We start from the raw sequence: 128,392 nt of genomic DNA on the forward strand, positions 1-128,392 counted from the left end.
CACGTGGTAGGTTTATGCTGCCAGTTTTTTTGAATACCAGCTTCAACAGCCTCGAGATCTTTATGAAGATCCTACTCTTTAAAATTCTTGTAAGCTCTGGAGCTTGGGTCCATTCGTACATACGCATGCACGCACGCACTATTTTTATTGAAGTTGTACGTGTGACAAAAGAAATTAACTTAAAAAAAAGCAATGACCTAAAAGAAATTAAAATAATGGTAGCCCCGGGGTGTGCAAGTAGCCCCGTTTTACGGTACTCACGTATACCGTATCCGAAAATGATTGATACAGTTTAATTTGTCATTCCAAGTTAAATACCTACGCTATCTAGTTGTAACCAACGTCGTTTCAAAGGCAAACATAATAGTATATTACGATACCAGGTGGGGAAGTGCATTGCAAAATCTCGGAAATTTAAAAACTCGCTCTGCTCGTTCTTCAGACTTTTCCCCGATTAATCTTACCGTTTGGAAACAAACAGTTCAGCCGCGTTTGTTTCCTTCGATAAAATACTGGTTAATTAATTTCTGTGTAAGTTCACAGAACAAGATCAGGCAAAATACGTGAAATTTCAATTGTGATGCTGGGAGAGGAACAACTGAGCACTCCTTTCTACGGGAGTAGCGGCTGCTGCTGTGGTGGTTATTTAATAATCATTGGTAATAATAAATTATAATGCAGCTCTTTGCTCGCTTCAGTCATTTTCTATGGACAGAATCAACCCAGAACTCACCACGAGGAGGTGGTTGCATGTCGAGTTCCGCCCTGCCCAACTCAACCTCCCTTCCATGTGGGCAGCTGTTTCTCATTAATCTATGTTTAACGATTGTCATTCAACTTCCAGATGACTCCTCTGCATGATGAGGTAACGTATTACTGTTTTGCTAGATGTCTCATTTCACGCGTCCAAGGGAGTATTTCTAAGAAATTGTAGTGCAGACCATAATCAAAGCATTTTCTTTAGTAGTTGAAGACTCCTTACTGTATTAGTAACTTATATTTACTTCTTTGTGTTTGTCAATATTTTGAGTAATATGTTTTGCATGATTTTTTATGTTTCACTTTGCATATGAAATATTTCAGATTCCATTGTAATATGTTCGGGTTGATGACGTCTATCTTAAACTGTACCGTACTTCAGTGTTGTTTATAAATAATACGTTTCGTAACTTTCATTTCCTTCCTTCTTTCGTTCAAAAGATACAGTACGTTTATTTAGTCCTGACAGTCTATGATAATGTTGCCCCTGAGTCCGGCAAGTGCATTAAGTTACGCCAAGGGATGTTCAGATTAGTTTGTCGCCTGCAGTCAGAGCGAATGGATGTCACACATGCGGTATAGCGTTGTTTTCCAGTACAGTTAACCTGTACTGCATTCCTTTACCGACCTCTCGCCCTTAACTTTACCGCAGAACTCTCTCCAATACTCCTATTACTTCCCCTCTATCGGATCGCTGCGCTGTCAGGACTAAATAATCGGTCTGTAACCTTTTAAATGCATTGTCATTACGTATTGCCTCTACTATTCTGATCTAGCTTTATCTCCAGAGAGTCCTCTTGGCGCCACCGTCCCTCTTGGTGTCACAGTTCTCTTGAACGTCACAGTCCTCCTCTTGCGTATCAGAGTCCTCCTCTTGCGCTTCAGAGACCTCTTGCGTTTCAAAGTCCTCCTCTTGCGCTTCAGAGTCCTCCTCTTGCGCTTCAGAGTCCTCCTCTTGCGTTTTACAGTCCTCTTGCGCTTCAGAGTCCTCCTCTTGTGCTTCAGAGTCCTCCTCTTGCGTTTCAAAGTCCTCCTCTTGTACTTCAGAGTCCTCTTGCGCTTCAGAGTCTTCCTCTTGCGCTTCAGAGTCCTCCACTTGCGCCTCAAAATCCTCCTCTTGTCTTTCAAAGTCCTCCTCTTGCGTTTCAAAGTCCTCCTCTTGCGTTTCAAAGTCCTCCTCTTTTGCTTCAGAGTCTTCCTCTTGTGCTTCAGAGTCCTCTTGCGCTTCAGCGTCCTCCTCTTGCGCTTCAGAGTCCTCATGCGTATCAGAGTCCTCCTCTTGTGCTTCAGAGTCCTCCTCTTGCGTATCAGAGTCCTCCTCTTGTGCTTCAGAGTCCTCCTCTTCCGTTTTCACACTACCCCTCTTGCGCTTCAGAGTCCTCTTGCGCTTCAGAGTCCTCCTCTTGCGTGTCAGAGTCCTCCTCTTGTATTTCAGAGTCCTCCACTTCTGCTTCAGAGTCCCCCTCTTGTGCTTCAGAGTCCTCCTCTTGTGCTTTAGAGTCCTCTTGCGCTTCAGAGTCCTCCTCTTGTACTTTAGAGTCCTCTTGCGCTTCAGAGTTCTCCTCTTGTGCTTCAAAGTCCTCCTCTTGTGCTTCAGAGAGCTCCTCTTGTAATACAGAGTCCTCTTGCATTTCAGAGTTCTCTTGCGTTTCAAAGTCCCACTCTTGAGCTTCAGAGTCCTCCTCTTGTGCTTCAGAGTCCTCCTCTTCCGTTTCAAAGTCCTCTTTTGTTTCAACGTCCTCCTCTTGTGCTTCAGAAACCTCCTCTTGCGCTTCAGTGTCCTCCTCATGCGTTTCAAAGTCCTCTTGTACTTCAGAGTCCTCCTCTTGCGCTTCAGAGTCATCTTGCTTATCAGAATCCTCCTCTTGTGCTTCAGAGTTCTACTCTTGCGTATTAGAGTCCTCGTCTTGTGCTTCAGAGTCCTCCTCTTCCGTTTTCACAGTACCCCTCTTGCGCTTCAGAGTCCTCTTGTGCTTCAGAGTCCTCTTCCGTATGAGAGTGCTCTTGCGTTTCAAAGACCTCCTCTTGCACTTCAGAGTCCTCCTCTTGCGTGTCAGAGTCCTCCTCTTGTAATTCAGAGTCCTCCTCTTCTGCTTCAGAGTCCTCCTCTTGTGCTTCAGAGTCCTCCTCTTGTGCTTCAGAGTCCTCCTCTTGCGCTTCAGAGTCCTCCTCTTCTGCTTCAAAGTCCTCCTCTTGCGTTTCACAGTCCCCCTCTTGTGCTTCAGAGCCTTCCTCTTGTGCTTAGAGTCCTCCTCTTGCGCTTCAGCGTCCTCATGCGTTTCAAAGTCCTCTTGTACTTCAGAGTCCTCCTCTTGCGCTTCAGAGTCCTCTTGCGTATCAGAGTCCTCCTCTTGTGCTTCAGAGTCCTCCTCTTGCGTATCAGAGTCCTCCTCTTGCGCTTCAGAGTCCTCCTCTTGTGCTTCAGAGTCCTCCTCTTCCGTTTTCACAGTACCCCTCTTGCGCTTCAGAGTCCTCTTTTGCTTCAGAGTCCTCTTCCGTATGAGAGTCCTCTTGCGTTTCAAAGACCTCCTCTTGCGCTTCAGAGTCATCTTGTTTATCAGAATCCTCCTCTTGTGCTTCAGAGTCCTCCTCTTGCGTATTAGAGTCCTCGTCTTGTGCTTCAGAGTCCTCCTCTTCCGTTTTCACAGTACCCCTCTTGCGCTTCAGAGTCCTCTTCCGTATGAGAGTCCTCCTCTTGCGTTTCAAAGACGTCCTCTTGCATTTCAGAGTCCTCCACTTGCGCTTCAAAGTCCTCCACTTGTGTTTCAAAGTCCTCCTCTTGCGTTTCAAAGTCCTCCTCTTGCGTTTCAAAGTCATCCTCTTGTGCTTCAGAGTCCTCCTCTTGCGCTTCAGCGTCCTCCTCATGCGTTTCAAAGTCCTCTTGTACTTCAGAGTCCTCCTCTTGCGCTTCAGAGTCCTCTTGCTCATCAGAGTCCTCCTCTTGTGCTTCAGAGTCCTCCTCTTGCGTATTAGAGCCCTCGTCTTGTGCTTCAGAGTCCTCCTCTTCCGTTTTCACTGTACCCCTCTTGCGCTTCAGATTCCTCTTGTGCTTCAGAGTCCTCCTCTTGCGCTTCAGAGTCCTGCACTTGCGCTTCAAAGTCCTCCTCTTGTGTTTCAAAGTCCTCTTGCGTTTCAAAGTCCTCCTCTTGCGTTTCAAAGTCCTCCTCTTGTGCTTCAGAGTCTTCCTCTTGTGCTTCAGAGTCCTCCTCTTGCGCTACAGCGTCCTCATGCGTTTCAAAGTCCTCTTGTACTTCAGAGTCCTCCTCTTGCGCTTCAGAGTCCTCTTGCGTATCAGAGTCCTCCCCTTGTGCTTCAGAGTCCTCCTCTTGCGTATCAGAGTCCTCCTCTTGTGCTTCAGAGTCCTCCTCTTGTGCTTCAGAGTCCTCCTCTTCCGTTTTCACAGTACCCCTCTTGCGCTTCAGAGTCCTCTTTTGCTTCAGAGTCCTCATCCGTATGAGAGTCCTCTTGCGTTTCAAAGACCTCCTCTTGCGCTTCAGAGTCATCTTGCTTATCAGAATCCTCCTCTTGTGCTTCAGAGTCCTCCTCTTGCGTATTAGAGTCCTCGTCTTGTGCTTCAGAGTCCTCCTCTTCCGTTTTCACAGTGCCCCTCTTGCGCTTCAGAGTCCTCTTGTGATTCAGAGTCCTCTTCCGTATGAGAGTCCTCCTCTTTCGTTTCAAAGACCTCCTGCATTTCAGAGTCCTCCACTTGCGCTTCAAAGTCCTCCTCTTGTGTTCCAAAGTCCTCCTCTTGCGTTTCAATGTCCTCCTCTTCCGTTTCAAAGTCATCCCCTTGTGCTTCAGAGTCCTCCTCTTGCGCTTCAGCGTCCTTCTCATGCGTTTCAAAGTCCTCTTGTACTTCAGAGTCTTCCTCTTGCGCTTCAGAGTCCTCTTGCTTATCAGAGTCCTCCTCTTGTGCTTCAGAGTCCTCCTCTTGCGTATTAGAGTCCTCGTCTTGTGCTTCAGAGTCCTTCTCTTCCGTTTTCACAGTACCTCTCTTGCGCTTCAGAGTCCTCTTGTGCTTCAGAGTCCTCTTCCGTATGAGAGTCTTCCTCTCGCGTTTCAAAGACCTCCTCTTGCGCTTCAGAGTCCTCCTCTTGCATGTCAGAGTCCTCCTCTTGTGCTTCAGACTCTGCCTCTTGTGCTTCAGAGTCCTCCTCTTGCGCTTCAGAGTTCTTCTCTTACGTTTCTCAGTCCTCCTCTTGTGCGTCAGAGTCCCCCCTCTTACGTTTCAGAGTCCTCCTCTTGCGTTTCAAAGTCCTCCTCTTGCGTTTCAAAGTCCTCCTCTTGTGCTCAGAGTACTCCTCTTGCGCTTCAGAGTCCTCCTCTTGTGCTTCAGAGTCCTCCTCTTGTGTTTCAGAGTCCTCCTCTTGGTGCTTCAGTCCTCTTGCGCTTCAGAGTCCTCCTCTTGGGTTTTAGAGTCCTCCTCTTGTGTTTCACAGTCCTCCTCTTGTGCGTCTGAGTCCTCTTGCGCTTGAGAGTCCTCCTCTTGTGCTTCAGAGTCCTCCACATGCGCTTCAGAGTCCTCCTCTTGCGCTTTAAAGTCCTCCTCTTGTGCTTCAGAGTCCTCTTGCGTTTCAGTGTCCTCCTCTTGCGCTTCAGAGTCCTCCTCTTGCGCTTCAGAGTCCTCCTCTTGCGTTTCAAAGACCTCCTCTTGCGCTTCAGAGTTCTCCTCCTGCGCTTCAGAGCCCTCTTGTGCTTCAGAGTCCTCCTCTTGCGCTTCAGAGTCCTCCTCTAGCGTTTCACAATCCTCCTCTTGCGTTTCAAAGTCCTCCTCTTGCGTTTGAAAGTCCTCTTCTTGCACTTCAGAGTCCTCTTGTGCTTCAGAGTCCTCCTCTTGTGCTTCAGAGTCCTCCTCTTCCGTTTCAAAGTCCTCCTCTTGCGTTTCGAAGTCCTCCTCTTGTGCTTCAGAGTCCTTCTCTTGCGCTTCAGAGACCTCGTCTTGCGTTTCGAAGTCCTGATCTTGCGCTTCAGAGACGACCTCTTGCGTTTCAAAGTCTTCCTGTTGTGCTTCAGAGTCCTCCTCTTGCGTTTCAAAGTCCTCCTCTTGCGTTTCACAGTCCTCTTCTTGCGTATCAGAGTCCTCCTCTTGCGCTTCAGAGTCCTCCTGTTGAGCTTCAGAGTCCTCTTGCGCTTCAGAGTCCTCTTCCGTTTCAAAAACCTCCTCTTGCGCTTCAGAGTCCTCCTCTTGCGTGTCAGAGTCCTCCTCTTGTGCTTCAGAGTCTGCCTCTTGTGCTTCAGAGTCCTCCTCTTGCGCTTCAGAGTTCTTCTCTTACGTTTCTCAGTCCTCCTCTTGTGCGTCAGAGTCCCCCCTCTTACGTTTCAGAGTCCTCCTCTTGCGTTTCAAAGTCCTCCTCTTGCGTTTCAAAGTTCTCCTCTTGTGCTCAGAGTACTCCTCTTGCGCTTCAGAGTCCTCCTCTTGTGCTTCAGAGTCCTCCTCTTGTGTTTCAGAGTCCTCCTCTTGGTTCTTCAGTCCTCTTGCGCTTCAGAGTCCTCCTCTTGGGTTTCAGAGTCCTCCTCTTGGGTTTCAGAGTCCTCCTCTTGCGTTTCACAGTCCTCCTCTTGTGCGTCTGAGTCCTCTTGCGCTTGAGAGTCCTCCTCTTGTGCTTCAGAGTCCTCCACTTGCGGTTCAGAGTCCTCCTCTTGCGCTTTAGAGTCCTCCTCTTGTGCTTCAGAGTCCTCTTGCGTTTCAGTGTCCTCCTCTTGCGCTTCAGAGTCCTCCTCTTGCGCTTCAGAGTCCTCCTCTTGCGTTTCAAAGACCTCCTCTTGCGCTTCAGAGTTCTCCTCCTGCGCTTCAGAGTCCTCCTCTTGCGTTTTAAAGACCTCCTCTTGCGCTTCAGAGTCCTCCTCTTGCGCTTCAGAGTCCTCTTGTGCTTCAGAGTCCTCCTCTTGCGCTTCAGAGTCCTCCTCTTGCGTTTCACAATCCTCCTCTTGCGTTTCAGAGTCCTCCTCTTGCGTTTGAAAGTCCTTTTCTTGCACTTCAGAGTCCTCTTGTGCTTCAGAGTCCTCCTCTTGTGCTTCAGAGTCCTCCTCTTCCGTTTCAAAGTCCTCCTCTTGCGTTTCGAAGTCCTCCTCTTGTGCTTCAGAGTCCTTCTCTTGCGCTTCAGAGACCTCGTCTTGCGTTTCGAAGTCCTGCTCTTGCGCTTCAGAGACGACCTCTTGCGTTTCAAAGTCTTCCTGTTGTGCTTCAGAGTCCTCCTCTTGCGTTTCAAAGTCCTCCTCTTGCGTTTCACTGTCCTCTTCTTGCGTATCAGAGTCCTCCTCTTGCGCTTCAGAGTCTTCCTGTTGAGCTTCAGAGTCCTCTTGCGCTTCAGAGTCCTCTTGCGCTTCAGAGTCCTCCTCTTCCGTTTCAAAGTCCTCCTCCTGCTCTACAGAGTCCTCCTTTTGCGCTTTAGAGTCTTCCTCTTGTGCTTCAGAGTCCTCTGGCGCTTCAAAGTCCTCCTCTTGCGCCTTAGAGTCCTCCTCTTGTGCTTCAGAGTCCTCTTGCGCTTCAGAGTCCTCCTGTTCCGTTTCAAAGTCCTCGTCCTACGCCTCAGAGTCCTCCTCTTGCGTGTCAGAGTCCTCCTCTCGAGTGCCAGTCCTCCTCTTGCGTGTCAGAGTCCTGCTCTTGAGTGCTAGAGTCTTCCTCTTGCGTGTCAGAGTCCTCCTCTTGAGTGCCAGAGTCTTCCTCTTGCGTGTCGGAGTCCTCCTCTTGTGTGTCACAGTCCTCTTGTGCTTCAGATTCCTCCACTTGAGTGTCAGAGTCCTCCTCTTGAGTGTCGACCGAGGCCAGTGGAATCAAGAGCCCCCCTGAGTTAAATCCTGCAGCCCGAAGCACCACTCGTACTGCTTTTGCGTTCGTATAGCGTCTTCGCGATAGTTCAAATTTTACGGTGATGGCCTTTTTTTCCCCAGTATTATTGCATGCAGGTGATTCTGAGGAAGACTGTGTTTTTATAGCCTTGCTGACATTGTTCATACTCGTATTATATCCTTTTAAAAAAAGAAGGCAGGACCAGCAGTAGAATTTTTGAACTGAAGAAAACCAGTCACTGTTGTCATATAAATTAGAATTAAAATGGTTTAATCAAGTTTTAACTTCGTTGCAAATATTTAATTGAGGAGTTGGAAGATCTTTCTGCAAAATTAATTGTTAGTTTTCAAACGACCGAGAAGAAAAATTACACCAAGGAAGATCACATATTACACGGTACACAGTCACATTTAGCTGGAGGTCAGGTATCCGTCCCCATTTCGAACAATCAACGTTGCCACTACAGTAAAATCAGTTCATGCAATTGCATACCTCAGCCCCTTACTACAGCATCGTAGTTCACTGTAGGTCTAACACTAGTTCAGTTTATCACTAAATAAGAAAAAAAATCTGTTACAAACACTTATGAAACACAGCATATGATGTTAACCATAAATATTTTTGTAAAAGAAAACATTCTTTATTTCGGATCGTTATATAGCTTCGGATCGGGCGTAGATTCAACCTCACTAAACCGAACAAGGTCTTCTTTGCGCGCGAAAGAAAAGCAGTTCAAAGCATTGCTTCTTGCTTCCAACCACAGATATATAGTAGAACCAACGAAACAGAATGGAAGCTTGGAAGGGTAGAGCGAGGAGAATGAGACTCGGTTGCGGTAGGGATTTTTCGGCGAGACGCGCAGCAAATGGATGATGGTGATAATACTGATAATACTAAGGAATACAGTAGGTACATACATAGGGCATGGACATGGGACCAATGGAAGACACTCGCTGCAAACTGGATAGCAAAAATTACTTGTTTCATCCTGTACAAAATAATACGTTCGTCTCATCATTTTCTTTGTCATAAATTAAGGGTATGCACTGCGTACCTTGCTTCTATGGAATACACGCCACTGAGTTTAATGTTGAATTTCCGTTAGTATGTAGTTGGTAGTTTTAGTTGTATTATGCTGAACTAATTTTTAAGAAGAAACAATTAAATAAAATGAAATAAAAATTCTTGGTGCATTATTTAACGTAATATACCGCAAAATTTGTGAAATATCTAGCCCCACCAACAAAAATGATCACGACCGTCACTGCTATTAATTGTGTAAGAGTACAGACTGGTGTGCCTTCACAAGGTGAAAGGTGTGACGCGAACTTTTACCTGTTATTGTAAGAAATTAATGAAATTAGTTAAAATTAAAATGGTATGGTGACAAAACATGTCAATCCCCGAGTGTGTTGTGTGTGGTGAAAAACTCAGTAATGCTGCTATGGTTTCCAATAAATTGAAACGACATTTGTTAACAAAACATTCCTTTCTCTCAAGCAAAGATGTGAATTATCTTCGTCGGTTGTTGGAACAAAATAAAAAAAAAAAACAAGTGACGCTCATGACGACGTCGGTACGTGTTTCGCAAAAAGTACAGGAAGCTAGCTATAAGGTAGCCGAATTTATCGTAAAGGCCAAACAAACACAATAGCTGAAACGTTGTTAATGTCCGATGTTCAAGAAATGGTGAAAATAATCCCGAGTTCATGAGTTACTAGTAAAATTAAAAAAAAAAAAAAAAATCTCTCTCTGTTGACACAATCAGCCGCCGAGTAAGTGACATGTCCAGTAACATCGAAGACATTATGAAGGAGAAAATAAAGAGGAGCCAGAAGTTCTCACTTCAGATCGATGACGCTAGCGATATTGGTGGTCACGCACAACTTCTTCCTACATTCGATACTTTGATGAAGATGTAATTGCAATGCAAGCAATTTTTTTTGCAAAGAACTGCACGAGCGAGGAATGGGTGAAGAAATATTTTTGTACAACTAATGAATATGTGGTCCGTAATGAATTAACTTGGGAGGATTGCGTTAGTATTTGTATAGACGGAGCCGCTTCTATAACGGACGTGTGAAAATATTCGTGTCTAAAGTAGGTGTAGTAAATCCTAACATACGGAGCGACCATTGCCACATTCACAACGAAGTTATTGTTACTAAGTCTTTGTCATCTCCTCTGAAAATTGTTATGAATGAAGTAATAAAAATCGTGAACTTAATCAAATCGCGGCCCCTAAATACACGGCTTTTATTTCTTTCCATTTCGGTCAGGAAATGGGATCAGAGCACACTACACAGTGCGATGATTATCACGAGGGAAAGTGGGCGATTGATTCAACTTAAAGTGGAGATAGTTGCAGTTTTTGACAATTGAGGGCATGAGTACGCGGATTTATTTGCAGATGATGAATCGGTATCTAAGTTGACATATATTTCCGATATTTTCGTACATTTGAATGAGCTTAACAGAAAAATGCAAGGTAGGAACGAAAATATTCTGATTAGTATGGATAAAATTCAAGAATTTGTGTATAAGTTTAATTTGTGGATACAGATTATTGAAAATGGGTCGTTTGAGATGTTTCCAACTATATGATCCCTTGCTGACGATAATGAAGTGTTGATGGACTTATTAAAGAACATTAAGTAATCTTGCAGCAGAAGTTCAAGAATTATTTTGGAGAGTGTGTTCAAGAGTTCGACTGGGTTCGTGATCCATTCATTATTCTTACGAATAATATACTGTACAAGAGAAACTGGCAGATTTAATAGCAGAGAGAATATTGAAATTAAAACTTCTCGAAGTGCCTTTGGAAATATTTTGGTTGTCAATAAGGAGTCCGGCTACCTCCAAGATGGCAGTTAATATGTTATTGCCATTTTCAACTACATTTATGTGTGAACTGGGCATCTCAACGTTAACTGAAATTAAAACATCAAAGAGGAAGAGACTCAAATCCATCGATGAAGAAATGAGGCTTACACTGTCAACGATTCCGCCACGGATCAGTCACCTGTGTGCAGCTAAGAAGGCCCAAGTCTCACATTGAAGGTATGAGTAGAGTTATTTACTTTAATATTAATAATAATAGAAATGTGTATTTTCTACAGTGAATTAAATTTAATTAATTGTTAATAAATGCAAGAGTCGATTTATGTTTAATAATAATAATAATAATAATAATAATAATAATAATAATAATAATAATAATAATAATAATAATAATAAATTTGATTACATTACGTAATTATGTTAAGAGAGCCACATCGTATGTTTTTGAGGGGATTAACATTTTGGTGTGCCGTATTAAAGATAGGCCCGTCTACTGTGCCAGGTAAAATGTAGTACTCTTATGCGAACCTGGCGGCTGAATATTAAACTATGATGACCTTCAACAAAAAACCTTATTTCTCTACTTCATGTAACATTATAACAGTGTAAGTCTTACTAATGACATCTATAGTTTCTTCTGTTAATAATGTAGGCTACGTTTGTATTATTATGGGAAAAACATGTTTGTATCATTGGTGAATATAAAGTGGATCTTTTACGTTATAATTTTTAATAATAAAAATACAGAACATTTTCAAACATAAAGCAGTCTAAGCAGTCACTGAAGATGGTTTTGTAAGTAAAAGTTTCTTCAAGTGACACTGTGCAGTAAAGTGACAGTAGCAACTGCAACGATTGTTATTGAACATCCGAATGTAAAACACATGGTTGTCGTACTAATTAGTGATGCAGAAATTGCGTTACAGAGAGATAGTGGTTAGTTTTCTGTGTTTTAAAAAGATCCAATAGCAAGAAATTAATAATGTCCGACGAAGAAGATACAACAATTCTCCTTAGTGAGAAAAATGAGGATAGAGAGAAAATTGGTGCTACCCTTGTGATAAGACAACCCCTCTCAGCGAATGGTCCAAATGTTACTGATGTTACGTCCAGAAGTCACATTGCCCTTTTACTGGCGTCATTTGTGGCTGCGTTGGGTGGCCTTGCATTTGGTTATGACATGGGAATTGGAACGAATATGTTGCCACAAATAAAAGAAACTTTTGAGTTAAGTTGTATGGAACAACATATAATAGCTAGCACGTGGCTCACTGGGGCTATAATTGCTTCATTTATAGGAGGTAAGTTATATTTTAGAACCTACCGGCATCGTCAGCAAAGCGAAATATCTTTATTTTTCAAAATTGGTAATTTATGCAAAAGTGATTCGTTCATTCTTATATACTAGGAATATTGGTGTTGAAAGGAAATTCTTAAACATTTTAGCATTAGTATTGCAACCCTACAACTGCAACAAATCTTACTTTACAATATGATCTTGAAGTGTCATTAATTAACGCTAGGTGTAGTGATTTAGAATTTACTGTACAGTAATTAGTGCCTAGGTGGTGAATAATCAATCCTGGCCACGCACAACACACGGCTGGTAAAAAATAAAAAAAAATAAAAAGTAAATCTTTACAATAGCGTTACCAAAGGAAGGCTGATAGCACAGACCCCCCCACCCCCACCAAAGACAGTATGGGATAGGATGGGAGAGAGTGGTTTGGGTGGGGAAATGACATTCTTAGACACTTGTGAGTATATGCAAGGCATATCAAACGCCAAAACTAACATAACCTGACCTGTCACTGATTTGACCTTATGAAAACTCACCTTTTCTCTAATCAGTAAGGAAACACACGGAAATGAGATGTATGTGCTGCCCCTCCCTGCCGCCTACCTCTTCCACGTCCACAGAGTGAACTTGCCTACCTGCACCTCTCCTCCAGGCCCCACTTTCAACTCTAATTTCGGTACGAAATTTGTGTCGGCACTTAACTTTTCTTTTATTTACGGTACAGATGACTCGACTATAAGTCAAGCAAATAAATACATTTGCACAAACTTAGAAACAATTGATGGTGCTACTCTCAGTGGTGAAAAAGTTTAAGTATTGAAGAGCTGATTCACACCAGTACATTTGTATGTGTGCTGTCTGCTTTGAGTTCGAGTTGGGTGGCTATAAGCCTCTCTTTGTGCTGTCTCTGTACATATTACCTGTTTGCAGTCAATTAAAAATATAAAAAGATATGTGGACCTAATATTTTGTCCACATATCACCACCTGCAATCTTCGGGGCATAGAGTCGACCAACTGCATGGGATGTAGGCACTCTCTCCACTAGACTAAAGCTGTCCATGATAGAAATGATCTGTATGAAGTGATTCAATACTCCAGGACTTGTTTAAATCATGAATTTGAACATTAACTTGATTTAGTTTAAATTAATGAGCTGCATTGCATTAGTTGTGGAAATGAACCATCTTGTTTTTATCTTTTCTTTTTTTCCTTCTTTCTTTTGCTTTGTTTCATTTACGTTCTTTATCGCACTACTTATTTATGCTAATTTTTTTCCCTGGCACTTGTTCTAGCTACTTAGGGATGATATATAACGAAACAGAACAAATGTCATTATCTCAACTAATGGTTTGCTTATGAACCTGGTCGCTTGTCCTCTAAAATATCTGTGCTCCATCAATTGTCTGTACCTTAACGCCGTAATAAAATTTCTGTGCTCCATCAATTGTCTGTACCTTAATGTCGTAATGCAATTGTAAAGAAAGAAAAAAAACTGAAATAATTCAAAATAACCTAAAAATTGTAGCACACGATGTGATAACTACAAGAGCTGTAAACACACCCAACCTGTGGATACCTGTATGTCCGACAGGTGACTTGGATGTTATTCGTGAATCCATTGCTGACAGGTGGACCATACTGCTTTCGCCCTGTTGGTCGGTTCTCATCCACATATGGGTACGTAATAAGCCTCAGTGTCTGCTGCCCTAAGCCCTTCCTGTATCAGATTGGAAACCCATACTACACCCAAGACTTCACCCCAGTTTGAAAGGGAGTGCTGGTGGAATGAAAAAATGAAACTGGAACTTCGAGAAATAGCCTCTACAACATCTACTTTCTCCACCAAAAATTCGGAAATCGAACCTGGACCACCTGGTTATAAGATCAGAGTGCTAGACCTGAGCCACAGACACGACGAAAATAAGAGCCAATTCACTGAGACCTCAGTAAATCCATTAAGTCATTTTGGTTTTACACTTTTATGTGCCCAGCTCTGTTCAGTTCAAATCCTCCTCTTTCTACGTGTGTCTCCTAACCAGAGACCGGATTTTAAAGGGAAAATTTTTCATCAAAAAAGGACAAAAGAGGGAAAGTTATAACCAAAAAAAAAAAAAAGGACTTCAAAAAGGACTATATTACTGCCCAAAACACACTTCAGCATATTCATGGATACACATGGCACACACAATCTTACATTTATCTCTTCACAACATGAGGAAAGTGTTGTATTTGATGACATTCAACATTTCAATATGTTTCAATATGATTCTGCCTCTTTGAATACATCCACACCTGTGGCCGTGTCTGGCCGCGAAACCAGGTGGCCCGGGTTCGATTCCCAGTCGGGGCAAGTTACGTGGTTAAGGTTTTTTCTGGGGTTTGTCCTCAACCCAATATGAGCAAATGCTGGGTAACTTCTGGTGTTGGACCCCAGACTCATTTCACCGGCATTATCACTTTAATCTCATTCAGATGCTAAATAACCTAAGATGTTGATAAAGCATCGTAAAATAACCTACTCTTTGAATGCAGAATGTCTTTGTAAACAGAAAATGACCACTCAACATCAATTGAACTCTAAATCAGCACACTTTATTAGTTTTTCAATGTCTGGAGTCAGAAGAAGAACGATATGAGTAGCTTAATGTCAAAGACGGACATCTGACCTCAATCGAAATATAGATAGCTGTGGTTTTTTTATACAATTTTTCATGCTCTTTCCAGTTATAGTGAAACCATATGCAAACTCTAACACTACATTTATAAAATAAATTGTGTTAAATATTACAAAGAACACTGTGAATTAAAAAAATTGCCTTTAGATCAAAACTATGGAGACGACAGATGTCCGTCTTTGATATTAAACTACTCATATTTATTTTCGCTTGCTCAGGAAGTTATAGACTTATCGGAAAAAAATATAGGAAAAACATTGTAATTATTTCATGTTTCGTGTTGAAATAAAAAAGGGGGATTCCCTTTAAAATCCCGTCTCTACTCATGACTTTCAGTGCATGCATTATGTCCAGACACTCCCCCACTCTTCCTACAGAGCTGCGCACGAGTTTGCATGAGTCTACTTACGAATTGTAGGGGAATGGGTTAATATTTACCTTTAACTCAGAAGACACACGCCTGACCTTCCCTTCTATTCCTACCCCCTCTACAGAAACGTTGTTCCCATACTGCACATCGTGAGTGTCTTGACAAAATGCATGAGCTGTACCTTTTTTGTGACTTTATGCACATTATTTGAAATAGGTATTTTCCGGATAAAATCTGGTCATTTGTTGAAAAATCCCCCCCCCCCCCTCCCTTGACTTGGAAGACTTTGCCAGATTGAAGTAGGACATCTCAGACACTCTAGTTACTTAGACTTTAGTTGTAGAAACCAAAGCCTGAGATGTTGCTCTAGTAGTAACACTGAGTCATCAGGATGGACATCTCATTGCATTCTTTTCACGGATTTTGTCAGAGTCAGAAAGATTACATTCTTCAATTGAAGAAACAGATGTTGCCACAGTGGAATGTCTAAATAAATGGAAATCATATCTAATAGGACGAACATTTCAAGTCATCAGCGACCAACATACTCATTTGTATTCAACAGGAAACCTTCCAATAAAATTTAGAATTAGAAAATCGTGCTTTGGCATCTAGAGTCGAAATTGTTTATCATCCCAAAATGAAAAACATCAAGGCTGATCAGTATCAGTAATTTGTAGCGCAACCAATAATAGCAAGTTGTTCAATTTTAATATTTCACTTTGCCATCCTAGAATATCTAGGGTCAGGAGCAACCATCTAACATATCATCTCGAGAATATAAGACTCCATTTCCTGTCTGTGCAGAAGGTAAACCTATATAGACAGCAAGAAAGTTCTGTAAAGGTCATTGTCTGTTTCGCACATTTAAATGCTGATTTTAAAGGTCCATTGTCATTTATATCTTATAAGATTCAGATCTGTCTTCAGACAGTTGACTAAACAACAACGACAATAATCTTCCCATCAAACACAGATTTTGTACGTTCTTTCAAAGGGTAACAAATTTCAGTTGAATTTTAAATGAATTATGAATGTTTTTTTTTTTTTTAACATAACATTGTTTTTCTCATTTACTCTTCATATTTTTCTTCCTTACTATATAAGGATATATTCTGCTACTAAAGAACTTAGTCACAAATGACCCATTGTGCACTCCATAAACTGGAAATCAACCCAGAAGACTGCAGTATGTGACTAAAAAGGGAAGTACTCGAGTTGTCAGAAATAAATATTGGATATTTCTATATCATTAGCAAGAACTAATGGCATAGTTATCGAATCTAAAAAGAATCATCTGATTTTCCAGTGCGTTTAAGCAGAGGCAACCTTCACATTTGTCATGTTACATACAAATTAGTTGTGATATAAAGAATTCCCATTTGTTTACATTCATGCCTTAAACATAAGACTCCAAACATCGCAAAGATATCTTTTGTAACAGTTGTTATAAAGTACATTTACATAAAAATCTCTTTGTTTTAGTAATGGTGGATACTTAACTTTCGTCATTCACCAATATGAAACCAGTTGAATACTCCAATTTACCTACAGTCGTTGCTCAGGGTGCGTCATAGGAGACTGATCTATGCTACACCCTCTCTCTGGCCCAAATTTGAATGTTGGACTTGTAAATCAGATGACCCAGGTTTACTGCATTTTCGAAGTTTGAGAATACCATTACTTGTTTAACATATCTTCTCTGTTGCCGCCTTGAACAAGTTGCTTTTCCCAGTGATGGGTTTATCACAAGCTATTACGTATTTAAATCGAGCTTGAATTTTTGTCACCATTTTAGGTCTTTCATCTTTTTTCATAAAAAGGAACAACCTTTCCTTCTAGTTGATAGATCTTTCTTTTCGGGCAAGGGCAAGTATTCTGATTGGGACGATTTGCCTTTGTCCTCAACAGACTTGGCTGATTCTGAAGGTGATCTTATATCTGTTCATAGAATATCTTTTCAATTGATAGTATTCGTTCTTTAAACCAGGGATAAAGACAGGACTATATTACGTTCGAATCGCCAGTTCAGCTTTTGATTCGGTTTGCGAGAATGTGTTAATTGCGAGTCACTGGCACGAATTCGATGTTTGTGGTTGTTTGGAGCATTTTCTTCGATTAGTCTAATATTCACTATTGTAACATTGTACGAGGGGCTTCCAGAAAATAAGTTTCCCTAGATCGTTAACAAAAAGAAAACAATTCCATGGACAAACTTTATTGTAGCGGATACAGCAAGTGTTGCACTGTTTTTCCACATAATCACCACCAGAATTGAGATATTTGTCATATTGTGGGATCAACTTTTGTAACCCTGCGTCATAGAAGTCTGCTGCTTGAGATAGGAACCAGTATGTAACAGCCACTGCAACTCTGCATCACTGTCATAGTGCGATGCTGATTGGACAGGAATTTCTTGATGTGCAAGAAAACATGGAAATCACTGGGGGCGAGATCCGGGCTATAGAATGGATGGTCAAAACCTCCCAGTGGAATGCTGCAGAAGAGCTGTTGTGAGCCGAGCCATGTGTGGCCGAGTGTTATCGTGCAGGATCACAACACCTACACTGAGCATCCTGCGCCACTTGTTCTGAATAGCCCTTCCAAATTCTGCAGTGTTGCACAGTAACGTTCAGCATTCACTGTCTCACCTTTGGCCAGGAACTCAATGAGCAGAATGTCCTTTCTGTCCCAGAAGACCGTGCACAACACTTTCCGCGCCAACAAAGTCTGCTTTAATTTGGTCCTGGTTGAAGATCCACTGTGACGCCAATGCATTGATTGCTGTTTGGTTTCTGTGGTAAAATGCGCAACCCATGTTTCATTGCCTGTGACAATCCAGTCCAAAAACTCGTTGCCGTCATTGTGGTACTGCTTCAGAAATGTAAATGCTGATTCCATGATCTTTGTTTTGTGTTCGAGTATCAGTTGCTTCGGCATCCGCCTGGCACACACTTTCTTAAACAATATATGCTTCGTGACAATTTCGTGCAATAAAGAGCGGGAAATTTGCGAAAAATGGCTGCTGAGTTCTGTAATCGTGAAGCAACAGTTCTCCACAATGCACTGCCGCACTTGCTCCACAAGGTCATCCCTGATGAAGGATGGCTGCCCACTGCACTCCACATCATGCACATTCTGCTGACCTTCTGAAAATTGCCTGCATCAGGGATACACCATCTGCTTGCTCATTATGAAAAATTTTTATCACAGAACGAACCTCGCAGTGGGCACCATCTTCATCTGCTATACTGATGCTACTGTTTGGAATCAGGCAGTTCTTGCGTGCGTGACAGAGTAGTGACGTGGCAATGGTATGCACCAGGTGACACTGTGGCTGTTACACACTGGTTCCTATCCCAGGCAGCAGACTTCTATGACACAGGGTTACAAAAGTTGATCTTATAGTATGACAGATGTATCAATTCTGGTGGTGATTATGTGGAAAAATAGTGCAACACTTGCTGTATCTGCTACTGTGAAGTTTGTCCATGGGATTGTGTTTTCTTTTTGTTGACGGCCTAAGAAAACTAACTTTCTGGACGTCCCTCGTATACAAAACGTACCGAAGTATAAATATGATTCAGCATAAAGGCAGTTAAAATTCAGATGTTTCTTTTTAGAATCTTCAAAATTTCTCTCCGACAACTCACCTTGTAAGGCCTGTAACACACTACAGTGAGAAACATGTAATGCGTTTGTCCATCTATAGAAAATGCTTTCCTTTAGCAAAGAGCTATGCTTGAACTGCTACATAGCTGACTTAAGTCGGCTAGCGACTTTATTGAAAACATAGCTACACCCACCACTTATATTTCCCACTCCCATAACTAACTTATCCGAATTGTAGTCTATACAATTTACATTAGGTGAATAAAATGGAACAATTAATAAGAAGTCAGTTGTTGAAATTTATGTAACTTTATTTCTGTCAGTTCACATCAAACTGCCTTCCGTGTGGCATAATAAAATCTATACAGAGATGGGTCCACTGTGTAGCAACGTATTTTCTGTTATACCAGGTGAATCATCTAAAACTTGCACTGTAAGTATTTTTCTGAAATGAAAGGTGCTACTGATGTGCAGTTTTCACAGCATTGAAGTGTAATCAAGGGCTCATAATTGTAGCCCATACACAGATTTTAATAATGTTTAGTAACTTATGTGTATTTTTTTTTAGAAAGTTACATTTTTTCAAATGGAACAATGCCTATTGACATTAACAAAATAAAATTAGAGTAAATTAGAATGTCAATGGTGTTTTTTTTTTGTAGGTTTCTAGTGCTAGTACTTTACGAGATATCATATTTTAAAAATTGTAAATACCGACATTTGTGTTTGCAGTAACTTTAGCAAAACAAAAGTGAATAAACTAATTCTTTGGATTCTGACAAAGAAAGAGAAACTTGGCCTTCACAGGTTGTGTTCAAAATGACGACCACCAGCGTCAATACAAGCTTCCAGTCTGCCACGTAAAAATTGCTGCATACATTCTAGCATTTCAGCAGAAATTTCGGTGCAGGCAGTAGTAATACGTTGTTTCATATTATCTGGTGTAGTTGGTATGTCCTTGTAGACAGTGTCTTTTAACTTTCCCCACAGAAAAAAATCTAAAGGATCAAATCTGGTGAACGGGCCAGCCAAGGTACAGGTTCCCTTTGTCCAATCCAACAATTTTGAAACAATCTGTGAAGACAAGCTGTAGTACATCATGCACTATGAGCTGGACAGTCATCATGCTGATATCACAGGTTCCTCCTAGTTTGCAATGGAACATTTTCTAACATCTGTGGAAGTTGGTTTGTTAGGAGGCTGAGAATCTGTGTTCCTTCTATGAAAAAAGGGCCTATGAGCTGATGGTTCACACCACACCACACCACACATTTAAACTCCATGGACAATGACATTCCACTTGACGAAGCCAACAGGTATTATTTCTGAGGTTTACTTGGCTTCATCAGTAAACAAGATGCATGATAAATCTGATGTATCTCGTCTTAATGCCCATGTATAAAAGTTAACACGATTCTCAAAATTGTTTCCATGCAGTTCTTGATGGAGAGAGACATGATATGGATGTAACTTGTGATAGTGGAGAACAAATAGTATACTTGCTTGACTCATGCCACTTCCTTGTGCGATTACACAGGAACTAACTTGCGAATCTACAGCAACAGCAGCTAGAACATTAATTTCACCCTCTTCTTCAGTCACTCGTTTGTTTCTGTTACATTTTCTAGGTGTTACACTTCCAGTTTCACGTAGGGTTACCAGATACTCATTAGTGAAAAACAGGACAAACTAGTTCAAAAAGCAGGACAAAGTCCGAACCAAAAACATTTGTAGATGTCCTATTCTTTAGGGCTTTTTCAGATTCAAAAGTCGAATTTAATTGATTATTGCTTGTTAAGTTGCTTAGGCATATATTAAACAATTATCTGTACAGTTGAAACAAAAAAAAAAAAAATACAATCAAAGTACAGTACATTTTAATTCCAGCACTATACAGAAACATAGGCCTACATGAGAAACACCAACCTATTTTTTAAACAAATTTTACATGTAGCCATAATTACAAAAACTACTTCACTCACCATAAAATTGAGTACTGGGTCTTTCCCAGGGGTAAAAGGTGGTCAGAGTGTGGTGCTGACCACACCATCTCATTCTAGTGCCGAGGTCATGGAAAGCATGGAGCTCTACCTCCATGCCCCCCCAAGTGCCTTCATGACATGTTAAGGGGATACCTTTACCTTTTTACCTTTTACTTCACTCACTATATATGACAGATCACTGAAACAAAGACCTTCACTGCATTTGGAAGAATAATTTCGTATGTTTACAGTTTTACTGATGGTGATTTTCGGATGAAAAAAATATTAAATTGGCTCAGCCTCGTGTTACTGATGGTATCATGAGTCATCGAATCATGCTACTGTTTATGCACGCCGATCGACCGATTTTACGGACAAAGTGTGGTCTGTCATGGTTTATTCGTGGCTTGTATTCGAAAGAGAATACTGACCATTGATGCAAATACTTGCAGCACTATTGTAACGTTGTAACGAAAGTTTATTGACCAGTGATGCTAATACTTGGAACATTATTCTACCATTGCAGTGAGTTCAGACTCTGAATAAAAAATATATTTGGGCGAAAAACTATAGTTTTATTCGCAATTCAGAATTATGTTTTGAAATGTAATTATAAAAAAATGAGATGATTGGGACTTTTCCATAAAAATACGGACATTTAACAAATCTTCAAAAATAAATATGGACGGCAGGACAAACCTTCAAAATACGGACATGTCTTGCTAAATACGGACGTTTGGTAACCCTAGTTTCACGTAATTGGTTGAAGAGGTTCACAAATAATTGTCGAGATGGTTGACATCTATTGGGAAATCTTTCCGCATACACAGTACAAGAAGGAACAGCATTCTTCCTTTATTCTCCATACACCATGAGGATGTCGGCTTTTTCATTGATAAATACCATCTTCCACCACGTCCTACTTCTTCAACTATCACAAAGTAACTGATAAGGAAGTCGCAGTGCAATCAGTGTAAAGGAAACAAAATGTAAACAAAGGATGGAAGTTCTTGGCGAGTTGACATCATTGGCATTGATAGAGGAAATGACAGAGCAATTATCATCGATCCCACTGTGCACTTTGAAACTGCAGTTGAACAACGTGCAGCAGTACATGAGGAAAAGACCTTCTATGACCCTACAATTCAATACTTTAGGGATTATTATCATATACAAGGACAGATTGAAGTATTTGGACTATTGTTTGGAGCAAGTGGAACAATTCCAAAATTCTCAGTTGAATGTTTTAAGTCCTTTGGAATTCCTTTAAAAATTTTGAAAATTATTGTTATAGACGTAATTAAATGTTCTGTTCAGATTTTACGTAATCACCTGTACACCTAAATTTCTTTATAATCTATCTCATTACTAATAATTATTGAATAAACATATTTTCTCAAGGGTAGCTTCCATTTGAAAATAATAATCATAAATACTGATAACTGATAACACAAATGTTTATTTTTATTTGTTTAGTATGCTGTGTCTTTTGGCAACCCTTACTGAAGGGAGCTACCCTTGTGGGATTTATATAAGAACATCATAGCCTAGTAACTAAGCAGTTGAATGGAGCAGACAACTGTCGGTATTTACATTTTCAAAATACGATATCTCGTGAACTACTTGCACTAGAAACCTGCAAAAAACACCATTGACATTAGTTCTATTTTGTTAATGTCAATAGCATTGTTCCATTTGAAAAAAAAATGTAACTTTCTAAAAAGAATACACATTGTGATAATTATTAAAATCTGTGTATGGGCTACAATTATGAGCCCTTGGTTACACTTCAGTTCTGTGAAAATAGCACATCAATAGCACCTTCCATTTCAGAAAAATATTTGCAGTGCAAGTTTTAAATGATTCACCTTCTAGTATGAAGACCAGCATTGCCAAGCTGTCTCCACACATATTACATAGTTCATAGTTCTCAGTGTAGTGTATTATGGACCGAACTTTATGATGCTGCTAAGTTTTATACCTGTTGATCTCAGTATTCACATGTCATCTTTTCAATTCGTTGTCCTAAAGACTGTCACATTCTCTATCTGCAGTAATTAAAATGTATTTTGATCATCTGAATTGCAGCATTTATTTGAAATGGTTCTTCTATTTCTTATGTGTATGAGAAAAATGATAATTGTTGTCTGTTGAAGTTCCTGAACATTTTCACATTTCATTTTTGTTCAAAATTACGTAACCTGTTGATTTGTCCACCAGTGACTTTAATGACATTTGTAATATTATTGTTTATATCCTTCTAATTTTCATAGAACATATTATGTTTGTATTGATTTATTCCAAAATAAAGTTTGCTGTACGGATTCTTAGGTCCTCTATCTTTTGAAAATCATGATTTTATTTTTGGCAACTTTCCATCTCATAAATTTTGCAGGTAATATCAGTAAATATCTTGAACTTTTAACTGTTCCAGTAAAACTAACTTAGCTGTAATACTTAATACTACTGTATGTATAATTCATAATATTAATTTTTTCTGTAATTACAGTAAAATCCCTCATAACCGGCACCCAAATAATTGTAATACCAAAACAACAGCACTTTTGGCTGGTCCAAAAAAAATTCACTCTGCCACATTGCCACAATCTGGACTGTCCGTTTTGCCACATTAGGAAGTTCGCACGAACTTTCATTTTCAGTGAATTTTCGAACCTAAAATTAGTGTATTATTTGTGTTGTGTGATGTGTTTTAATAAAGAAAATCCACACAGTTTTCATGTTTGTTTAATTATGTTCGGGATGTTAGTATTGCCACATTAGAAGTTGCCACAAACTTTCATTTTCAGTGAATATTCGATCCTGAAATTAGTGTATTATTTGGTTAAGTGATGTGTTTTAATAAAGAAAATCCACACAATTTTTATGTTTATTTAGTTATGTTCGGGCCGTCAGTGTTGCCACATTAGGAAGTTCACACGAACTTTCATTTTCAGTGAATATTCAAACCTAAAATTAATATATTATATGTTTTGTGGGATGTGTTTTAATAAGAAAAATCCACCAGTTTTTATGTTTATTCAGTTATGAGCAAGTAATAGGGAAATAAACTTCACATGGCTGCAGTTTCAACATTTGGCACCATGAAAGACGAACTTTTTTTTTTGTATATACCTGTATTTATTCAATTATCCGTCAAAATTTCGTATCCGGAACTAGCCTGGTCCCTTTGATGTTGGATAAGAGGGATTCTACTGTAGTTGTCTTTCTTTTCACTCCTTGAGTGTCATTTTACACTGTGTGACTTGGAATAAATGATTGAAATTGTGTATTAAACTTGTGTAGTGGAACTATATTTCTTGTTTTGTATTGCAGGAATTGTGATTGATGGCTGTGGTCGAAGATGGACTATATGCTGTACAGCAAGTATGTTGGTGTTGGGGTCTGTGATCTCAGCTCTGGCCAGTTCATATCCCCTTCTGTTGTGTGGAAGATTAATGGCGGGGTTTGGTGGTGCCCTCTCTGCTGTGACACAATGTATTTATGCAGCAGAGGTGTCGGAAGCACAGTCTAGAGGTCGTGCTGTTTTGTTACACCAGTTGGGTGTAGCGACAGGTTTATTACTTTCAAGCATAGCTGGCATTGGAGATGATACACAGTGGCGAATGGTTATATGGTTGAGTGCAATCCCAGCTGCTACTCAAGGTCTTGTAGCACTCTTCCTTCCACACTCGCCCCACTTCAAATTGCTGCAGATGTCTCAGAGTTCGCAAAGCAAACAGTCTCCTAGCTGCTGTGCCATGGGTAACCTTGCTGAAACTCTGCTGCTGGCCTTTGGACTCATGTTCATGCAGCAGTTTTCAGGTAGACCCACAGTACTGTACTATGCACCTCGTGTGTTTATGCTCGTTGGGGTGTGTCCAGATGCAGCCTTCACAGTGGCAACTATCATATTGAATATCATTAAGGTTAGTATATGCAGTAAAGCTTCAGTTATTAAGATTAATTGTATTCGAAAAACTGTGTTGCTTATTGAAAAAACGACAGTCTAATGTAATAGCAACAATTTATTCGAAAGTGGGGAAAAGGAAGGAGAGAGGGAGAGTGGGTTGAAGAAAAAGTAAGTGTTTTAACATGAACATTTATTTAAAAGAGAATAAGGTTAACAATCAGTGCAAATCAATAACCACATCTCCATAATAACCATGGCCATCTCTATGTCATTACATCTCTCCTTCTCTACATAGTAAAACCACAGTCTAGTATATACAGTCACGAAACTCAATATGTAGGGAATATGCATCCATAGATAGTTGCTAACCACTAGGATCGCCACTATCGCCTCATCACAGACAATGTGAAATAGTACCGGCACAAGTACTGTCATCACCTCAAGCTTTGTGACTGTATGTACTAGACTGTGGTAAAACATTCTCTTAAACACTTTTTCTGCCACTTCTTAGCAACATCCCATTTCTTATGTCTTTCTTGCAATTAATACTCTCTTTGTTCTCTCCCTGAATAACACCTTCATTCCTTTCTTCCCCAACTTTCCATGGTATCCATGATTCATTTTGTTTCTCTCCTTCTCCTGCCGGAATTAAGAGACATCTGTTCCTTGTAAACTTCTTCTCACCAACCTCCACTATATGATCTGGGATGAATCTGCTCCACAGTATTACCATATCTTCTTAAGTCCACATTCCACACTTTCTCTCCTTTCAGCAGTTGTTTTAAATCTTTGACTCTGTGTCGTCTGTTAAAGTAATTTGCGTTTTTCTCGTTATTGGTTCTGTCTGTCTGTGCTATATTTTTAAGATTAGACCATCTGGGTTTAAGTTGTATGGGATCTACTGGTAACTTTGTGTGTATTTGTCTTCCCATTAATAAATAAATTGTGATAAAAAGAACCTTCATTTGGCTGTCCATTTATTATGAATCATTCAATAAATGAATAGCATTTAAAAACAAGTAGTGGCTACAAGTACTTTCGCCTTATCCGGCATCATCAGGTACTTGTAGGATAAGAAATTAAATATGCATGAACGTAAAAATAGCAAGCACACCAAATAGGCATCTTAAAGTTTCATAAAAACATATTAAAAGCGCATAAACAACACTGAGTTAATAATAATAAATATGTACAAGAATGATGAAACATAAAATTGTGTACTTATAACATGATATATCAAGTGAGACAAGTAAAAAAAATTACAAAATACAAAACCATTAAATATTAGAATATGAGTCACTGTTCATGTGAAGCATAATGAGTTTATGTGACTTAGTACCAATAAATTAAATTTCAGTTCATGAGATTGGATGTCGCCGAAAAAAGCTTAATGATTAAATGTTAATGTTATGTTTTATTTAACGACGCTCGCAACTGCAGAGATTATATCAGCGTCGCCGGATGTGCCGGAATTTTGTCCCACAGGAGTTCTTTTACATGCTAGTAAATCTACTGACATGAGCCTGTCGCATTTAAGCACACTTAAATGCCATCGACCTGGCCCAGGATCGAACCCGCAACCTTGGGCATAGAAGGCCAGCGCTATACCAACTTGCCAACCAGGTCGATGCTTAATGATGAATATGTTACATGAGATTACATTGTGTATAGATAGGCCAATGAAGTGAGTATGGTTGTTGAAGTGCGGTGGAAACGTGTTCTGTAACGTAAGAGAAGAAAGATAATTACTTTAGAAACTAAGTAGTGGGTGTTAAGAGTAAAAATTATCATATGCAAATGTGAATTCCCATTAACAATTGTGCAGGTGAGGAACCATTTTCCAGTAGCGTTCATCTATACGCCAGTAATCCGAGATCCAAATCCCCTTTCTTTATTATGTTCTTGGCTATTTTTACCATACTCTCTGCAAAACCATTACCCTGATGGTGATGAGGACTTGACGATTGTAGCTTAAATTCAAATTCATATGCATATTTCTAAACTCGCTTGAGATAAAGCTGGTTTCATTATCAGTTCTTATTTCCTCAGGAATTCCAGATTTACAAAGTAATGATTTAAGTCGTATAATTGAAGTGTATGATGTTAAAGAATTTCCCACAGAAATAATTTCTAAATACCTTAAATAATAACACTGGTCTACAAGCAAAAATCGACATGCTGATTTCAAATATGTAATTAGTTTTCCTGTATGAGGTATAGTTTTGGAGATTGCTCATATTTTAATATAATTTTCAGAAAAAATTATTAAAAATCAGGATATAATGGCTTTTATTTCTCAAAGTTTAAAATTATCATAATAATTGTCTACAGTGCCTGAACACTTTTCTGGTGGTTGCTATTGACTCCTCCCCCAAGTTGTCTGAGGTAGGTCACCTTGCTGGCGCCTATCATTCATGCCACAACCCCATTTGCAGAACCTTTCTTATCTAAGTCTGGCAGGAGGGAGAACATTTCAGTGCGTTAAAGTTTTCTGTGTCGAACTAGTGAGACCACAATTCAGATACAGTTTTACCTAATTTCTTGTGTTTCATCTAATTTGCATATATCTGCAAAAAGTTGAAAAACTGGGGAAGTCCGATTTTTGTTAAAAGTAAGTTATTAATTTGTGATTCTTTAGGTCGAAAACTGTATCATAAAAAAGTTTGGATGTCTAATCTCAAATAGTCCATGAATTTATAGAATTTACAGAATGTCTTCTTAATTGAGGTTGATTTCATAAAAAAAAATAAAAAAAAAACAATCATGCTTTGAAAGTGTGTTAACTATCCCAACATATTTTGTTATTCATTGATTAAAGTTCTCGTTAACACTTTGTTAAAAACATAAAATTTACTCTGTCACACGTTAAAAGTGAGACACTGAAGACGACGACAAATAGCGTCAAAACGGGCCGTCTGTCGAAGGTAAATACCTTTTTTACAATTTTAACACTTTTAACGTGTGACAGAGTATATTTTGTTATATATGTGGTTCGTTTACAACAAAATCTCATCACAGAAGAATTACATCAGACCTGTAGAAGATGTACAAGTTGTATTTTGATTGTCCACTTGGAGACCAGGACAAGGATTGGGTTCCTCATATCGTATGTTCTCATGTTCCAATGGATTACGTGATTTGTTAAGCAAGAAGATAGTAGCAATCCCATTTGTCATCCCCATGGTTTAGCGGAAGTCAAAGAATCATCACGATAACTGCTACTTTTGTAGTGTGAATGTAACTGGTTGTACATAAAAAATGAAACATCAGATAGTATATCCAAATCTAGAATCAGCTTTAAGATCGGTACCATATTGTGAAACTTTACAGTTCCTAAACTGCCGAAGACAGGAATATTATTTATTAGAGGAAATGGAATGTGAATGCCTAACATCAGCCGAAAGTCTTCTGATAGTGAATATACTGAATATACACCAGTTGCTAAGATTTCAACACCACAAGCATTTAATCAGGAGGAACTGAACGACCATACAATATAATGCTCACCAATGGAGTATTTGTGGAGATTTGAAAATCACCAGGCTTCACGAAGTTCTGCTGCTTCCTATATCTACAGGTGGTACAGGTGCACATTTTGAGAAAAGAGATTGGGAACTGAAGAATGTGTATGAACCAGGAAGACACAGTATTCAGAACGTGCCTTTAGTGAATCCGAAGAAAGTATTGCTCCCTCCCCTCCATATTAAATTGGGCTTAATTAAGGGTATTGTTAAAGCTATGACGAAGACAAATTCTAGGGGATTCAAGTACTTGTGTGAAAAATTTCCCAAGATTTCATCAGCAAAATTAAAAGAAGGCATTTTCGTTGGGCCACAAATACAAGAGATCATGAAAGACAATGCATTTGTAAAAACTGTAAATGCTGAAGAGAAGGCTACTTGGGAGAGTTTTGTCGGAGTTTGTAAAAATTTCTTGGGCAAAAATAAATTTTCTCATACAAAGAAGGCGTGGAAAAACTTTTAAACTGTTATACAAAGCATTGGGATGTCGCATGTCACTAAGCTGCATTTCCTACATTTCCACTTGGTTTTTTCCCCCCACAAAATCTAGGTGAAATCAGTGAAGAGAAGGGTGAAAGGTTTCACCAAGATATCAAAACAATGGAGCAAAGTTATCAAGGATTTTGGAGTGACTCCCTGATGGCAGACTTTTGCTGATTGCTGTACCATGAAGATCCAAGCCAGGAACGCTGCAGAAAGGCAAAAGCATCTCATTTTTAACATGTGAATGTGTGACATACTGTGATTAACTCTGATTATGTCAATATTTATCATTAGACTGATAAAAATCTTCTTTTATGTCTTAAAAGAAATTTCCAGTCCAAGCAATGTACTAAATTTTTCAACTTTTGTTATACATTGTGCTAAAAAAACTATACCTGACACACAAAAACTAAGAACATTTTCAAAATCAGTGTACTGAAGTGGCGTAGAAAAGTATGTTTTCATCTCCGATGATAAAAAAAATGTTTGATTTTGTAGACCAGTGAATCAGCAATTGCTAACACCACTGTCCATTCCATTTGATGTGATCCATTGCCAAAACTTGCCAGGGTCTGTCAGGTAATAATGATTCTATTAATGGTTCTGAATGATTCCTTCTAAATTTAATACATTTTGTGCAACAAAATAGTTTATTTTTAATCTTTTGATTTATTCCAGGCCACCAAATCCAACATGTTGCTCTCTCTATACATTTAGTTTCTCCAGGATGTCCTTCATGTATTCAGTCAACATACTTTTCTCAACTTACTTGGTGTAACACATCTATTCTTATACATCAAGATTCCATTTTCACAGATCCACAAATCATCATGAAACTTTTTATACATCATCACAGTACTTTGCTTGTATTTCTCCTCTTTCCACCCATCATGCATCCATTGCTTGACTTTTTATTATATTTTTGTCTCCATCTTGAGTTTCCTTAACTTTGCATAATCTTATATCAAACATTGAACTGAAACATTGCTATTACAAAAAACACTAACCTCATTTTATTACAAAAACACTAGAGTCAACAGCAATTCAGAAGGTGGTAGTCTGCTAGCGTTTGTGTCGAGACAGACAGATAGAGAGGGCAAGGCAGAGTACAACATTGCCACATCGTACTTCATGAGCACGTGCAATACAAATAGTGCAGGAGAGAATTTAAATTATCAAAAGACAAGAATGAACTTAGCTGTTGATTACTGTAAGCATGACACCAAACAAACCCTCTTTCCTTCACTAACAATATTCTTTGCACGTTATTCAATCCCACACCACATGCTTCTACAGTCGTTTCTTGCTCGTTGGCAACATTGCAGTCAGCATCAAGATGGTCGGCAGCGTTCTGCTCGTCAACGTTTTTAAAATAATTATACACCTTAAACACTATTTTCCGCACCTGCCTGTGCAATACTTGTCTTTTTACAGTCTCTTCTTCCATTTATTTATTTTACACATACACAGTAAATGTTAGTTTTACTTATTCAATGTATTGAAACACTCACACGTGAACAAATGAACTCTGGAATGGCAGCGTTCTGCTCGTCAACGTTTTTAAAATAATTATACACCTTAAACACTATTTTCCGCACCTGCCTGTGCAATACTTGCCTTTTTACAGTCTCTTCTTCCATTTATTTATTTTACACATACACAGTAAATGTTAGTTTTACTTATTCAATGTATTGAAACACTCACACGTGAACAAATGAACTCTGGAAGTACTTGTTATAGACTGATTCTGATTGGTTCTACTGCACAAGTTTGTGATGTCACATACCAGAAATGCTACAGTGCACGTAGCAGCTGACTGCCTTCCAATGCCGTCTAGTCTAACCTCATTTTATTACAAAAACACTAACCTCATTTTGGAATAAAACATCCTCTTTCTGATGAGGTCTTCCAACGAGTGCACGAGATAATGTATCAGGTGTATACATCTGACGTCCTGGGATATGTACCATTCATAAGTATGTATGTATGTATCTATCTAATGCCTACCCACTTCACTTTACATGATTTGGGTTCTGCTTATTGCGGATATATGGCAGGACTGTGACCCATTTTCTAGTTGCACATCACTTTGGCAGGCCACGCTGTATATGATGTGTGCGTGTGGAGAGTTATGTTGTCTACTAGGGTGAGTGTACGTGTAAGTGTTCATGTAAGTGTAATGTATGAAGATGAAGGGAGAAGGGGGAAACTGGTGCCGCACATAGCCTACTCCTGTCAAATGGCACCAAGGTGCCAGGCTCAACATCCCCATCTGATGGATAAATTACTGTCAACAGCGACATAATATGCCTTCTCTTCATATGCACTGTGGAGAGATTGGGATTTAACCCAGACATATTGGTGCACAATTTAGTGATTAGAAATTGTGCACCGCCACCTCTCCTAGTCCCGAAGTAGAAATTTTACATGAAAATTTCTGACCCCGCCCGGGATCGAACCTGGGCCGGCTAGTCTGGAGGCAGTCACACTACCACAGAGCTAACTAGAGTTAACTCGGTGGACCCATTTCATAAATAAATAGCATCAATCACATTCTGAACTGTTGTATCCGAGCTGTTAATTCTTCAATGGGTTTTTTACTTAGCAACATGTAAAGAGGGTGATGATCTGTTTGAATTACAAAAATCAACCCTATCAACATATTACTGAATTTCTCACATGCCCAAGGCACAGCTAGAGTCTCACTATCAATATTTACTTTTCTCAGCATCTGTGAGAGATAGTGAAGCAAACATGACAAGTTTCCAGTCCCCTGAATCTGTTCCAACATTGCACCTAAACCAATAGTACATAAATCAGCTGACACTCTAGTTTTTCTGTTAGGATTATAAAACATTAAAACTTGATTAGAGCACAACAGGATTTTATTTTATTTTAAATGCCTTCTCATGTTTTCTATCGCAGTACCATTCAACATCCTTCCATAACAATCTCCTTAAGGGAGCTTCTTCTGCTTTAAAAGTACATTTTTCAGGAATACGACACTGTGATCCTTCCATGTTGTTGCATTCTCTATATTTGTAACTTGAATAGGCATTATAAGTTAACACCTGACACCATGTTTTAACATAAACATTTATTTAAAAGAGAACGAGGTTAACAATCAGTACAAATCAATAACTACATCTTCATAACAACCATGGCTATCGTCGACCTGGTTGGCGAGTTGGTATAGTGCTGGCCTTCTATGCCCAAGGTTGCGGGTTCGATCCCGGGCCAGGTCGATGGCATTTAAGTGTGCTTAAATGCGACAGGCTCATGTCAGTAGATTTACTGGCATGTAAAAGAACTCCTGTGGGACAAAATTCCGGCACATCCAGTGATGCTGATATAACCTCTGCTGTTGCGAGCGTCGTTAAATGAAACATAACATTAACCATGGCTATCTCTATATCATACAATGAAACCTGTTCAGATCAGAACCTGAATAATCTGGAATCCTGTTTATTTCGGAACAATTTATTGGTTCCAGCAAAATTCATATGTATTATGTGTAGTTTTTCCTGAATAAAACAGAAACTGTCCAACGCAGAAACGGAAAGTGGCTGCTACTGTTCCAAACGAAAATAATATTTTGGACATACTACATTAATGTGAACTATATTTCGAAACAGTGTGTAATTTCAAGGAATGTACAAAATAATATGTAGGTCACTAAGATAAACACAAGTTTTCTTTGCAAAATTTTAGAGGGTACGAGGTGTGTTGGCCTGATTGTCATACATTTTATTACCCTGTTGAGTACTGTCCGTTACTCAGGAGAAGATGAGGGGCAAGAATGTGACCTTGACTATCGCTGTTGATTATTATGAACATCGCTCAGATAAGCATCCCAGTAGCCAGGTTATTACTCGTGCAAGAAACATGAGTAATAATGAAATTAAAGCTAAGTTGAACAGAAGGAGACCTAATGTTTCCACTTACTACAGTACAAATATTGGCGTGTTGTCGTACGTTATCTGTTCACATCCCTTCCTCTTCAGTCCGCTCTCGTCTTCTCCTGAGTCACCGACAGTAGGTAGACGAGTCCCTTCAAAGATTTCAGTGCTTCATACCTGTATACTGTCTTAACTGGGTAGAACGCAAGTGTAGTGATTTCGTGGTAAAAAAAAAAATTGCTTAAAAATGTGGCACTATCATTAAGTGATTAAATAAGAGTTGTCGAGTTAAAGGAAAATGAGAAATGAAGCATATGGGAAATGAAGTTGAAGTTCAGTTGTGGAAAACTCTGTTGTGACACTTCAAAAAAATAAAGACCGTTTCATGAGTGAATGGCTTGCGGTCAATAATGGTGACATAAAAAGGAAACAGAAAACAGCTGGTAATGTGAAAATAAATTAACTGTTGTGGGAGTGGATTCTTCATGCCCTTTCAAAGACCATGCCAATTTTTGGACCTATTCTGCAAAGCAAACCCTTGAATTGGCAAAGAAATTAGATAAGCCAAAATTCATGGCTTCTAATGGATGCCTCCCAGTTCAGTTAAATAATGTGCTGTGATATACAGTCTAGTATATACAGTCACGAAGCTTGAGTTGTGAGGGTGCTAGGAACAATAGACTGTGCTGGTACTATTTCGCATTGTCTGTAATGAGGTGATATTAGCGATCCTAGTGGTGTTTGAGTGAGTTACAATAATATTTATACAGAAAAAGAGATTTTCATCAAGATGATTCACTAATGGAATAAACGACAGAAAGCTCATTTAATGTCAGTAGTGTGAAACGGAATATTTTGTACTAATAGCAGTTTGCGGCATGCCATTTTGTTTTTCATTTATACAAATGATAAAATATTCCATTTTAACTTAACACCTGAATAATATGGAAACCTGTTCACAACGGAAAAAAAAAAAATTAGGACCATGTCACTTCCATCTTGAACAGGTTTTACTGTATTACAGAAAGAAAAAAAGGAAGAGAGTAATGGAGAAAGACAGGCAGAGTGTTCGGGAAGTGCTGTTCAAGAACAGCACTATAGGTTAGAGAATGCAATACTGATTAATTTAAGTACAAGAACCAAAACTTCACGATCACTTTGTCTGGAGAGATTGTGGTTAATATCTGTCAGTCAGATGGGGCACATTGTTGAAATATGTGAAAAAGTGTCTCTATTCTCTTGCTTGTCTGATGTGCATGCAGGTAGGGTGACCAGATCAATATGTTCAAAAACAGAACATTTGAAGGAAAAAAGCTGGACATTTTGAAAAACCTTACAACACATTAAATTCCTTTTCATTCACTGAGAACAATAAAAACAATACACAAACACGGTACCGGTACCAAAACTATCCATTGTTATTAACCTTACAATTTCATTGTTCATACTTCTGTGAAGAGGAAATGCCCTTCAGTAGCTTTGGGGATTTCAATAAATAGGTGTGAAATTCTTTACATGTAAAATGCTTCAAATTATATTGTACTGTTATAATGTCTTTTACTGCTTCTACTGATAGTCTGTTCCTTTCATCTGGCCATTGGGTGTTGATTAGTGAAAATACCCTTTCAACATTGGCATTTTGTGCAATTATTAAAAAGAGAGTTGACATATACAGCAAAGTTTGGAAACACTTAACATTCACAACCTGTTCGGAAAATATACACTGAAAATCTATTGTTTCCAAGAAAAATGCTTCAGCTTGCTTTAAAACAAATTATTTTAGAGCACAGAATTCACAAAATGCATATTTTTCATATAACGAAAGAAATACATACTTCTGACTTCAAGTTTTATCTTATATACATACTGTATTTCAATATTTGGTACATTATGTTGTTGAAAGGTAGAAAGCCGGACATTTTGGCTTTATCGTAGAAAATTAATATTTGAGGAGAAAAATTCGCTCCGATGCCGGGGATCGAACCCGGGTCCTTGGTTCTACGTACCAAGCACTCTGACCACTGAGCTACGTCGAATTCAATCCACAGCACCGGATCGAATCTTCCTCCTTCATTGTTTTCCTTTGTGGCCTGACTCCAAGTTAGGCATATTATGTTGATGTATATGTATAGTGTCAACTGCCATTATACTAGGAGTTCACTCAGTTGAGTGACTTATTTGGCCGGGATTCCGCAGTTATGATGCACTGCTGACTATGAGAATATTATGGATTTTTTTTTTTCTTCTCAAATATTCATTGTCAACATTACAGAGATTATTCTGTAGGACAAATTAATAATAAAAAAAAAATCCATAATGCCCCACTTCGATTATTGTGATTTTCTACTGACTGACCTCAATGTCAACCAGTCGCAAAAAGTACAACGTGTTCATAATTCTTGTGTTCGCTTCATCTGGGATGTCCATCGCACTGACCACATTACCTCATCCTTACAAATTCTAAACTGGCTATGGCTTAATGAACGTAGAAAATTTCATTCTCTTGTTCTTCTTTTCCAAGTCCTTCACACTTCTACACCTACCTACCTTGCCTCCCATTTCAGTTACCTGTCATCATATCATAATCTCTTCACACGCACGCAAAATAGCCGCATACTAGCCATACCAACACATAAGACATCATCATATTCATCATCATACACAATCTTGCTCTCACGCTTGTGGAATACCCTACCCAGACATCAGAAACTGTCGAATTTAGTAGCGTTCAAAAGCAAGCTTATTAAGCATTTTCTTACTGTGTAGAGTAGGTTTAATTTGTACTTAATCAATAAGAGAAATGCTTCTCTCTTCTTAACTTTTACAATAAACTGTCTAGCTTTTATTAATCAGTTAATCTTTTAGTACTTTGATTTTTATTGTATCTGTAAATTTAATATTAATTGTAATTATAATTGTAATTGTATTCTTAATATTGTAGTTGTAATCCCCTGGTAGAGGGGAAGAGAAGGCATGATGGCCTTATCTCTACCAGGTTAAATAAATAAATAAAAATAAATAATATTTATCGTATAAGCCTGCTGGACGACCACAATATACTAAAAAAGCAGGACATGTCCGGCAAAATCCGGATATCTGGTCATCCTACATGCAGGTGAACTTACATTCACAACCACAAATGCGTTAGTATCACCAGTTGCAGTCAATATGGTACAGCATCGTTAAATAACATTAAAAATACTGTTTACTTCTCTACTAGTCTTGGTGGATGTGTATTCATTTGTTAATGTAATCTTGTTTCTGTAGTACTGTTTCTTTTGCTGTGCTGGTTTCTACAATGTATTAAATTAGTGGCTGCAACCTTCATATAATTTCCAAATAACTGCATTTCATAGACAAGAAATCATGCAAGGAGGCTGCATTGGGTGACCAGCTTCACAATGCTGCTGGGTTTGATTTCCTGAACAGTTGTACATCATTTCACCATTTCTTGTATAATGTTTTAAGTTGTTATTTTCGTATTCAAGGTTAGAAGTGTGACTCCTATTTCATTCAGTGTGTGTACTGAAGAACTGTTTTAAATATAGCATGACCAACATCGAACTATTCTTAATGTAGAATATATTAGAGTATTTTGACTGTTAATGAGTGCTTATTTATTGAGAGTGACTGAAGGAAGATATCATGAATAAGCAGAAGAAAGTATTATTTCTGTGTGTCCAGAATGTTTGTAGTGTAAATATTTTAATGAGGCTATGCGATTTTAATTTCATGTGCATTTGTGTGGTGTGACTGTTGCAGGTTGGTGCTGTGTCTTTGTCACTGTGTGTTGTGGATAAAATAGGAAGAAGACAAAGTCTAATTGTTGGCGCAACTTGCATGATGACTAGTATTGCTCTGTTGGGCATGATATCGTCTATGGAGGAGGGTGATGTGGATCTACTTTTCAACTCAAATCTGGAACCTTGCCAGAGTATTGAAATGGGCGAAACTGTGCCTGTCCTGTCTTCTGCTGGAGGTTTCCACTACACAGCTGGCGTTGGAATGGCATCTCCATCCTTACCAACTGGAATGCCACCACCATTTCCGCTTCTTCCCACACCAGTATCTCTTGTTGCAGACGACACTTATGTGGGTGCATCACCTTGGTGCCCAGAATCAATTGACTCGTCACTTTCTTCATCAATGCGCTACCTTGCCTTATTTGCACTAATCTGCTATGAGATTGCGTATTCTTTCGGACTTGGTCCTGTGACTTGGCTTCTTTTAACAGAAGTGTTTCCAGCATCAGTGAAAGGACGTGCTGTTGCACTCACCACCTCATTACATTGGTTTGCAGATTTAATCACTCCTGCAACCTTCTCAACATTCGTAAGTAAGTATGCTATGCTATTTGATGTTTATCTGTAGATTTAAGACAAGTCTCTTAAAATAATAAACCATATTGCAGTCATTATGTGTGAATATGTTGGTTTCTGGGCTGCAGGATCAATGTACGAAACCTCCAACTGAAATTACAACTCTATAATTAATATACTTCACTGCACATCTCCTCCATATGACCAGCCTCATGGGCTGGTGTAGTCATATTCTGCAAAATATGATAATTATTTTTAAAATGTAATTTTTGGACGACATGTGCAACAATTTTGTGGAATTGTTCTGTATCAATGCATGTACTTGCAATTTAATGGAACAGATATTATGTAAAGAATTATTTCGATATTTTTCATTGTTTTTTTTTTTTTTTACTTAGTTACTTAAGGATGCTGTATGAACTACTAGGTTATGTAGCATCGATGGGATTGGTGTAGTGAGATGATATTTGGAGAGATGAGACAGAATTCACCATAGATTATCTGACATTCACCTTACGGTTGGGGAAAAAACTCAACCAGGTAATCAGCCCAAACGGAAATCGAACCTGCGCCCGAGCACAACTCTGGATCGGCAGGAAAGCGCCTTAGTTGACTGAGCTATGCCAGTGGTTTTATTCTTCATAGTAATCAGAATTACTTCTATTCTGGTATAAATGGTTATAGTCCTATTTAGTTGGGCCCATTTTGACATGAACATTGTAATTTTAAACTGATGATTTCAAAGTATCAGCTATTCTGCTATAAATGGTTATAGTCATTTTTTTTAGCTGGATCCATTTTAACATGAACATTTTAAACTGATGATTTCTGATATTTCAAGTATCAGATATTCTGGTGTAAACGGTTATAGTCCTTTTTTTTTTAGCTGAATCCATTTTGATATGAACATTTTAATTTTAAACTGATGCTATTCTGCTATAAATGGTTATAATCATTTTTTTAGCTGGATCCATTTTGACATGAACATTTTAAACTGATGATTTCAAAGTATCAGCTGCCTAGTTGTTGGCAGAACTTCATTAATCTCTCTGTATTGTAGTATGTGTAATCATTTGTCTACTCTCTTCCCTGGTAGATTAAGTTTTTAATTATTTTGATCCAGCTATATTCTTAATTCTATTGTTTGAGTATTGAGTACCTTTTCAATTTTGTGGTATATTTCATTCACCACATCGAGTTTTTTCAGTGTATTCCTTTACATACATGTCTGCTCTGTAGACATTTTAGTTTATTCAACTAACACACGATTATTTATACAATATACAGAATAAAACTGGTGCAACAACTGTAAGAATAAAGAATGTGTATAATAAAAACTCGCATTAAAAAAGACAATGAAAATGTGTATTTCCATTCTGACACATGTGTGACATCAAAACAAGTTTTCTGGCTGTAGGACTTGTGGGAATGGAATGTGGTTTTCCATTAGGTATTGTATTATTATGATGTACCGAAGTACATATGATATTTCCGTGCAGGAATACTGCATTACCATATGATGGATGGATAGAACGGAGAAAAATTCTTTCCGACACCGGGACTTGAACCCGGGTTTTCAGCTCTACTTGCTGATGCTTTATCCACTAAGCCACACCAGATTCCAGTTCCTATGCCAGATCGAATCCCTTTCAGTTTTAAGTTCTACCCCTCAGTTTCCCTTTTGTGGCCTACCCTCATGTATTGTGTCACAGAATATGTGACAGTGGCACAATGTCCAACGCACTATGTACAGAGGTGCACTCATTACGAGTGACTAAGTGGCCGGGTTCCAACGAGATGAGTACCATCTTGAATCACAAGTTATTACTTATGCATGTCATATTATTATGATGTACCGAAGTACATATAATATTTCCGTGCAGGAATTCTGCATTATCATATTGTAACTTTTATTTCAAACAAGAATGTAACTTTTATGAATAATCACTTTCTACAATTTAATTTAAACACTCCCGTCAACAATGGGATTTCCACTCCACACAGCAACACAGTATTCGTTATTGCACTCCACAGACGACAATGACAATTCACTTGGATTATTGCGAACAACAATGTACTCCTAATCTCAACTAATGTTCACAAAGCATTATTTACAGTACAAACTGTCAGTTCTCAGTTCACAGTTCGTTTGCCTTGGCTAGTTCTTCTAGCTCAGTCACTCAAGTTCACAGTATCTCGAACCCAAGATCTTCAGAGACAGTCCACTGAATTTCGAACTCAGGTCCCCCAACTGCGGTCTACTGCACTCGAACTCAAGTCTTCCAACTGCGTTGCTTCCTCCTGGACCCTCGGACAGTTGCGGACACACACTCAAGTCGAACTCCTGTCTCGAAGCTGGCTTCACTGCTACACAAGACTGGCTGGCTTGCTGACCAAAAGCTGAACTCCTCTTGAAGGCTGGTTTCCTTTTATTTGCTAGGCAACACTTCGCGAGACTTCAATTTCTGGTCGTTTCCGTTACTGGACAATTCGTTTTCGAGAATAATCTGTCACGCTGCTTCTTCTCCCTCTTCACCTCGCACCGCAGTTTGCTTTCTTCCCCTCTCGGCATGCACCAGATGCGTGTGCAACCTCCCCCGACGTGTCGCCCGTCTCCCGCACGATCGACACCCGGCTGTCACAATATGATGAAGGATGATCACTTAGTGATTCAAGATGGCCCTCATCCTGTCAGATCCTGACCACTTAGTCACTCGTCATGAGTGCACCTCTGTATATAGTACATTGGACATTGTGCCACTGTCACACATTCTGTGACTCAGTACATAAGAGTAGGCCATCAAAGGGAAACTTTGAATTTAACTGAGAGGGATTTGATCTGGCATTGGAACTGGAATACTGGAATCCGGTGTGGCTTAGTGGATAAAGCATCAGCACATAGAGCTGAAAACCTGGGTTCGAATTCTGGTGCTGGAGAGAATTTTTCTCTGTTCTATCCATCCTTCATCATTAGGTATTGTGTTTCAGATTTTGAATCAGGACACCTATTTCATTTGATTTATGCTCTATATGAATATGATGATTCATCACATAGGTTTTGCACTTCATGTTTTCTAAGTAAACTTTATAGTAACCAGGAACCTAATTAGAAAGTGATTCTGATATATTCTGTGTATTTTACAGGCATGTCTAAAGTATCTCTACAATTTACTAAATTGTCACTAAAATAGAAAACCCAAAAGCTTTGTACTTCGTTTAATATTGGATTTATATAAATTTTCAAGTGACTTCATATTCAAACATATTTCATATCTTGTTCTTGACAGGTACTATCACACTGGGTGGAGCATTTCTTTGCCACAGCGTGGTTTGTTTGAATGCCATCTTCTTTATTTTCCTTTTTATACCAGAAACAAGGGGAAAATCTCTTCATCAAATTGCACAAGGACTAAAAAATATGTAAGTAAACAATTGTTTATACATTACCAGTAATGTATGTTACTGGAAACTAAAGTATGTTTAAAATGGGAAGTGAATTACGCAACAGGCAGTAGACACAAATATTAGTGAAACTTTACAGCTTCATGCATAGAGAAAGCCTAGACTACTTTCCTTTAATTCATTCTGATTCGACATTGGTAGCTAGGCTGTTGAGGACAAATTGGTTGTCATTTGAAACATACAGTAGTATATTCTTCATGTCTATGTGGCAGGTTATGATAGCATTGGTTTTATTCATTTGGGAGTTGTGTTATTTTGACAGTCATGTGTGAGGAGAGCCCATGAGATTAAATGTAAACAGAAAATATACATTCCTGTGTAATACTCATTATTTTGATATATCTGTGCCAATGGACGTTTCTGGAATTAAGTCATCACTGTGTATGATGGCATTTGGTTACCATAGAAACATACTGCTGGCGCCCTCCTCAGAAACTGGATTCTTATATCAAATGATCAGTATAACCTTCTGCAGTTAAGAAAAGTTTTTTTTTTTAATTGTGAATTCAAATATCTGTAGTAACATAGTTTCCCAAAATAATACGTTGTCTCGGACCATCAATCTTCCCAATTTTATTGGAAAATCCCAATTTTCGTATGTGTTTCCCTTTTCCCATCTTCTACATAGCAGGAAGGCCTTTATCCCAATATTTATCCAGTGTATTATGTAATAAAAGCCTTTAACATTTTTTCAGGAATATGTTTAAAGCTAGGCTTAAGGCTCGTCTCCACTATTAAACATTTAACAACAACATGTTGAATTTAACATGTATATGAACATTTCAAGTCTGACTTGACTTAACATGTTGACTGAGTATGTTGAAGTTAACACTTTTAACATGTTGGCGTGTTTTCCAGCAGCAATGAAAAACATGTCAAGTCAATTCATTTGCTCGTGCAGCGTCTGTGCAGTTCAACAAAGTTTGTACAGTTTCCATAGCAACAACTAACTTCCGATTTTGTGGCGTGTATCTTGATCATTTTTATATTATTACTAGCTGAAAGTACCCGGCGTTGCCCGGGTTTTCCTTTCTGCTTCTGTTTCCAAATGGACTGTTTGTTAAATTTTCGAAAATTTCGGAAACCCAACTATAGATAACCAAAACGAATTGTTTTACTAAGCTTTCCTCGCACATACTTTACTTAACTTCACTTACATGAATTAATACTCCTTAGCCAAATGCCTGCTAGGTTTAACTAAATTTAAAACAATTGTAGATCAGGCACCGAAAAGAAAATATTTCATCATGTGCCTGACGTTCAACTTTGTTTTAAATTGATATATTTATTTGTTTTGTTCATTTAGGCCTATCTCTGCCGGTCAGTTACCGCTAAATTTCAAGTGCTTTATCTTAGTCATGGCTGTCAGTGTATTAAACACCATTAATTTTTCTGCTGTCTCCTTTTCTCCCCGCCACAAATGTGACGTTGAACAAAGCCAGAGAAAAAATAATTATAAGATCTGTACATTTAACTGAAGCTGTGCTGACATACATTTCACGTAATTTCATGTCTATGTGTGGTTTCACTTGAACTTCAGAGACAGCTGATGGTAATTAGAGAATTCCCTTGTTCCCAGTCTGAATCGTTGGGGTGTCATCGTGAGCCTAAATTTATCTATCGGTCGTACCAAAGAATCAATATATACGTATGTAATTCAATTTATATTGGAATATTTTTTACCCCTTGACAGCTGTACGCCCGCTTATATCATACCAGGGCTTTTTAAAATATGACTTAAGATATAATATCTAACAAATTTAGAACAAATTAAATATATTACTTTTTATTTTATATACAGAATGCAGATAGAGTATAATTTTGCAAGAAGTCATTGTTCAGCATAAATAATAATATTCTGAAAGACATCCTATGTTATAGAAAATGAAGTCACCGTTCTTTCCACAATGCTTGACATACTACACTGGCAACCTGATTACACAGATAAAATTTCGCAATAACACATTATTGGACATGGGCAATACTATTTTGAAAGATATATATTTTAGAATTAAGTAGTATATTCATTCATTCATTCATTCATTTATTTTATTCCATAGATCTTACATGAGCAATGAAGCTTTAAGATGTGGAACATGTCAACATTTTACAATATTACAATTACAATTTTTACAAAGTTTTATAGTTTTACAATTTAGTAATTTTCTAAAATTTTTACAATGTTGTACAATTTTTTTAAAATATTGGCATCCTAATCAATTCAAATGAACAAAAATAAAGAAAATGTAAATTAATGTCTTATTTTCAGTGGGCTTACATATATTCACATACTACATTAGGAACATGACAAAAGTCTCATTGATATGCATACAATTCGTTTTCCCGTCTTTTGTATAAATATGTATATATGTTTAGGTGTGCTCACTTGAAAGCAAGTTACGCAATTATTGACAATATGAAAAACACGGAGATTTAGGTGAATGTCTGCAACTTTGAGCGACTATCCTTGAGCTTTATTTTACTACGGTCATTACGAATGCTAGTTGCACTGAAATGGTAGTTGCTTAAAATCGAATGGCATGTTACTGGTTATCATAAGAATATGTGGGATAAAAACATCTTTTCCTTTCGTTTTGCCAGTTAATACTGTCACTTCTATTCGTTTGTCATCAGTTTTTTCACACCAATTCCTGTTCCATTGCGTAGTTCTCGTGGATCAATATTTCGCAATAGTACTACTGGTGATTCAATATTAAGTATTAAATTATGTGTTGGCAATCCTTGTGATTTCAAAGAATTTAAGAATTCAGTTTGATAAAACACAGTCTGCTCACTATCTACAACTGTCTCGAGAAACACATAATACGGTTCTGGACTGCATAAGGATACTTATTGCATGAAATATCTAGATTTTGGCCTTCATGATGTATCTACAATGTTATTTTATATCTTATGCAAATCTAGTCTTTCAGGTGAAGCTCCCTGTAAAGCAGATTTGAATAATTTCAAGGGAAAAATTGTTCCGGGGCCGGGTATCGATCCCAGGACCTCTGGTTGAACGTACCAGCGCTCTCCCAACTGAGCTACCCGGGAACTCCACCTGACACCGACTCAACTATTTTATATCGTTTTGCTTTTTCCATGGCCTCATGAAAGTCGATGTTGAATACAACAGACAATAATAAAGAACAATTGACTATAGAAGATAGCATTTTAGTATTATACATGAATGTTTGTTCGTATTTATTTTTATTTTTTACTTTATTAATCAATTTAACGTCCATTTTAACAATTTTAATATAGCCTATGTTCTTCTCCTGGTTATGAAGGTTAAATGTGCAAACTTTGGCACATATCGGTCAAAGCGTGTAGATTTGTATAGAGAACATACACACCCACATTCACGTTTACCATATATATTAATATATCAGTATAATTGTATGGTAACTTTGTTTGAGACAGCATAAATAAAATACTATGGGTATTTTGTCCCCGAACACGAGCTTTGCTCTTTCGGGGTATTTTAATGTAACGTTTTTATGTATATGTTATTATTAAATAAATAAATAAATAAATAAATAAAATATTATTTATGTAATAAAACTCCCTTTATGGCGGGTTAAAATAAAATAACGTATCTAAAATAATGTAAATAAATTATCAAAAAAAAAAAAAAGAGGAGTTGAGCTCAGGTTCGAACCTGTGACCCCTTACACTATAATCACTCATCTTACCACTACGCTACAGAAAGCTATGTATTGAAGTGCTTGAATTTAAGTATTATGAATGTTTTACAGTTGCTGTCTATTATGTTTGATTTTGAATTTATAAAAACTAAACAAATATGTGTTTTATGTCATTTTGTATTGTATATTATTGCCTATGATACATTCAATCAAGAGATCGTACCTCATTTACGTAGTTTTAATTTAATATTATTTTATTTTATATTCCAATAACAATATGGCCGCTTTTACAACGGAAGAAGACGTGACTGGATGACGTCAATAAAAAAACAATTGATTGTAGAAGAGACCATTTTAATATCATAAAGACCTTTTTACGGTCTAATTTTTATTGTTTTCAATAATTTAACGTCCATCTGTCCAATTTTAATGTAGCCTATGTTCTTCTCTGGGTTATGAAGATTAAATGTGCAAACTTTGGCAAATATCGGTCAAAGCGTGTAGATTTGTATAGAGAACATACACACACACATACATACATACATACATACATACATACATACATACATACATACATAGCCACATTGACTTTTATATATAAGATTGGTCCTTGGTGTTTGTTCGAAGTAATGGAATGGACGAAAGAAAATACATTAGAATAAAATTAATGCACTTATGGAACGGCGTTGTTTGTGGGATGTGTCTGCAAAAGAATACAGAGACAAAACAAAGAAGGCCGACTGTTTTAGAGAACTGGAATTATTATTTAATTATTCTCGAGAATACAATAGAGAGTTTTCGCACTCTCGTCATATGCTAAATGTTAATGCTATGTTGACGTTAGTAATGGTCGTATTTGGTAATGTATGTTAACGTTCGTAAAACTTCGGAAAGAATAATTATGCAATATTACCCGCTCCTTTAACATCTATCATGTTGTAGGTCCTATGATAGTCAATTGCGCTGAATTTTTTTAATTGAGATGAAATAGCTGCTCTTTGATGTAACAGGAAGTATTTTTGCAGCACTATATTAAAATTGTGTTCTGACATTCTCAGCAAGTTTTTGAATCCAAATCGATCTTCAACTTTAAGCTCGTTCGGAATGTCTTCTGCATAGTGTCTTTTACTGAGATATTGCCACACCCACATTCTCATTTTTTTCCTTTTGAAGGCCTTGTAACAAGCAATAGAGGCAATTACAAAAGTCAAATCATCATCTGAGTCCATTGTCCAAGGTTTGAAAATAAGACACTATCTACATTAAAATCTCATAGATGTTTATGGTGGGCAACGCAAAGAAAGTCAAGTTTAACATGTTTAACAGTGTGGACAAAGTGTTAAATGAAGTTAGCGTTAACATGTTCAATTAACATGTTGGGATGTTAACGGTAAACAATTTAACATTTAACATGTTGTTGTTAAATATTTAATAGTGGAGACGAGCCTTTAGAATTAATGGTCATGTCATAAGTTCTGTTCTTAAGTTTGAGTTGCTGCCAGAACATAATAGATTGGCATACCTGTGGCTTGGCGCACACCAGCTCTCGCATGCATGCAGTTCACGGCCAGATGCAGCTTAGTTAAAATGGAGTGGGGAGTGAAGGAGAATTGCATTGCAGTGATTTTGTTACACAAGTATAACAAAACTCCGGTAGACTTTCAACTTGTTGCGACTGCTGCAAATAACAAAGAAATGTGTGTATCGATGTATCAAACGATATAGAAATATTTCCTCTTGTGATGACAGAGCTAGAAGTGGTTGACCACGCAAGACCAGGACACCAGCAGCCATCAAAGCCATCACTGAGAGAATTTGGAGAAATACGCATCGCAAGCAAAAAATAATGGCATGGAAATTAACATCACTCTGCGAACGATGTCATGCATAATAAAAGAAGGTCTTGGACTCTCAGCATACCGAAGAAGCATTTGACAAAAAGAAAGAAAAGGAAAAGATAGTCTGCATCGTCACATAATAAGTTTAGATAAAAATAAACATGTAATATAAAATAAAGAGCCTTTTCCCCAATAATTAATAAAATATTAATAGTGGTTCCTTAAACTTTCCACTGCAATTACAGGTCATGAAATCGTGGTGGATGGAAGAGCGTGCATTTTATTCCGTCATAGTAGGTAATAGATCTATTGTGTATGAGTGATAAAATGCATGACTTCCAAGTCATAGTGACGAGGTTCGAATCCTGCTTACTTGAAAGAAATTTGTATATTTTTTATAGGTCTTAGATTACTTCAATGATTTATAGTTCATAATCTGATAGTTAACATGGCTAGTTGTATCCAAATCGACGTGGTTTTTGCCATTCTCCGAAGGTTAATACGCATGGTCCTGTATTTGTGTATAATATGACTTGAATCGTCTTGATTCTTCATTCTTGGATACACTCTTTTAACACTTGTATAAACACTGAACATGTAATAATTGCTTTACTGTGTTTGGAGAATGATGCAAACTATGTCGAAACTAGTCACCCAGGCAATTTACCATAATAATAATAATAATAATAATAATAATACAGTAAAGCAGTTATTACATGTTCAGTGATTATACAAGTGTTAAAAGAGTGTATCCAAGAATGAACAATCATTTTCAGACTTCATTCGAGAAAAACTACATTTTAAATTTAAATAAAGAAATGAAGAGAAAAATGGATACAACGCTTAATATAAACACCAGATTCTTGCATATAAACACCAGATTCTTGCATGCCAAAACTACTTTATAATTACAGATCTCGAGGAAGAAGAAATGGGGGATGACTGAAAAAATGTTGGTAAAGCAGTGAAAGTGGAATGAATTGGATTGGTTTAAACCCTGGTAATGTTGATGACGACAACATAAAATGAAGTGGCAAATGAAAGGTTGTAAGCATTTCGTTTCCAAACCCTGTTGTTTCGAAGCAATTAATTTTATTTCCACTCGAAAACTGCTTCAGACAAAAGAAAAATTGGGACTTAAATTTAAACATAAATACGAATTGCCTTGCAAAATTAAACTTACCTCAGCCATTACAGAAATATACCAAGAAGGATACTTAATTTTTTTTATGTGTAAAATAATAATTGTTCACTTTAACACCTGATTAAAACTGTAAAACTTTCTAGAGTTAAAATTTTTAAAAAAGGTAATGTACCTTTTGACTGACAGACCCCGTTTCAACACCGGTGTGGTGTCGTCTTTAGTGTCCTTCGAACTACTGCTACTCCAGCTGGTATTGTACATCACATCAAATTACGCAAAACACATTGCTAACAACATTCACTACTACAGTAACATAGAAACAGATATGGAAATACTACACATCACACTAAAAAGTTCACAGTTAAACATTTTGGAACAATACGAAATATACAAGCACACAATAACAATTCCACTGCATATACTTAATACACAATTACAATTCTATATACATACATTATTCGATCTTATAATATACGACATACAAACATCCCTCACCATAAGAGCAACATGCCCCACCCTCACCACTGATGAAAGCAAATGCCGGAAATCAAGACCAGCTGAAGTAGCAGTAGTTCGAAGGACACTGAAGATGACACCATACCAGTGTTGAAGCAGGGCCCATCTGTCATAAAGTTACATTACCTTTTTAAAAAATTGTAATACTTTTAACTCTAGAAAGTTTTATAGTTTTAATAATTGTTATCCTTATAATTATGCTTCCAATTGAAAACTTATTCAGACAAAAATTCCACTGTTTGAAAATACCAACATGGAATTACTTTTTGTGTGTGTGTGCGTGCCCGTGTGCATGCGCGCACGTGTTTTTTTTCACACTGCAAGTGAGTAAATACCTGGTGGCAGTGGTAACTAATTACGCTCAATAATGACAATTAATAATAATTAATACTAATAATAATAATAATAATAAACAATAACAATAGTATTATTATACTATTATAAACTATTATTATATCAAAAAGGACCATCCTAAATTAAATGAAGCACAATCACTTAAAGTAACATTTAAAGTAAATCTAGTTTGTATCTTAACCCTATGTTCGAACTAAAACCCACGAGTATGATATCACAGTCTAGTATATACAGTCGCGAAGCTCAATACGTAGTAAATATGCAAACATTAGATAGTTGCTCACCACTAGGATCGCTAATATCGCCTCATTACAGGCAATGCAAAATAGTACCGTCACAGTCTATTGTTTCTAGCACCCTCAAAACTCAAGCTTCGTGACTGTATATAGTAGACTGTGATGATATGTTCATACATGCACAAGTAGCTTTCAGCAATACACTCATTTTGCTGTCAACTCTCTCACTGCACTGGAACTACGACACATTTCACTGATACTATCCTGATTTCACTAACACTTCAAAAATATTTCACTGTTCTAATACCACTGTTCAACCACTATAAACTATAAAACTGTAAACTATAAAACTTTACTGACACAAACACACTTCACTGATACAACACTTCAAATAACAAAACATCAATTACACCCTTTAAATGTGCATAATATACTACCGTCTATTAGTAAAGTTCTTAAGCCTATTTTTAAATATATTTTTGGTTGTTGGTAAAACCTTTAGTAAGTCTGCAGGTAAAGCATTCCAGTCCCTGATAGTATGATTGAGAAAATAAAACTTTCCAGTGTCCGTCCTCTGTCTTCTTTCCCTCAATTCATGTGAGTGATCGTTCCTTGAAGAGTTATTTGGCGGCTGCAACCTTTTTTTTTATTTTTCTCCAGGCAGGCTCGCCTCTGTATGTTTTGAACATTGCACATAATCGAATTCACATTCTCCTGTCCGTGAGTGTGTCCCATGTTAATGTTGAATTATTACGACAACGCATGAGAGCCTGTTTTTGAATCTTTTCCAATGTCTTAATATGTTCTAATCTGTAAGGATCTCAATATTCGGCACCATATTCCATTACTGGATGAACTAGTGACTTATATGCAATCTCTTGGAATTATCAGAGCCTTTTCTTAGTACCCTCATCACAAAGTATAATGCTCTCCATGCCTACAAGTCTTCAGTATTACTGATGGTAATTATAGGCTATGTGGAATAGGAGAATAAGGCCGTGTCTCAAAGCTCAAGTCCATACTACACACTAGTGACTAGCAACTAGACGACTTGTAAACTACACACTAGGTAGCTTTGGACATATATGCTTGAAACATGGCCTTCTTCATTGACTATTTTTCTAAAAACCATGACATTACGGTGCAACACTGAATTAAGAAGGCAGTGTCCTAATGCAGTTTCAGTACGAGTTATGTGGAAAAGATAAGGGCTTAATATATTACAATAATGTTTAAAACATTGTACAAAATGTAGGCCTACTAACAATGTCAGTGTTCGGAGTTAACGTGTTATTCTACACTATATTTACATTATTTCACTTCCAAAGCATTTTAAAATTTCATAACCCCAATTGCTGATGAGCAGGGAAAGGATTTATATGTAAATACATATTTACTTATAAAGCTAATATAATTTATATTTTGCATTATCTTTATGTTTCACAATGTGTAGGGTTGAAAAATCCTACTTTTATTTTCCATATTTTTCCATATTTTAGAGTTTAGTACATATTTTCGTTAATTTCCATATATTTTCCATATTTCATATAAAACAGTCCATATTATATTAGGTTTAACAATAAAACAAAACAAAATTCCATTAACTTTTAAAAATACATTTCAACAATAGAGATTTAAACACATGTTCAGTAATCCCTTTAACATCAGAGTTATTTGAAAATTAGCAGTCCTATCAACAATGGGAAAGTAAGTTACAAAACTGTATTAATTTAATTTAAAATTTTTAACAGACTTCAGTTGTGCAGCTCAACAGTTAAATGCCAGTCAGAGTACACATAGGTTCAGTTTTGTAAATCATACTATAAAGACGGTAAATATGCCAAAAGTACGTCATTCAGTCAATTTAAAATCAAAACTAACAAGTTACATTTCAGAATTTAAAGAAGATGGTTTATCAACTGACAATAAAATATTATTTTGTAATTTGTGTCAGTGTGCAGTATCATCTACACAAAAGTTCCTGGTGCAACAACATATTACAACTAGTAAACATCAGGCCAACAAACAACTAAATTCCAAGCAGAGACAATTGTTTTTAACACAACCAACAACATCGAATGTAAGATCTGAGTTTAACATCGACCTGTGCCGTTCTCTCATCTCTGCTGATATTCCTCTCTACAAACTAAAGAATAAGGTCTTCAGGGAATTCCTTGAAAAATATACTCAACATACAATCCCGGATGAGTCAACACTCCACGTATGCTCCATCCATCTACGATGAGACAATACAGAAGATAAGAGATGAAATTAAAGATAGTTCAATTTGGGTTTCCATTGATGAGACTCCCGACAAAGAAGGTAGACTTGTTGGTAATGTAGTTATCGGTTTGTTAAGTGAACAATATTCTGAACGAATTCTTTTACATTGTGAAGTTCTAGAAAAGTGCAATAACAAAACTATAGTTAAACTGTTCAACGAAGCTATGGGTATCCTGTGGCCAAAGGGTATTATGTACGATAATGTGTTATTCTTTATTAGCGATGCTGCCCCTTATATGGTCAAAGCTGGACAAGCATTATCTGTTGTATATCCTAAATTGACTCATTTTACTTGTGTGGCGCATGCATTTCATCGTGTGGCAGAAGTGGTCAGAGACAATTTCCCTAAAGTAGATTTGTTGATTTCATCAGTGAAAAAAGTATTTCTCAAAGCTCCCAGTAGAGTTAACGTGTTGAAAGAAATGTACCCTGAAATTCCATTGCCACCAAAGCCAATTTTAACTAGATGGGGTACATGGCTAGAAGCAGTTGAATATTATGCCGAACATATAGACTCTATTAACAATGTTCTCCTTGCATTGGACTCTGAAGATGCAGTCTCAATTGATACTGCGAAAACAGTTACCTGTGACATAAGTGTGAAGAATGACTTAGCTCACATTCAGCATACATTTTCATGCATCATAAAAACGCTCAAAAGTCTCCAAAATAGGCACCTTTCACTATCTGAAAGTTTTGAAATTATAAATAGTACTGTGGAACAACTGAATCGTGGTAGAGGTAAAGTTGCAGATGCAGTAAGAGCTAAGGTGGACACTGTACTTTCAAAAAACCCTGGATATGAAGAACTACAAAAGGTTGTTTCTGTGATGAGTGGTGAATCAACAGTGAAGATTAACTTGGACTTATCCCCAGCAGACATTGTGAAATTGAATTATGTACCAGTTACTTCTTGTGACGTCGAACGCTCTTTTAGTCAGTATAAATCTATCCTCAGAGACAATAGAAGAAGATTCACTTTTCAGCACTTGAAAGAAATGTTTGTAACCTATTGTTATGGTAACAGACAATAACAATTGTGTTTTGTTGAAACTACATTGGAAGATAAGGTACGTCCATTATATTTTTTGTTTAGTTTGATTAAAATGTACCAATATTTAACGTACATAGTCATTTTTTTATAATTTTAAGTCCATATTTAATTCCATATTTTGGTAAAAATCCATATTTAATTCCATATTTTGGTAAAAATAACTACATATATATTTACATATTTCATATATTTTTAGTCCATATAAATCCGTTCCCTGCTGATGAGGTATCCATGTTTGTTTAGGTCGTGTCTCAAAGCTACATTTTCAGCTGAAGTGCACTAGAATGTTGACTAAATAGCCGGATGTGACGTCAGAAGTCATAGTCCAAAGCTACATAGTGCATAGCAATCAAGTCCATAGTAGCTAGTAAACGAAAATGCTTGCTTGATTGATGACTTGTTCACTAAACAAACATGGATACCTCATCAGCAATTGGAGCTATGAAATCTGAAAATGCTTTGGAAGTGAAATAATGCAACTATAATGTAGAATAAGACGTTAACTTTGAACACTGACATTGTTAGTACCTTCTGTACAATGTTTTAAACATTACTGTAATATATTAAGCCCTTATATTTCCCATATAACTCGTAATGAAACTGCATTTGGACACTGCCTTCTTAATTTAGTGCTGCACTGTGATGTCATGGTTTTTAGAAAAATAATCCATGCAGAAGGCCATGTTTCAAGCATACATTTCCAAAGCTCCCTAGTGTATAGTTTACAAGTCACCTAGTAGTTAGTCACTAGTGTGTAGTATGGACTTGAGCTTTGAGACACAGCCTTAGTGAACAAGTCAACAATCAAGCAAGCATTTTCGTTTACTAGCTACTATGGACTTGGTTGCTATGCACTACGTAGCTTTGGATCATAACTTCTGACGTCACATTCGGCTATTTAATCAGCAATCTAGTTCACTTCAGCTGAAAATGTAGCTTTGAGACACGGCCTAACTTCTTCACATAACCTGCTCCATAACCTGGACTGGCTGAAGCCATATGCATTAGGAACTTCTCGTACACTTCTGATGATTTGAACGAGATTAAACCAGTTAACTTTTGCAATTTTATTCTTACCTCTGGATTGCTTATGTAAGCCCTGTAGCTTTGCACATTGGGCCAAATTAAATGGGTTTAACAGACTGTGACGGTGATTATATGTTTTAATGTGCATTGGCCACTGGTTCTCCACCATCAAAATCTACACCTCAGTTTTATTTTATGTGTAGAAATCATTGAATTATATTTTTCTGCAGTTTAATGTCGGTTACACAGTGATATTTATATAATAGATTAATATGAATTTAATTGTAATTAGTTCTTGTCATTAAGTTCTGAATTTTAAGGCAACAGTAATTGTAACTAATTATTTTTGCTTAAAATTACAGGTCATCTAAAACACGCATGTTTCAAAATCTTCAAGGACTGCCTTGCCTTAATAAAAATGCATGGCTTCAGCAGAAATCAAGGCAATACCGACAAGTGTCTCATTCTACCATTGAGAGCACTATCATTTGAGGTTCAGGTCTGAGTGGGAGATGACGAACCTGTCCAGCTGCATCTTGACATATTGCTGCATTCAGCTCATGGTGGTATGGGCATGTTTGCCATTTTTATCACTCAAATCACATTGAAAATTTGACTGCATTTTTTTAGATACTTAAATTTTTAACACTAATGAAATTGTGTGTATTATCCAAATGTTATTTTGTCTTATTTGTACATAAGGGAAGAATGTATGAAGTTTGACTAATGTTTCATAATGTCAAAGTATTTTCTACCTAAGGTGACCAGATTGTAACGGAAATGTGTTGTGTAAGGACAAGTATTGATTATGTTCTGGTCTTTTTTCTACCTATTTATTTTCTTAACCAATTACTTTTTTGTACTGTAATATTCTTCATATTTGTATTTTAAATTTAACTTGTATGACAATTTTGGGTATCTTTGGGGACTTATTTTAAGAAATACAATAAAACTTCATTTATACGTTTTTATGGGGGTCTGAAGAAAAAACGCACAAACGAGAAAGACATAACTGAAATGTCTTTTAATTGCATCTGAAATAGCATTAATAATTAATAACATGTGATTATTTTATAAAAAAGATCTATTACAAACACACTTCCTCATTCTTGCACTCATTGGAATTCAAAAACCAATCACCAACCTTCTCGTCATATCAGGTTGAGTCTATTGTCAATGTTTTCATTTGTTGGGGTGTTAGAATAGTTGTATTTAGTGCGATCACAGCTTTGAACCTGGATTCTCATTGTTTAAAATGTTCCATTTCTTCCCTCTGAATTGTTTCTCCCACTGGCACATAACTGATTTACTGAAGCTAGCACATGCGGAGACAAAATGGGCAGCTTCAAATTTTGAGGAATTAAAAAATTTCTTAACAGTATACGTGTTTGTAATACACACTTCTTTTTTTTTTTTTTTGGCAAAATATCTTCTTGAATACTGGGGTGCATATTATATTCATACTCACTCAGACTTGAACAAATTAAAATTAACGCTCTATTTACATTACGAAATATGATAGGAAACAACTGACATAAATGGCCACTGCGAGTTAGTGTTTTCTCGTCTTTTGCGCACTTTTCATTCGTAATTTCTTGTCCATTTTTGACAACAATCACTAATAGTAATATTTTTAACTACTAGAATGGCTTAATAACGTGTTTTCTTTTATTGTGGGATTTTATTAATACAACTCTCAACAATAACGCATCTTTAATTAAACCAAAGGAATTTACGAATTTATTATTGACGAAAGAGTAGCATGACGTTAGTCATTGTCAATGTTCTGACGTGGTGACCTGGTGACCGATAGTTCCAGTTCTGATACTGCAAATGAGGATGAATGTGACATATAGTTTAGGGTGACCAAATGTCCTACTTTTCGCAGGATACCCCTTTTTTTTTAGCTCCTTATCCTGAGGCCTGCGTAAAATTTTGAAATTCCTATAAATATTCTGCTTTTTAAGTCTATGCTGCTAAAAGTCCTGCAAAATAAAGTTTGAAACGAAAGTTCCATGTTTTCTATTCTCTCAGAGAAAATAAGTGAAGACAGAAATAACAGGAAATAGATAAAAAATCTAGTCTGAAGCCAGAAACTTGTGATGTTGCCTCACTACACCAGTGTTTAAGTAAGGAAACTTTGAAAACCAAATAAATTCAGAAAAAGAAAAAAATCCAAAAATTACAATACCTCCCTTTATTATAATTATCTCTTAAATAGAATTAGCAGCAAACTTTCAACAATTAATAACAAGAATATTCCCTTTAATTATAATCTTTCTCTTAAATAGAATTAACAGGAAACTTCCAACAAAAGTAACAAGAATATCTCCCTACATTATAATCTTTCTCTTAAATAGAATAAACAGCAAACTTTCAGAAAAATAAACAACCAAATTATTTCATTCGGCGGCAGCCCCTTTTTACATATCTGTTAAAATCTGCTAATCCACACATAACCCATCTCACAATCACAATATCCAAGTTTCCGGTGTATACTTATCACATAGCAAAGGTCAAGTTTCGGTTGGTTGATCTCTCCAACTGAGTTGATTCTGCCCTCTTAACGACCCATATCAGGCCAAGTCCCCAACTGACACTGCGTTCCAACCGTCATCTCCAGGACCATCCCCCTCCCCTCGAGCATTCAAGTAGGAGGTGGAAGTGGATCGACGCATGCGCACTGAAATAGTTAAAGTTTGATACACCGGAAACCATTTTATAAAGATACATATAGAGGAAAGATAGCCGAATTTTCATTCTGTCGGATTACAATATTAAAGATCCAAACATACCGTGACATCCCCCCTCCCCGCAAACAAGAAAGAAAAAGAAAAATGAAAAAAAGAGAAGAGAGAGAAAAAAATTTAAATAAAACAATAAAAAGAAAGAATAGGAAAGACTAAGGAAAGATTAAGGAAAAGATGCACTTCAAAACAACATAGCCGGCTCAGACATAGAAAATGTATCAATGCATATATAATGGATGTTGGTGAGTGAAAGAAATGATAATATTAATCGTAACAAATCGAATATGTATATTAATTCAAGTCCAATGACACTCAGAAGGCGACAGTTGTCCATAATAAAGCCACAGCTTTTTTTTTTTTTCCAACTTTTAGAAACGATTGAAATTTAATGCCAGGCATATGACAAATTGAGTAATAAAAATAATAGTACCTCAAGGTAAAAGAGTAATGTGTAATTAAAGAAAAACAAAAAAGAAAGAAAAAATAAGAAAAAGAAAAGAAAAACCCCATCTTATGTCTGCTACTAAACAAATTTTTTTCATGATAGTTCAGGTTTATTTCTGAGATACAATACCTGTATTCAAATGATTCATGAAGTATAAGCATTGTAACCTGAGTTACAATTATTATATCCGAATATATCTTGGTAATTTCTTCTGTTATACCTGGTTATGATATTAATGTTATCTTTCATATACCATGGTAGGTGCGAATTGTAATGGCTCTTACATTATGTGAATGCGTTTAATTAATTTCGAATTGAAACTACATGCATTTTATAAATTTAGAATGGAGAATGAAAGGTAGGCGCTACAAGACATATTACCAGCGAATAGGGATTATAAAGAATGGACACTAAGCGAATTTGCCTGTGTTTTGTTTCTCTGTGCGCCAGTGTTTAGTTCTACTTTCAAGCGCTAGAGGTTAGTGTAATCGAGCATAGGCTAAGATAATAATTGAGAATAGAGTTGAGACACAGGATTCAAACATTGCCTACCTTATTGCATAATCCAGTAACGCTTTGCTTCAAATAAATTCAAGTTAACAGCTTTTCCATATTTCTCAGTGACGAACTAGTTGTAATAATAATTGTTTATATTTCAGATAATATATAATAAATTATATTATAAAATAATATAATACATTGTAAAATTAAGTATCAAATTCGTTTAATATTTGTATATAATATAATATAGGTATATGGTTTTACTTCTCGTAAGAGTTTTGTTTTTCCATTTTCAGTGCTATCAAATCATTACATATTTTAATTGTTGTTGTTGAGGTCAACGACTCAACTCTCATTATAAAGGAACTCTAGAGTCTAGATATTACAGTTAATGACGGATTTATTATTTTATGGATCCAATTTATTTTATTTGAGTACATAATGTACCTAGATGTATTAATTATATGTGTTATATTTCTGCTGTGTCGACTGCTAGCTGGTGTGATGTCAGCGCCAACTCTAGGGAGAAAGCCGAATCTCACGCTTTAGCTGGCTTGAAGGTCATTGAAATCAGTCCGGCTACATCAAAGGTACCGACGCAAAGTGTCCATTCTTTATAATCCCTATTCGCTGATATTACTTGAAGAGTATTATAATCACAATCAGATTTTATTAATAGGTAATGGTACATCAAGATTAATGAAAATTTTCAATGAGAAAGTATTGAGATACCTTAAGCCATGTTAAAATGTTTAAATGTTATGTTTTATTTAACGACGCTCGCAACTGCCGAGATTATATCAGTGTCGTTGGTGTGCCGGAATTTTGTCCCGCAGGAGTTCTTTTACATGAGTCTATTGCATTTAAGCACACTTAAATGCTATCGACCAGGCCCGGGATCCAACCCGCAACCTTGGGCATAGAAGGCCAGCGCTATACCAACTGCGCCAACCAGGCCGACCCTTAAGCCATGTAGTCAATTTTCACTCAGCTGAACAGTGTGCCATAACAACAATTGAATGGCCTCTTTTTACAACGTTGTATCTGCATTTTTTTGTATTCAACTCTACTGCGCTCTCCTTAATGGGTGGGTACTGTGAATGCTGTGAGAGCCCCATTCAATTACCGTCAAACCGTCTAGAGTCGACCGCTTTTTTTCGTACTTTTAACACTACTTCACAGACAATGCTATCTACTATTTCACTGAGAATGGTATGTTATAGCGCACAACTCAGGGATTGTTTTCTGTTATTTTCATTTTATGAACTTCCACGGTCACTGAGGAAAACAAATTTTAAACGCCGGTGGACTCAACCATGTACATGGTGTTAAGTCGACCACCATATTAAAAATACATGTAAATGAACGTTTGCTCTCATTCTGGTCGATATCGACCTCCTTTTGGATGCTTTTATTATTATTTACTTTATTATTTTTTATTTATTTGGGATAGAAAAATGCGAATTTTAAACAGTTATTTTAATGTGCATATATTAAATAGGTTAACGCTCATAAATTTAATAAAAAATATTTAATTAATTAGCAGACATAAAATTACGTCAAATTACACACAACATTATCACATTATTAATGTACTAATTAATAAAAAACCCTGGAAAATACAGAAAATACAGTTTCCATCTCCTAATTAATATCATAACCCTGAAAATCAACACCAAATTTTACGAATTCCTTTTCCTCCGTAGGAACAGAAGCACTTAGTTTTCTTTCTACCTGAACATAGTCAATAAGACTCGCATCCTCCACCTCAGGATATTTGAACTCGAATCCACCACAATTTCTAACAAAACGAAGTTCAAGTCCTTCTCCTGGAACCAATTCCTCAATGCAACCAACATAAAATTTAATTGTATTTTTAGTTGGGAACTTCACTAAAAGCCGATCCCCCGGTTTAGGGTCATCGAAATTGTCATTATCATTGTTATCTTCCTCTTCAACCCACTCATCTCACGAATATGTAGTGGAATGTCGTCCGTCTTCATCACTATCACTGGACTCCTGTTATCCTCTCTGTTTTCTTTTCTTGGCTTCTCTTTTTCTAGTCTCCTCTGTTGAGACAGGTTGAGAGATTTCTTCATTTGACTGAGATGTTCCGCCTTCAGTAGGCCTACTGATACAATACTTTTTCCTGGTTCAATTTCAGTTTTCCTTTACCTTTTCTTGGCAGCCAATTGGAGCACTTTGATTACCGCTTCTCCCACCAGTGGCAGTGTGGACTGAGATTCTGGAGACTCTGTCATACCAGATTGTGGTAGTTTATTAAGGACTCTTTGTGACTCGAATGGATTAATTCTACAGGCCTGCATGGTCGACTCTGTACTGGAATACAACTTCAACTTCTGACAGTAATATGGAAAAATATTTTTTGTTGTAGTATGTTGTTAAGCTTAAAATTCTGATTATAGAAATACAGTTATTTTGCATTGCATTACAGTTAAACAAGGCTAAATTGTTAAAAGTTAGACAGAGTACTTTTTTCTTACTATTTTTGCTATTGCCAACAATGAATTTTACATAATCAAGGACATAAAATACGTTTGGCACTACCTTGCGAGATTAAAAGGGGAAGTGTTATCAGTCAGCTGGAAGCAAGCAGTGGCGTCTAGTAGGAAATTCTATTGGAATAAACACGTGAAATGAGAAAATGTACACAGTGGTCGAATCTAGACCCCCAGGTCGACTCTAGACGGTTCCACGGTATAAAATGCAATATTCATTGAACATTAATAAGGGTGAAAAACTGTAAAGCAAACATAGAAGATCATAGACCTAATTAATGGAAGTAATTAAATTAATATTAATGTTTTCAACTACTGATACAATTTTAGTTCGCAGATTTCAATGACTCATAAAATACTTTATACAACTGTGGAATATGTCCAGATCTACACAATGACATTAAATCATCATACTTCTTCTTGGCAATGGGGAGCGGTCTCATATGTATTCTTCAGTTCAAATGTGCTTATGCTTCTTTTCCCTCTTCGTTTCTCAAACACGTTCACAGTGTGGACAATATGAGAAAGATAGTCTGTTTTTAACTCCAAACAAACTGGCTTTTCTGCATCAAAATACACTTCTTTTATTTGGTTTCATTTAATGGTTTCACCATTGGTATTTGTATTCCAGTTCCTATTGTCAAAGCAGAGATGTTCTTTAAAATCGAAAATATCATCTTGTGACACTTCCTTAACATTATAAGGTTTTCTCTTGCGTTTGGCTGTTCTGATCACTACGATCCACTGCGCAGGATTATAAATATCCAGTCTCTTACTTGTTCTTTCAATTAGAGCGTGCATTGAATCACCCTCATTCTGAGTGTGGCCTTTTTTAAGAAACTTATGCCTCATATAAACGTCGTAGTTCTCTGCCATTAGTGAGTACATAGCATAAACACTTCTGTTTCTGTTTTGGCCAGTGCAATTATCAGAATAGAAAACAAATTCACTAACATCTTTCTGTATTTGATTTAATATGAAGTCCATCACAAAGCTTGTATTTCATTACTTCCCTTCTTACCAATGCTCTCATGCCATACATAACTAAAGCCTTCCCAATTCCCTAAGTAAAAAACTGTGAAGTTGTACGTAGCATATTTTCTTTTATAATAAAACAAGCTCACTTCACTTTGTGGTGTAGTGAGAATCTTCTACATGTCATAACATGCTACACAACATTTGTTATTGTCTCCTTGTCCTTTTCTTTGACTTCTCTTAAAAGGGTTGTCGTGTCTCTACTGTATGTTTGTCATACTCTTTCTTCAATTCTTCTATCTTGTCTTCATCAGCATTTTCGTACTCATTACGTAAGTCGCACTGATCTTTCTTGGGCATGAAAAATCCAATGTTGAATTCCTTGGTAAATATATCTATAATTTATCATCAGAATAATTTTTATACTTATTACTGAAACATTAAAATTACTTTTTTATGTTATTACAATAAAATAATGTCTATTTAGAAGTGAAATACGATGTCAGTATTCTTTCAATCTAAAAATATAAGCCAGGTTTATTAAGAAACTTTCGTATACTTACAATTACCATTAAAATTTGATGGTTTAGAGAGAATATTCTGTGACATAACTGTAGTATTTGTTTGGCACGTGAAGGTATAGCCTATTTCAATATAATAATTATTACAATTATTCATTACAATAATTATTATAAATCAATGTCCTCGGTAGCATAGTCAGTATAGCGTTGGTCTTCTATTCTCAAGGTTGTAGGTTCGATTCCGGCCCAGGTAGATGGCATTTAATAGTGTTTAAATGCAACAGGCTCATGTCAGTAGATTTACTTGCATGTAAAAGAACTCTTGTGGGACAAAATTCTGGCACACTGGCAACGCTGATATAATCTCTGCAGTTGCAAGCGTCATTAAATAAACCATAATTTAAAAAAATAATAATAAATCAATGTCTAATATTCTGTTTCTCATGATGTTAAACAGCTGATGACAAATGAATACCAGTACGGTCATTATTACCAACAAGGACACCAAAATGTTAAATAGGTGGATGGTGTCAATACCTATGCAATATAGTAATACTGTACACTGCATTAGTCAGTTATATATGATATTCTTGTAATAATTTGTAAAATTCATGAAAATATCATATTTTACATAGCCTAATTGAATGCAAATATAAATATAACAATTATAATGACTTACACCAGAAAACAATTGTACATCCTGAATAATGTATGCGAATACCTATTCAGAATACTAACATTGTATCTCACATAATACAGTATATAAATTTGTTAGGCTATAACCATTGTAACTAAAGATACAATTATAGTATTTGAGAGATTCACAATTATTGAGTTACAGTAGAGTAACAATAAGATTTTACATACAATTGGGGAGGTTTATAGCTACAATGATAATACTGGAAGAAAAAGAAACAATTTAAGACCATATTAATTAGTATAACTCAAAACCATAAAAAATTGAATTACAATGTTAGTATTTGGGAGGGTCGAATTTAATTAAATAAGATTATAAAAGGATCTTTTTAGGTGCCACTACTAGAATCATCACAAGATGTCAGTAAAACCAAGTAAGCAAACACCAGTACCATTTCGAAGTATGTTAGTGACATAAAGGTCCAACTTTATAAATTACCAATTCAAGTAATTAATATGCTACAGAACAAATAATAATTTAATGAAATAGACCAATCAATATAAGACAATGTATTAATAAAAATACCAAAGCTGAAACAAAAGATAAGATAAGGAAAATTAACAGAATTTTATTTGAGACACATGTGCTCGAATTTGGTTTCTAGATGCAAGATCTTGAACAACTGAAACAGGGGTTGTGAATCTCTGCACGACGTAAGGACCTTTGTACCGAGGTGCTAATTTACTTGTAAAATTCTTTATAGCGTTACTTTGTACATAATTTTTCAACATAACTTGACTTCCAACTTGAAAAGGTACAGAACGCCATAGCGGATTATAATACTTACACACCTTATTATGTGCCAATTGAAGATTTCGTTTGACTCGTGTCCAATTTTGTTTGACATCGTGTGGATCAGCATTATCAGGTAAAATGTCTGTAATAGACCGGAGATTCGATAGGGGATTGTTAGGCTGAAATGAAAAAACAATGAAAATGGAGTACTATTAGTAGGTTCATGCTCCGTTGTATTCAACGCAAATTGTATCCAGTGAAGATTGGAGTCCCAACGAGAGTGGTCATCAGCATGATAAGCTATTAAGGCATTCTTAAGATTCCTATTATAGCGCTCACAAATATTTGGTGTGGAGTAATGAGGTGTTAGTCTCGCATGTTTAATTCCTAGAGAAAAAAGGAATCGTTTGAATTCTTGTGAAATGAAATAAGAAGCATTATCTGAGACTAATACTCGAGCACACAGCAAAAAGCACACAGATTTCTGAGACAATTGATATTGTTGACGTTGCATTACGAACAGGAAATAACCAAGAAAATTTGGTAAATGCATCCACAATTACAAAAATATATGTATTTCCACTAGATGTACTTGGAAGTTTACCAAGATAATCAATATAAATTTTTTCCATTGGTGCTGATGCAACCTCACTAGATAATAACCCATAATGTTGAAATTGTGCTGGTTTGGACATTTTACAAATAGTACAGTTCGCTACACGTACCGCTATGTCCTTAGCTAATCCAGGCTGTGTAAAGGTTTGTGAAATCTTATGATATGTTTTAAAACGTCCTAAATGACCTCCCATCTCAGACTCATGATAGAAGGAAAAAACAGCAGGTACCAATGCATCAGGCAATACTATTTTATATTTATTACCACATTGACCACGGTTAACCAAAATTTCCCCTTTCAGTTTATAATCAGGGATTATTTCTCCATTCTTAATTCTAGCAATCATATCTCGAAGAATGGGATCAGCTTGTTGATGAGAGCCTATATCTGTAAAAAATTAAAAAAAGGAAAGAACTGCACTTTGTGAAACATCTTATTGGTGTGCAGTGGAATTATTTTCAGGAATGTGAAACATTCAAGAAAGTGCATCAGCAACATTATTATCAGTACCTCGAATATGACTGACTGTATATTTGTAAGCAGATAACTTAATTGCCCACCTTGCTAAACGACCTGTATGCTTAGTACCCGATAAACAGTATGATAATACATTGTTATCAGTTTGTAATTCAAAGGGTTTATGATCTAAATAAATATGAAATTTATCGAAAGCCAATAAAACTGCTAGTGCTTCTTTCTCAAAGATAGTATATCTAATTCAGCATCTGTTAATCGCCGAGAAACATAATGAAGAGGCCTATAATGTCCCTCATACTCTTGCAATAATACAGCTGCTATAGCTGAAGACGAACTATCTGTCTGTATAATAAATGATTTCTTAAAATCTGGAATGGCTAATACAGGTGGAGTTGATATAGCTGATTTCAATGTATCAAATGCCTTTTGTTGTTCTGTCGTCCAATGAAAAGGTACATTTTTCCGACGAGTCTATTTAATGGTTCAGCCAATTGAGCATAGTTTGGTATGAATTTAGAAAAAAAATTCACCGCCCCAATAAATCTCGCTATGCCTTTTACATCTTGTGGTGTAGGATAATCCTGTATTACTTGAGTTCTATCTGGATCTATTTGAATGCCATAAGGAGATAAAATATGTTCAAGAAACGACACTGTAGGTGTTGCATACTTAACTTTAGCCGGATTAACTGTCAATCTTGCATCAGCCAAACGTTCAAAAACTATACGTAACTGTTTGACATGAGATTCAAAATCAGGACTATAAATAAGTAAATCATCACTGTAAGTGAACAAGAACTTAAATTTGACATCTGAAAATATATTATTCATCAATTTTGCTAATATGCCAGAGCCGGTACCTAAACCAAAAGGTAATCTATTAAATTCATACAGATCAGTTTCAGTAATGAAAGCTTAAGATGCTTTGTTCCTTCAGACAATGGAATTTGAAAGTAAGCTGAATTTAAATCTAATGATGTAAAATATTTTGCTCCCTGAAAATGATAGGAACAAGTATTAATATTAGGCATGGGTTGTTGATCAACTAGAATTTTTTAATTCAATTTACGGTAATAAATGATAAGTCTTTATTCCCCATTAGGTTTATCTACCAAAAAACAGGAGAAGCATAATGGGAAGAAGAATGTCTTATTACACCAGTCTGTAACATACTGGTATTATCTTCTGTAAAGCAAGATTTTTATGTGGAGAAAGACGATAAGGTGTAGTTTTTATGGGGATATTGTTGGCTAAACGGATAGTATATTGTAATACCGTAGTTGAACCCAATTGATCTGTTAAAACATGAGGAAATTGCTGAATCAAATTTTGAATAACTATTTTTTGTTCTGAAGTTAAATGAGTCATTTCATCAGGCATAATTACAGGTGGATCATCGAGATTCACTGAAGGTGAATCAAGCATAATATGTTGTTGACCATGACAAAATGATAATTTATTACTCGCATAAAATCTGAAATTAAATTGCCTATTAGTTACATTCAAAATAATTTGTGTTTTTATGAAAAAGGGTAAACCAAGAATACAAGGAGATTTTAAACTCTGCACCACATGAAACCTTACAGGCCAGGAATATCTGTCAATACGAAGAGGCACCGTAATGGTGCCTATTATTGTAATGGGATTGCCTACTGCAATAACAACTGGAGAAAATGTAGGGATTAATTTGATCTTGTATTTCAAAACTAACTGATCAAATATTTCTTGTGAAATAAAATTATTACATGCACCTGTATCAAACAGTGCGTAAATTCTAGTTTTAAATATAGACACACATCGTGTTAATGGAGAAATACTAAGGGCCTGCATATCAGTAGAATCAGTTTTTTGAGATAGTTGTAATTGTTATGGGATAGCATTATTATAATGTCTACTATTAGAGACAACTGATTGGGGACAATTACGAATTAAATGTTGGCTAGAACCACATCTATAACATCGACGAATAACGACATTATTTTCATTTGATGGTTCATGAATCATTTGATTACGAACAGTAGAACTATATTGATTTCTATACACAGGTCTTTGAAATTGTGATCTATAGGTTTGCATTTGAGGTCGAAAAGGTGTATTTCGTATAAAAGAGGACGTTTGTACATTAGTATTTTGTATTGGAATTGTTGAAGCTGATGATATATGGGATTCACACGGAAATTCCAGAAGGATATTATTATGCATAGTATTTTGTACTCCCGCTAAATTATCCGAATATTGATGGCTTTAACACTCAAAATGAGATTATCAAGTTCTGTAAAATTTGTAGTGGGGGATTGCATTGGTAATGCTGACCATGTAGTTACATTTAATCTATTAATGATTTCACTTACAATTTGTGATTCAGATTTTGGAATACGAAACATTTTATGACATAATTTAATATCTGTTACAAAAGAGGAAAAACTCTCATTGTGATTTTGTGATCGAGAAGCCATGTTAACTGCTAATTGTTGTTGCAAAGATACTGGAAGAAAATAATTCAATATATTTGTATGAAATGCATCTAGATTTAAACCATGTAAAATAGCATAATCAACTCGTTCTCCTAATTTATCTATAGTATATAAACTAAGAACTTGATATGTATGCATGGGCGATAAATTCCAAATTTGAACCTTTGTCATAATTTCCATCAATATCTTAAAAAAATCCAAAATATTAGAAAACATATCACCAGAATAGGGAGTCTTATTGACAAATAATTGGTGTAAGGGACTATCAATTGATTTATATTGTAATCTATCATCAGAAACTTTGCTGTTTACAGCATTAATGGGTAATTCTGAAGTAGATAATGAGGTCTCTTGCAATAATCCATCCGTGACTTTACCTACTGAGGACAAATTTTGAAATGGTAACTTGTTCAACAACACATCTGAAACAAGAGGAAAATCTTGTTTTGTTTCAGAACAAGCTTGTTCAACCACAGACCAATTTATCTTAAGAACTCCTAACATTTGTTCAAGAGCTAAATAATGTTCTGAGATTGAACCTGAGTATAAAAATAGTTGTAAATAGAATCTGGTATTATAGTGACTAATACATGCTTTGATGTGATAAAATTGCTTTAGTGATAGCTTCTCATTATCCTCATTAATTTCTGTTACCCTTGATAATAATTCAGTTATATTATTAAGAAAGGGATCTATTTTGAAACATGGAAAATGTTTAAATGTTATGTTTTATTTAACGATGCTCGCAACTGCAGTGGTTATATCAGCGTCGCCAGATGTGCCGGAATTTTGTCCCGCAGGAGTTCTTTTACATGCCAGTAAATCTACTGACATGAGCCTGTCGCATTTAAGCACACTTAAATGCCATCGACCTGGCCCGGGATCGAACCCGCAACCTTGGGCATAGAAAGCCAGCGCTATACCAACTCACCAACCAGGTCGACTTGAAACATGGATGGTGTATATATATATACACGAGGCCTGTCTAAAAAGTATCCGACCTTTAGCCAGAAAAAATATTTCAAATACCTGACGGGGTTGGGACCCTAATCCCCTTCAAAGTAGGCCCCTTGTGCTTGCACACACTTAGCCCACCGATCCTTCCACTGCCGGAAACACCTCTGGAAGTCTTCTTTTGGAATGGTGTTCAGCTCCGTCGTCGCGTTCCGCATTATCTCTTCTCTACTCTCAAAACGGGATCCTTTCAGTGGTGTCTTCAATTTTGGAAACAACCAGAAGTCGCAAGGAGCCAGGTCTGGAGAGTAGGGAGGTTGGCGAATGGTTGTAATTCCATGTTTGGCCAAGAAAGTGTGGATCAATTGGGATGAATGTGCGGGGGTGTTGTCGTGATGCAAGTGCCAGTTGTTCGCTGTCCACATGTCTGGTCTTTCGCGCCGAACTGCATCACGGATTCACCGGAGAACATCGTGATAGTACTCCTTTGTCACCGTTTGTCCTTCCGGTGCGTATTCATGATGCACCATTCCGCGGACATCAAAGAAAACAGCATCACCTTGATTTTGCTTCGCACCTGCCATGCTTTCTTCGGCCTTGGAGACTCGGGATGCTTCCATTGCGACGACTGTCTTTTTGTTTCTGGGTCATACCCGTACACCCATGACTCATCTTCAGTTATCACAGTGTTCAGAAATCCAGGATCAGTGTTGGCGGTGTCCAGAAGGTCCTGTGCAACGTCACGACGGAGGTCTTTTTGTTCCGGGGACAACAACTTGGGCACGAATTTCGCAGCCACTTGGTTCATGTTCAAATCATCACGCAAAATTGCATGTGCAGAATCTTTACTCACTCCAACCTCTTCGGCAATCTCCCGCACGGTCAAACGACGATCTGCCATCACCAAATTTCGCACCCTCTCAACAACAGTTGCACTCCGAGCAGTTTGGGGCCTGCCACAACGCTGCTCACTCTCCGCTGATGTGCGGCCATCTTTGAATCGGTTGAACCACTCCTTAATTTGTGTTACACCCATCGCATCTTCCCCAAACACCTGCTGAATCTTACGAATTGTTTGACTTTGAGAATCACCAAGCTTTTGACAAAATTTGATGCAGTATCTTTGCTCAATTCGTTCAGTCATCTTTCGAGAAAACTAAATCCGACAAACACTTAGAACAGCACCTTACTTGGCGACCACCAGCCAGTGACTGGCACAAGCGAATGCGGTGAAAAAATTCAAGCATGCGCATTACGGTTCCTCCTTCCACCGTGCACAGTGGCGCCGCCTTAGAATCACTACTTTGCGCTGGAAAATTTAAGGTTGGATACTTTTTAGACAGGCCTCGTGTATATATATATATATATATATATATATATATATATATATGTGTTGTCAAAAAAAACTTCATCTGTTCCTTCAGATGTACAGGAATGTTCTTCCATAAGTTTGAACAATTGTTCCACTGAGAAAGTAGACATTATTGCTATCAACGGACGCTTAAAACGGGCTCTTGTTCTTGACCCTACTATCCGTTTCGAAAGAAACCTATATCAGGCCACTGAAGCTGATATTGAGAAGAAGTCTATATATGAACCTTGTCTGTCAAAAGTACAACGTCCCTCTTAAACAATGGTCTGTCATTGGTTTGCTGTTTGGCAGTATAGGTTCTATAACAAAATTCACATGGAATTATCTTAAGGAACTTCACACTCCTTTTGATTATGTAATGTCTATTCTTATAAATATTATCAAGGATTCTCTTCAAATATTACATCATCATCTCTATTTCAATTAATCAACTTATATTTGCCTTCACCAATTAACTTTCTTTTTTCTTTAATATATCACATCACATTATATTGTACATGTTTATTGTATTCAGGACCCTTGTGGTCACTCAAATTCTTTGAGCTGAAGTCTATAAATTTAGAAATTTATTATTATTATTAGTCCAATGGTAATGAATTAAATGGGATTCTGAATAAAATTTCCCATATAAGTTCTTCTTTTCGTAATTCACGTAAGGTTGCAAGAGGCATATTGCAAAATATAAAAATCACCAAGTAATGACAAATTAACATTTCAACAAAATAAAAAAATACATTACAAATAATACAAAATAAACTCTGTACGCTCTGCTACCAATGTGATGTTGCCTCACTACACCAGTTTTTAAGTAAGGAAACTTTGAAAACCAAATAAATTCAGAAAAAGAAAAAAATTAAAAAATTGCAGTACCTCCCTTTATTATAATTATCTCTTAAATAGAATTATCAGCAAACTTTCAACAATTAATAACAAGAATATTCCCTTTAATTATAATCTTTCTCTTAAATAGAATTAACAGGAAACTTCCAACAATAAGTAACAAGAATATCTCCCTACATTATAATCTTTCTCTTAAATAGAATAAACAGCAACCTTTCAGAAACATGAACAACCAAATTATTTCATTCAGCGGCAGCCCCTTTTTACATATCTGTTAAAATCTGCTAACCCACACATAACCCATCTCACAATCACAATCTCCAATTTTCTGGTGTATACTTATCACATAGCAAAGGTCAAGTTTCGGTTGGTTGATCTCTCCAACTGAGTTGATTCTGCCCTCTTAACGACCCATATCAGGCCAAGTCCCTAACTGACGCCGTGTTCCAACTGTCATCACCACGACCAACCCCCTCCCCTCGAGCATTCAAGTAGGAGGTGGAAGTGGATCGACGCATGCGCACCGAAATAGTTAAAGTTTGATACACCGGAAACCGTTTTATAAAGATACATATAGAGGAAAGATAGCCGAATTTTCATTCTGTCGGATTACTATATTAAAGATACAAACATACCGTGAAAAACTTTAAAACATATTATGTTGATCACAGGGTATAATCTGAATTATATTTGTCTTGAATTCTATGATTTTCTTCTTGGACAGCAGTAGTTGTTGAAAGCAATACATTGAAACCAATAATTTGTATTTGCTCAGTAATTGCTGAAGAATAATCATGCTACAGCAGCTACATTGTCTATGTGTACTGTATTATATATTTTTTTTATTATTGATACATTATTTCCTTTATTGCAGTTATATGGGATAGCTAGTAGTCTAAATATTTGAAAATTTGTATTGCATTAAAACTGGTTACTGCTTTGGTATGAAGTTTAGATATGTGATATGTAAGGAGAAGAGCAAAACTCCAGAGCCACGATTTACAGAATCACTTTCAGGAATGAGTCCTGCTTTCTTTGTCTGGAAATCTTGTCACCCTAGCATAGTTAGAGGTAAGGGAATGCCTTTATAACCTGTTTTGATGATATAATTTTAATCTTTAGTGGTGTTTAGCAGTATTAGTCAGTTTTTTTTTAATTGTAGGATAAAAAAAATTGGTATGTGTATTATATTTGATGATGTAAATACGGTACTATTTTCGCGTTCTTACATTTTCACGGCAAGCCTAATTTCGAGCAAAATTTAATTAGAATGTATTAATGAAGCTTTGTACCTCTCAGGGTTTAAAAAAGATCGTATAAGTGTGAAAAACGTATAAATGAAATAAATTAACATGGAAAGTATAGGAATTTTGTTGGGACTTTAGAAAAAACATGTGAGAAACGTATAAATGAAGTTTTACAGTATAAGTTGTGTTAGTCAGATCTTTTATTTTATGCAGAACTACTTGTCTGCATTATTTATGTCCTTTCGAAATTAAACATTCTAGTTTTATTCCACATCTCGATGCTGTTGCTGTAGGAGAAGAGTATTCAGTGGCCATTGTGCAGCTTGTTTGTAAAGGTAATTTTTTGTACATTTGCCATCATCCGGGATTTTTATTTCATTTATATGTGGAAGAGTGAAGTTAGTTTACTTGTTTATATCTGGAATTGTATGCAATTCCGTGCAGAGGATTAAATATCTCTTTAAATGTTCATTATGAAATATTTGCAATTTAGTAGTGGCATCACATGCATATAAGTGTTATGTTTCAGGGTCTTGAGTTACAACAATTGGAAAATTGTAACCTTGTAAGCGTCATAAATTTATCTTACTTCACTTAAGATGCTTGTATCACAAAAACTTCAATATAGTAGCCTACATGTGACGTCACTACCAAGTAACACAAACTATTTGCCTTTTGTTTAATCACTGATTGTGTTAATGTGACAGTTTCAGTATTTAACAAATTTCATTCAAATCCTATACAACATCCGCTAAGAATTGTTGAAAAGTGGTATTTTTTTTTTATTTGCTATGGATAAAGTTGTACTTCTCTTCACAATTCAAACTGTAAACTAATAAGAGAATCTGTAACATTATGAAATTTAAAAAAACTGCTTAATTTTATTGAATTTATGAATTGGAGAGTGAATATATTTCCGTGAATGGTTTGTTAAAACAACAACTCTTATAACCGGACTTGTATAAATTGTAATTAATTATTGTTCAGTGGTATAAGGTTTTGAAAAGGAGAACTCATCTCAAGCTGTAACTTCTTGTTAGGTCATTCACATTTTTAGGCAGCTTTATTTTTTATTCACAGCGTGTATTTTATGTTCTACTTCGAAATAAGTAATCAGTACTATATAATCTTGCAGTGTAGGCTTTCACTGCCTTAGTCTATAGATCTAGATTCATTTACCGGGCTGAGAGGCCGTGGTCTATTGGTTGGTTTTATACCAGACGTTTTGTCTGCAACTGCGGCAGACATCTTCAATGGAGTGGTATCCGAGGTCGCAAGACTCTTCTCGGCATACCTGAGGCAACTGATCCTGTGGCTGGTTGTGCGGGCGTATTTATAGTGCAGCTCGCGGGCCGAGGCATGTTGTTGCTGCGGTCCGCACCACTTTGTTCACTGCTCCCGTTCTGGGTTCCGTCCTTTTGTTGTAGTGGCTTCTTATCTGTTCTGTTTAGGACCGGGTACCAATACTTGCTTAGCTTTACGCCTTCTTCCTTGCGATTAAAGTTGTTGTTATGTTTATATATTTCGATCGCTTCTCTATGTAGACGGGGGAAGAAGTGCGTCGTCATGCTCAAGATGTCCGTGTCCTGGAATCTAATGTTGTGATCGCCCTCTTGATAGGCATGTGCTGCCACTGCCGATTTGTCGATCTGTCCTAGGCGGCAATTCCTATTATGTTCTGTCAGTCTCGTCCTGACGCTCCGCTGTGTAGTACCGATGTAGACCTTCCCACACGAACACGGAATCCTGTAAACTCCGGCGGACACCAGCTTATCTCGTTGGTCCTTGGATGACCTCAGCTGGTGTCCGCCGGAGTTTACAGGATTCCGTGTTTGTGTGGGAAGGTCTACATCGGTACTACACAGCGGAGCGTCAGGACGAGACTGACAGAACATAATAGGAATTGCCGCCTAGGACAGATCGACAAATCAGCAGTGGCAGCACATGCCTATCAAGAGGGCGATCACAACATTAGATTCAAGGACACGGACATCTTGAGCACGACGACGCACTTCTTCCCCCGTCTACATAGAGAAGCGATCGAAATATATAAACATAACAACAACTTTAATCGCAAGGAAGAAGGCGTAAAGCTAAGCAAGTGTTGGTACCCGGTCCTAAACAGAACAGATAAGAAGCCACTACAACAAAAGGACGGAACCCAGAACGGGAGCAGTGAACAAAGTGGCGCGGACCGCAGCGACAACATGCCTCGGCCCGCGAGCCGCACCATAAATACGCCCGCACAACCAGCCACAGGATCAGTTGCCTCAGGTACGCCGAGAAGAGTCTTGCGACCTCAGATACCACTCCACTGAAGATGTCTGCCGCAGTTGCAGACGAAACGTCTGGTATAAAACCAACCAATAGACCACGGCCTCTCAGCCCGGAAAATGAATCTAGATCTATAGTACTATATAATATTAATAATTATAATTGGAATTTTAATTTCCTTACATTCAAATCGTTTGATAATGTAAAATAAATATGACAATTATTCTAAACCTTTGAACATTGGAATTCTGTGATATGATATGTAAGGTTGACGTATTTTCTCGAGTAAAATGTGCCAAAACTGTATTCTTTAATTTTATACCAAAGCTAATAATCCAAATCAAATGCTGTTTCCCATAATCTCAAAATTCAGATAAAATTTAGCATTGGCCTCACATCACATATGTGCATGTCTTCGAGGTCTCTGCTAAACTTTACCCCATTATTAATAATTTGATTAATTTTTAATACAGAGTTGTATAACGAAAGTTGACTTGAATTACTTGTAGTGGTGCTAACTGAAGAAAATAACGTAAATTTTATGACACAGTTTTCACAACTTCAAACCAATATTGTTCCTTATTTAAAGAATTTTACGTAAATTTTCTGTATTATTTTTTAAATGTGTGGATTTCTTCTAGTTAGTATAAATACTTTTACTACTGATTAACTTTCCCAACTTCTTTACTGTGTTAATATTTAGGAATTTGCCTGGCGACTAGTTTCGAAGTGTTGTTCTTCATTGTCCATAGCTTATGGACAATGAAACTATGGAGGTTATGGATAATGAAGAACAACACTTCGAAACTAGTTACCAGGTAAATTCCTAAATATTAACACAATAAAGAAGTTGGAAAGTTAATCAGTAATATTTAAGTGTTAAAAGTGTATATAGAAAAGTGATAAATACTTTTGTTCATTTATCATAATGAACTTTTAATATTGTTGTGATAGAGCATATTGCAATTACTGGTCACCTGATTGATTTTAACATTTTTTTTTAACTTGGTGAAGTGTACTTGTACAGATTTTTCCTTTTGTAAAACCAAGTTTTACATTTATTCTAGTACATAAGACAAGTTTATAGTAACTTAGTTCACTATAATATTATGGACCTCACTAGCAGATTGATATTTTAACAGGCTACGAAACTAAGGATGTGTAAACTCATTCGTGATGAATTACACTGAAGTCTGTATTGATTAGCGAAGAAAGAATATTTATTATTGCATTTGTTAAATATGAGCACAGATGTCGGCTTGAGTCAAAACTCGCGTATTATATGATATAGTATTTATATAGAAGAATCACTGATCAGGTAACATTTCTGATTAATGAATGAATTTTTATTGTCCCTGACTTAATATTGCTATTTAAATTGGTTCACTGAAGAAGTTGCTGTTACTTGTACATACAGAGCCGTAAGTTCTCAATGTGGAGTTCAAAGGGTAACAGCAGTGTGTGTGAATCATTAGTTTTCTTAATGGAGATGTGTTCTTATGCCCCTAAATAACTTGATACATGAACAGTGAACAACTGTAAAGTAATGAAAATTTATTGTCTTATTTGCGTGTACAGTAAATTATTGTAAAATATATATTTTTTTTAAAGGGACGCAATGTAGTTTGTTTTGATCAGAGTGGCGGTTTGCAAAAGGTAAGAATGTCTGTATTGATATATGAAATATCTGGAGCCAATAGGTTAGCTGCAGTACCATTATATAGTATTTTTGGAAGTGTGTCTTCAGAAAGTTTTGATATTTCCTGCATGAATTATACATTTTATTTTAAAGTATCTGTTGCGAATTAAATGTCTTATTTTTAAAAAATTGGAATACATGGAGTACCTTGCAGAGAGTACCAGTACTTAAGTTGTCTTCTTCCGTTGCATACAATGTGCTGCTCTAGCTGAGTTAGCACTGTCCACTTAAGACCAGATGCTAACCAATTTTTCGATAATATTTTATTCACGTTTTAATTTCTCAACATTATACAGTTAGTATGGACAGAAGATTTTTTTATATTTGTCTAGCTGTTAGGAGATTGGAAGTGTGCGCAGCTTCAAGGAGAGGTTTCCACTTCAGCTCATTAACATTTCCTTTGTCTGCCTTAAGTGAAATGTTACATTTAATTAAGAGTTACACAAAATTGAATGTGTTATTGTAATAATAATGTGTTGTGTTTGTATTTTCATTATTTAATAATTCATAGGAGCCATATGATTATAATAGTGATGATAGATGATGATGATGATGTCGTCATCATCATCAGCAGCAGCAACTTCAAGGTTTCATCAAGTTTATTCCATCTTCATAGATTTTGGTCTTTTCATCTCTCACTCTCACTCACTCTCTCTCTCTCTCTCTCTCTTTTTTTGCGTTCCCATATTTTTTTCTCCTCTACATGTGCAGTAGTAAAGTAGTTTTGGTATGCGAATATCTGGAATTCATATTAAGTGTTGTCTCCATCTTTCTCTGTAGTTCTTTATTTCGCCATTTGAATTTAAAATGTTTCACTTCTTACCGAATTTCATCATTCATTTTATGATTCCTTAAACTATAATTCGAATATTGAATCGACGTTTATATTCTAAGGTGGAAAAACAATTGGAAGAAGAGCAGTTTGGCTTCAGGAAGGGAAAAGGTGCGAGAAATGGAATTGGACTGCTATGGACAATCGGTGAAAGATACCTAGAGAAGAATAAAGAAGTGTATGTAGTATTTGTGGATTTAGAAAAGGCTTTTGACAGAGTGGATTGGAATAAACTGATGGGGATCCTGAAGAAAATAGATGTGGATTGGAAAGAGAGAAGACTGTTCAGTAATCTTTATATGAAACAACGAATCGAAGTCAGGATAGGGGAAGAAATGCCAGAAGGCAGTGAAATTGGGAGAGCAATACATTAAGGATGTCCCTTATTACCTACCCTGTTCAACATCTACTGGGAGGATTTAGTAAAGAACAGTTTTCAGAGCATGGGAGGAGTTATAGAAGGAGGAAGAAGAATAAAGTGCATAAGATTTGCTGATGATATGACGTTGTTAGCAGAAGAGGAAATGACAGTAAAGTATATGCTACTGGAACTAAATGACAGCTGTGTGCAGTATAGGATGAAGATAAATGCAAATAAGACGAAAAGTATGGTCATAGGAAGAAAAATACAAAAGATAAACTTGCGAATTCTAATTGAGGCAATAGAGCAAGTGGACAGTTTCAAATACTTGAGGTGTACTATAAGCAGTAACATGAGCTGCAGCCAGGAAGTCAAAAGGAGAATAGCAATGGCAAAGGAAGCTGTCAATAGAAAAAGGAGCATCTTCTGCTGACCTCTGGAAAAAGAACTAAGGAAGAGACTACTGAAGTGAGACTTGTCTTCGGACAGTTGACTAAACAACAACAACAATGGCAATACCTGTGCTTTTATATGGCAGTGAAAATTAATGCTGGCTGAAACCAAGAGGAATGAAAACTCAATGATGCGATTTTTGAGACCACTTGCAAATTATAGTTTCATTTAAACCCAGTTGTCTCCAGTCTTTTCTATTTTCTGCCTTCCTCTTTGTTTCCTCATATGAGCCATATATCTTGATGTCGTCTATCATCTGATATCTTCTTCTACCCGAACTCTTCTCCCTTTCACCATTTCTTCCAGTGCATCCTTCAGTAGGCAGTTTCTTCTCAGCCAGTGCCTCCTCTTCCTGATCAGTTTCAGCATCATTCTTTCTCCACCCACTCTTTCTAACGCGGCTTCATTTCTTATTCTGTCTGTCCACTTAACACGTTCCATTCTTCTCCATATCCACTTTTCAAATGCTTCAATTCGCTTCTCTTCACTTCGTCATAGTGTCCATGTTTCTGCCCTACACAATACCACACTCTATACAAATAATACAAAAATAAAAAAATTACTTTCACAATATCTGAACAAAGATACATAATTTCCTCATTATGGGACACGTTAGAGTCTCCTTCAGTGTGCTTTCACACATACGAAAGTTTATCGAAAAACTAGTTGAAATGGTAGAAGCCATATTTGAAGTATTCACAGATAGATTGCCAGCAGGGTCATCACTGAAATAATTGGTTACTGTAGCGGGGATCTCATTGGAATAACTAGCAGTAGCAGCAGTAGAAATGTTCAGTCTAGAATCAGATGAGACATTTAAAGAACTGGTAGCAGCTGGAGAATCCTGATATAACAAATTTGTGGGGGAGTCTGGTGGGTTTGGAGGGATAAAATGAACCATGAAAGGAGCAAAGTCATCATCTGAGAATATATGCTTATTAAAGGGCCAAACCCCTCATTTTCTGGAAACCTGATACTGCAGATTTTATTGTTGCACTTTTCTCAAAAGCTGTCCTGACAAGAGTTGGTATAACATACTGCGACATGGATGATTCTTTTGAAAAGTGTCCACAGCATTTTCAAAAGCATCTTTGAATGACTTGAACACAGTTACATCGAGAGGTTAAATTTTGTGTGGGGAGGCACAGAAACCATGATCACTCCCTTTTCACGGGCCAGTTCAATTGAATGTAAATTTAGATGAGCTGAATGATTGTCAAGAATTAAGAGACAAGTATGCTGAAGAGAAGGTCGGACAATGTTTACAAAAAACTTCAACCATTCATGAAAAATATTTGCATTTATCCAACCAGATTCTGTACACCATGCAGCACTGCCAGTAGGTCCGCCATCTAACATTCTCTCTGCTACTCTTTTTCTCTTTCCAAATATGAAACATGGCGGCAGAAAAGTGCCTGCTGCATTGCATTAAGCAATAATTGTAGTTAGTTCTCCCTTTTCTGGAGTACTAATAACTCCAACTTGTCGTTTGCTCTTTACGGAAATAACTTTTGGAGGTCTGCTTGAAGACGTCTTAACACCAGATTCGTCCATATTGTATACATCAAGTGGATGTTCAACAAATCCATGTTGTTCATAGATTTCCCATAAATTATCGAAAAACCAACTGACTATCTCTTTGTTAAACCCTGTGCATCGAGCTATGCTTGTCGAATCAGGTGTTCTAAATGACAACTCAGGGTGTCTTTTCACAAATCCCTCAAGCCAGGCTCTTCCTGCTTTCCCATTTCGAAAGGAATTAGGAATGTTGTTCTTGGACGTCAATAAACAGGCTAACTCTTGAAGAGATTCTCTTGTTAAACCGTAAAATTTCCTGTCCAATTCTTTTGCATGTTTCCCAATTTCCGTTTCCATGTCCGAAGAAAATACTTGCTTGAAACGTCCAAGAACTTTCTTAGCAGACCCAGACTTTAGATGTCGATGTAAAGTTCCTGGTGGAATATTATAGCATGTGGATCCCTCAGCTATGCTTGTTCTCTTGGCCTCATCCATAGCTTGCTGCATGGCATGTTCTGTCCAACTTCCCCGGTCACTTTTCTTCTTATAATTATGTACCATCTAAAATCAATAATAAAAAAGTGACAGAGGAACCATTGTTTCCATTATATCGTTGAATAACTGAACAATTTAAATATTTTGGCACCTCTGAAATGAACAAATTTTGGCCACCCTTGAAAAGTAAAAGGTTTAACATTTACAATTATTTGTACGCTTAAAATTATTAAAAATTCAGGTTATTGCTATTAATATAGTATTTTATAATCTCTGAGCATATAGGGGGCATGATGGATAGGTTTCCATGCTGCCCCCATCATAATCTTTTCAAGCTGTCCCCTAAACTAAAATCTGCAAAATGCCACTAATAAGTACAAACTTCTCTACTGTCCAATATTATATCACTAAGATTTTTTACTACATTTGAAAGTTAATGTCTATTTATATATTTGGAAAGTATTTATGAACAGTGGGTTCAAATCTGCTTTAATTATGTAATAAGAAACTCTTACCATGAAATCCTAATTATTCAGAGTGCGGGAAGAGTAACTCTCTACACCATATCAATGTTGCCACTACAATTTTTTCTTCTACGTTTCCCTCCTGAACATATGATTCTCTGTGCATTATAATTGAAATACAGATGCCATCTGTAGTACGAAATAAAAAATAAATTATTTCGATCTTGCCCCCGCTTTCCATCCTGCCCCCCCCCACTCCCCTATTTGATAACCGGAATGTTGTGTTGGTTAGCACCTTATTGCACCAGATGGTGGCACTGCTTTGGGTGAGATTACGAATGAATTACAAACATAAATTTATTCTGAACACTTATACATCCTAATTAAATTCTAATTATAATGAATAATACCTGAATTTGTCCTCTACACTTGTATGTTTATTCAAATTTAACATTGTCTTATACAGTGTTTACAACAAGATTTTCTTATATTAACAGTAATTATAGAGCACAATGAAATGGCATTACAGCAATTCAATTTTACCATCCACTAAATATCGTTAAGTCCATCCACATTTTCAGGCTCATATTCTTCACTTGTATTACCATGAGAACGAAATTCCTGTAGAAAACATGATGTACTGGTGGGATCCATTCCAGAAGTGACATTACATCTGCTAGTTTTCGGCTGTCTATAGGAAGTTGTGTTGAATATTTAGGTTGTAAATCACAAATTGAAATTGTTGAACTAGGATGACCCGTTTCTTTAGAGTGCACTGAGTGAATAATGACTAGAGGGTGGAACCGGGATACTTTAGCAATCAATGTACGCAGGCATTGACTATAGCTTTTACACACTCTGTACTGGGCACACACTGCGGACATAAAGAAAGGTAGTACAGTCTGGTTATGATTGAAAATAAAGTACATGAATACATACCTTATACATGCAAGGTTCTGTCTTCTTTGGTTTTGTTGCCGGCATTACAATAAACAAAATACATCCGAAGATTTGCGAACTGAAACATCCTGTGGCGATCACTCAAATGGTTTTTATATTTTGAGAAGAAACTCAACATCACAGGATGTCATTGGTGAATGCAAATAATATGACTGGTGTTCTGATATTTGTTGTTTATCGTTAAGTGTATTCATTATGCTTCGCATCATTCTAAGCCCACTATTTTTATCAAGAACACTGGTCCTTTGTTGTACTCGTTCGGTAATTAGGCCTGGACTTGCCTGAGTAAGTTTCTTGGATATCTCGTCAATGTTTATGGGTTTTGATATTTCTACATCAGATTCTTCGAGTTGTTTAATGGCTGCTGATATATCCCCAGAATATTCTTTATAAATGTAAACTTTCGTACAACTGTTTCGAAAGTAGTGATTTAGCTACTGCTATACAAGAAGCGTCATTGGGATCAAAAGCTGTAATAATTCTTGAGATAGTATCGTAATACGTTGCATAGTAGATCACTGCATTCAACCAAGAACCTCATCTTGTGACGACTGGGCTTGGGGGAAGAGGAATGCTCTGTGCGAGTTCTCTAAATGCCACTGTCCTGGACGGGGCTTTGTGAAATATTTTTTTTACATTTGCTATGAAGTATGACATGCGAATGACGTTCAACACTCTATGTAGCACATGTGCTAGGCAGGTGATATGGACCATGTTTCTATAACACTGTTATTGTGTTGTTGCTGCTTTCACGATATAAGGAGTGGTATCAGTGACAAAGAGATTACGTTTTCATATTGAATACCACGAGGCCATAAAATGAACATAGCTGTTTCAAACAACGTGTCTATTTTATGGTTAACCTTGTCCAATGTCTCGCAAGTCAACAAATATTTCTGTTCTGCACTAGTGGGTGACAATGCCTACAATAACGTTCACAATGTATATGCCATCAACATCAGCACTTTCGTCTATTGACACCCAGATTTTCTTGCCACGCACGGATTCTCTAATGCTGTTCACTTTATCTTCGTAACACCGAGGTAAATATTGTCTATGAATTGTGGACTTTTCTGGTATATGGCGACCGGTATATTGTTCGAGAAAGTCTCGGAAATGTGGATTGTTCAATTTCTTAAACGGAATATTACAACACACCATCATATTGCACAAATCGTAATTAAATGTTGATTGTATGTCTGATTGTGAGCTATCGGTACTCATATTTGACGGCATTTGCACTTTTCTTTCGATGTTTCTTTTATGAGCCCTATTATTGCAATGCTTGTCAATAGCCTGAGTTTTTCGTACTTTTAGTTCAATTTCACATACTTGACATACGATTTGTCCTTTCTTTATCACTAGAATATCACTTCCATATTTATCAATTGTGGTTTCTAGCTCTCCGCGAATCGATTCTTTCGTCTTTGACATTGCACTTGTACATGTTATCAAATGTAGTACACGTAAACACTGTGACAAACAACCTCAACACTAACGTCAGACAGCTGTTCACTATGACTGCGCACAGTACTCTGCTGGCTTAGGTTCGGTTCCTACAGTGCACAATGGGACAGCTGACAGGTCATTTTGCGTTCTTAACAATGAGTACCTACATGAGTAATGTCACATGTTTAAGCTCCGTTGTGGATCAACCTATTGCCGTCATAAAGGTATCCCAAGCCTGCCATCTGATAATGACAGTTCATGCTGGTAAGTGTAACCAACCTCTAGAATGCCTGGTAAAGCTGAGTCCGTCTTAAACATAGAGGCATTTGAAAATTGGAGAGGTTTCTTTGAATTTGAAACTGTTTTCTTCGGTATTGAATCAGGGGGAGGGGGGAGAGGGAGAGAGAGAGTTTTTTTTTTTTCCGAGGGCACTGGATCCAGTTCATTCAGTATGAAAGAAGAATTGTTTAAATGTGCTAGTACAGGGTGGGGCATAGGAACCAAGTGTTTTTAAAATAATCATAAAACAGTTTTTGTTTTCAACACATTTTATTCGTAGAACAACGTTTGTGAGAACATATCGTTTCAATTATGAGCGGAAAATTACATCTGGCATGTGATGTCCGTCTGTGTTGACGCATTGTTTAAGGCGCTGACGAAAATTCACCTCTATTCTTTCCAGGGGATCTCTGTTGATTTGGGTGATGTGTTGACGTACTATGTCCTTTAATTCATCTAATATTCGGGACTTATCCTCGTAAACACGTGCCTTTAGGTACTCACATAGAAAAAAATCACGTGGACAGGTCAGGGGACCGAGGAAGCCATGGAACATCACCAAATCTCGAAATGAGACTATTGGAAAATAGGAGGCAAAGAACTGCCATTGATGCTCTGGAGATATGCGCTGTGGCCCCATCTTGCTGAAACCACCTATCTTGTATGGGTGTAAATGTAAATCGCCGTGCAAAATCCGTCTTACGTACAATTGCTGATTCCAAGAGCAGTTTAATGTCTTCGAGCAGAGCGGTCTGGGCTGTGCAGTTTCGCTTATCTGACTGAAAATTTTCTGGAGTACGCACTCTGTGTTGGGGGTCGGGCGATTTATTCTTCAGTATTGCGCCTTTTTTTTTTTTTTTTAAGATTTTTTAACCCAACATAAGATTGTGTCACGCACGGGAACAGAATCATTGCGATTAATATTGAATCTGTAGCAAAACTCACGCTGTATCGAGGTCACTGACTCGCCATTTCTAACAAAACAATCATACGCAAACATGCGTCCACTGCTCCATGATGCCGACTGCAGGTGAAATGCTATGAGCCTCGGAATGGACTGTCACATGCCGCACGTCTCTCTCTTTCATAATAACCGAGTACAAGCCATTTAAAAACACTTGGTTCCCATGCCCCAGTCTGTATTAAATTTGTTTCTCTTGATATGTTGGATTGATAGCAAATAATATGTAATATTAATTTATTAGTAATTTTGCACTACTTTTGTAGCATTCCCCTAGCTTTGTAATGATTTATTATTCAGTGTTTTACATAAAGTTTTCAATTGTGATTTGAAGGAGTGAGAATGAGACACTTTTAACAAAAATGGTTTTTTGTGCGAGTTCATTTCTTACACATATGGGGGAGCTACTGGTAAAGTATTGTAAAAGTTACTCAACAAATGACTTAAGCATACGCTGAAGAAATCATGATACTGCACCTAATTGCATTGGACTCTAAACTTTTAATACGCACTCCTGTAAAATTTTGTCTGTGTGACTTAGACAATATCATCCTCACTCCTTCATTTATTACCAAGTGCTTTCACTCATGCTTTCAATAGCAAAGCTTATTTAGCACAAGTATTTTGAAGAACATATGTAGAATTCTATTTAAATGGTTTAAAATTAACTTATGGCTCCAGACATTGTCACACATGAAGAACTGGTATTTTGCTGGGTTTATTACTATTTTGGTTATGGCCTGTGATAACCCTTATAATTGCTTAGAAAATTAGTGCCCTATGTGCAATAAGATTGATTGTTACTTCTATTTATTTTCCTTTATATTAAGAAATTAATGGAATTAGATAAAAAGTAGCAGGTGAACCATTGGTTCCGATATATACTGGCATAAATACGTTTTTGTTCTTAAGTTAATTTAAGGAACTAATGTGTTATGAAGCACCTTTATTTATTAAAAAAAAAAAAACTATATGTCTGTAATTTACGAACTGTTTGCCCAACCTAGAATCTAATTATGTATTTGAAAGGACCATGGTTTCTCACGTATTTTGGATATTGCCAATCTAAATCCATCTCCACTATTTCACTCAGAGGCTGCAATAGTGGCACAATTAAAAAATCAAGTTTTGAGATAAATGAGTTCAAAGTTTTTCAGAAATCATACGATTATTTAATGGAATTAAGACTAAGCATTACTAAGTGGCTCATATATAAGAGTTCACTTAATAATATTATTGTAATTACATTTTTTACTCCTCAGCCCCCCACTTACAGAGAACCGCTTCAAAAGTTAATGTGGAAATGTCAACTGGAAAAAAAAAAAAACTGAAGTGATGGCATTTTTAGGAAAAGATCAAATTCCATGCAAAATCATTATAAATAATAATTAGTAGAACGTGTGAATTGATTTAATAATCATTTAGTTTATAATTTCTTTTCCTTGCACGTCTCTACAGCCCAAGGTAGCCTTCGCTCCCGTAGTGTCCTCATCCACTCTCTATCTTTCACCAACAATGTCCATCTTTTAATTCCACACTTTCTAATGTTATCCTGCACTGAGGCCCACCATCTATTCCAAAGTCTTCCCCTCGTTCTTCTCCCTTCTGATTGCATGAAACATATTTGGTGCACTTTCCTATCATTTGACATTCTGTCCACGTGTCCGATCCATCTAAGTCTGCTGAATCCAATGAATGATATTACATCCAAGTCACATACATATCCATCAACTCATTATATCTTCTTCGCCAGTTGACACAGTCATGAACCACTCTCAATATCTTCCTCAAAATCTTTCTTTCAAAAACTGGTAGTCTGTTGCATGTTTCAACATTTAATGTTCATATTTCTGCATCATATGAAGCAACTGGTCTTATTAAGGTTTTATATATATGTTAATTTTAGTTGTTCTAAACACATTTTGACTCTTCAATAGTGGAAGTGCATAGAAAGCTCTGTTTACAGATTTGATTCTTTATTTCTTAAATCATTATTACTAGTTAGTAGAGATCCCAAATACACAAATTCATTAATTATCTCAAAGGAGAAATGGCCAAATGATGCTGTCCAATTGAGGACCGTTTTTGCAAAACTTGCTAACTGAAAAAACTAAATTTTACAGGAGAGACAAAACATTGTAGTAAGCAAATTTTGCTGTAACTCTTACTTATAGCAGAAAGCAAGTTTTGAAAAAACGATCACACTTTGACACACTATAACGAAGAGAAATAATACAATTTTACTAAGACGCCTTTTACATGATGTAGAGGCCTGCCTTATGTTAACAAATTCATCAAAATCTCAATTTTGCAAATTTTGGAGTTAGCAAGTTTTGCAAAAACGGCCCTCAATTAGCCATTCCTTGTGGGTTCCTTGAGTTTATAATTTATCATACATAAATGATGATATGACTAACAAAATTCCTACATTTCTAAAAATTATCAGAACTGCTAAAAATGTATTCAAACCATCCCAAGTACAAAGACATTCAAGACTGAAGATGTATAAGGAAATGTGATGAGAGATGGTGAACAACAGCCAAAATGCGATTCATGTAAAGAACTGCAGGATGTTCATTATTTGAGTATTGTCACAATGAAGACATTCTCAAAGAACTTAAAATTGATCCTATCATCAATTATCTGGTACCCGAAGTGTGCTCCGTGGATCCAGAATCCGCCAGCACTTATCAGAGGATCAAAGATTGGTAATATATATTTTGAAATGAGTAACATATAACACTGTCCACACCTGTGGAGTAACGGTTAGCACATCTGGCCGCAAAACAGGTAGCCCAGGTTCGAATCCTGGTTGAGGCAAGTTACTTGGTTGAGGTTTTTTGCGGGGTTTTCCCTCAACCCAAGTTGAGCAAATGCTGAGTAACTTTTGGTGCTGGACCCCGGACTCATTTCACCAGCATTATCACCTTCATCTCATTCAGACGCTAAATAACCTGAGATATTGATACAGCGTCGTAAAATAACTTACTTAAAATAAAACATATAATACTATCTTTTTTTCGACGCTATTGTACAATACTGTACGCAACTGTACTTGTTAAAGTTAGTATATCAGCAAAGGTAGATGACCAGATGTCAGCCTTATGTGAGCTGACCTTCGAGATATACAAAACACGACTTTCTTTATTCAGTTCAGGTAGTCTATTCGATTGAAAATTTTTGTCTGCTTGGCGAGGTTGGCGAGTTATTAGTCAGTTCTTATCTGCTTGGTCTGTGTGAATGTTTGCAGTTTTTTCTCTCGAGACCAACAGTGTAGAATACATTTTTATAAATGTGCTCGGAGACTTAATATCGTGAGGTTATTGGTAAAAATACTCAAGTCTAGTTTTCAAAGTTTGTGGTAAATTCAATTTGAAGTTTTTGGATCGTTATGATAAATCACAGAGTTTTTCAACTTATTAGCAACACTATTATATATGAGGGGGTCCCGGCAAGAAAGTGCCAAGCCACATTTTTATACTTTTGAGATAATGCAAGTTGAATGTTTGATCAAATCCTTAAATCACAGAAAAAGTTAAATTTTAATTCTATAGATATAATTAATTTCCCTGATACATTTTTAAAGAAAATATGAAATATATTATACATATTTGTTATTATTTTACATTACAAATTTATATTTTAATGTATAATGTATACTGTTCTGTGGCTTGACACTGTCTTGGTCAAAAGAATTACTAATTATATAGTGTGAAGTTTTATTGACATTAGAAATGTTATATTTTCAACTATTATTTACCATTTTTAAGACAAACAAACTTTATATTAATTTCGTTACTTCTCAAAAGACAAACAGTAACCTAAAATATAGGGTATTTCAAAAGTCAGTTCAAATATTAAAACCCTATAAATATTATACCGGTAATATTTGAGATAGGGAAAAAACAAAACATCACAGTGTTGGGCAAACAACGGGGTTTACAAAACATTGAGAAGATGTCCGCCGTTCTCTTTTTCAATGTACAGCATTCTGTCTGCGACATCATGCACAGCATTTTGCAGATAATGTCTTGGAATATTGACAATTTCTTACGAGATGGCATCTTTCAGTTGCAGTAGGGTTGTTGGATGTGTCAGGAAAACTCGATCTTTAAGGTAACCCCACAACCAAAAGTCGGTCGGATTGAAATCTGGAGAACGCTATTGTTGTAATGTATTTTTTGCATCATGTTGGATTATTCTGGAAGTTGGTGAAACATCGTAATTATGAAACAAATTTACAGATAAGCAATTTAAGCTTTATTAAAAATGTTACGTGATAAGAACTTCAAAGAACCTGGAGTAAACAAATTATAAATAATGTACCTTAATGTTTCAATACTGGATCATTAATCACTGCACAACACAAAGAGAAAAATATACTAATAATAATATTCATAACTGTTCATTAGGCATAGCTTCAAATAAACCATATTATTAAGATTGAAATTTTAGGTTGTAGTAAAAAGTCAAGTAACATCTTGGTACTGACTGCTGGTAATTAAACTTTGTTGACCATCAAATTTTTTCTTAGGTTTGGAATAGGTTTGTTGTTAGCTTTTTCATTGTTGCTTCCTGGAAGGACTGTGAACTACACTGACCGGCAAAAAAAAAAAAAAAAAAAAAAAAACGATCACTTGAAAAAATACTAAAAGTCAAGTTTAAATGTAAATTATGAAATAATCCCAGAAATAACATAACAGTAAGCATACTCAATTTAAAGATTACACTTTTATGAACTTGTGACACGTAAATTCACACCTTTCACACCAATTTTGAGTCAATGAACGTCATATGTTCATAAATATACACTTCTGTTGAAATTTTGTAAAATGTTTCACTTAACTTTCAACTGAATATTTGTCCATTAAACTTAACTGAAAATGATGATGATGCACAAAACTTAAATTCACACTAACAGTAACTGAAACAAACATTCATTATCTGGTGTGTCCCGCTCTGGCCCTAATTACAGCTGCCATTCTCTCAGGCATGGTCTTAATTAAGGTTATGATGTTTCTCTGGTCGATATTGTCCCATTCCTGTTGGAGAGCCGCCTGCAGATCACCTAAGATCTTCGGAATAGGATTACAATCTCGGATATGTCTACCCAACCTGACCCAGAGATGTTCAATAGGGTTTAGTTCCGGACTCTGAGCTGGCCAGTTGAGACGAACAATCTCCAATGCATCAAGATACTGTGATACGCAGCGTGCTGCATGTGGACGAGCATTGTCTCCAATGAATGGAGCAAAGAGCACGACGTGATTGATGAGAATCTCGTTGATGTAGCGGTGAGTGTTGAGACTACTATTCTCGACAATCACCAATTCCGTTCGGGCCTCCATGGAGATGCCGCCTCACACCACCACAGAGCCTCCACTGAATGGCGTCCTTGCAGACAATGTGCACTCTGCATACCGGTCTCCAGACTCTTTCCCTACCATTTGGGGATTTCAGGGAGAACCTGGACTCATCAAAGAACAACACACTGCTCCACTGCTGTACAGTCCATTGGGCATGCTGACGAGCGAACTGAAGACAGTCGGTTCGGTGCTGTCTGGTCAGATCTGGTCCCGTAGCAGGTCGTCGTGATTGAAGATTTTGTTCTCCAAGGCGTCGTCGAACAGTCCTCTCGCTCACATTAACACCCCACACATGTTGTAGTCGATTCCGAGCTTCAATTCCTGTGGTATGGCGGTTTCTTAGAACTTGGCTGACGAGAAATCGGTCATCTCAGGCTGAAGTCTTCCTTTTTCTGCCAGATCCAGGTCTTCTGAAGTAACTCTGTGTTTCCCAGAACCATTTCGCAGCCTCTTGTATCGTGGTGTATGGTGTGCCTATGGTAGCAGTGGCATAACGGAGGCTGCGACTGTCTTCAATGAGAGTGACAGCTCTGGCAATGTCTTGGGGTGACAGAGGCATTGTCTGAACTGAACTTACTGACGAAATGGCAAACAAATCATTTTCGACAGTTGTTATTCATTTCAAAAAGGAAAGGAAGCAATAAAGCAAAACCTCTTCAATTGTTTATGATGACCTACCCCACATGTTCAGCACAGAAACACACCCCTTCCTTGTTAGGCAATAAACCGAAGATTAATTGGTGTGAAAGGTATGAATTTACGTGTCAAAAGTTCATAAAAGTGTAATTTTTAAATTTAGTATGATAACAGTTATGTTATTTCTGAGATTACTTCATAATTTACATTTAAACTTTACTTTTAGTATTTTTTTCAAGTGATCGGTTTTTTTTTTTTTGCTGGTCAGTGTATTTGTGGATCTTGAGGCTTTAAGGGGACACTTATGTGAGTTTTGGAACTTTTTATCCAAATCTTATGAAATTTATACCACATATACATGTCCATATTAGTATGCTCTGTACAAAATTTGGTGCCGCTAGGACTTATAGTTTTGAAATAATATATATATATTTTTTTCCATATTTTATAATGCCGTCACTAAAATGCTCCTTGCACAAAAGTTTTCAAAATATTTACTTCAAATTTTGTAAAAAGCTTACAAATACTCAGGGAAACAAAAGTTATTTAGCTTTTTTAGCTAAGCCTAAATAGAGGGGTGCTACAATAAATTTTTCAAATTTATGAATCTACTGTTCCACCATTTTTTGCTCTAATGCAATGATGATCATGCCCAAAAGTACCATAGTATTAATATATCATAAAAATGCTAAATAAGTTTCATTCTTTAATGTCTAAATGAGTTCTCAGTTAAGTTTCAGACAAATCTGACAAAAATTGTTCTGCAATGAGCATTTTTGTTGCTTCCTCCTTCAATTTGGATCCTTTTGTGTGTTTCCTGGACCTTTTTGTGGCATCACAGCTTCGCCTTTCACTTTGTACACACGCCTGTGATCACGTTGTTCGCTTATTTTCTGTGCTGTAGGAAAAGTTGGCTCTTTCCTCAAAGAGTGACAGACTTCTTATGTTTTAACAAAACCCATATTGAATTCTGCTACAGCTTTGATTACTGCCAGTTGAAGTTTATCTTTTGACACATAAACTTCTTTACTACACTTGCTCCATACGACACTGTGAACACTTTCATTTGCATTTTATGTCTTTTTTGTGCATCGCTCTAGTACTGAGTTTTCTGCTAGTCTTTGATATGCTGGCATAATTTTAGTGACAACAACTTCTTCATACTGTCATGTGTGGTTGTTTCTTTCCCCTCAGCTGTCTCTCGATTATAGAAACACCATGACGTTGGGCCCTTTGGGCATTTTTGATGTTGGGGCTTTGTGTCTGTGGACATAATATAATGACATATAGTGGTATAAATTGCATTTTTCATTTCTGAAACTTTAGGGGTATTGTCACTAATAGCTTTTCTGTAATAGCTGGTAAGTTTTTCAATGGTAGTGTCCTTTAGACCACCAATTTGTCTACCATCTAATGCCACACCTCGTGAACTCCAATACTTGATAGTATTTCGAAGTGCAGTCCCTAATCTCTTTGCCACATGATTAAGGCATTCTTGTTTTTCAGTGGTGATGCCAGGATAAACATTAATTTTGTTCAAATGCTCATAAGTCTTTGCATCACCATCGGACAACATTACTGTGTATTGGATTCCCTTTTCATTCACGGACCGTTTCCATAGAATCTCTGCAGCATCCCTTTCCATGGCATTTGAAGACCCTTCATGATTTTTCTGGCAGTTACCTGCAGATACATGTCTCTCGTACCATAAATGATAGTCGAGGGTGCCTTCACATAAATGTTGTTTTGTTATCTCACATTCATGGCAATATTTTGACAAAATGTGGAAGTCAATAACGACACCTGTCAAGATGTCAATACCTAATCCTATGCCATAATTTGAAGTGTGACCCCTTTTCTGCCATGTGCCATCATAGGACACTGCTATGTGTATCACTGGCTTGGAGCATAGAGTTGGGTCTAACTCCTCATGTGCTTGACAGACAGCTACAGCAGCCATATTCAATATTTCCAGCTTGAATGTCTTCCCCTCCTCCTTCAAGGTATGCAGTAGCTTTGTATAAGAACTTATACCCAAGGTATTCATGCTCAAACAATTGAAAACTTCTGCATAGCACTTTGCCCTTTGCCTATCTCAATAAATGCCTCAACTATATCTTTATAATTCCACAGTACAAGAAGTTGCATGTCTTTGGGTTTATAAAGTTTGACTCACAGAAATGCAAAGTTATATATATTTTAATTTTAAACTCTTTGACAGGATGGAAATCCAGTGGGTGCAGTAAATTCAAAAGAAAGTAATGCGTGAGAATAAAATATGAATTACTAAATGTCATTGCGGGGCAGGGCTGTTAAATACCTATGCAGAGCAATTTAAAAATGTCTGCCGACACCTTTAAAATGGCGGATTTACAAATACATTTACATTTTCGAATAGAGGAATGTCCTAATATTAATTTAATTATGAAAAAAAAATTCACATATTTTACTGAAAATCACCAAAAACTCACATAAGTGTCCCCAAACTTTGACAGTTTTAAAATCTGTTTCTTTGAAAGAGGCTTTGTAAGGAAGGTAATCCAATGATTGCTTTTCTACAGTTAATACAGAAATGTTATTGAAGTGGACTTTGTCATTATTAGTGTTTACAATAAAATATGAGATATCCGATCTGTGAGATTCTTTACATCAATAAAGTCACTTTGAATGGTAGCCCTTTTTGTCATTCTAACTAAAGTGACATATTGTGCTGGAACTTAGATTCTAATTATCTTTTTATATTTTTTTTCTATTACAGAGGGAAGACGCTCTTACTTTCTGTGTGTCTGCGAACCAAAAATTTGTGTGTTATACTTTTAATCTGTAAGTTTGCCACAACATACTTGTATAAGCAGTGAAGTATTTCCTTTTTTGCTGTCCACAGCACTTGTATAAATTGTGTTTTTTTCTAATTCTGTATTGCATATAGCCGCTTTTCTTCTAAAAATTATAACAAGGATGTCCCAGTTTCAGTTGCAGCTTTCGTTCCATTGCCTTCATGCCATAGGTAGCAGCCCATTTTTTTCCAGGTCACAAATTGTGATGTAGATGAACAATTTTGACTTGTAATAAAATTATGCAATTTTTCCTTAGGGTAGGCAGAGCAACTTGCATGAAGAAATTGGGAGTATTTTCTCGTTACATAATTCTGCAAGTCCACCTGGGTAGCCTTCTGTGCCCTAGGTTACGGGTTCGATCCCGGCCCAGGTCAATGGCATTTAATTATGCTTAAATGTGACGGGCTCATGTCAGTAAATTTACTGGCATGTAAAAGAACTCCTGCGGTACAAAATTCCAGCACACCGGCAACGCTGATATAACCTCGGCAGTTGCAGACATCATTAAATAAAACATAACATTTTTTTTAATTCTGCAGTAACACATTTTTACTGCGAAAACTAAATTAAATATTTCTGCAACACTGACACAACTTAAATAGCCAGCATAAATGACAAACCAGAGAATGCAATAGCAACACTTCTGCCATTAGTTGTCCCAATATTGAACTAAAATGTGCCGCTGTTGCTACCGGAAAGAAGATTATTTTATAATTTTGGGATCTGTAATAACTCAAAATTAGTTTTCTGAGTTTGTGGCACTAATGCAGTCCATGAGCGAGTTAATGGCACTTATTTAAACGCTATTCAACATGTAATTTTTTTTTTTTTTTTTTTTTTTTTTTTGCAATTTTAGCATTAAAGGGAAATAAACGTCTATTATAAAAGTTTACACATAAAGTATGTACTTTTAAAAGTCTTTATTTTGTGATGATTTTGCATATTGTATTTTATTGCCCTTTTCTTACTGTTTTAGCTTACCATAAGTTACCGGTATTCAACAGTTTAGCAATTGTTTTCTGTTAGGTGCATTACATGTAGGATGTATCTGTTTACTGAACAGTTTTATTGATCTTACTCTTACATTACACTTACGCAATTTTTATCGAATCACCTTTCCACATAGACGTATTTACGTCAAAAAATATATTTTATTTAAATATTGCATTTAATTGTGCATTGTTTATGCATTTATTGTAAAAGCGTATATTATACACTATCTTGTGTCATATATGATTTTTCTGTGAATATTATGGACACTACCTTGTACAATATATAAATATAAGATTTGTATGTAAACATTATGAATAGTAGCAAGGAATATTCATTTAAACCTATTGTAACTAAGATCTGTTTTCTTAAAGTTTTAATGTGATTCAATTAGTCTCCATTCAATATTTTATGTAAGAAAGTCAGTTAATATCACACTCCATATAAATACGTTTATTATGGGGTTTCTTTACCATTTGGGTCATTCCATGTGGCTCATGTTACACTTGGAGCTATTTTATTATAAACCAAATCACTGTAAATCATACATGAATGTTTAAAGAACCACACGTTTTTAGCAGAATGTTCTCCGATAAGGAGTCAGTCATATGGTATAATAGAACATACAAAAAATTGAGATTCACAATTTTACAGTAATTTTTTAAAATTCGTCTCATGTTACATCTAAAAGGACACACAACTAGAAGTATTTACATTTTGCATAAACTCAGTTCTTCTATAAGCGCCTAGAACCTGAAATTGTTATATATTGCAATGTGGACACCAATGTAAAATATCACACAAACAGATCGAAGAAAGACAAGACAGTAATTGTTGTATTGCACTAAATTTACGTGATTCAAGTTACAGAAAAACGTGACTGATGGTACGTTTGTGCCATCAACTTCAAACAAACACATCTAACTATTCAAAACGTGTAATATCCGCGTGCATTAACAAGTGTAGGCATATTTATTTTCTGTACAAGTTGTGAAATGGAGTAATAGATCTCATCTGGTAAGAAAGGCTACTTCCAATTGCAACCAGCTCGTTCCATTATGCTAACTTTAAACTCTACATTTTTCAGTTCCATTATTTCACCTGGATATAATTGTCCATCATACTGTACATAGTACTAGTCACCAATTTTTATGGGAACATGTGAAAACTTATGTAGACCTTGTTCATCAGTGAGAATCGAGGTAGCGAATGTTTCTTTGTTTGCTCGAATACAATGAACTCGAAAAATAACTTCCACAGTTTTGACATTTTTTATAATTCCTTTTGTATTTAGTTCATTATTTCGATGTACTATTTCATTGGCTGAAACAGATTGCACTCTGACATTAGGGTCTTCATTGCTGTTATAGGCCTGTGCAAAATCATCAGCACAGGTGACTTGCCGTTTCCTCTGCTTTACTGCATTCCAGACTTTTCTCTTCACAGCACCACCAATCCCATCTACTGGACCTTTGCCATGAGATGTGGCGAAGAAGTTCCATGTCATGGTAGAATTATATCTGTGACACAAGGTAGGGAGAGCAGCAGCTACGTATCTGTTCTTAAACTGCGAGCTGGACCATCTGACCATATGAATATCTGACTGGTAGTTGCAGGTAGAGTTGCCAGTGGATCAGTGTATGCTATTAGTGTCTCCTTAGTGTGTGACAGATTGTCAGAAGCCAGTACAAATGAGTGCAGCCTTCAGAGTGTCATACTGCAGAAGTAAATAAACTGACCTGTGACTGCTGCCTATGGGCATTTTGAATTTCAACTTGCGCCACACAAGTATAATTCTCGGCAAAGTCCACTTGGCTTGGCATCTGAAAGAAGACTTATCAACATCTTCCCGAACTTTTCTGTAACACTGCGCTTGGTGTCTTTTGATGTATGCCTAGCAGTGTTCTATTTTTTTATAAAATTTATATCTTCTCACCATTAGTGAGCTGCCACAAGGGACAAAGAGTATTAACCATAGAAATTTTTTACAAGTTCATGAAAAACCATTAATTTTGTTTTAACAATGAAGTTCTTACAAGTACATAGCTGCAAATAATTTTTTTTGAGATTAGTGGAAATATACCTATTTTTAGAAAGTAAGTGTTACAAAAAAGTAAAGAATGCTACTGAACTTAGTTTGATTTCTCCCAATGGCGATGCACAAAGGTGGGAGTGCCGCAGGGCTCCGTATTAGGACCACTACTTTTCTCTATCTACATTAATGACGTATCAAAGAACTTACAGTATTGCCGATATCACCTCTATGCCGACGACCTACAATTTTACATACATTCCAGACCCAATACGATCAATGAATTGATTGACAAGTTAAATTGTGACCTAGCCACTGTCTCCACTTGGGCGGCCAATTTCGGACTCTCACTTAATCCAAGTAAGACTCAAGCTATATTTATTGGACATAAGCATTTAGTTAACTCCCTTAATAACAGCAATCTTCCAGTTGTTACCCTTAACAACACGCTAATCCCTTATTCATCTGTCGTAAAAAATCTTGGCTTCTTTTTTGATAATAATCTAAGTTGGAATTTTCAAGTTAAAGAAACGATAAAAAAAAAATGTACCTCCATTCACTGTTTGAGTCGCTTGAGAAACTTCTTGCCCCAGCAACTAAAACTTACCCTAGTACAAACCCTAGTAATGCCGCACTTAGATTATTGTGACGTTTTGTTAAGTGACCTAAGTTCTGATCTGTCAGTCAAGTTACAGCGAGCTCAGAATATGTGCGTCAGATACGTGTGCAACATTCGACGATATGATCACATATCACCGTCCTTCGCAAGTCTTTCGTGGCTCCGACTTAAAGAACGCAGAACTTTACACTCTTTGTCTTTACTCTTTCGAATTCTGCACACTTCAACACCAAATTACCTTTCGTCTCGTTTCTCTTATCTATACTCTAAACACGACGTAAATACCAGATCACTTATCTGTGGCACGCTAAGTATACCTCTTCATAGAACATCTTGTTATTCATCATCTTTTACAGTATCCACCTCGCATCAATGGAATTCCTTGTCACAAAGTATTAGGGGCTGCAAGACAATAAACACCTTTAAGAACAGCTTAAAAGATAACCTTATTAGTATTTCACTACAATCATACTGATTTAAACTATCACCGACTACATTGTTACTCCTTTCTTTTAGACATCATCCTGATTGTGCTGTATTTTCAAAATTGTCTCATAATAATCTCTTTCTATTATTTAATATTATTTGAAATATATTAACATTCTATGTATTTTAGCTTAATTCTGCTACACATTTAATTTCAGTGTTTAATTAATAGTTCATAGTAATTTGTTGTTTAATTCGTAAATAACTCTTGTATACATGTAACTCTCATCTAAATCAAATTGTTGAATTCTTTGTAAGTTCATGCATATGTATATACTCTTTTTGCTGGTTGAGTGAAAGAGAATGCCTTATGGCCTTAAGCCTGCCAGCTAAAATAAATCATTATTATTATTATTATTATTATTATTATTATTATTATTATTATTATTATTATTATTATTATAGGTGATTCTTCAGGAGAGCAATTGATCCTTTCAATGCAGCTAAGGTTACAATTGGAATAATAGATGTAGGTATTCCATGCCTCTTAAACACATCTTTCATGAAGAGAGTAGCGGTACCTCTTGCTCCAACCAGAAGTCCGATTACTTCAAGCTCTTTTAGCTGGTATTTTTTGAGGTAATAGGAAATGGTAGGATTGTAGATATTCTTTTTTTCATTATCCACTTCTGCTGGCTGTTCCTCATCCGTTTCGAAACGCACAGGGGATCAATTATGTCTCCAGATCTTGTAGATTCCTTGAAAGCTATTATATCTATGTGCCGTGTACTGCCAGTGACGGAGAGACCTTGTACTTCTTCAAAGGTGTTGTAATCAGCATCTTTAAGGGCAGTGGCTATAATTGATCGTACTTGGTGGTGTCTAGCATTTCGCAGAGCTTAGCCGTGCGGACAGGATCCCAGGATGTGTGCAAAAGTTTCAACCTCGTTGTGGCAATGCCTACAACAGTTGTCCTGAGATCTTCCCGGCACAGCACGTACTGCAGCAACATTTCCAACCATTTTAATGCCATCACGCCATTCGCTGTTGGAGGGTCCTTCGTGTTTACAAATCCATTTGTTGGCACCAGGATATTGTTTAAATAAAACTACGCCTTTCCCTTTCTGTGGATGATGACACCAAATATCAAATTCTCTGTTCCTCAGAAGGTTACCAATCTTTGTAACATTTAAGAAATGTTCATTCTTATGAAATAAGGCATCTTCTGGAACAATGTTCAGAGATTGGGCACATCTAACGCTCTCCTCATGAACCTGACATGTTTGTATGATGTATGGGTTTTGAGATTTGTGTAAACATCGAAGGGCATTAATTTGTTGTAGTAGTGCTTCCCATTTTGTTCGAAAAATTCCTAGTCCTTTGTACTTCCTGGGACTATAAATCATTGCATCAGGAATGTCTGTAGGCAGATTCAGTACCTCTTTCAGTGCACTTTTTATTAATTTGTCGGCGTCATCCAAGAACGTTTTGGTATAAGTTCAGAAGGGATGGTTTGAAATTGATATATTAAGGAAGGACAGATGGAGGTATTTAGAACACAATATTTCTGGTCTGCATGAAGAAAAGGTGACGAGGTTAGAGTTTCAAGTTTATTATTTAAGATCTTTCAATGTTGACTGGGGATTGAAAACTATTGAGTCAGAGAAGTTTACTCCCAGATAGCGAATAGAGTCGTTTGTACCAATAGATTTAATTTCAAAATCAGTATATATACTGAGATTGTGTCCGACAAGCTTACCTTTGGAGATATTTATAATTACGGATTTATTAGGATTTAATTTTAGCCCAATGTCTGTAAATCTTTGATAAGCCATTCTTGTCAGTTCAATAGCGGAAACTTCGTCTTTACCAATAATTACGGTAACGTCGGCAAAGCCGAGAACAGTTAAAGGAGGCAGTCCTTGTACAAGTTCAAATCCAAAAGTTGATGTTATTGTCTGCTCACATAACTCATTTAAAATATGATCTGTTGCTAAATTATATAAAGCTGGCGACAGAGGAGATCCGCATGACTCCTTTCTTTAGAACAATTGTTTTAGTTTTTGTGTGACCTAATTCAATTCGTGTTGTGTTTCCCTCCTGTAGAGCTATCACAAGTTGGGTAAGTTGTGTTGGGCAGTAGAACTTTCCAAAGTAGCTCTTATGTGGTCATGGCCAACACTATCAAAAGCTTTCGTGATGTCCAGAAAGACAATTGTTACGTCAGTCTTTTTTGTTTTAGCAGCATGAAGAACTGATCAGAGAATTGAAGTATTTATTAGCGTCCCTGGTGTCTTAGAAAAACCAGTTTGGTAGTTATTAAATGATATGAAATTTCGCAATCTCTTGTCCAAAATGCGATCGATTACCCTACGAAGTACAGAAGTGATGGTTATTGGATGCCAGTTAGATATCTCTTGGCTATCCCCTGTCTTGGGAACCAAAACTGTCCTTGCTTTTTGGAGGCTAGGGGGAACTATTCCTGACTGGAGCATTCGTGTTGCAATTAGGCTTATGACTTCATGTGCTAGAGTATCTTTGATTGCTCGTACGAGAACATGGTCCGGTCCAGGGGAGGTATCAACTGCCATACTGCTAATGACTGAAGCAACTTCATTCGGAGTTACTAGTGGATCAAATGTTTCTTCATTCATAATCTTTTTCATTTCTGAAACATATGTCGGATAATCAGGTCGGACATTATTGTTGGGAAAGGAGATTATATTTGAAAAGTGGTCAGAAACGGTTGTAGGGTCAATATTACAGGATTTATTGTTATGTCCCAACACAGACCTCACTGCTTTCCTTCGTTGGTTTGATATCGTATCAATTTGTATTGATATTTACCTCGTCTCTTCTCCCTCTCCCTCCGAGTCGATCTCTCAGGATTAGTGGACTTGGCATAACTTTTACTAATACCAGAATTTTTCTTTTGTCTCCTAGCCTCTACATATTTCCGGGCAGGATGTTTTGGACCTGGCAGAATGGAATCTGCTAAGAATGATGTGAAATCACATACTGCTTTAAAAATTCCCCCTCCTCCAGCTCTTGTTTGAATTTTTCAGTCCAGGATTTCAATTCGGTTTCGTATTGGTTAACAGTGGACCCATTGACTCCATTTGGCTCATCATTTGAACTTAATTGTGTGTTCACTATTGGTTTATTATCCCTATTTCTGTTTACTATTAATTTCCTTTGTATATCAGGATGGGATCTGCTAATATGAATTCTAACTCCACAATCACCTGCAAATATTTTTCCACAGTATGGGCATACAGTTTGTATAGGTTGGACAGTATTACAAATTAAAGAAATGTCAGCCATAATTTAACATCTTGAAGACTTTTTTTCTAAAATAGACACCCGTGAAATAATCTTCTGTTAAGTTGTTAAATTTTGTAGGAGTTAGATTCACTGTTTTGCTTGTACTTACTTGGCTTATGTATTAAAATTTGTCCAGTTATTGTTTACTGATGTTATGGCCTTAGAAACCAAGTAAACAACTCTTGTCATGCACTATATTTCAAAATATATTACTCGATATAGACATTAATCCACTTCACTAACACTTAGGCATGCGCATATAGAAATTTAAAGCATTTTAAACCACAGTTAGACTTAGTATGATGATATTTTCCTTCACTTAATATTAATATATCAGCAGAGCAAATTTCGTTTGTTTGCAGCTGTTTCATGAGAAATTATACTGCAAATATATTGAACAAGCTCTGTTGTACAACCTTCTGCAAGAACTTTATGAATTCGTTCAGATTGATCACTCTTCCAAATGAACCATGTCAGATCCTGTCCTTGTATAACTCCTATAAAATTAAGAAATCCTTTCCCATCTTTATCCTTATCACATTTATTGAACCAGCAATTTCTGGTGGCGTCACTGCATATGATACTGTGGAAATTTGATACTGCATTTTGGAATGTCCGGTTAATTTTATGGAGTCCTTCTAATGCCAGAGCAAAATTTTGGTGGTACTTGCATAGGCACACATTGTGTGGAAGTTTACTGCTTAGTAACACGTGTGATGGTTGCAGCTCTGTAAATTTACTCTTTCCAACAGGCAAGTCTGGATTTTGTTCCATGATCTGTTGGAATGCATATCATGTATTGCGCTTGTGTTTTTGTTTTATTGCCCTCACCATCACGAATTGCATCTCTTCATCCCGCATACATAATTTTTACATCATCTTGATACATGACTCACGTTACACTCTACATATACCATGACTCATGTTACATTTTTTATTACATTTAATCAGGGGCGAATGCTAATCACGAAAGTTAGGCTTGCTCTTTTATTCATACGGGAAGATGGGAGGATATAATAATTCATAATTAATAAAAATAATCAGACCCACATAAATAATTTATTTTATAATTATGAAATCATTATGAGTCATGGATCATATTCGCTTATCAGATGTAGAAGTTCGATATAATATAACAAACATGGCCAACAAAACAGTTTATTTAGTTTTTTCGACCCTGTCAACCAATGCATATTGTTGTTTTGAGCTGCACTGAACGAGCGCACATATTCCCTATGTCTGTCTTCTCTTGAATAGTTCTTCGGGAAAATGGATTTAATAATAAGGTTTCAATAACACACAATTCCGAACTCATTGCAATACTTAAAATTAATGTTTAAGAATTAATAATACATGCAGCAGCTAACACAATTACATTGCACTCGCACATCACAGCACATTCCCGCTGTCAATACTGCTCTGTGTAATGTTAAATAGTCGTTGGTGTAGCTGTTGGATCAGAGCTTCAAACAACACATAACAGAAGCATGTGCGCCAAGGAGGAAGGCACTTGCGCGCACATTATATTCTCGCTGTTTCTACGTCATTCCTGTAGCTCCGAGAAACGAGCAAGCGTTGCGATATTTGCGGGGTGCAACCTGTGGATGGTATTACGCCTATACAGTATTCCAAAAAAAAAAAAAAAAATTAATGTACGTAATCCCATTTTGAGAAATACACATTCTACGAAAATATTGGGCTTGCGCAGCAAGCATAGCATGCCCTGAGGAATCGCCCCTGCATTTAATGGAATATTACAATAGGGAAATAGACTTTTATTAGTTTTATCTTGTTAAAACATCGCCATGGAAAGGAATAAACAAAGTAGGCTACTTTTAAAAGGAAGTGCCGTTTAGAACAAATAATATAAAATACTAATGCTTTCGTGACTCATGTTACAACCGTGAATATGTTTTAAAAATGAATCTTAAAATGTAACAGTGAATGAATATTAAGGTTTTTATATAATAAAGATAGTCACCAGTAATAGTCCTTTTATATAAAGTTTATTAATTTGTTCTAAATTTGTTCACTTTCGTTGTATAAGCCCGGGAAAATCACGAATTTTTGTTCACTTATCCATGCTTATTTTCAATCAACTTCATGATCTTATAAAATCGAGATTCGCAATATATATTGACATTTATATATTATTGGAGATATTTTGAAGTTTGCCAACCTTACGATAGCAAAATCATGCACAAATTAACAAATTTTAGTTTTTAGTATCATGTCACAATTTTCATGGAATGACCCATTTTATTTTGACATTTTTCGTTGTAAAATATTTTTTCATCATACCTGTTGCTAGAACAATAGCTTCATGGCATTTTGAAACATCTGTCTATGTACAGCTTTTTCCTAAATTTTTAATCATATTCAAAAAACACAAGTTAATTCACCCAGGAATAGTGCATATAAAAAGTTTTTGCTAAAGAATAACTGTACTGGTACTTTATTTCAAGCTCTTCCACAAAATAGCAGAAATGTTTGGCTTAGAACTTACTCTACTGATTTTATTCATTATTACTTTTTATTATATTCCATAAATATTGTCAAAATAAATCGTATAATCTATAATAAAAATGTTCTTTCGACACTTTTTTTATATTCAGAAACATACCTAAAATTTGCAAATTTCTTCAAAAAAAGTTTAGAAGTGTTTAATATTGGTTCATTTAAAGTATCATGAAATATGCTGACTTGATTGATGTTCTATAAATTTATAACAATTATCTAAAATTGCAATTTTATCATATAATGGCGTGTTAAAATGGCAGGAATACTTTCACATCTCTGTATCAGAAACTCGACAAAATTGTTGCGATAAGAATTAGATTTTTGGGTATTCAACTGTGTCCTAGAACTTGCATTTCAATCGTTTCGAAACTACGTACAGGTTCCATCATCAGGGCAGATAGGTAAGGCCAGGAAGGTTACCTACTCTGTTGGACTCATTACACCAGACTAATTCAAACGATATCCATTTGCTTGGTAGATTTGTTAGATAGTAGATAGGGATAGTGGAAATCTCGTTAATCCATTCATGTGCGTCACTAATTAAATGACATGGCATTTGGCAATTCTAGTTGTCTAACTCAGCATTCTCTTACACGGGAAGTACATTCCTGAATCAGGAATGAGCAGGATGACGCAGTTGGTAGCGCTATTTAAGACATCTCCCATCACATATGGTTATCGCCCATTCAATATCTGGACCTTATAATGTATACATCACTTACCCTACTGGAGAAGCCTTCCATTTAAGGTGATTATCCCTGCACCCTCTTGCCCGTGTTAAGAAACTCTTTCCAGGCGATTATGACTTGGTTGGACACACCATCAAAGGCATTATGTATAATGAATGTGGAGGTAAACGATGTCCAGGCTGGAATCCAACATTATTAATGTCGAGAGATATTTTTTCGAGAGTTCTACTGGCAATCTCATATGTGCTTAGGGTTTTACGAGTCTTCTTGGGGATGTTCCCCCATGAGCCGATCATGAGCTTTGAGAACCTTTTTATCTGCCAGATAATTAGCCAGAGACTGATACATGCTGACTTTCTCATGATAGGCATTGGTTAGAGACGATACATTCTCACAGCGGACTATTACATCAACTACAAGAACCCTGGCCTCATCTGTTACAACAAGATCAGGTTTGCATCTCTTGTTACTAACTACGCGATATGTTAAAACCTCGAGACTCGAACTCACAACCACCCCAAAAATAGTGTACTCCTTGACTCTGTGACTTTAATTCACACCGGTTTTCTCTTCCATTATCTTTGATTCGAGTCCTGGCTCTCACCAATGTGGCCAATGTCAGTGGGTAACAAAAATCCTAAAATGGTTGATAGCTTTGCATGGGCGATTTTCAAGCTTGCCATTGCCATTGGCTGCGCGAATTAATGGATCTCCACTTTCTGAGAGGATCATTAGGCATAACTAGAGTTGTTGGATGGGGTATTTCTAAGCCTCCAGATGGCAGTATAAAATATGATCTGTAGTACTGGGGTGGAGGTGCAGTATGGATTTGAAAATCTGCCATACTCTGTTATCTGCATTGTTTTAAACTGCCTTATTTATATTACATAACACCATATCATGTAAAAATTTGGGAATAATATATTGTGTTATGAACTTGACTTTCTGAGCAGTTTTAATACAAGGCAGGCTCTTGATCTCTCAGCGACTTAAATAAGTTTCTCACACTGGGCATTATCTGTCAGGCCTTTTACTAGCGTGTATGTGATGCCCACATAGCGAAGTGGGGTGGAAGAGTTAGCATCAGGAATCGCCTCTCCACCCAGAGAAAGCTTGGGGTTCCTTACTAGCCAAGTTTTCTGTCATGACTCAGTGAGGAAACCTCAGGACTTTGACGAATTGAGTTTCATGCTCAGGCCTGCAATGTAGGCATGGAGTCGATCGAGATTTTTTTGGACAAGAAGATCATCGGCGAAAGTCAGTGTCCCCACAGGCTGTTAAGGATGAGGCCATCCTGTTACAGGTCTCGAATAAGGAAGTCGAAAACGAGCTTGAAGAACAAAGGTGACAATGAGTCATGCTGCTTGACCCCTCTCCCCCTATGCAGGAGTACTCCATCAATGTGGAGGCTCCATCATACATTTCCTTTGTTATGGAGATGGAGTAATCATCAATACATTGGAAGTGCAAAGCTTCCCATACAGTCTCATGCGGTATGGTAGGAATGGTTTGTATAAATCAACCAATGCATCACCGAGTGACAGCTCACCTGCTTTCGCAATGCACAAGATCTGATCTAGCAGATACGAATTTTTGTTATGGCCATTCACGGGAATAAATTCGACCTGCTTTTCGTGGATGTCAAAAACTTTCCAAACTGCATATCTGTTAACACCAAATAGATGCAGCCAAGTAGGGTCTCCAGTTGTTGACATATTCTGGGTCCAGACCATTCTTGGGGATCAGAGTGGTTCTGTTCACCTTCCAGTTACAGAGGAAAAAGCCCATGACTGTCACTAGATTTAATAATATAGTGAGAACTTCTGGATGCCTTTAATGCATTGCAGAAGATTTTTAGTTGCACCATCTGGTCCTGCTGCTGAATGTTTCTTAAGTTTTCTTAGTTTGTTTTTGATCTCTTTTGGTGTGACCTTGGAAAGCACCTCGTCTGATGCACTGGGTAGCATAGTGATGTCACACTTATCAGATTCCCCCCATAATCTGGCAAGGAAGGTGTGAAAGAACTGGTGAGTTGGCTGCTCTTCATGATGTTCTGTTAAAGCGGTTCCTGTCTGCTTCCCAATGGGGAGAGTCATAGTTACTCCCTCCGTTTTGTCTGGTGTAATGAGCCCAACAGAATAGGTCTTACCTGTCTGCCCTGATGTTGGAACCTGTAGGTAGTTCCGAAATGTTGGAAATGTCAAGTTCCAGGACACGATAGAATATAGAATACCCAAAAACCTTTATCACAGTCACCGTGAAAGCCTAAAAACTCAGATTGTTGTGATAAGTTTATAAACGTCATTTTATTATACATCTATATGGTTTTATTGTTATAATTTCTCACCAAATGTTGTAGGCTTGATTCATTTATACATATTTTATCCAAATTCAGTGGTTGTAGAGTATTTTGAAGAATATGAGAAGAGGAAAAAGAAGTTAATAATTTTGTGCACTACAGAACCAGAAATGCATCTCCTTTCAACTTCCGAAAATTTGCAGAAAAACCTCTGAATCGCAGATATTGAATACATGCTTACGAGGTTCAATTTCTTCTTTGAACCTCTCTGAGCCAGCTTCTGGACTTGGTGAGGGACGAAAGGTAAGGGGGGAATGCTGCAGAGGAAACATGTGAATGTGCTGATAAAGAGACCAGCTCTCTGCACATTGCGCTGAGCGCAGCTTCCAGTGACATAATAGTGACGCAGCTGACATGCTGTGGCGGAAACTTAAGAATAGTCGTTCTTGGTATTGTAGTTTTAATATATTAATCTGTGAATGTGACCAGTGTTTGTTTCCAAAGAAAATGAATAGTGTTAAATATCTTTTACAAACAAATTTTCCAGTTTTAATCTTGGAAGATAAGTATAAAATAAAGAAGCTTGGAAGGCCGTTACCTCAACTCGATTTAAAGCAAGCACAAACAAGCCGAGGTGAAACATTTTGCAGGGCATTTAATGTAAGAAAATATGAAAGAAACAGCTGGATTTCCGGTTATGAATCTACAAATAAATTGTTTTGTTTTGTCTGCTATTTGCTAAGGGTAAAGATATGAGCTGGACATGCACTGGTGTGTCAGATTTAATCCATTTGACAAAGAAAATTAAGAAGCATGAGGAATCTATTGCTCATAAGAATGCTTGCCTAGATTTATCAGTCCTTAGAAAAACAGAAATTAAGGCAACAGCTTAGCTCAGCTTTCAGGTAGAATTTTGAAAGAGAGAATGATGACGTAAAGAAAAATCGCTGTGTTCTTTCAAAGATAATTGATCATCATCATCGTCAGGCTCATTTTAAAGTAATTGTCTACTTTAAAGAACTGTAGTATTTTTTTTTTAATATTTCAGAAATGAGATATTGTTTAAATTGTTGGAAAACTATGTAATATCATAAAAGTAGTGAACCCCTTGTTATTTTAGGCACGAACCGCCACTGCACAGAACTGAATTGAAGTGAACTGTATCACTAAATAATATGCATGCTTTTGTACACAGTCAATTGAATATTGATTACTGAAGAACAGTCACATGAATTCATGCCTACACTTGTCATTCGACATGATCAGCTCACATTTCTTCATAATATCTGGCAGCTGTTGAAAAGATGCTGTAACAGAGCATCTTCTGTTGCTACAATTTATTTCTATAGCCTATATTCAAAGGAGATCATAAGACATGGTCATGTTATGTGGTGACTATGTTACTAAAATATAGACACATCTTAAGGAGTTCAAACTTTGGCTGCAAAAAGGATAGAGGAAAGTTGACCACAGTGTTTTTACATTGGTCACTTTGGCTAAGAAGTCGTCCATAAGAAATAAATGTTGATGTACTATAGTAATTATAACAGTTGTAATGTAGCAATACTTTTGCTTTCCGAAATATCTTACTTGTGGACAGTGTGATTGTGATCTAATTAGACGGTCTCTAGAATAGTTGTCTTATTATTTATGTCAGTATTATGACTTTTGGCACTATATCTGGCAGCAATTTATTACAACCAACTCCTAGCAGAAATTAATACCTGTACCGGTATGGTTTTCAATTTTTTTATAGAAGTAAATAGTACATTATTGTGATTTACAAATGAAACATTTGCTGTAAATGGATTGTATTTTGATTTAATGTTTTATCTGAATTTAATGTCTTTAGTAACTGTAATTAAGTCATAATTATATTAATTATATCGCAGTTTAATGAAGAATTGAAGTTAAATTAATTTGACCCAGAAGTAAAGCCATTTTTTTGTATTATGTTAGGGCTTTTAGTGTAACCTATTATACTTGTTGAACGCAATGAAATTTTCATATGTTGAACAAATTTTTAAATCTTTCCCATTAAGTAAAATACTGTATTATAGCTCTACATTTTAATTACAACAATTTTACATTGGGAGTCTGAAAAAATGTCGATGAAAAGCGAAATAGTTTCCATCCTTGTAGAGGAGTAATACTTAAAATGGCTTCAAAACAATAAAATTGTTTCTCTGTGGAGAATTTAATAGAATTTGTTTTGTTGGATCCTTATAAATCATTATATCTATACTGCGATTTATTCTCTTTGTCTTTAACAGGTGCAAGTAGTAATTGAATGTTATTAAAACTTGTTCTCTTGTCAGAAATTGTAACTAGTAGTATATGTGTTGACTTTAAAAATATTTAGTACTACTTATTTGGTCTTCAGAAGTTGAAAATTTCTTCCATTGCATGTTGTAAATGTGTAAGAAGATAATAATAGTGATGAAATATTACACCAAGCTCTTATAATGTAATTTATTCATATTTTAATAATAAAATATTTCTACTGTTAGAATTACATTTCACTTATCTACATTTTTGTACTAGACATGGATCTGGAATTTCGAACCCAGTGCAATTTTTACTAACGAAACATAAGTTAATACAGACTTTGTGGATAATCCAAATTGTCTATGGTTTGAAGGTTTTCCTCATGAGCCAACATCATCATTGTATCTCTGTCTTTAGGTATAACAAAATTGTACTCTATGAATATATTTACCTTTTTAATGAATACCTTCATCTTATCAGACTAGCAGATATACTTGCAAACATTGGCCTTTGTATCAGTAGAGGTTCATTAGCCTAAAGCAATACAAACTATGTTTTGTCATATTAGAAAAAAAAAAGTGAACTGACGTGGTTGTGATTGTGAGTTTACCCACAAGTTGTGCCATTACAATGTATTGTGTTGTATTTTGAACTACACACATATTTTTGTATAACTTTTATATATAAGGAGGCATATATTTGTGGTTATAATGGTATAAAATGTATGCTATTAACATGGTCATATAAAAGTACATTCAATTTTGCATGTTTATTTATAGATATAGATTTGTGCTGAATGTTCAATAAAATTCGTTTCACAGACAGAAGACATTAATTTTTCTTAGCATTACCACAGTCTAGTATATACAGTCACGAAGCTCAATACGTAGTAAATATGCATCCATAGATAGTTGCTAACCACTAGGATTGCCTCATTACAGACAATGCAAAATAGTACCGGTACAGTCTAGCCTATTGTTCCTAGCACCCTCACAACTCAAGCTTCGTGACTGTATATACTAGACTGTGGTATCACTGAAGACTGGACATTAAAACGCTGTAAGTACCAAAGAGAAAAACCCTAGAAAACAGAGCTTTCTTGTGCAACTAGTAATATTATAATTTTGCACATCTATGGGAGAAACTAGATTCTAAATAAAATTACAACGAAACCTATTCTTTTTTTTTCTTACTGGTTTGAGTCCGTGACATAGACTCAATTTTGGAAAAACTAATTTTCAAAGATATTAGCACTTACAGCCTAAGCCGTGTATTCAACTTATTCTCAATAAAATCGATGTTCTTGATCCCTCTGTGCGTGCGCGCGGGGGGAGGGGGGGGGTGTGTGTGTGTGTGTGTGTGTGTGTGTGTGTGTGTGTGTGTGTGTGTGTGTGTGTGTGTGTGTGTGTGTGTGTGTGTGTGTGTGTGTGTGTGTGTGTGTGTGTGTGTGTGTGTGTGTGTGTGTGTGTGTGTGTGTGTGTGTGTGTGTGTGTGTGTGTGTGTGTGTGTGTGTGTGTGTGTGTGTGTGTGTGTGTGTGTGTGTGTGTGTGTGTGTGTGTGTGTGTGTGTGTGTGTGTGTGTGTGTGTGTGTGTGTGTGTGTGTGTGTGTGTGTGTGTGTGTGTGTGTGTGTGTGTGTGTGTGTGTGTGTGTGTGTGTGTGTGTGTGTGTGTGTGTGTGTGTGTGTGTGTGTGTGTGTGTGTGTGTGTGTGTGTGTGTGTGTGTGTGTGTGTGTGTGTGTGTGTGTGTGTGTGTGTGTGTGTGTGTGTGTGTGTGTGTGTGTGTGTGTGTGTGTGTGTGTGTGTGTGTGTGTGTGTGTGTGTGTGTGTGTGTGTGTGTGTGTGTGTGTGTGTGTGTGTGTGTGTGTGTGTGTGTGTGTGTGTGTGTGTGTGTGTGTGTGTGTGTGTGTGTGTGTGTGTGTGTGTGTGTGTGTGTGTGTGTGTGTGTGTGTGTGTGTGTGTGTGTGTGTGTGTGTGTGTGTGTGTGTGTGTGTGTGTGTGTGTGTGTGTGTGTGTGTGTGTGTGTGTGTGTGTGTGTGTGTGTGTGTGTGTGTGTGTGTGTGTGTGTGTGTGTGTGTGTGTGTGTGTGTGTGTGTGTGTGTGTGTGTGTGTGTGTGTGTGTGTGTGTGTGTGTGTGTGTGTGTGTGTGTGTGTGTGTGTGTGTGTGTGTGTGTGTGTGTGTGTGTGTGTGTGTGTGTGTGTGTGTGTGTGTGTGTGTGTGTGTGTGTGTGTGTGTGTGTGTGTGTGTGTGTGTGTGTGTGTGTGTGTGTGTGTGTGTGTGTGTGTGTGTGTGTGTGTGTGTGTGTGTGTGTGTGTGTGTGTGTGTGTGTGTGTGTGTGTGTGTGTGTGTGTGTGTGTGTGTGTGTGTGTGTGTGTGTGTGTGTGTGTGTGTGTGTGTGTGTGTGTGTGTGTGTGTGTGTGTGTGTGTGTGTGTGTGTGTGTGTGTGTGTGTGTGTGTGTGTGTGTGTGTGTGTGTGTGTGTGTGTGTGTGTGTGTGTGTGTGTGTGTGTGTGTGTGTGTGTGTGTGTGTGTGTGTGTGTGTGTGTGTGTGTGTGTGTGTGTGTGTGTGTGTGTGTGTGTGTGTGTGTGTGTGTGTGTGTGTGTGTGTGTGTGTGTGTGTGTGTGTGTGTGTGTGTGTGTGTGTGTGTGTGTGTGTGTGTGTGTGTGTGTGTGTGTGTGTGTGTGTGTGTGTGTGTGTGTGTGTGTGTGTGTGTGTGTGTGTGTGTGTGTGTGTGTGTGTGTGTGTGTGTGTGTGTGTGTGTGTGTGTGTGTGTGTGTGTGTGTGTGTGTGTGTGTGTGTGTGTGTGTGTGTGTGTGTGTGTGTGTGTGTGTGTGTGTGTGTGTGTGTGTGTGTGTGTGTGTGTGTGTGTGTGTGTGTGTGTGTGTGTGTGTGTGTGTGTGTGTGTGTGTGTGTGTGTGTGTGTGTGTGTGTGTGTGTGTGTGTGTGTGTGTGTGTGTGTGTGTGTGTGTGTGTGTGTGTGTGTGTGTGTGTGTGTGTGTGTGTGTGTGTGTGTGTGTGTGTGTGTGTGTGTGTGTGTGTGTGTGTGTGTGTGTGTGTGTGTGTGTGTGTGTGTGTGTGTGACAATTTTTCCCTCGAAATTATTCAAATCCACTTTACAGGAAGTTATACCTGTAATCTTGATTTGCATAATACACATCACTGTTCGTTAACAGAAAACCACAATTTAAGTCACACGGAGTTAGTGTGCACTCGAAGTTGGTTGCTTGACGGTTGTCAGCCCACTTTGAGGTCTGTGGATATAGAGGGAAAAATTGGATCGGTGTCGGTTAGAGTTCCCGAGTAGCTCAGTGGTAGAGCGTTGTACGTTAAACCAAAGGTCCCGGGTTCGATACCCGGCTCCGGAACAATTTTTCCCTCGAAATTATTCAAATCAACTTTACAGGGAGTTATACCTGAAATCTTGATTTGCATAATACACGTCACTGTTCGTTAACAGAAAACCACAATTTAAGTCACACGGAGTTAGTGTGCACTCGAAGTTGGTTGCTTGACGGTTGTCAGCCCACTTTGAGGTCTGTGGATATAGAGGGAAAAATTGGATCGGTGTCGGTTAGAGTTCCCGAGTAGCTCAGTGGTAGAGCGTTGTACGTTAAACCAAAGGTCCCGGGTTCGATACCCGGCTCCGGAACAATTTTTCCCTCGAAATTATTCAAATCAACTTTACAGGGAGTTATACCTGAAATCTTGATTTGCATAATACACGTCACTGTTCGTTAACAGAAAACCACAATTTAAGTCACACGGAGTTAGTGTGCACTCGAAGTTGGTTGCTTGACGGTTGTCAGCCCACTTTGAGGTCTGTGGATATAGAGGGAAAAATTGGATCGGTGTCGGTTAGAGTTCCCGAGTAGCTCAGTGGTAAAGCGTTGTACGTTAAACCAAAGGTCCCGGGTTCGATACCCGGCTCCGGAACAATTTTTCCCTCGAAATTATTCAAATCAACTTTACAGGGAGTTATACCTGAAATCTTGATTTGCATAATACACGTCACTGTTCGTTAACAGAAAACCACAATTTAAGTCACACGGAGTTAGTGTGCACTCGAAGTTGGTAGCTTGACGGTTGTCAGCCCACTTTGAAGTCTGTGGATATAGAGGGAAAAATTGGATCGGTGTCGGTTAGAGTTCCCGAGTAGCTCAGTGGTAGAGCGTTGTACGTTAAACCAAAGGCCCCGGGTTCGATACCCGGCTCCGGAACAATTTTTCCCTCGAAATTATTCAAATCAACTTTACAGGGAGTTATACCTGAAATCTTGATTTGCATAATACACGTCACTGTTCGTTAACAGAAAACCACAATTTAAGTCACACGGAGTTAGTGTGCACTCGAAGGTGGTTGCTTGACGGTTGTCAGCCCACTTTGAGGTCTGTGGATATAGAGGGAAAAATTGGATCGGTGTCGGTTAGAGTTCCCGAGTAGCTCAGTGGTAGAGCGTTGTACGTTAAACCAAAGGTCCCGGGTTCGACACCCGGCTCCGGAACAATTTTTCCCTCGAAATTATTCAAATCAACTTTACAGGGAGTTATACCTGAAATATTGATTTGCAACTTTTATATAATTTTTATCTCTTGCGTATATTACGCGTAGCACAACAATACTATATAAACGCGAATTTTATATATAATTGAAGTCGGAGAGGTCATTTGTGTTAGTAGGGCGTGTTTAGGCATTATATGGTCTGCAGAAATGGGTCACATTTGCTCTTCATACCACACAAAAACCACATGACACGGTGTTCCAGCAGAATGGCACACTACCTCATTGAGTGAGAAAAGTTCGTGATTTTCTGTCTTAAAATTTGACATGACTTGGTGTAGTTGTGGTGGACCAAATTCTCCAGATCTTACACTACCCAATTTCGTTTGAGATTATGATAAAAAGATGTTTAAGTACAGCAACCCAAGGATATTGATGCTTTCAAAGCAAAGATTCTCTCAGCTTTTGAAAACATTACCCTGTGATATAAAATCACACATCGGAGGGATTAGCCCATGATGTGAATTGTGTTGTGTACACAATGGTGGACATGTTGAGGTCTAATGTAATAAAACTCCCATCCTTCTGGAATGTATTTACAGATTACTGAAAAATAAACGGTAACTGTACTCATGTTACAGTGTTTTTATTTTATGTCTTCCCAAACGGATCATCCTGTATAATCACATGAGTTTGAAGTACGGTATCTATATTAAAATTATAACGTATAAATCCAAATTAGAAATAGACGGTATTTAGAGTACATAATTTAAATTAGCATAAATATAATGTATTTAACATACTGTACATTTTAAATAAGTATTTTGTGATACCTAGAGGTGGCCCGTCCTTAGGAGCCACCGGGACCGTGCCCCAGGAATTTTCTTTTCGCATTTAAAGTGCGTAAATTTTGTTCAGGACAGTGTACTGGATTCATAATTGTTTCAGTAAATTTCATAACATAGCGCAATGTGTGTCAGTAAAACGTCAAAGATTGCAGACACTAAATATTGTGAGCTTGGGCCAGCGTCAAAGGGCCCCACAATTTGAATCACTTTAGCGCTCAACTGCCATGGTTGCAATGTTCGCTATCGACGGAGATTCACGAAGTGTTACGAAGTTACCGTCACGAGTATAATACTTCTCGATGGGGCCCGACGAGCCTGGCCCGCCTGCCTGACGGAAGCGTCAGTCGCAGTTTTTGTTGTACTGTGAGTCGCAGAGCCACTGAACCAGTGGGTTAATTCTAGAAGTGTCCGTGTGAACTTTGAGTAGTGCATGTGAGCGAAGTGTGAAAACATGAATACATTGGATTACCTATTAAAACATCGTTTTCTTCGTTAAAATTAGAAGATAAACTTGAAGTTAAATGACTAGGCACACATCAATCTAATGACTTCAATTTTACACAGGCGGATGGTATGAAAAGGAGAACTTACTTTCTGCAACTCTTGGTTCACAAAAAGTCCTGGCTAACTGTAAGTGACGAAAAACAAATTGTATTTTGTTTCTATTGTCTATTGTTTGGTGGCGAGAGTCTGTGGACATCGAAAGGTTGTAAAGATCTAAAACATTTAAGGGAGCACATCAAAAAACAAGAAGAAAGTGCAATACATTTAGAAAATGCTTGTAAGTTTAAACTATTTGGGACAATAAATATCGCAGCACATTCATTCCGCGGTCAAATTTTGAATCCAGAAACACAACGAACAGGTCACAAAAACCAGACACATACTAGCAAGAGTAATTGATTCTTTAGTATTTTGCGGAACTCACGAATTATAACTGAGGGTTCAGAACGAAAATCAGGGATCTGCAAATCGGGGAAATTTGTTAGACTTGTTATCTTTACTTGCCAGTCTTGATAATGTATTGGATAAACACTTAAACAGTACTTCTGTCTTTAAATGTACTTTACACATTATACAAAATGAATTATTATACAGTAGCCTATGTATAATGTATACATTGAAGACCTGAAACAATATTAATTCTACAGATTTTGTTGTTGTGCAGGCTGACAAAACAATAGACATAACCTGCAAGAACCAATTTGTTATTATTTTGAGATACATAAAAGGTTGCAAACCTGTGGAAAGGTTTCTTTCTTTCAAAGAGATAAACAACCGCACGGCTAACGGTCTGAGCAAGGTTCTATAAAACAAAGTCTATAACCTTTCAATTTAGAAAATAAACTCATAGCTCAGGCATATGATGGTGCTGCAGTACAGCGGCGGATTTTCAGGGGAAGCAAGGGAGGCGTGCCTCCCCTAATATTTTAACGAGACGATAAAAGTCACCCTCGGCTCCCTTTATTGCGCATGCGCTATCGGTGAAGAAATTCCGCTTCCGGTGTGACGCTGAGTCCCGTTGTAAGCATAAAAATGTTTTATTTACCGCAGTAATTGTGAACTGGATTTCTTTTACTTTCATTCGAGATTGATGGATTAGTTTTCAAACTTCTGTAATAATGCCTGTGGTATGCAAACATTGCAGTACCATATTTAGTAAACAGTCGAATTTAAACAGACATTTAAGACATGTACAGTTTCCCTAGAAAAGGATGAGACGATTGAATATTCCTAAGTCTCAGATGTAAGACACTGCGCATGATCAGAGACCAGAGCACTGATACACAAGATAACGAATATTGAGTTACTTAAATTCAGACTATTTGGTTTGTTACTAGCATCGTTCCGAAATTCACTTCAAAAACTGCAAAAAAATATGATAATATTACGTAAATAAAAGATAAATATATACATAAATCGTGTAGTTAAATCGACAATGGACCTTCATGACTAGATCGACACTCCGCACAGAAAGGAAAGCTTTCGTGTCGTTTCAATAGCTCAGACGCTAAGACTTCTGCGTCTCACGTAGAAGAGTGCGAGTTCGATTCCTAGTCTACACAACGATTTTTTTTTTGTTTAAATAACTTTGAAATAGCTAAATAACGTTGAAATAGAGTTTTACAAAGTCCACAGAATAAGTGTTAATGATCACAGACAATACAAAATTACAAGTTATAGTATTGTAAACGTTAATCTAATGAATGCATTTATACATACACACACATACAATGTAAATGCATATATTAAAAACTAACAATTAAAATGAAATTTAAAAATATTCCTAAGCCACACAGACAAACTTTTACAAAGGTTTAGAGTCCTTAGACTATGTCATTTGTTGAGTAGTTATTACAATATTTTATTAGTAGCTTTCCCATATGTGTAAGAAATGCACTCGCACAAAACAATTTTTGTTAAAAGTGTGGCTTTGGATTATTTCATTCTCACCCCTTCAGTTGATTTTAACTATTTTATCTACGTGTTTGCAATAGTATTTAATATAATGTTCATTCAATTTTATTCATGTTATGATTGAATGAAAAAGCACTGTTGCAGTTATTGACTAATTACATACATTAATACTAATTATTAAATGCATCTGTTAAGTAATCAATTGCAGTAACTTTTGCAAAATCTTGAATGTTTAAGTTGTCAATAATATTTCTGTACTATATACTATAAGACATTAAAGGAATTTGCAATAGATTTGGGGTCCTCTAGTTTATAATCATTGGTTTTAATGAAAAAATATTTTCTTTCTTAGAATATCTACAAGTTTAACTTCAATAATATTCCGAATAGCTTTAATTGCATTATCTGAATGTTGTACTTTTCTATTCGAAAGTATTCTATTTCCCTCTTTCATAATTTTTGATAAATTACACCGTACTTCTTGTAGTATTTAAGAACATGAGGATCATTACATTGCAACTCATTAAATATAGATTCTTCTTTTTAATACATGAGATTTTTAAGTCCCTGCGTTATCTACATGTTTTTATTTTTGAATTTTTTCACAACACTGAGCGGAGAACATCCACTAAAGTAATTCTGAAATTAAAGTGAAAAATACAATACATTTACTCTTAATATCAGTAGTACGAGTATCATATACGTTTTTCCAAGATTTATTTTGTAGATATAAATGTAAATAGTCACTAGATACAGCATTTGCGACCCTTTTTTAGTTTTTAAATTAATATTTTGAAATTGTTCAGTAACATTGGAAACACTTAGGATTTGTTTATCATGTTCAGACAAGCCATTGATTATAGGTTCTGTCGAATAGGAATTCAGTCTAATTCTGTGTACAAAATTTTTATCAATGGCTGTGCTACTTCAGCTTGTATGCTGGTGGGAAAATGGCTCTACGACTAAGGTTTCCAGTTTCAAGGAGTGAATTTAATTTATTTTTAGGGAAAAGTTCCGAGAGATAATCTATATTTATGTCACTACAGATCACAAATTCCATATGAGATTTCTAAAGTCTTTTCTTTACAAATTCAATGTTGGCTATAAATATTAATAAATAATGTAAGAAATATGAATGATTGTAGTTAGAAGTCTGATTTACATTATAAAAGCAAGAAGTTACATTCCGCGGCAACATTCGAACTTTCGATGTTCGGTTTTGTCATCCAACGCATAAGCACGGACCTATTCAATGCTTATGTTAATAACATAGAATTTAGCTGTAGCAATGTGGTGTCATAACTTGGGATTTGTTTACTTAACGTAATTAGATTTAATTTGATTAGTTTCGTAACAATAATTGGACTTCCTGTTATATACTGTTATTTAAATATTTAATTTAGGGTTGATTTATTAACTCTTACTGTGCAAGATGCCCCTTATTTCAGTAATTCTATATCACGCTAAATAGTCATTGTCTACACTAAAGTATTATCGTCATCCATCATTTCTCATCGTAATGGCGTACCGACGTGACATGAGACAGCGAGTTAGAGCTCTAGTTGAGGCTGGATATGGGGCTAGATCTGCTGGCCGTTTGGTCGGTGTTCCTGGAAGTACAGCCGCGAGGGGGTTCATTGTTACAAAATTCAGGGGAGGTCGAAAATCGCCCTATTCCTGGGCGTCCGCGGATTTCTTCATTGGAAGAGGATGCTCTCTTATTCGAGACAGTTCGACTGGACCCCTTTCGGACTGCTAGCGAAATAAGAGCAGCATCTAACTTTCCTGGTTCTTCACAGACTGTGATCAGTAGGTTGAGGAACTGCGGTATTAGGAGCAGGAGGGCTGCGCAAATGGAAATATTGGGGGAAGCACAAGCTGTCAACCATCTTGCCTTCGCTACCAATCGAGTGGTTTTTCGATTGGAGAAATGTATGATGGTATGTGGACAAGATTTTAAGTTAACGGGTCTCTTTTTGTTTTTTATGATTTTTGTTTCAGGAAGAATACTTTTAACTTCCAAGTAAGATTTATTTATTTTTCACGAGGTTCAGCCCACTTTTAGACAAAAAAATTGGGCATAAATTATTCCATATTTTTCGACAAATTATACAGTCGAGGAACTCTAAACAAATTAATTACACCTCAATAAAAAAAGAGTTTTACCTGGGATCGAACACGAAACATTTCGGTTATACGGTGGAACCAACACGCTACTATATGAGCTACCGAGACAAGACAGTGACGGCAGCAGTCCAGAATGTAGATCCGATAGCAGGCATTTGCCATTCGGTATAGAGAAGCAATGATATTTTGTTACCCGAGCTATGTTGTGAAATCGTGGCCTTAAATGGCTGTCTTCTTCGTGATCCTTATTCTGATCCTTGTCCTTGTTGTGGTCCTTATAACAATTCTTGTTCTATTTGTCATGGTACTTATCGTTATACGTCGATATCGAGTGAACCGCGCTGTAAAACTTTAACTTCCGACAACCAAGAATCGTCTCATTCTTTTTAAGGGTAACTGTACATAAAATAGAGCACGTGAACATGATATCGTTTCAGTAATATTATATCTTTCTCTTGTAAAATTTCCAGTTTTGGAATTACAAGGTTTTGATCGCCACCCGATGATGAGCCATTAGTTTCACTGTCATTAATATAACCCAATTTATCATTGTATTCCCGTTCACTGCACTTTCAGTGGGGACAATTTTCTTTATTAAGCATTTATCCATTATCAGTAGTTATATAGCCGTTGCTAATCAATTAACGAGCACACACCTACGACGACGATCATAACAAAAAAAATCAACCTAAAAACGAGTGTTGATAATGGTTAGTTTTAAATTTTGGGTAATTAAGTAGTAAACATCAGCCAGGCCATCTTCCCGTAATAGAGATCCAGGATAGATACATTACCAAGTATATACATATATTTTAATAATTGTGTAGAAACAAACCATCGACAGGTCGTATCGGCCAGGCCATCATCTTACTACAACAGAGATCCAGGGTGTAAAGTGGATACTGGATGACAAGTTAATCATACATATACAAACGAAATTTAATAAAAGAAAATACATATGATAACGAAGGTGCCCTGGACCTCTATTGCGAGAATATGGAGGCCTGGCCGATTATTACTACATAATTACCATACACTGTTAATTAACTGTTAGCTCTGTGTTATTTCCGCTTGGTAAGACTTAGGACCATTACTGTTCGATCCCAATAGTTCATAGATTTGAACTGAACTACAAAAATGTGGATCATGGATAGAGAAATGGAGTTACTCTGTTGCATGTGTGAAGATTCACCGATCTCAAATTCAGGAAAGATAGCGGCATTGTGAATTGCTTTACTAACATGTTCGACAGCTGACCTCCTCTATCAGTGATTTAGATGGATAAAAACATTTAGGGCCTATAGGAACTCATAAAGTTAGTGGTATGTTTCCTAATTTACCATGATATTTAAAATGCTATTGTTCTAAGGGTGTCCCGATTTGTTCTTTTGGATGGTTCCTTGTCCATTTTGTTACTCAACTGTGGAATAATAAATAATAATGAATATAGGTCTATACCGGTAATTATAAAATATATATATATATATATATATATATATATATATATATATCTTCTTTTTTCCGAGATGTTCCAGTCGAACCAAACCACTACTCTCTATAGAGTTCAAATAATAATCTTTGGCCTATAACCTACTTCATCTTTCAAACAAATTAATTCAATTTTTGGCTAAACTAGTGCTGAAGTAGTTCCCCGCTTATATACATGTTGCATATACGAATCTGTGACAGGTTAGAGTTGGTTAGTTCAGGGTTTTGTTACGCCATGCATATATTTGTCTATGATGCATATACGATCAACTGTATCTACATAAAAAGAAACCCTTATAAATTCAACAATTTTCACTTCCGAAATCACCAGAACTACTTCAGCGCTAGTTTCGCCGCTTTATTTACATAGGAATATCTCTTCGAATTGTTAACAAGGTTGAGATCACTCTTAATTTTACTGGATGTGATGCCCCTGGTTTTATAAATTTGGACACAAAGTGTCTTGCAGCCCCTCTGAAGTTGGCACTTACGTTTGGTGATATTTATTTGCATATCACGAGATTCGTAAGTTGGTTTACAGTTGAAATATCCAGAACTACCTCAGCGCTAGTTCTTGCCGCCCCTCTGAAGTTGTAGATCAGACGTGGGCATCAGTAGTACATGTCGAACGGAGTCGAACGCAAGGACGTGATCTCCCTCCCTCCACACCCCTAGCTGGGGTGCCTGTCCGACCGGTTGAAGCACTGGCGGTCAGCGGTGGATTTCACTAAAAAAAAAATGTCGCTCACTAAGGAAGCTCCTGAAGTAAAAAAGTCCAAAAAATATTATTTCCACAAAGAATGGAAAAATGAATTATTTTGTTGCGAAAAACGGGAAAGCGTTAGGTGCTTATTATGCTACAAAATTTTACTAGCACGTTGAGCGACATTATGAAAAGACTCGTTTTAATGGAACAAATGTTTTTATTTTATTTTTTATAATAATAGTAGTCCACATCTTTGGAGTAACGGTTAGCGCGTCTGGCCGCGAAACCCCAAGTGCAAGTGCACAAATATGGCTGGTTTAGATGTATATAAGCTTAAACAACTTTGCAAAGTAAAATATTCATATCCTCGGAGTTTTGTTATGAAAATTGCTTCTATGTTTGGCTCAATCTTTATTTGTGAACAGTTTTTTTCTCACTTGGCCATTGTAAAATCCAAATCAAGATCACGCATTTCAGACGAAAATTTATTCTATCAGCTCACAATTGCAATGTCTGACATAACTCCCAATTTTGAAACACTTGCTGATTTACGTGACGAAGAAGAATAAACGAATCCTTCTTTTAAGGGCATCAGTCAATTAACGTAAATTGACAAAAACAACAAAGAATTACCGTAAGAAGTTTAAAAAATAGCCTAATTGTTGTTTTTCTGTTTCTTAGTAATCTGTTTGATATTTTGTTAAGAATCTATTTTTCCTTAGTTTCTTAATTTTATTTTGAAAGGATGCAAATTAGTGACTGATGCCCTTTCAAAACAAATAGGTTCAGATTATGGCATTACTTTTTAACTGTTGTGGAATTGTACGTTTTATATCATTTTGTAAGGTTTTTACAGTAATTGTTTAAATTAGAAATACAGTTATGTTTCAGCTTTTTGTAAAATTGTTTTGTATTTGTTTTGGAAAATTTGTTTTCTTTCATTGTCATTATTCATGAAAATAACATTTGTAGAAAACTGTGTATCTTTTTGTCCTGCGTAATTACTTAACGTTCCGTGTTTCAATACTTCACGCGATCCGCCGCTGAGTATTACGTTAACAGGTAATGCGTGTTGCAGCAATCAGAGTAGTACGGCGCATCTCTTTAAATGCCCACGTCTGTTGTAGATGGAATATTGTGTTAGCCAAGTTTAATATCAATACTACCACCAGAAATTAACTCTTAATACATATAGCCTATCAAGACTTATGAGGAAATATTCTGGAATACAATTATACGAAAATAACGTTTGACTTGGATAACAGGAGCTGGAGTAATAATTGTGAAATCTATCAATGCACTATTATTATAATTACGTAACTTGTATCACCGAAATGTAAATAATATATGATCGTGACGAAGGTAAATCTAGAATGCGGTGAATAAAACAATTTTTATGTTTACAACAAAGAGTTTGTAATACTTACTAGAGACACATACCCGTGAGTGGCAGGCAAGAAAAATGTCACAAATTGAATCGGCTAGCATCCGCCATTAAAGGGAGTGTTTGCGGCGCGAAATTCGGAAACAGTACCACAAGACATTGATGTAGCCTGGTGATAGACACTGTTTTAAAAATCTTTTACAAAGGATGAGTCGTGATGAAATAAACATGAATGGCAGAGGAGCGCTATATTTATTAAAGTATTATAATGATTCATCTTTGGCGACATTCTAAAAAATAAATTAAATCACCCATATACACTCGGGATAAGTATGTGAAATATTGAATAATGGCAATGTCAACATTAATTTTCAGTATTACTAGTATTGTTTTAAGGACATAATAATGGATATTTACTGTAATATTTAAAATGATCTATATTTCAGTCCTTTCATGCAAAGGAAGAGGAAGGTATATGGTGCTTAGAAAATATTTAGTGGTGTAATATGAGATCATAAAAATTCTGGAAACTGATTTAAATGAGAATAAATTTTATCATAAAACAATCTATTCATTGTGTAGTTGATGACCACCAAGTTAGAGGTCAGTACAGACTTTTTAATACAATTCGTAGCGGTAATAGTAGGCCTAGGAGTAATGGTAATAGTAGGCCTAGTAGTAGTGGTAATAATAGACCTAGTAGTAGTGGTAATAATAGGCCTTGTAGTAGTGGTAATAGGCCTAGTAGTAATGGTAATAGGAGAGCTAGTTTTGGTAGTATTAGTAGGCCTAGTAGTAGTGGTAATAGTAGGCCTAGTAGCAGTGGTAATAGTAGGCCTAGTAGTAGTGGTAATGATAGACCTAGTAGTAGTGGTAATAATAGGCTTTGTAGTAGTGGTAATAGGCCTAGTAGTAATGGTAATAGGAGGGCTAGTTTTGGTAGTATTAGTAGGCCTAGTAGTAGTGGTAATAGTAGGCCTAGTAGTAGTGGTAATAATAGGCCTTATAGTAGTGGTAACAGGCCTAATAGTAATGGTAATAGGAGGGCTAGTTTTGGTAGTATTAGTAGGCCTAGTTGCAGTGGTAATAGTAGGCCTAGTAGTAGTGGTAATAGTAGGCCTAGTAGTAGTGGTAATAGTAGACCTAGTAGTAGTGGTAATAGTAGGCGTAGTAGTAGTGGTAATAGTACGCCTATTAGTAGTGGTAATAGTAGGCCTAGTAGTAGTGGTAATAGTAGGCCTAGTAGTAGTAGTAGTAGTAGTGGTAGTGGTAGGTCTAGTTTTTGTGGCAATAGTAGGCCTAGTAGTAGTGGCAATAGTAGGCCTAGTTTTGTGGTAACAGTAGGCCTAGTAGTAGTGGCAATAGTAGGCCTAGTTTTGTGGTAACAGTAGGCCTAGTAGTAGTGGTAATAGTAGGCCTAGTAGTAGTGGTAATAGTAGGCCTAGTATTAGTGGTAGTAGTAGGCTTAATTTTTGTGGTAATAGTAGGCCTAGTAGTAGTGGTAATAGTAGGCCTAATAGCAGTGGTAATAAAAGGCCTAGCTAGGCCATCAGCTATATTTTCACTAATTTCTTTGCATTTAATACAACCAAAAACTAGAAGTACATGCTGTACAAAACGGAAATTACATGATTAATTCATTTATTGTGAAACAAAACAGTTTTAGACAGATATAGTCTGCGGATTTTCTTATGCACTCTGCTATTATAATCTACTGTAATGTGATGGCACCTAACCCTTACATACATTGTTGAAATCAACCTTATAAACCTGATTGATGTGTTTCTGGAAAAACTTTATCCAAGAAATATTCCAACTTTCTGTAAATACATTCAAAGGAGGAACTGCATTTGGAACATTCTTCCAAATATTGAGATATGCATGCTTTCCTGAGCATCCTACAATAGTAGCTATGTTCGAACAAATATTTGCGGCGCAGTATTTTACCATTTTCTTATTATTTCCTTTCAAGTGTACTTATATTTATTCGTACTCCTCAATAAGCATGAACTGCTTGCACTCCCGGCGAAGCATCAACTCCCTTTAATGGCGGCCGAACAGTGGTTCAATTTTGTACGCGATACTAGCGCCGTTGGTGTCTCTAGTTATATATTATAACTCTTTGGTTTACAACAACGAGCTAGATACTATAGAGAGGCCAAAGACCTCAGAAAGTTGAAGACAATTGAACATTGGTCCGCCATGTTTCGGTTAGTCAAAACAAAGGGGCGTGGCTCGGATGTTGTGTAGGAAATGACTGTGATGAAGTTAGTATTATTGTGAATTGAGTTACATATTAAGACTATGTTAATAAGTAAAAAGTAAAATACACACAAAACTTCACGTTTTATAACAGCTGTAGGCCTGTTTTTATTACTTTCACTAAATATAGCCCAGATATTAAATGACAAGCTATACTCAATGCAACCAAAGCAAAACACCTAAAGACGGATGAATGTATTCGGCAGAAGAAAAATAAATAATTTCTTAACTTCGTCACAAATTTAATGACCTTACAGCTAGTCTAACCTAATATGAAATTATGTAATTCAGTGCTCACCAGGTGATTTCAAGAGAGACGACGTATGTAACTAATAGGAGTAAAATATAGGAAAGGTAGCGGCGAAAATTAAAAAAAAAATCCAGTAATTAAGTTATTGAGAAAAATTCTTTGAAATTGGAATTAACACAGAGAACTTTTGAAAACTGCAATTATTAAAACTACAAATAACCTCTTAGCATGCAACATAATAATTAAAGAATAACACTAATAGAAAGTTACTCATGATCATAACTCATCACATTTATTGAAAGGATAAGATACTTACGATTAACATTGTTATCAGAAACAACAGGAGCCACAGCTAGGTACACTTCTTTTCGCGTGATGGAGACATCGTGTTCTCTAATATAATTTGAAACAAATATTGTCGCGTGATGGAAACATCGTGTAGTCTAATATAATTTGAAACAAACATTGATCTCACACGTGTCTCGCAACTAAGCAGAGGTTTTTGCAGAATAAAACTGTTCTTACATTATTTTGAACAATAATGACAAATTGTGTGTGATGCAAGTGCTAACTTTCCTCTTTGTTAACAAAAAGAGCCCTACGCATTAATAAAAAGAAAATTGGATTAGGCCCTATAAACACAATAAATACTAAACTCTTGATGGTACAAACTTATTAATACAGACATTTCGCTTATGCTCAGTCCGTCTTATCTTATAATTCTCTGGGGCAATGGTACCTGTATTGAGAGGGTTTAATTATCCAGCAACGAATATTATGATTTACGATACATTTAATTTAAATCCGAGGGAATGAGACATTTTTGGAAATTTTAAAGTCTTAATTATTACTTTTTCATTTATAAATCAGCTTTTTTTACAAAACCTATAGCGAAATGTTTAAATTAAATATTGATGTATCTGAAAAATATAATACATATACCAACTCGTTGCAGTGTACCTTTGATAAGCACTCCTTGCGGAGGCTGGCGGTACTATAGACCGCCATGTTTTTTAGGGAACGATCCATAGTACTGTTGGCCTCCGCAGGGAGCGCTTATCAGAGGTCTTCAGCCTCTCTATAGTATCTAACTCGTTGGTTTACAACGAGGCCAGGCATCACACCGGAAGCGGAAATACTACACCGATGGCGCATGCGCAAAAAGAGAGCCGAGGGTGACTTTTATCGTCTCGTAATATTTTACCAGAACACAATATGGCAGTAATAATTCCAGCTGAATTAAGTTCACTGACAAGTTACAGGAAATGACGAACATTTTTCCTTTTTTATTAATTTTACTATTCACTACGACTAAGATATAAGTTACGTCAATTCGACTACATTCAGTTGGTGACGTCCGTTCGCTATACTGTAGATAGTGCAAATAATTCCTACTGAAAAATAACAGATAGCGCTGTAACCTGTATAGTCGACATCTAGCAGCCTGCAGTGTCTATGCGAGAGCGGGAGCGAGGAGTCGGCTACATCACTCTACTCCCCGGGAACCATGACATCAGTTCAACCAATAAGATAGCTGATTAGCGGAGTGTTTAAACTTGACTAGAGATGGGGGAAATAATTTAAATACCGATATATTGATATTGCAATATATTGCAAACCTAATTTCGATAAACGATATATCTTGCAGAAAATATATCGGTAATCGAAACGATTCGATATATCGCTAATCCGTAAGCAAATTAATAGATACTGATGCCATTATATTTGTAGGTGTACATTTATTACAATAAAATTACTTAAATTTTAATAGCCTATTCCTTATTAGCACTGAAATTAACAGTAAAAAGATTAAATGTAAAATAGCAACGATAAACAATACATTTTCAATACCATAATTATTATGTAGTTCCTAATTTAAATCAAAATTATGGTGGAGGTAAGTTGAGCTTAAATTATACAATGGGAAAGTGTTAAGTGAACTCTACACTGGTCAGTATTTGATATTGAGACATTCATTCAATCATAGTGTTCTGCCCAAGGGCAGGTCTTTCACTGCAAACAGAGCATTCTCCAATCTTTCCTATTTTCTGCCTTCCTCTTTATTATATATATATATATATATATATATATATATATAATTCTGCCCGAGGGCAGATCCAATATTCTCCAGTCTTTCCTACTTTCTGCCTTCCTCTTTGTCTCCGCAAATGATCCATATGCCTTAATGTCTATCATCTGATATTTTCTTCTGCCCCAAACTCTTCTCTCGTTCACCATTCCTTCTAGTGCATCCTTCAGTAGGCAGTTTCTTCTCAGCCAATGACCCAGCCAATTCCTTTTCCTCCTCCTGATCAGTTTCAGCATCATTCTTTCTTCATCCACTCTTTCCAACACAGCTTCGTTTCTCACTCAGTCTGTCCATTTCACACTCTCCATCCTTCTCCATATCCACATTCCAAATGCTTCTATTCGCTTTTCTTCACTTCTTAGTAATGTTCATGTTTCTGCCCCATACAATGCCACACTCCACACAAAGCACTTCACTAGTCTCTTCCTTAGTTCTTTGTCCAGGGATCCTCAGAAGATGCTCCTTTTTCTATTAAAAGCTTCCTTTGCCATTCCTATTCTCCTTTTGACTTCTTGGCAGCAGTTCATGGTACTGCTTATAGTACACCCCAAGTATTTGAAGCTGTCCACTTGCTCTACTACCTCGTTTAGAATTCGCAAGTTTACCTTCTTTACTTTTCTTCCTATGACAATGGTTTTAGTCTTCTTGCCATTTATCTTCATTGTATACTGCTCAGCTGTTATTTAGCTCCAGTATTTTATCCCTTAGTATCATCTAACAACGCCATATCAGCAAATCTTAAACACTTTATTCCTCTTCCTCCTACTATCACTCTTCCCATGTTCTGAAAACAGTTCTTCACTACATCCTCCAAGTAGATGTTGAACAGGGTAGGTGATAAAGAAGAACATCCTTGTCGCATTCTTCTCCCTATTTCACTTGCTTCTAACATTTCTTCTCCTTTGACTCGTTGTTTCATTTATAGGTTACTGAAAAGGTTTCTCTCTTTCCAATCCACGCCAATTTTCTTTAGGATCCCCATCAATTTATTACAATCCACGATTCAATTATTCTAATTTTATATAGGATTCAGTTCAGGACACAAATATAAAGCTCTTTTCTAGATAACAACGTAATCATATTTAAGTGTAAATAAACAATACTTAGAATGTTACTAGTTCTAACAAACTTCACAATCCTTCTATAGTAAGTTACCATTGCAAGTTATTGTTACACTCCAACATTCTAAATATCAATGGTGGTGGTGGTGGGGATACAATTTTTATGTACTAAAATATATAATAAGAAAACAATGTCAGTACTAGGTCGTGTAAAGAAATCCTAGCCGTAAACAAATCTCAAACCAGTATTATATCCTTGTTTCTCTTTTCATTTCAAAACATAGAAATAAAAGTTTTGAAGTCAGACGATTCCTTTTCAGAGTGGCAGTTGCTCCTGCCTTGGATAACATTAATACTAAAACAGTAGTAGATATCAGATAAACCTCCCGTCTCAGTCTCACGTTCGCATACGTTGCATTTTGAATTTGGTACTGCATATTAAACAGTTTGGCTGGTCTAGAATTCTAATTCAATCAGAGAAAGGCATTGATTGGACTGGATATTTCAAGGTTGCACAATTATTTAACTGCTCACTTTCATTAGCGCCATCTCTCAGGGAATTATCGGAGTAAACTAGTGTGGATTTTGTTGTTCATAATAATTCCACAAAAACAAAAACAAGTATAAAAAACCGATAAATTTATGAGAAAACCGATATATTATACGATATATTGAATCAAAATTTCGATATCAATATATCGATATATCGAAACGAAAATATCGGTATTTCGTAAAAACCGATATATCGTTCCCATCTCTAAACTTGACTAGAACGCGCGAGGGGAGCCGGATTTGGAGACGTTCTATCCACCGCTGACAACTGTACTGCTGTACTGCTTATAGTCACAGCTGGTTTCGGCTGTATAAGGGTACGTACACGTCGGAGCAACGATAAACGATAAGAGAAACGATCTAGCGACGCTTTGGTATTATCAAAGAATCAAGTGTTCATATCGGAGCAACGAGGACGCGGGAAGCGAACATTTTGATTTATCAGTAGAAGATATTCTATGCATCCACTTAATCGAAGAAGATATATAGGAAATATCAGCTGCTTAGTTCAAGGTTAATATAACTTAAATACGTACAAAATTAAACACGTTTCTCATCCCAAAGAGAGTATAAATTCGTTGTGTTGTGATTGGTTCTTATCATCACATAACATATGACGAATAAATACACAACTGATCAATTTATCAATATCTACAATAATTAATGTAATAAGCCGAAATAATAATAAATCGATTAATATTCGGATAGCCTATATTGATAACCACCGGTATTTATACAAATTAATATTATCTTAATCAGAGATCATATGAACGAAAAGAGCGAAGAAAATGGAACTTTGCATTTTCATCGCTTTTATCGTGTATCTTAGCTTTTATCGTTACTCCAATATGCACACCTCAATGACAATGCATGCTTCAGTTCTCTCCAGCGAATAGGGATTATAAAGAATGGACACTTCGCGTCGGTACCTTTGATGTAGCTGGACTGATTTCAATGACCTTCAAGTCAGCTAAAGCGGGAGATTCTGCTTTCTCCCTAGAGTTGGCGCTGACATCACATCAGCTAGCAGTCGACACAGCGGAAATATAACACATACAATTAATACATCTAGGTACATTATGTGCTCAAATAAAATAAATTGGATCCATAAAATAATAAATCCTTCATTAACTGTAATGTCTAGACTCTAGAGTTCCTTTATAATGAGAGTTGAGACGTTGACCCCAACAACAATTAAAATATGTAATGATTTGATAGCGCTGAAAATGGAAAAACAAAACTCTTACGAGAAGTAAAACCATATACCTATATTATATTATTATACAAATATTAAAAGAATTCGATACTTAATTTTATAATGTATTATATTATTTTATAATATAATGTATTATATCTGAAATATAAAATATTATTATTACAACTAGTTTGTCACTGAGAAATAAGGAAAAGCTGTTAACTTGAATTTATTTGAAGCAAAGCGTTACTGGATTATGCAATAAGGTAGGCGATGTTTGGATCCTGTGTCTCAACTCTATTCTCAATTATTATCTTAGCGTATGCTCGATTACACTATCTCTAGCGCTTGAAAGTGGAACTAACCGCTGGCGCACAGAGAAACAAAACACAGGAAAATTCGCTCAGTGTCTATTCTTTATAATCCCTATTCGCTGTTCTCTCTGATATAGCATCGCGGCTTCTTTTATCGCTTATCGTCGTTCCAACGTGTACGTAGCCTTAGGAAGCTCTCTCTCTCTCTCTCTTTCTCTCTTCTTGGTTTTAGAAAATTGAGTCACGTGTTGTTAGTTTTCTCTCTCTGCGTAAAAGTTTTCATTTATATTGTTAGATTTTTCTCTTGTTTGCGGGTGTTCCTGTTATTTTATTATTTTGTGTTACGAGATGTATTTATTTATACAGTATTTTAAATATATCAAGAGTTTTGAAACAAATGCAGATTTCTCTCTAGCTTCTTCTAGTAGCAGTTGTTCAGTATGTTGTGACCTAATTGATCGGTTTGAGGAGAAAGAGGATCGTCCAGTTAATTTGCTGTAAAATTAGACTATGTAATAGTAATGAGCAAGCCTCGGATTCTTAGGTTCGAATCAATTTTGTTGCTACTCGTTACTCTCGAAATATTGCTTTTCTTGTTCGTTTTATGTAGCAAAAAGTAACTTCATTAAATTCAATATGACCTAAAAAGACCTAATTCGTAGGTTAGGACTTGAAGTGTCCTAAAGAGAAGCAATCTTTACCAAACCGCTGTAATTATATTAACAGTATGTTGTTTATTTTTATTCCCCCCCCCCCCCGTAAAATCATATAAATTCCTAAACTTAAGATTTAAAATCCTAAAACCTAAATTGGAAAACCTAATTTTAGTTTCTTAAAACCTATAAATTCTGCGTTTGGTAATGAGGTACGTCACAGGCCTTATATTTTCATATTCTCATCAGTCACGTCTTGGCCTCCTCAACTTCCAAACCCACCGTCCGCTACTGCTGCAGTAAAGAGTTGTAGTTTTAGTTGTATTGTGCTGAAACTAATTTTTAAGCAGAAACAATTAACTAAAATGAAATGAAAACTCTTGGTGCATTATTTAACGTATACCGCAAAATTTGTGAAATATCTGACCCCACCGACAAAAATGATCACGAGCCGCCACTGGTGATATCGGTACTTCATTTTAATTCATTTCATTCTCAGTTTACTCTACGTTGTTATCAAGTTAACCTTCAAAACTTTCATTCTAACTTCTTACTAATAAATTCTTACTAAATACAATACTTGAGTTATTTTTCTTTTAGATATAATATTATCTTCGTTTTTCATACTCTATTCTTAGTTGTCCCCCCCGAACATGAGTTTTACTCATAAGGAGGTTAGATTTATATTAAACAGAATATATGTACCTATTATTGTTTAAATGTTTTATGTAATATGCTTTTTCTTCTGTAGTAATCTTATTATTCTCAGTCAAGTCTATAGATGTGACCTACATTTTATAATTATTGTAATTATGTCGCTTCATTTCTTTAAATTGTAATTTGTGTACAATTACAAATAATGTGTTTTCTGATATTTTCCTATTTACTTACTTACTGGCTTTTAAGGAACCCGAAGGTTCATTGCCGCCCTCACATAAGCCCGCCATTGGTCCCTATCCTGAGCAAGATTAATCCAGTCTCTATCATCATATCCCACCTCCCTCAGATCCATTTTAATATTATCTTCCCATCTACGTCTCGGCCTCCCCAAAGGTCTTTTTCCCTCCGGCCTCCCAACTAACACTCTATATGCATTTCTGGATTCGCCCATACGTGCTACATGCCCTGTCCATCTCAGACGTCTGGATTTAATGTTCCTAATTATGTCATGTGAAGAATAAGTTACAATGCGTGCAGTTCTGTGTTGTGTAACTTTCTCCATTCTCCTGTAACTTCATCCCTCTTAGCCCCAGATATTTTCCTAAGCATCTTATTCTCAAACACTCTTAACCTATGTTCCTCTCTCAAAGTGAGAGTCTAAGTTTCACAACCATAAAGAAAAACCGGTAATATAACTGTTTTATAAATTCTAACTTTCAGATTTTTTGACATCAGACTGGATGATAAAAGTTTCTCAACCGAATAATAACAGTCATTCCCCATATTTATTCTGTGTTTACTTTCCTCCCGAATATCATTTATCTTTGTTACTGTTGCTCCCAGGTATTTGAATTTTTCCACCTCTTCAAAGGATAAATTTCCAATTTTTATATTTCCATTTCGTACAATATTTTCGTCACGAGACATAATCATATACTTTGTCTTTTCGGGATTTACTTCCAAATCTATCTCTTTACTTGCTTCAAGTAAAATT

General features: G+C 36.6%; 1 protein-coding gene across 1 annotated transcript; it reads left to right on the forward strand.

Annotated features, from left to right (window-relative positions):
- Positions 1-11,000: 11,000 nt before the first annotated feature.
- LOC138703275 (solute carrier family 2, facilitated glucose transporter member 10-like) lies at positions 11,001-70,461 on the forward strand. Its single transcript, XM_069831021.1, has 5 exons — positions 11,001-11,691; positions 23,665-24,257; positions 35,907-36,480; positions 39,751-39,883; positions 52,386-70,461. Exons 1-5 carry the CDS (start codon positions 11,373-11,375, stop codon positions 52,513-52,515), a joined length of 1,749 nt encoding a protein of 582 aa, XP_069687122.1. The 5' UTR covers positions 11,001-11,372; the 3' UTR covers positions 52,516-70,461.
- The last annotated feature ends 57,931 nt before the right edge of the window (positions 70,462-128,392 follow it).

The sequence above is a fragment of the Periplaneta americana genome, chromosome 7 (assembly GCF_040183065.1).
Source record: "Periplaneta americana isolate PAMFEO1 chromosome 7, P.americana_PAMFEO1_priV1, whole genome shotgun sequence".
NCBI classification, from domain to species: Eukaryota; Metazoa; Arthropoda; class Insecta; order Blattodea; family Blattidae; genus Periplaneta; species Periplaneta americana.

Bases quoted from the DNA above. Each gene is read 5' to 3' on its own strand.
- LOC138703275 (XM_069831021.1), top strand. From the start codon at position 11,373: ATGTCCGACGAAGAAGATACAACAATTCTCCTTAGTGAGAAAAATGAG. The intron at 11,692-23,664 runs GTAAGTTATATT...TTTGTATTGCAG, and splicing joins AATTGCTTCATTTATAGGAG to GAATTGTGATTGATGGCTGT. The intron at 24,258-35,906 runs GTTAGTATATGC...TGACTGTTGCAG, and splicing joins TCATATTGAATATCATTAAG to GTTGGTGCTGTGTCTTTGTC.